At 44.0% G+C, this 143,689-nt stretch overlaps 9 protein-coding genes across 11 annotated transcripts in view; 2 read left to right on the top strand and 7 right to left on the bottom strand.

The window, feature by feature from the left end:
* Positions 1–14,760, bottom strand: part of LOC139574878 (SH3 and multiple ankyrin repeat domains protein 1-like) — an 86,633-nt gene extending 71,873 nt beyond the window's left edge. The window contains exon 1 of the mRNA XM_071399856.1: positions 14,302–14,760. The gene's annotated coding sequence lies outside the window, so the exon portion shown is untranslated. The remainder of the gene's footprint in view (positions 1–14,301) is intronic.
* Positions 14,761–29,680: 14,920 nt separating this feature from the next.
* Positions 29,681–40,869, bottom strand: kmt5c (lysine methyltransferase 5C). Of its 2 annotated transcripts, XM_071399845.1 has the most exons (10): positions 40,578–40,869; positions 40,077–40,209; positions 39,666–39,831; positions 39,299–39,408; positions 39,018–39,181; positions 38,641–38,660; positions 38,261–38,397; positions 36,431–36,597; positions 34,881–36,161; positions 30,162–30,506 (listed from the first exon to the last, which is right to left on the bottom strand). In XM_071399845.1, the coding sequence occupies exons 2-10, from the start codon at positions 40,187–40,189 to the stop codon at positions 30,310–30,312; spliced, it is 2,355 nt and encodes a 784-aa protein (XP_071255946.1). In that variant the 5' UTR covers positions 40,190–40,209; positions 40,578–40,869; the 3' UTR covers positions 30,162–30,309. The 2 variants fall into 2 exon arrangements, with proteins under 2 accessions (XP_071255937.1, XP_071255946.1); XM_071399836.1 differs by having other exon boundaries at positions 29,681–36,161.
* Positions 40,870–41,884: 1,015 nt separating this feature from the next.
* LOC139574857 (metallothionein-like) lies at positions 41,885–45,191 on the bottom strand. The gene is made up of 3 exons (XM_071399826.1): positions 45,076–45,191; positions 44,889–44,948; positions 41,885–42,088 (listed from the first exon to the last, which is right to left on the bottom strand). The coding sequence occupies exons 1-3, from the start codon at positions 45,098–45,100 to the stop codon at positions 41,994–41,996; spliced, it is 180 nt and encodes a 59-aa protein (XP_071255927.1). The 5' UTR covers positions 45,101–45,191; the 3' UTR covers positions 41,885–41,993.
* A 2,501-nt stretch (positions 45,192–47,692) lies between these two features.
* On the bottom strand, positions 47,693–59,162 carry ppp1caa (protein phosphatase 1, catalytic subunit, alpha isozyme a). Of its 2 annotated transcripts, none has more exons than XM_071399802.1 (8): positions 59,023–59,162; positions 58,643–58,751; positions 50,711–50,842; positions 50,210–50,440; positions 49,990–50,094; positions 49,487–49,710; positions 48,752–48,886; positions 47,693–48,587 (listed from the first exon to the last, which is right to left on the bottom strand). In XM_071399802.1, exons 2-8 carry the CDS (start codon positions 58,695–58,697, stop codon positions 48,471–48,473), a joined length of 999 nt encoding a protein of 332 aa, XP_071255903.1. In that variant the 5' UTR covers positions 58,698–58,751; positions 59,023–59,162; the 3' UTR covers positions 47,693–48,470. The 2 variants fall into 2 exon arrangements, with proteins under 2 accessions (XP_071255903.1, XP_071255912.1); XM_071399811.1 differs by having other exon boundaries at positions 47,768–48,587; positions 58,643–58,748; positions 59,023–59,153.
* A 7,072-nt stretch (positions 59,163–66,234) lies between these two features.
* On the top strand, positions 66,235–69,702 carry cldni (claudin i). Its single transcript, XM_071399791.1, has 3 exons — positions 66,235–66,405; positions 67,861–67,993; positions 68,190–69,702. Exons 2-3 carry the CDS (start codon positions 67,862–67,864, stop codon positions 68,691–68,693), a joined length of 636 nt encoding a protein of 211 aa, XP_071255892.1. The 5' UTR covers positions 66,235–66,405; position 67,861; the 3' UTR covers positions 68,694–69,702.
* Positions 69,703–69,783: 81 nt separating this feature from the next.
* Positions 69,784–78,860, bottom strand: coro1a (coronin, actin binding protein, 1A). The gene is made up of 11 exons (XM_071399778.1): positions 78,716–78,860; positions 76,834–77,037; positions 72,619–72,741; positions 72,305–72,434; positions 72,000–72,181; positions 71,649–71,768; positions 71,457–71,561; positions 70,831–70,976; positions 70,665–70,722; positions 70,351–70,566; positions 69,784–70,168 (listed from the first exon to the last, which is right to left on the bottom strand). Exons 2-11 carry the CDS (start codon positions 77,029–77,031, stop codon positions 70,076–70,078), a joined length of 1,371 nt encoding a protein of 456 aa, XP_071255879.1. The 5' UTR covers positions 77,032–77,037; positions 78,716–78,860; the 3' UTR covers positions 69,784–70,075.
* An 864-nt stretch (positions 78,861–79,724) lies between these two features.
* paqr4a (progestin and adipoQ receptor family member IVa) lies at positions 79,725–99,782 on the bottom strand. The gene is made up of 3 exons (XM_071399765.1): positions 98,602–99,782; positions 85,694–85,912; positions 79,725–84,637 (listed from the first exon to the last, which is right to left on the bottom strand). Exons 1-3 carry the CDS (start codon positions 98,873–98,875, stop codon positions 84,204–84,206), a joined length of 927 nt encoding a protein of 308 aa, XP_071255866.1. The 5' UTR covers positions 98,876–99,782; the 3' UTR covers positions 79,725–84,203.
* A 5,731-nt stretch (positions 99,783–105,513) lies between these two features.
* Positions 105,514–109,185, top strand: LOC139574820 (perforin-1-like). The gene is made up of 5 exons (XM_071399753.1): positions 105,514–105,682; positions 106,326–106,912; positions 107,124–107,262; positions 107,421–107,638; positions 107,829–109,185. Exons 2-5 carry the CDS (start codon positions 106,380–106,382, stop codon positions 108,706–108,708), a joined length of 1,770 nt encoding a protein of 589 aa, XP_071255854.1. The 5' UTR covers positions 105,514–105,682; positions 106,326–106,379; the 3' UTR covers positions 108,709–109,185.
* Positions 109,186–109,707: 522 nt separating this feature from the next.
* LOC139559858 (uncharacterized) lies at positions 109,708–139,910 on the bottom strand. Its single transcript, XM_071376293.1, has 36 exons — positions 139,863–139,910; positions 137,303–137,368; positions 137,162–137,200; positions 136,462–136,530; positions 136,154–136,240; positions 136,026–136,058; positions 135,681–135,722; positions 134,981–135,031; positions 134,518–134,568; positions 133,961–134,020; positions 129,991–130,041; positions 128,276–128,326; positions 127,335–127,385; positions 127,151–127,195; positions 126,869–126,919; positions 126,349–126,393; positions 126,007–126,057; positions 125,732–125,776; positions 125,259–125,309; positions 125,066–125,113; positions 124,884–124,928; positions 120,462–120,518; positions 118,629–118,679; positions 117,792–118,121; positions 117,595–117,672; positions 117,288–117,350; positions 116,467–116,505; positions 115,694–115,744; positions 113,218–113,259; positions 111,962–112,021; positions 111,715–111,792; positions 111,273–111,359; positions 111,049–111,081; positions 110,773–110,823; positions 110,388–110,459; positions 109,708–110,216 (listed from the first exon to the last, which is right to left on the bottom strand). The coding sequence occupies exons 1-35, from the start codon at positions 139,908–139,910 to the stop codon at positions 110,418–110,420; spliced, it is 2,142 nt and encodes a 713-aa protein (XP_071232394.1). The 3' UTR covers positions 109,708–110,216; positions 110,388–110,417.
* Positions 139,911–143,689: the final 3,779 nt, after the last annotated feature.

Raw genomic sequence — 143,689 nt, 5'->3', positions numbered from 1 at the left:
CCAATAGACTTCATGACTAACTAAATGATGACGTCATATCCTCATCTGAACATATTCGGATTTGAGGGCACCACAACTGCCAGCTGTCAGTCAGGAAGCTCCACTATAAGGTCTGACAGAAGTTCTAGTATGGTGTGACAATGGGGGCACCCCCTGTAGAGGCTGACAGACGCTATGGTGACACGTAGGTTCATCGCTGTAAAGTGTAAGTGCTGACACACACAGAGTGTACTGACTGTATGGGAAGTAGCCTAGTAGCATCGCTAGCTCCACCACAGGCCTCTATCAACTTACCTGGTAAAATAAGGGTACGCATTAAACAGGAAGAATCAAGCTGTCCTCATTGTAATGATCCATAGGGGCTGCTGATCCTGCTGTTACTGCTCTTTACGGCCCTCCGCCCCCCTGCCTTAGGCTGTGATCCCCGTCCCGGGCAGGGCCAGCTTCTCCACCAAGCAGCTGCTTCTATAAATAGCTCCACTTTGATGATGCAGTGGTGACTGCTGGGAAAACTCGCATCCCGCTCTTTCCCACCCTGCCTCCCGATGGCACAATTAGCACTAATAAACTCCCAGCCAATCCTGGCTGCATGGGAGACTCTGGCCAACGCCTCCCTCTAATTGCTATGAATGGGATCATTGCAATGCACCAGATGTGTGGCTGAGATAGGGTGGCTGGTATGAGTAGTGATAACTGCACCACGAGGGAGGGGGAGGGGGAGAGAGAGAGAGAGAGAGAGAGAGAGAGAGAGAGAGAGAGAGAGAGAGAGAGAGCATCCTGGATTGACATGTTGTCAGGACCCGGTGCGAGAAACAGTCACTAAATCGGCAGAACCCAGAAGATGAGGCAGACACAGCAGTACTAGAGATGGTGGTTTAATAAAAAATAGATAACTTCCAAAATACAAAGAAAATCCACAAAGTGGTAAAAACAGCAAGGGAAAAAACAAACCTAAAAGACTAATCCAAAATACAAAAGAACAAAACCAGAGAACCTCTGGAAAATCCAACAAGAGAAAAATATATGTTCACAACAAGGCTTGGGCTGGGGCTGGGTGCTAACATACAAACACTGAGCAAGGAACTAAGGAACACACAGGGATTAAATACTAACAAGGGAACGACATACAGGTGCAAACAATAATAGAGCAAGGGAAAAACAAAAGGTACAAAAAAGGTGCAATGGGGACATCTAGTGACAAAAAACCAGAACAGTCCTGGCCAAAACCTGACAGAATCCCCCTCCTAGGAACGGCTCCTGACGTTCCTACCAGCCTTCTCAGGGTGGAGGGCCCTGAACTGACGAATGAGGTCAGGGTCCAGTATGTCCTTGGCAGGAACCCAGGAGCGCTCCTCGGGACCGTAGCCTTCCCAGTCCACCAGATACTGCCAGGACCGCTGCACCCGGCGGGAGTCCAGTATCCGGTGGACGGTATAAGCCGACTGGCCTCCGATGACACGGGGCGGAGGTCTGCCTGCCGGAATAAGGGGAGAAAAAACAACAGGTTTTAATAAAGAAATGTGAAATGTGGGATTGATTTTAAGGGATCTGGGTAAGTGCAGGCGAAAAGTAACGGGATTGACTCTCCTGGCAATCTTAAAGGGTCCGATGAATCTCTGGGACAGCTTGCGAGACTCCACCCGTAGCGGTAAGTTTTTTTGTTGAGAGCCATACTCTCTGGCCGGGGTACAGGGTAGGACCGGGACGGCGACGTCTGTTGGCTTGTCGTTGGTACTGCTGAGAGGAACGCAGAAGATTAAGACGGGCCTTCTTCCACGTAAGCCGACAGCGTCTGATGAACCTCGAGGCTGAAGGCACTCTGACTTCTGCCTCCTGGTCCGGGAACAATAGAGGAGCATAGCCAAACTGACACTTGTGCGGGGATATACCAGTGGAGGAGGAGCACAAGGTGTTGTGCGCGTACTCAGCCCAAACAATGAAGGATGACCATGTGGATGGGTTGTTGGAAACCATACATCTGAGGGTGGTTTCCAGCTCCTGATTCATCCTCTCAGTTTGGCCGTTGGACTCCGGATGGTACCCTGAAGATAAACTGGCCGTGGCCCCTATGAGTTGGCAGAAGGCCTTCCAAAACCTTGAGGCGAACTGGGGACCTCTGTCGGAAACCATATCTTGCGGGATGCCAAAGACTCGGAACACATGGTTAATCACCAACTCAGCTGTTTCCTTGGCAGAAGGTAATTTGGTCAAGGGAACAAACCTGGCCGCCTTAGAAAACCTGTCGATGATGACTAGGATCGTAGTATTACCATGGGACGGAGGAAGGCCAGTAATAAAGTCCAGCGAGATATGGGACCAGGGTCGGTGGGGAATAGATAAAGGGTGAAGGAGTCCTTGAGGGCGGAGGTGAGAAGATTTGCCCTGGCAGCACACGGAACAGGCCTTGACGAAAGTGGCAACGTCTTCTTTTATGGTGGGCCACCAGAACTTACGCTGGATGAACTCCAAGGTGCGACCTACGCCCGGGTGACAGGTGAGGCGAGAGGAGTGCCCCCACAGAAGGACTTGGGACCTTGCTGCCTTGGGAACAAACAACCGATTAGCAGGACCTCCTCCAGGGCCCGGTTCGATGGCTTGAGCTTGTTTCACGGTATCCTCCACTTGCCACGAGATCGGAGCCACGATCTTAGCGGCAGGAAGAACAGTCATGTCAGTATCTTCTCGAATGGCAGGAGAGTAGACTCGTGACAAGGCATCCGGTTTGAGATTCTTCGACCCGGGTCTATAGGTGAGAATAAACTGGAATCGGCTGAAGAAAAGAGACCATCGAGCTTGTCTGGAGTTCAACCGCTTCGCCTGCTGGATATACTCCAGATTTTTGTGGTCCGTAAGCACTTGAAACGGTTGAGAAGCCCCCTCGAGCCAGTGTCTCCATTCCTTCAATGCCATCTTAACCGCTAGGAGTTCACGATCCCCCACATCGTAATTCCTCTCGGCCGGGGTAAGCCGGTGAGAGAAGAAGGCGCAAGGATGAAGCCTCTTGTCTTCACCTCTCTGAGACAGGACAGCTCCAACACCAACCTCTGATGCGTCTACCTCCACCACAAAAGGTTCATCCGCCGTCGGTAGTGTCAGGATGGGAGCAGAGAGGATGCGCTGCTTGAGTCCTTGGAAGGCCGTCTCAGCTTCTCTTCCCCACAGAAACCTTGTGTTGCCACCCTTGGTTAAAGCTGAGAGAGGGGCTGCCACCGAGCTGAAGTTCTTGATGAACTTGCGGTAGAAGTTAGTGAAGCCCAGGAAACGCTGAACTTCCTTAACGGACTTGGGGGTGGGCCAATCTGCTACCGCCCCTACCTTCTTGGGGTCCATCTGGACTCGACCGGGTTCCACTACAAATCCCAGGAACTGTACTCGAGAGGAATGGAATTCACACTTTTCCGGCTTAACGTACAAATGGCTGTCTAGGAGGCGTTTGAGCACTTGTCTGACATGCTTAGTGTGTTCTTGAAGGGAGCTCAAAAAGATGAGGATGTCATCCAAGTAAACAAACACGAAAATGTTAAGCATATCCCTAAGCACATCGTTTATGAGCGCTTGGAACACAGCCGGGGCGTTGGTCAGGCCAAAGGGCATCACCAAGTATTCGTAGTGACCAGTAGGCGTGTTGAAAGCGGTCTTCCACTCGTCACCGGGTTTGATCCGCACAAGATGGTATGCGTTCCGCAGGTCAAGCTTAGTGAAGACCACTGCTTCCTGGAGCAGCTCAAAGGCTGTGGCCATAAGGGGTAGCGGGTAGCGGTTACGGACGGTTATGGCATTAAGTCCCCGGTAGTCGATGCAAGGACGTAATCCCCCGTCTTTTTTGGCCACAAAGAAAAACCCTGCTCCCGCCGGCGAGGTGGATGGACGCATGAGGCCTGCTGCCAGAGCGTCCTTGATGTAGGTATCCATAGCAGCTCGTTCGGGAGGAGATAGGGAAAAGATCCGACCCCTGGGGGGGCAGGTGCCCGGAAACAGGTCGATGGGGCAATCGTAAGGTCTATGGGGTGGTAGTTTGGTGGCCCTCTGTTTGCTAAATACCGGTTTGAGGTCATGGTAACACTCGGGAACTCGGGACAGGTCGAATGATTCTAGAGACTCGGGAGGGGAACTCGGGGAACTTGGGAAGATACAAGTGGCTTGGCACGTAGGACCCCACTGCTTGATAGTGCCCACAGACCAGTCGATGTGAGGGTTATGGCTGTGAAGCCAGGGGTATCCAAGGACGAGAGGGAACTCGGAACACGAGGTCAGATGAAAGTTCATCACTTCCTGGTGTTGGGAAACTGAAAGACGCAAGGGGGTAGTGACACGAGTGACAAGTCCAGATCCCAAAGGGCTTCCATCCAACGTAGTAACCCTTATGGGGTCACTTAGAGGTTCAGAGGGAACGCCATTCTCCTTCGCCCAGACACCATCCATGAAGTTACCTGCGGCTCCAGAGTCTACCAAGGCTTGAAGGGGAAGCTCGTGGTTGTCCCAGGAAAGGGTAACTGGAATGAGCAGGCGGGAGTTGGATGGATGGGAGGAGGTTATGTTTCCCGTTACAGTCCTCCCAGGCCTGCACGGGAGAGTGCGTTTTCCCTGGAGCCCGGGACACGTGGAGAGGAAATGGCCCGGTTTGCCGCAATATAGACAGCATCGCTCCCTCATCCGGCGGTCTCTCTCAGCCTGGGAGATGCGTCCAACCTGCATGGGTTCCGGTGGAGTCAGCGGGGATAAAGGTGGAGACTCGGAGCTGGGACCGATAGGAGCTAGGGTGAGAGATCTACGGTTGAGCTCTCTCTCTCTCAGACGCTGGTCTATGCGTGAAGCCAACTTGATCAGGGACTCGAGGTTGTCCGGTGGTTCCCGAGTGGCCAGTTCATCTTGGATGGTGTCGGAAAGACCCTTCAAAAAGCACACTGTGAGCGCCTCGTCATTCCAGCCACTCGCTGCTGCCACCGTGCGGAACTGGATGGCATAGTCCGTCACGCTGCGCCGACCTTGGCGGAGAGTCAGGAGCTGTTTGGCTGAGTCAGGACCGCTGGTAGGACCTTGAAACACTCGCTTGAATTCATCAGCAAAGGTAGAATAGCTGGCACAGCAGGGACTTTGGGCATCCCACACAGCAGTAGCCCAGGCTAGGGCTTTTTCCGACAGCAGGGTGATGATATATGCTATCTTGGACCGGTCGGTGGGAAATGACGAGGGTTGCAGCTCGAAGGAGAGAGAACATTGGGTGAAAAACCCCTTACAACCACTCGGATCACCTGAGAACCGTTGGGGAGGCGGCAGACGAGGTTCAGCCAGGGGGTTAACTGCCACGGGCACTTGAATCTGATGAACTGGAGCAGAAGCGGTTGCAGGAGAAAGTTGATCAGAAATCTGCTTTATGGAAGTCATCATCTCCGACAGAAGTTGAGAATGTCCAGCCATTAAGGCCTCTTGCTGAACCAGAGCAGCTTCGTGACGTTGGACAGTCCCCTCGTGGTGGGACAGCATGGGAAAAAAGTCCTGGGTACTGGCTGCCTCTGGGTTCATTTTAATGGCTCAGTGTTTCTGTCAGGACCCGGTGCGAGAAACAGTCACTAAATCGGCAGAACCCAGAAGATGAGGCAGACACAGCAGTACTAGAGATGGTGGTTTAATAAAAAATAGATAACTTCCAAAATACAAAGAAAATCCACAAAGTGGTAAAAACAGCAAGGGAAAAAACAAACCTAAAAGACTAATACAAAATACAAAAGAACAAAACCAGAGAACCTCTGGAAAATCCAACAAGAGAAAAATATATGTTCACAACAAGGCTTGGGCTGGGGCTGGGTGCTAACATACAAACACTGAGCAAGGAACTAAGGAACACACAGGGATTAAATACTAACAAGGGAACGACATACAGGTGCAAACAATAATAGAGCAAGGGAAAAACAAAAGGTACAAAAAAGGTGCAATGGGGACATCTAGTGACAAAAAAACAGAACAGTCCTGGCCAAAACCTGACACATGTCACTGGTTTCTGTTTGTCTAGGTGGGGAGAGATTGACATGTCACTGGTTTCTGAGAGAGAGAGAGAGAGAGAGAGAGAGAGAGAGAGAGAGAGAGAGAGAGAGAGATATATATATATATATATGCAGGCGGCAGGCGAGGGGTTCCCCAGGGAGACACAGGCTGGTTTAGCTTGGCCCTGTCCTACACTGGAAGTGACACAGACACAGGTGTGAAGCAACTAAACCCATGTCCACTCTTCCCTTAACAGAGTGGCAGAAGACAGACACCATGGTGTTATTTCTGAACATAACCACCCCAGTGCCAGACAGACAGCAGTACTCATCGGTCATTTATCTTTGTGTCCGTCCACTCTCGCAAATCCCGAATAATACATTTTCTCTGTGAACAGGCGGCAATTGTCTGCAGCTAAATCTGGCTTGAGTAAAGTGTGCTGGTCTGTGTGCTCATTGATGACAGCTTTTGGCCTGAAAACATCTAGTCTTTCAGGTATCTGACATTTCCACTCTCTCAATGACTTCTCAAGTTGAAGTGTCTTAAACACCACACCACTGGACCTGAGAAAAAGACAAGCAAAACCACAGATGGAAATGGGTAAAAGCACAGAGAGAGAGAGAGAGGAGGTATCAGGAATCAGGAGGAGAGAGAGAGGAGGTATCAGGAATCAGGAGGAGAGAGAGAGAAGGTATCAGGAATCAGGAGGAGAGAGAGGAGGTATCAGGAATCAGGAGGAGAGAGAGGAGGTATCAGGAATCAGGAGGAGAGAGAGGAGGTATCAGGAATCAGGAGGAGAGAGAGGAGGTATCAGGAATCAGGAGGAGAGAGAGGAGGTATCAGGAATCAGGAGGAGAGAGAGGAGGTATCAGGAATCAGGAGGAGAGAGAGGAGGTATCAGGTATCAGGAGGAGAGAGAGGAAGAGAGAAAGGACTATACTGAAGTAGGACAGAGCACAAGGGAGGCCGTCTGTCCCAGATCAGTCGATTACCGCGGGCAGGAGGAGAAGAGAGGAAGAGAGAGAGAGAGTAAACGAGTGGGCTAAATCTGGAGTTATGAACTATCCCCCAGAGCAACATAGCAAATACTGAAGAGGAAGTCATCCTGCATTCTCTGCACTTGAACAAACACACCAGGAGGAGAGAGAGGCAGGAGGGCAACACGGAACAATGTCTTATTGAGTGTGAGGGGGTGAGAGGCCATGAAAGGAGGGACAGACAGAACAGAGATGAAGGAAAGGAAGACCAGATGTAGTAAGCATCATGTTTCTCCTCGAAAAGACATCTGAAAGAGCATTACCTGCATTGATCTGTCTAAACAACATGGACTACAGTAAGGTAACTCAAAACCTCCTTATTCAAGGCAGGTAAGCAGATGCCTGTAGAGAGTGAACGTAAACATTACATAAGCAAAATTACATTCAAACACATTTTTGAGAGATATTGAAACATCTGGCATCTTTAATCCATGTAAAGAGATATAATCCTCAGTGGATGTGTTAACCATGTGTTGCTGCTGTGTCAAGTCTGACACATTTCAGAACAGAGTTCAATGATTGGTATTTCCCTGCCAACGCAGGCTGAATATTAAGTCAGTGACTCAGAAAAACAGTGGCTCATCAGAAGCCTTTGCAGGACCTCCACTGCCTTCATGGGAAACAGAAATAGACATGAAAGCCATGTCCATTAGCTGCTTGGTTACTCAGTGAATTCATCAGTCTATTGATTGCCATCTCTACATCAGTTGTTGGTCCCACTGGAGTCCCTTTGGCTACCATCCAGCTCCCTGAGGTAAACCCTTACCTACCAGCCTGGCTCTGAGCCTGTCCTGCCCTGCCTCCAGTCCTGAGGTGCCTATCCTACCCTGTCTCCTGTCCTGTATGCTGCCTCTGAACCAGCCTTGTCTTTCTCTGCCCTTACCCTGGCCTTCCCCGTGGTATTCCAGGCTCTGCCAGACTTTGATAGCATTTTATGGTCATAATCTACTCAAAACTTCAACGCAGCCAACCAGAAGAGGGTGGACTCCCCTCTAGAGCCTCCATCCTCTCAAGGGTTCTTCCTAGATTTTGGACTTGGCTACTATCAACCTGGCTTTCTCAATTGCTTGATAATTAATGGTCAGTTTCTCAAACAATCAGGTTGCAGATGAGTCCTGAGTCCAGATGAGTCCTGGTCTGTGGGTGACTTGATCAGTATGAGCATGATGTTTGACAGTCATTGAGTCACTGTTCGTCACAATATAAATGGCTCAGTTTGTCTGCCAATCAATATGAGTGTGTGTAGCTGTGTGTATAATTGATCTGGTGCTGAGTATTTCAGCTTAGCGTATTGACGTCATGGCATGAGAGGACCACTTGAGGAACAAAGACATTGTCAGGACGGTATTCCCACATACTGACACACAGTCAGCGGGGAGCAGCACCGACACTGGGCTCTACGTCAGGGACACTGACACACAGTCAGCGGGGAGCAGCACCGACACTGGGCTCTACGTCAGGGACACTGACACACAGTCAGCGGGGAGCAGCACCGACACTGGGCTCTACGTCAGGAACACTGACACACAGTCAGCGGGGAGCAGCACCGACACTGGGCTCTACGTCAGGGACACTGACACACAGTCAGCGGGGAGCAGCACCGACACTGGGCTCTACGTCAGGGACACTGACACACAGTCAGCGGGGAGCAGCACCGACACTGGGCTCTACGTCAGGAACACTGACACACAGTCAGCGGGGAGCAGCACCGACACTGGGCTCTACGTCAGGGACACTGACACACAGTCAGCGGGGAGCAGCACCGACACTGGGCTCTACGTCAGGGACACTGACACACAGTCAGCGGGGAGCAGCACCGACACTGGGCTCTACGTCAGGAACACTGACACACAGTCAGCGGGGAGCAGCACCGACACTGGGCTCTACGTCAGGGACACTGACACACAGTCAGCGGGGAGCAGCACCGACACTGGGCTCTACGTCAGTAACACTGACACACAGTCAGCGGGGAGCAGCACCGACACTGGGCTCTACGTCAGGGACACTGACACACAGTCAGCGGGGAGCAGCACCGACACTGGGCTCTACGTCAGGAACACTGACACACAGTCAGCGGGGAGCAGCACCGACACTGGGCTCTACGTCAGGGACACTGACACACAGTCAGCGGGGAGCAGCACCGACACTGGGCTCTACGTCAGGGACACTGACACACAGTCAGCGGGGAGCAGCACCGACACTGGGCTCTACGTCAGGGACACTGACACACAGTCAGCGGGGAGCAGCACCGACACTGGGCTCTACGTCAGGGACACTGACACACAGTCAGCGGGGAGCAGCACCGACACTGGGCTCTACGTCAGGGACACTGACACACAGTCAGCGGGGAGCAGCACCGACACTGGGCTCTACGTCAGGGACACTGACACACAGTCAGCGGGGAGCAGCACCGACACTGGGCTCTACGTCAGGAACACTGACACACAGTCAGCGGGGAGCAGCACCGACACTGGGCTCTACGTCAGGGACACTGACACACAGTCAGCGGGGAGCAGCACCGACACTGGGCTCTACGTCAGGGACACTGACACACAGTCAGCGGGGAGCAGCACCGACACTGGGCTCTACGTCAGTAACACTGACACACAGTCAGCGGGGAGCAGCACCGACACTGGGCTCTACGTCAGGGACACTGACACACAGTCAGCGGGGAGCAGCACCGACACTGGGCTCTACGTCAGTAACACTGACACACAGTCAGCGGGGAGCAGCACCGACACTGGGCTCTACGTCAGTGACACTGACACACAGTCAGCGGGGAGCAGCACCGACACTGGGCTCTACGTCAGGGACACTGACACACAGTCAGCGGGGAGCAGCACCGACACTGGGCTCTACGTCAGGGACACTGACACACAGTCAGCGGGGAGCAGCACCGACACTGGGCTCTACGTCAGTAACACTGACACACAGTCAGCGGGGAGCAGCACCGACACTGGGCTCTACGTCAGGGACACTGACACACAGTCAGCGGGGAGCAGCACCGACACTGGGCTCTACGTCAGGGACACTGACACACAGTCAGCGGGGAGCAGCACCGACACTGGGCTCTACGTCAGGAACACTGACACACAGTCAGCGGGGAGCAGCACCGACACTGGGCTCTACGTCAGGAACACTGACACACAGTCAGCGGGGAGCAGCACCGACACTGGGCTCTACGTCAGGGACACTGACACACAGTCAGCGGGGAGCAGCACCGACACTGGGCTCTACGTCAGGAACACTGAAGATATACTCTGGAACTTTGGCGACTAAGTATTTTTAAACCTCCTGCTTTGGGCTGGATGTGTCATCACATGCATAATCTATGAGCATAATTACTGTAGGAAATGCCTAGTTTGAAAGCAACAGTTTTGCTGGAAGCAGTGCTGTGCCATTTTCCCTACGTGGGCCGTCCCCCTAGCAATTCCAGTTCAACCAACGAGCTTCAGCCCCTCGCCATATGAGTGACAGCTAGCAAGATGCAAATGATGCACCCACAGCAGAGAGAGAGAGAGAGAGAGAGAGCTATGACGTGGTGCACATATCTGCACATGTGATGTAGTAAGCAATTTTAGGGGACCACTTTTTGCTCGTGAGTGCTACTTTCAGAACTACTGGCTAAAAAGTATACAAAAGTACAGGAGAACCCTTTAACATTTCCATGTTAGTCATTTAGCAGATGCTCATATCCAGAGCGACTTACAGGAGTAATTAGGTTTAAGTGACTTGCTAAAGGGCACATTGACTGATTTTTCTCCTAGTCACCTCGGGGATTCAAACCAGTGACCTTTCGGTTACTGGCCCAACATTCTTCACTGCCAGGCTACCCAGCAATGCATTCTCGTATCAAACACACACTCAGAAATACACACACATACTGTACAGTAGTGGGAGTTGAGAGAGAAAGGCAGAGGAGAAGTTTCTACATGTTGGGCAAAGGAATGTCAGTGTCATTCCAGTTTTGTGATTTATCAATCGCTCTCACCATTGAGGCTAATTTTAGATCTCCCTTTGTGTGCCTCTGTCTGATTATCCACTCTGTCATCCTCTCATCTCTCTCGCCACCCGCCCGCAGCTAATGTGCACATATAAAACACCAACAGAGTGTGTGTGTGTGTGTGCCTGCGCATGGCGTCTGTGTCCAAATATCTTCCCTAAATCTGGTCCCTATCAATAGTTGAATCAACAGTGTAACTTTCTCTTCTGCTTTATTAAGTACAGCCTCCCTCCCCCCTCTCTCCCTCCCTCTCTCTCTCCCTCTCTCTCTCTCCCTCCCTCTCCCTCTCTCTCCCTCTCTCTCTCCCTCTCTCTCTCCCTCCCTCCCTCTCTCTCTCCCTCCCTCTCTCTCCCTCCCTCCCTCTCTCTCTCCCTCCCTCCCTCCCTCCCTCTCTCCCTCCCTCCCTCCCTCCCTCTCTCCCTCCCTCCCTCCCAGCATCTTGCTGCATCATCAAGGCTTGTGTGTAATTAAATGTGCCCACTACAATGACCCATCAACACCCAGTGATCAGTGTTCCCTCCAATGGCTGATATGATGGAGGAAGAACATCAGAGACAAAGACATCTATAGAAAGACTCAGATAATGACAGGGACAGAGCAGACCAACCGTGTGCTTCCATCTGAAGAAGGTCCTTATAATACAACCTTACAATAATCCTTATAATAATACAGCCTTATAATAATATAGCCTACAAACCCTTACCACAAGGACCCAGGTAAACCACCTGTGTGTGTGTGTGGGTATATGCAGGCACATGTGGAAGTTCATTCAAATGAAAGTAGATGTGGATATATAAGTGTTTGTCACAGGTGCATACGCCTTTGGATGCACAGCAAAGTGCACAATAGTGTATGTACATATGGATGTATCTAAATGTCTACGTGCATGTTGGAATACATGGACAGGTGTATATGTGTGGCGGATCATACGTGGTAGTTCTGCCCATGCAGTGTTCCCCTGGCATCATGACATCATTGACTACGTGGCTTCTAATGGTTGTGTCTTCTGATGTGAGTACCAATCACATTCACCAGCTGCTTGACTGTGTAGCAGTCCATCACCGTCCTGTATGGGTACAACAGCCTTCAGTAGACTAATGCATGCCAATGGATGTGGGTGGGTGTGTAAATAATACCTCGCTGATGCCTTGTACTGAACACCACTTCCAGTGGGACTGCCTACACAAATTGCCATCTCAAGCCAATCCTACCTTCTTGTCCTTCACTGAACTACCTCCAGAAAAGGTCCCACTTTCTCTTTCCGTCCCCTTTTCCATCTGAGAAGGTGTGATATACAGTGGGGAGAACAAGTATTTGATACACTGCAGATTTTGCAAGTTTTCCTACTTACAAAGCATGTAGAGGTCTGTAATTTTTGTCATCGGTACACTTCAACTGTGAGAGACGGAATCTAAAACAAAAATCCAGAAAATCACAATATATGATTTTTCAGTAATTTATTTGCATTTTATTGCATGACATAAGTATTTGATAACCTACCAACCAGTAAGAATTCCGGCTCTCACAGACCTGTTAGTTTTTCTTTAAGAAGCCCTCCTGTTCTCCACTCATTACCTTTATTAACTGCACCTGTTTGAACTCGTTACCTGTATAAAAGACACCTTTCCACACACTCAATCAAACAGACTCCAACCTCTCCACAATGGCCAAGACCAGAGAGCTGTGTAAGGACATCAGGGATAAAATTGTAGACCTGCACAAGGCTGGGATGGGCTACAGGACAATAGGCAAGCAGCTTGGTGAGAAGGCAACAACTGTTGGCGCAATTATTAGAAAATGGAAGAAGTTCAAGATCACCCTCGGTCTGGGGCTCCATGCAAGATCTCACCTCGTGGGGCATCAATGATCATGAGGAAGGTGAGAGATCAGCCCAGAACTACACGGCAGGACCTGGTCAATGACCTGAAGAGAGCTGGGACCACAGTCTCAAAGAAAACCATTAGTAACACACTACGCCGTCATGGATTAAAATCCTGCAGCACACGCAAGGTCCCCCTGCTCAAGCCAGCGCATGTCCAGGCCCGTCTGAAGTTTGCCAATGACCATCTGGATGATCCAGAAGAGGAATGGGAGAAGGTCATGTGGTCTGATGAGACAAAAATAGAGCTTTTTGGTCTAAACTCCACTCGCCGTGTTTGGAGGAAGAAGAAGGATGAGTACAACCCCAAGAACACCATCCCAACCGTGAAGCATGGAGGTGGAAACATCATTCTTTGGGGATGCTTTTCTGCAAAGGGGACAGGACGACTGCACCGTATTGAGGGGAGGATGGATGGGGCCATGTATCGCCAGATCTTGGCCAACAACCTCCTTCCCTCAGTAAGAGCATTGAAGATGGGTCGTGGCTGGGTCTTCCAGCATGACAACGACCCGAAACACACAGCCAGGGCAACTAAGGAGTGGCTCCGTAAGAAGCATCTCAAGGTCCTGGAGTGGCCTAGCCAGTCTCCAGACCTGAACCCAATAGAAAATCTTTGGAGGGAGCTGAAAGTCCATATTGCCCAGCGACAGCCCCGAAACCTGAAGGATCTGGAGAAGGTCTGTATGGAGGAGTGGGCCAAAATCCCTGCTGCAGTGTGTGCAAACCTGGTCAAGAACTACAGGAAACGTATGATCTCTGTAATTGCAAACAAAGGTTTCTGTACCAAATATTAAGTTCTGCTTTTCTGATGTATCAAATAGTTATGTCATGCTATAAAATGCAAATGAATTACTTAAAAATCATAGAATGTGATTTTTCTGGATTTTTGTTTTAGATTCCGTCTCTCACAGTTGAAGTGTACCTATGATAAAAATTACAGACCTCTACATGCTTTGTAAGTAGGAAAACCTGCAAAATCGGGAGTGTATCAAATACTTGTTCTCCCCACTGTATGTACTGCTATCAGAGTATTCTGCTGCCAAAATGTCAATGTTGCCCAACTCTCCCTTCTGTCTTCTGCCTTCTCACCACCTCCTCCTCCTTTATCTCTCTGTCATCTTGTTCTGTCATTTATCTTCTCTCTGCACGGTATTTGCCTGTGTACCTTCCTCTACAGTCACAGTATTGATATGACTCTCCGTCAACCCACGTGACCAATGAATTAGACACATTTCACATCAACGCTGTAACTTGCATAAACAACCCGCAACCGCAACTCCCTCTAACCCTCTCCATTCTTTCCTGAGACAATCCCTGCTCTCGTCTGCTTGCCTTGCAATATTTCCCCATGCACCTCTCTCTGTCTCCCTCGGATGCAGAAAAAGCGCTTCACTTACTGTTCTTCTTCTGTTGCACTTGATTCACAGATCCCTCCTTTGGAAATGGAGAGTGACAGAAGTGGTGGAGGGAGGGAGGGGGATCCACACACAAAAATAAGGAGAGAGGCAGCGCAAAATAAAAATCAAAAAAGAATGGGAGAAGTGGAAAAATCACCGCTGATAGTGAGGCCTTTGAAAATCACATTTTACGTGGTGTCCGGTGTCTGTGTGTGCTGTGGGGCGATGCATATTCTCCATGTCGGTCTTCTAGCGCCAGGCAGCACAACCCAGTAGTAACACTTCTATTTCCTCAGTCCTGAAAATGTCCCTCTGCCTCTCTCTCTTCCCCTCTAGCATGTTCAAACAGCCCAATCTCTCTCTCACTTTCATCTGGTTGGTTTATTTCCCTCTATCCCCCTCCCATACCTGTGTCTCTCTCACTCTCTAGCGCTCTCGCCCCTCCCCCTCATCCTCTCCTCCGAGTCTCCCTCTCTCGCCTACACCAGCACCCAGATACAGGGCACACCCCTCCCTCTCTTTCTCTCTCTCTCTTCCCTCATCTCCCCTTCTCGCTCTCTCTCCCTCTCTTTGATGTTTTGAAGAGTTCTTCACTCTTAGCTGGGAATAAATAAAAAAAATTACAGAACTGAAGACACTACAGAACACAGACAGTGGGAACCACCCAGCACCACAGACTTCACAGGGAAACAGACCCAAACTGTCAAATTACACACAATATCGACAGCACAAATACAATGGATAATAAAATTATCCAATTATTTTCATCATCTCAATGATTGTTTTTCCTAATCAAATTATCCCAACAGACACAGTCTGAGCAGATGCAGCAGGACTGCCGAGCGACACACATAATGAAATATAAATTAAGAATGGAAAGGATGTGTATAAGGGGATAAGGGGGGCCACTGCAGCAATGCTGATTTCCATACACAGAGACAGTGGGGGAGAGACTGTATGTGTGTGTGGGGAGGGGTAACAGTGGGGAGAGACTGTATGTGTGTGTGGGGAGGGGTAACAGTGGGGAGAGACTGTATGTGTGTGTGGGGAGGGGTAACAGTTGGGGAGAGACTGTATGTGTGTGTGGGGAGGGGTAACAGTGGGGAGAGACTGTATGTGTGTGTGGGGAGGGGTAACAGTGGGGAGAGACTGTATGTGTGTGTGGGGAGGGGTAACAGTGGGTGGAGAGACTGTATGTGTGTGTGGGGAGGGGTAACAGTGGGGAGAGACTGTATGTGTGTGTGGGGAGGGGTAACAGTGGGCGGAGAGACTGTATGTGTGTGTGGGGAGGGGTAACAGTGGGGAGAGACTGTATGTGTGTGTGGGGAGGGGTAACAGTGGGTGGAGAGACTGTATGTGTGTGTGGGGAGGGGTAACAGTGGGGAGAGACTGTATGTGTGTGTGGGGAGGGGTAACAGTGGGGAGAGACTGTATGTGTGTGTGGGGAGGGGTAACAGTTGGGGAGAGACTGTATGTGTGTGTGGGGAGGGGTAACAGTGGGGAGAGACTGTATGTGTGTGTGGGGAGGGGTAACAGTGGGTGGAGAGACTGTATGTGTGTGTGTGGGGAGGGGTAACAGTGGGGAGAGACTGTATGTGTGTGTGGGGAGGGGTAACAGTGGGGAGAGACTGTATGTGTGTGTGGGGAGGGGTAACAGTGGGGGGAAACTGTATGTGTGTGTGGGGAGGGGTAACAGTGGGGAGAGACTGTATGTGTGTGTGGGGAGAGGTAACAGTGGGGAGAGACTGTATGTGTGTGTGTGGGGAGGGGTAACAGTGGGGAGAGACTGTATGTGTGTGTGTGGGGAGGGGTAACAGTGGGGAGAGACTGTATGTGTGTGTTGGGAGGGGTAACAGTGGGGAGAGACTGTATGTGTGTGTGTGGGGAGGGGTAACAGTGGGGAGAGACTGTATGTGTGTGTGGGGAGGGGTAACAGTGGGGAGAGACTGTATGTGTGTGTGGGGAGGGGTAACAGTGGGGGGAGACTGTATGTGTGTGTGGGGAGGGGTAACAGTGGGGAGAGACTGTATGTGTGTGTGGGGAGGGGTAACAGTGGGGAGAGACTGTATGTGTGTGTGGGGAGGGGTAACAGTTGGAGAGAGACTGTATGTGTGTGTGGGGAGGGGTAACAGTGGGGAGAGACTGTATGTGTGTGTGGGGAGGGGTAACAGTGGGGAGAGACTGTATGTGTGTGTGGGGAGGGGTAACAGTTGGAGAGAGACTGTATGTGTGTGTGGGGAGGGGTAACAGTGGGGAGAGACTGTATGTGTGTGTGGGGAGGGGTAACAGTGGGGAGAGACTGTATGTGTGTGTGGGGAGGGGTAACAGTGGGGAGAGACTGTATGTGTGTGTGGGGAAGGGTAACAGTTGGGGAGAGACTGTATGTGTGTGTGGGGAGGGGTAACAGTGGGGAGAGACTGTATGTGTGTGTGGGGAGGGGTAACAGTGGGGAGAGACTGTATGTGTGTGTGGGGAGGGGTAACAGTGGGGAGAGACTGTATGTGTGTGTGGGGAGGGGTAACAGTTGGGAGAGACTGTATGTGTGTGTGGGGAGGGGTAACAGTGGGGAGAGACTGTATGTGTGTGTGGGGAGGGGTAACAGTGGGGAGAGACTGTATGTGTGTGTGGGGAGGGGTAACAGTGGGGAGAGACTGTATGTGTGTGTGGGGAGGGGTAACAGTGGGGAGAGACTGTATGTGTGTGTGGGGAGGGGTAACAGTGGGGAGAGACTGTATGTGTGTGTGGGGAGGGGTAACAGTGGGGAGAGACTGTATGTGTGTGTGGGGAGGGGTAACAGTGGGGAGAGACTGTATGTGTGTGTGGGGAGGGGTAACAGTGGGGAGAGACTGTATGTGTGTGTGGGGAGGGGTAACAGTTGGGGAGAGACTGTATGTGTGTGTGGGGAGGGGTAACAGTGGGGAGAGACTGTATGTGTGTGTGGGGAGGGGTAACAGTGGGGAGAGACTGTATGTGTGTGTGGGGAGGGGTAACAGTTGGGAGAGACTGTATGTGTGTGTGGGGAGGGGTAACAGTGGGTGGAGAGACTGTATGTGTGTGTGGGGAGGGGTAACAGTGGGGAGAGACTGTATGTGTGTGTGGGGTGGGGTAACAGTGGGGAGAGACTGTATGTGTGTGTGGGGAGGGGTAACAGTTGGGGAGAGACTGTATGTGTGTGTGGGGAGGGGTAACAGTTGGGAGAGACTGTATGTGTGTGTGGGGAGGGGTAACAGTGGGTGGAGAGACTGTATGTGTGTGTGGGGAGGGGTAACAGTGGGGAGAGACTGTATGTGTGTGTGGGGAGGGGTAACAGTTGGGGAGAGACTGTATGTGTGTGTGGGGAGGGGTAACAGTGGGGAGAGACTGTATGTGTGTGTGGGGAGGGGTAACAGTGGGGAGAGACTGTATGTGTGTGTGGGGAGGGGTAACAGTGGGTGGAGGTACAGTGGGTGGAGAGACTGTAATGTGTGTATGGGGAGGGGTAACAGTGGGTGGAGAGGGAGCCTTCCAACTGACATGAATAGCAAGTTCCATTACACCAATCAGGGATGAGTGAGGCATGTCAAAGCTGCTAGGGGGCTCTGATAGCAGACACGCCCCTTTCATGGCTCAAACACACTACCCTCAGAGGGAATCAGTCAGCACGGCTCAAACACACTACCCTCAGAGGGAATCAGTCAGCACGGCTCAAACACACTACCCTCAGAGGGAATCAGTCAGCATGGCTCAAACACACTACCCTCAGAGGGAATCAGTCAGCATGGCTCAAACACACTACCCTCAGAGGGAATCAGTCAGCATGGCTCAAACACACTACCCTCAGAGGGAATCAGTCAGCACGGCTCAAACACACTACCCTCAGAGGGAATCAGTCAGCACGGCTCAAACACACTACCCTCAGAGGGAATCAGTCAGCATGGCTCAAACACACTACCCTCAGAGGGAATCAGTCAGCATGGCTCAAACACACTACCCTCAGAGGGAATCAGTCAGCATGGCTCAAACACACTACCCTCAGAGGGAATCAGTCAGCACGGCTCAAACACACTACCCTCAGAGGGAATCAGTCAGCATGGCTCAAACACACTACCCTCAGAGGGAATCAGTCAGCACGGCTCAAACACACTACCCTCAGAGGGAATCAGTCAGCATGGCTCAAACACACTACCCTCAGAGGGAATCAGTCAGCACGGCTCAAACACACTACCCTCAGAGGGAATCAGTCAGCACGGCTCAAACACACTACCCTCAGAGGGAATCAGTCAGCACGGCTCAAACACACTACCCTCAGAGGGAATCAGTCAGCACGGCTCAAACACACTACCATCAGAGGGAATCAGTCAGCACGGCTCAAACACACTACCCTCAGAGGGAATCAGTCAGCACGGCTCAAACACACTACCCTCAGAGGGAATCAGTCAGCACGGCTCAAACACACTACCCTCAGAGGGAATCAGTCAGCACGGCTCAAACACACTACCCTCAGAGGGAATCAGTCAGCACGGCTCAAACACACTACCCTCAGAGGGAATCAGTCAGCACGGCTCAAACACACTACCCTCAGAGGGAATCAGTCAGCACGGACGCCTGTGGATGTGTTCAGAAATATACATGGAGATGAAGTCCTACCTCCTAACACTCTGATATTAATATGAGTTGTGTGTGTTGGCTTGGTTAGTATCTGGATGAACAACCACTAGAAAGAGCTGTCAGTCATTCCTATGTATCCCAGGACTATCCCAGTGCCCCAGCGGTGTGCCCATCAAAGACATCTATCAAAACCATCTCACTGGCTGAAATATAATCAATATAAAAGTGACATATCAAAATGTGACTAAACTCTGTACTTAGTGAAAACACTGAGAGCTAAGTTCAATCAAATCTGCATCCAAATGTTTCCCCTGTGGGAAAAGTCCACCCTTCACTCTAGCGAGTTACCTCATACAATATCAAGCACAATGTAAATGTGATCCATCATCATTGTCACTAAATTGAGTTTGCATTGATTTGTGTGTGTACGCACTGCCGTTGAATAATTTGCTTTCCCCCTGCGTGATTGGGTGAGTCTGTGTGTTTACACAGGCAGACCAATTCTGATCTTTTCTAATTGGTCAATCCCATCAGATCTTTTCACATCAGATATTTTTCAGAGCTGATCAGATTGGTCAAAAGACCAATTAGTGGAAAAAAGATCAGAATTGGGCTGCCTGTCCAAACGCAGCCCCTGTCTGTGTCTATCTGTGAGAGTCTGTGTGTGGTTAGCTGAATTTAGTATACAATGAGTAGGTTTGCAAAGGGTCGGAAACTTTCCGGGAAATTTCCATGGGAAGTTAAGCCCGGGAATTTTGCTTAAATTCATCAAAAAAGTTAGCTTATAACAGTGAACCTTTTTTGTGGGATACACATAAGGCAATTCTAGGTCTTGTGGCATATTTTGGTTAAACTATCCCCAATTCAATGGAATTGCAACCCTCTGCATGCACAGTGCATTCTTCCATCACATGTACAGCTGATTCTCAAGATCTTGCACACTAATGAGATGCTATTGAGCCCACACCACTACACTGTCTGAGCCAAGGACTACATGCTTTGGTAAGTTTTGATTATAATACTGGGTGGGGTGAATATATTTTATATGACATACATGATTTTTTGCAAACTAGTAAATAGTAGCCTCCAGCAAAGTGTGTTTAAATCATTTCTAACTTGTTAACAATTTCTGCTAGTTAGTTTTTGCTACCGTGTGGATTTTAGCTTGCTTAAGCCTGCTAACTGAGGAGTGTTAATTCACCTGTTTCCATACATGTTTCATTTTAAAACATTTATCTTACAAAGGAGTTGTTTAATCTAACTGCTTAACTATGTATCTGTACATATTTATCTGGAATTGTATTTGGGGTTTAAAAAATAAATAAATCTAATCTTTAAAGGAAAATGCCACGGGCATTATCTGATGTGTGGAGACATTTCACTGCAGGAAAAGCTGTATACATTTGCAAATAATGTGCCAAATCATATGTGAAGAATCCAACAAAGACGCAGAATCATCTGGCCAAGTGCATAAAGTTCCCTCAGCGCTCACAACAAGCAACCTCTGACAAAAGTCCCTCTACTTCTATTCAAGGTGAAAATGATGAATCAGACACCTTATCGATAGCAACAGCTCATGGTCCTCCTGGAATCAGAAGGTTTTTTTGACTCAATGGAGGACCGTAGTCAGAGAAATGCTGATGAATGTTTTGCTCGAGCTATGTATGCAACTGGTTCACCTCTGATGCTCACAGGCAACGTGTATTGGAAGAGATTTCTGAATGTTCTTCGCCCAGCATACACCCCAACCAGACATGCTTTATCTACTCTGGATGCAGAGTTCAACAGAGTTCAAGTGAAGGTCAAGCAAATCATAGAGAAAGCAGACTGTATTGCAATCATCTCTGATGGCTGGTCAAATGTTCGTGGGCAAGGAATAATTAGCTACATCATCTCCACCCTCAACCAGTATTCTACAAGAGCACAGACACAAGGGACAACAGACACACCGGTCTCTACATTGCAGATGAGCTGAAGGAAGTCATCAATGACCTTGGACCACAGAAGGTATTTGCACTGGTGACAGACAATTCTGCGAACATGAAGGCTGCTTGGTCTAAAGTGGAGGAGTCCTACCCTCACATCACACCCATTGGCTGTGCTGCTCATGCATTGAATCTGCTCCTCAAGGACATCATGGTACTGAAAACAATCTACAAGAGAGCCAAGGAAATGGTTAGGTATGTGAAGGGTCATCAAGTTATAGCAGCAATCTACCTCACCAAGCGAAGTGAGAAGAATAAGAGCACCACATTGAAGCTGCTCAGCAACACCCGTTGGGGTGGTGTTGTCATCATGTTTGTCTCCTGGAGGGGAAGGAGTCTCTCCAAGAAATGGCCATATCACAGTCTGCCGATATGGACAGCCCCATCAAGAGGATCCTCCTGGATGATGTATTTTGGGAGAGAGTGGTAAGCAGCCTGAAACTCCTGAAACCTATAGCAGTAGCCATTGCACGGATTGAGGGAGACAATGCCATCCTGTCTGATGTTCAGACTCTGCTTGCAGATGTAAGAAATCCGTACTGCCCTGCCCACTTCACTGTTGCTCCAAGCAGAGGAAACTTCTGCCTGAAGCCCATACACGCCGCAGCGTACATGTTGGACCCCAAGTATGCTGGCAAGAGCACCCTGTCTGGTGCAGAGATCAACAAGGCCTATGGTGTCATCACTACTGTGTCTCGCCACCTTGGCCTGGATGAGGGCAAGGTTCAACGATGTCGCTCTTGCTGCGGGTGATTCCCTGATCCACCTCTACGCAGACGACACCATTCTGTATACATCTGGCCCTTCTTTGGACACTGTGTTAACTAACCTCCAAACGAGCTTCAATGCCATACAACACTCCTTCTGTGGCCTCCAACTGCTCTTAAACGCTAGCAAAACCAAATGCATGCTTTTCAACCGATCGCTGCCCGCACCCGCCCGGCCGACTAGCATCACTACTCTGGACGGTTCTGACCTAGAATACGTGGACAACTACAAATACCTAGGTGTCTGGCTAGACTGTAAACTCTCCTTCCAGACTCACATCAAACATCTCCAATCCAAAATCAAATCTAGAATCGGCTTTCTATTTCGCAACAAAGCCTCCTTCACTCACGCAGCCAAATTTACCCTAGTAAAACTGACTATCCTACCGATCCTCGACTTCGGCGATGTCATCTACAAAATAGCTTCCAATACTCTACTCAGCAAATTGGATGTAGTCTATCACAGTGCCATCCGTTTTGTTACCAAAGCGCCTTATACCACCCACCACTGCGACCTGTATGCTCTCGCGGCTGGCCCTCGCTACATATTCGTCGCCAGACCCACTGGCTCCAGGTCATCTATAAGTCTATGCTAGGTAAAGCTCTGCCTTATCTCAGCTCACAACACGCGCTCCAGCAGGTATATCATCCCCAAAGCCAACACCTCCTTTGGCTGTCTTTCCTTCCAGTTCTCTGCTGCCAGTAACTGGAACGAATTGCAAAAATCACTGAAGCTGGAGACTTACATTTCCCTCACTAACTTTAAACATCAGCTATCTGAGCAGCTAACCGATCGCTGCAGCTGTACATTGTCCAACTGTAAATAGCCCACCCAATCTACCTACCTCATCCCCATATTGTTTTTATTTACTTTGCTGCTCTTTTGCACACCAGTATCACTACTTACACAGCACCATCTGCTCATCTATCACTCCAGTGTTAATCTGTAATTACTTTGCTACTCTGGCCTATTTATTGCCTTACCTCCTCATGCCATTTGCACACACTGTAGATAGACTTTCTTTTTTTTCTATTGTGTTATTGACTGTACGCTTGTTTATTCCATGTGTAACTCTGTGTTGTTTCTGTCGCACTGCTTTGCTTTATCTTGGCCAGGTCGCAGTTGTAAATGAGAACTTGTTCTCAACTAGCTTACCTGGTTAAATAAAGTTTTTTTTTTTTTTAACTGTAAAGTCTGGAAAAGTACATTTCCAAGCAAGGGCTTTGGGATGGAGATGCAATATGGCAGTCGTACCAACAATCAATCAATCAATCAAATTTATTTATAAAGCCCTTCTTACATCAGCTGATGTCACAAAGTGCTGTACATAAACCCAGCCTAAAACCCCAAACAGCAAGCATTGCAGGTGTAGTGTAACGGCTGTTTGAAGAAGAGGACCAAGGTGCAGCGTGGTACGTGTTCATGATTTTTAATAAAGCTGAACACTAGAACAAAAAATAACAAGGCGGAACAAACTAAACAGTTCTGTCTGGTGCAGACACACAAAACAGAAAATAACTACCCACAAAACCCATGTGGGCAAGAGCTACCTAAGTATGGGTCTCAATCAGAGACAACGATAGACAGCTGCCTCTGATTGAGAACCACACAGGCCAAACAACAAAGAAATACAAAACATAGAACACAAAACATAGAATGCCCACCCCAACTCACGCCCTGACCAAATCAAAATAGAGACATAAAAAGGATCTCTAAGGTCAGGGCGTGACATGTAGAAGCACGGTGGCTAGGAAAAACTCCCATGAAAGGAAGAAACCTAGAGAGGAACCAGGCTATGAGGGGTGGCCAGTCCTCTTCTGGCTGTGCCGGGTGGAGATTATAACAGAACATGGCCAAGATGTTCAAATGTTCATAGATGACCAGCAGGGTCAAATAATAATAATCACCGTGGTTGTCGAGGGTGCAACAGGTCAGCACCTCAGGAGTAAATGTCAGTTGGCTTTTCATAGCCGATCATTCAGAGTATCTCTACCGCTCCTGCTGTCTCTAGAGTTGAAAACAGCAGGTCTGGGACAGGTAGCACGTCCGGTGAACAGGTCAGGGTTCCATAGCCGCAGGCAGAACAGTTGAAACATATCTCATCAGCCACCTGGTGGAAGGGACTTTGTGGATCTGAGGCTCTTTCCCCTGTTGCCTCCATCATCCTCCAAATCCCACCAACATCAGCTGCCTCAGAGCACAACTGGTCCTTGTTTGGGAACGCATACCAAAGCACGCAACAGGTTGACCAATACAAGGGTTGAAAAACTGGTGGCCATCCGGGCAAAAGTTTTTTGAGCCTGACAACGAGCCATCCTCAAACAGGTTGGAAAGTGACAGTGAAGATGAGGCCTCAGAGTCTGATGTTCAAGAGGTGGACATTGAGGAGGTCCAGGGAGAAGACATGGAAGCCTGAGAGGAAGACAACCAAAGCTTTAGTTTCTAGACTATCATTTTACAGATGTATGTTGAAAACGTTTTTGCGAGATGCGATGGATCATTGGGGATCATTCAATATCCCCTTTCTTTTGTTGTTCAGTGAAATCATCCCATGTCAAGAGTCAAGAGTCAACTCATTTAATTAAAGTTCAATTCGTAACTACATTGTTTTTTAATTTCTATTGTAAGGATTTAATCATTTGCAATATGTCTACTTATGATAAGTTAAAAGCTTCATGTTTCTGTCTCCATATGATATGGTAAATATATCCAATGTAAAAAAACATCTACATTTAAATGGTATTAATATTAATTTGCATGTATTTACGTTAATTCCCATATATTCCTGTTAATTCCCACGGAAAGTTTCCACCTCAAAATATTCCCCAAAATGTGCAACCCTAACAGTGAGTTTAATGACTATGAGGTTAAAGTACAGACTGTAAGTTTTAATATGAGGGTATTTTCATCATTTTTGTTTAGAAATTACAACACTTTTTTTTTACATAGTCCCCAATTTTAGTGGATCAAAAGTATTGGGACAAATTCACTTATATGTGTATTAAAGTAGTCAAAAGTTAAGTATTTGATCCCGTATTCATAGCACGCAATGATTCAATCAAGCTTGTGACTCTACAAACTTGTTGGATACATTTGCTGTTTGTTTTGGTTGTTTCTGATTATTTTGTGCCCAATAGAAATGAATAATAAATAACTCATTTTGGAGTCACTTTTATTGTAAATAAGAATAGAATATGTTTCTAAACACTCCTACATTAATGTGGATGCTACCATGGTTACAGATAGCCCTGAATGAATCGTGAATAATTATGAGTGAGAAAGTTACAGACACACAAATATCCTACCCCAAGTAATTAGCATTTTTGGGGGGGAGGTATGATATTTATGCCACTGTAACTTATATATGGGACCAAATACTACACTTTTGACTACTTTAATACACATAAGTGAATTTGTCCCAATACTTTTGGTCCTCTAAAATGGGGGGACTATTTACAAAAAGTGTTGTAATTTCTTAACGATTCACCCGATATGGATGAAAATACCCTAAAATGAAAGCTGACAGTCTGCTCTTCAACATCATAGTCATTCCATCATTTCGAATCCAAAGTGCTGGAGTACAGAGCCAAAACAACAAAATAATTGTCACTGTTCCAATACGTTTGGGCTACCGTTATATCAATTAACTCAATCTAACAAAATAGTTGAAACCCCAAGCTCTAAGAGCAAAGAGTCTGACATTAAACTACTAACAGGAACTGTCAGAAAGAAAGATGTTCATAATAACGATAAAAGCCATATCCCTGGCCGTGGAGCTGACATATTTATTCAGTCCTCTCTCTCCTCCACAATTGTCCAAGCCATCATTTACACTAATGCCCTGACACCACCAGCACTGGACACTCATTTGGAGCTTCAGCCTCCTGTCACCTGGGAAATAATGTCCTGCTACACTACCTCCTTCTAAGCCCTCTCTAAGCCCTCTGCTTTCTCTCTCCTCTCCTCCATCTCTGCCCTGCTCTCTAAATCCAGCTCTTTTCTGTCTGCTCTTCTCTCCTCCATCTCTCTTTTCTCTCTCTCCTCTCCAGCTGAGCTCATTTTTCAGTGTTACAAATGGGGGTGTTCTCTCTCTGTCTCTCCACTCCACTGGCAGAGTGACTGAGCTGTACTCCTACTGTACTGTCTCCTCTAGACTCCAACACCAAGTCCACTCAGTCCGTCTCAGCCATCTCTAAGACTACACCACTACACTACACATGGCTACAGCTACTCTCTGCCCCTCTGACAGCCTGTAATCACCAGAGGGTGTTAAACATGGGGGCAGAGGAGCTAATGCTGCTACATACACTATATATACAAAGGTATGTGGACCCCCCTTCAAATTACTGGATTTGGCTATTTCAGCCAGACCCGTTGCTGAAAATAGAGCACACAGCCATGCAATCTCCATATACAAACATTGACAGAAGAATGGCCTTACTGAAGAGCTCAGTGACTTTCAATGTGGCACCGTCATAGGATGCCACCTTTTCAACAAGTCAGAGCTGCCCCGTAAGTGCTGTTATTGTGAAGTGGCAACGTCTAGGAGCAAAACGGCTCAGCTGCGAAGTGGTAGGCCACACAAGCTCACAGATCGTGACCAGATCACGATGCGCTTAAAAATAATCTGTTCTCAGTTGCAACACTCACTACCAAGTTCCAAACTGCCTCTGGAAGCAACATCAGCACAATAACTGTTTGTCGGGATCTTCATGAAATTGGTTTCAATGGCCAAGCAGCCGCACACAAGCCTAAGATCACCATGCGCAATGCCAAGCGTCGGCTGGAGTGGTGTAAAGCTCACCGCCATTGGACTTTGGACTTTAGCGGATGCCAGGAGAACGCAACCTGCCCCAATGCACAGTGCCAACTGTAAAGTAGGAATAATGGTCTGGGGCTGTTTTCCCTGGTTCGTGCTAGGCCCCTTAGTTCCAGTGAAGGGAAATGTTAACGCTATAGCTTACAATGACATTCTAGATGATTCTGTGCTTCCAACTTTGTGGCAACAGTTTGGGGAAGGCCCTTTCCTGTTTCAGCATGACAATGACCACGTGCACAAAGCGAGGTCCATACAGAAATGGTTTGTCGAGATCAGTGTGGAAGAACTTGACTGGCCTGCACAGAGCCCTGACCTCAACTCCATCAAACACCTATGGGATGAATTGAAACGCCGACTGCGAGCCAGGCCTAATTGCCCAACATCAGTGCCCGACCTCACTAATGCTCGTGGCTGAACTGAAGCAAGTCCCCGCAGCAATGTTCCAACGTCTAGTGGAAAGTGTTCCCAGAAGAGTGGGGGCTGTCATAGCAGCAAAGGGGGGACCAACTCCATATTAATGCCCATGATTTTGGAATGAGATGTTCGACGAGCACATGTCCACATACTTACGGCCATGTAGGGTATATTTAAGAGTTGAGTTGGAATTGTGACGTACAGGAGAATAGGAGAAAGAGTGGGTGAGGCGTTATAGAATAATTGAAAAGGGAACATCACAGTTGTTAAAGACGGCCAGTTTCAGTTCCTTCACAGTGTGTGGCCTATTGTGCACATATATGCACTAGGCTGTGTGTAGGTGAAGCTGATGGTGCATGGTGTGGATTAGTACCATTTACTAGCATTGATATCACTGATTTGATGTACATGTAGGTGTCAGCAGGTACTAGCATTGATATCACTGATTTGATGTACATGTGGGTGTCAGCAGGTACTAGCATTGATGCTAAGGGCTGTTGGATCATTCAGTGGTTGGTGAAACACCTCACACTCAGATCGCCTCTCTGTCTCTCCCTCTCTGCTGCCTGCTTCTCTGCTCTGCTTGTCCTCATTATGGAAACGCTGTTCCACTTGGCATCACATTTAACCCCTCACTTTCCACTGAGACAAGCAAAGTGGGTCACAGGATCTGAAGCGCTAAACATGCCAATGGGAAGTACATGCTGCTGCACTTAGAGAAGAGGCTAGAAACAAGACTGAAAACTGAGTGATGGAGAAGATGGGAAACAGACAGGAGGAGGCTTAGTGACAAGACGTAAATGACAGTCATATACTGTATGGATAGAGAGAAAGACATTACAGACTGGAGAGGGACACACATCCAGTCATATACTGTATGGATAGAGAGAAAGACATTACAGACTGGAGAGGGACACACATCCAGTCATATACTGTATGGATAGAGAGAAAGACATTACAGACTGGAGAGGGACACACATCCAGTCATATACTGTATGGATAGAGAGAAAGACATTACAGACTGGAGAGGGACACACATCCAGTCATATACTGTATGGATAGAGAGAAAGACATTACAGACTGGAGAGGGACACACATCCAGTCAAGAAAGGAATATGAAAGCTTGTGTAAATATGTTGAGTAAATAAGGAAGTAGTTGCCTGAAGGAAGCTTTCAATCAAACCTACAATCAAACCAGCATATTGTTTTTACACCCCTAAACGTATGTACTGTTAGAAGTTTGGTATTTTCATAAACTACAGTATAACAAAATGTCTGAATGAACAAATAATGTCAATATAGAGTTTACAGCATTTTCTGTGGACTACAATGATGGTTGCAACCAAACAAATTCAGTCCAATAATATAATTACTGTATTTAATTAAGCAAAATGATTAACTAGCTAGGCACTGTAAGCTAACATTACAAGTTCAACATAGCATGCTTCAGATGATCCACAAATCTATAAATGAATCATGGTTCATAATACAGTTTCATGCCACACGACACAAAGGGGGTTTGTTGAACCAATAAATACATGTCATACCACGAATAAATTGTGAAGACACATCCAAAGCTTAATTCAAAAAAAAGAATGCATTTTTCTTTAATGATTTACATTTTACAATTCTACAGCAGACCATTAGAATGTTTACCTCTTCAGAAGGCTGATTATATATCACCACCTGAATCAACTCTAAATCTTGGTCCAGGGGAAATGTTGGGGAACCATAAATGAAATGTTAGATTTTTTTTTTTAAAGTAAATAAACAATATGTTCTATCATGTAATATAAACAAACCTTTCATATCTGGAACAATCAATATTATATGTAAAATATTAAATTACAATAAAGCACCATTTTCAATAATAATAATAATAATAATAATAATACAGACAGACATGACTGCTTCATGGTTTTACATAAGATGATGTAGTCCTATTGAGTACCTCTGTTGGATTGCTACTGGAACGATGTCTAGATGACGAAAGTGGAATGCTCAAATGACATTACAAATGTGTAAGAGCAACATCCATTTCAAAAATGTGAATCTCATTCATGGATGTAAAAATAATACATGCAACCACGTGGCTGACTACACATTTCTCAGATAACATTTCATTGCGATCACCATCTACACAACTAGCCTAACCAGTGTGATCCAATTACGTAATGAGCGAGACAAGACTAAAAGCAAGATTATCAAGTAACAAGTCACTGTCCTTGTTCTAATTCACAACAGATTGCTTTGAAGTTGCTTCATAAATAATGCCATAAGCACCAAGTATTCTCAGTGTGGATACAGAGGGGAAAGAAGGGAGGGAACACAAAATGTACCCACTTAGTCCAAGTTGCCCCACTAATACAGTATCATCTACCCCTTGACCTACACAAGACCAAAGAAAAAAACTCATTCTGCAGAAAACATTGCAGTCAGTCTCCCACCCACCCGGTCTCCCTCCCTCGTATACTGTGGGTGCTCTGGACAGCGGCTGCAGAGCTGCAGTTCATGTCATGCACGCCACCCCTCAGTGGAGTTGTCCTGGAATTTACAGGCCTGGAAGTCATTCTACAGTACACACACTGTTGATGCACAGTGCATTTCTTAATGCACCATTGACTGCTAATCTTCACTCAAATTGGCAAGGCAGTGCACAAACATACCATGTACAGAAAAGCATGGTACCTAAAATCACTCCTCACTCCCACACACACTTGCAAGTCTATGTACTTAGTGAAACAGAGAGCAAATCCAATAAAACTGTACATTTTAGAGCTCGTAGACAGAACTTAAACCGACTGGAATCAAAGCCCTACTTCCCAAAATCACAGAAACATGATAGAGACACACTTGTTTTAAAACTTAAAAACACATTTTATGTCAAAGTAATCATGTTGTAGAATGTGCAAACGGTTTGTGTAGGCCTATCTTCCTGACGTGTCAACTTCAGAGAACAACCCATTCAACTATGTTACAGTACAATAAGAAGGCCTCCACATACTACTAACTAGAGGGTTCAATGTGCCCACCTTGAGGCTAACCTCTGCTATGACAGACGTCATGCCAGAAAAGCATTGTGGAGACTGACTGATCTATTCACTACATATTTTCCTCTTGCAAATCACTGAACTTACACAGAAGATGGTTGTATTCACAAAATAAATAGAAGTAAAACTGTTAAGCATAAACATTACTCGATCTCCACAGATGTCAATAAAACCTTCTCTGAGACATTCATATCATAACAGTATCCAAGAGAGGGATTAGAACAAACACCAGTAACCATTAAACAAACATAATGATAGGTAGACTGTGTAAATTGCTGTTTAAAAAAACATCAGGGCAGAGATATGCTCCTCATGAACAATTCTGTACAATAATGTTGATATATTACAAGCCGCATCAAAGTCAGATGAGAAGAACAGGTATAAATCAGTCTGTATACTGGAGGTCCAGATCCACTAGCCCATCAGTAACCACTAGCCTCAGTCTTTTGGGCTTACGGTCTGAGACCGGGGTACTCAAGGAGTGGGAGGATGTGGGAGCATGGTGGGATGTTGGTGGGTGATCTATGGGCTGGCACTGCTGTTGTGTGTCCCTCTTGCAGTGGTCATCCTGGCCTTTAAGCCCTGAAAAGCCCCCCACAGAGAAAGATGGTGAGTGTGAGAGTTGGGGTCCACATGGCTCCAGAACCAGCCTCCCCTGGGTGCCCGAAGGCTCCATGAGGCAGCGGTACGTATAGTTGGTGGGCGGTGACCCTGGGTAATCTCCCAGGCCCATGGTGACTGAGTGGTCACCAGTAAAGTTGACCACGTAAGGTGGACCTTGGTGACCATAAGAGTAGGAGAAGGAGGAGGAGGGGGGCTGCTGTTTGTTTGCTGGTGTCTGTGATCCAGAGGGAGAGTTGTGTGCTACTTGGGGGCTAGTGTGCTGAGACATCGAGGGAGAGAGCGAGGTGGAAAAGGTCAAGTCTGAGGAATCGTAACACAGTTTGTCAGGTGACGCCGATGTGGCATAGGAAGAGTGAGGGTTCTGGGAGTGCACAGCACCACAGGGCTTGTCCTGATTCAAACGTTTGCCATGAGGAGACCCATAACTCTGAGGTGCTTGGCTGGGGAAAAAGAAAGGCCTTGGGAGAGTGGAGAAGTTTTTGCTGCCAAAGCTGGTTTCAGTGTATTGAGGTTTGTCAGAGGGCCGCTTCTCCAAAGCTGTCGTTGTACTTTTACTGGATGTCTGGAAATAATCTGGATGGACTTTGTCATTGGGAAGATTTGACTTGATGGGGTAGTTTGATGCATTGAGACGAACTGGATCTTTTCCTGAAATGATGCTATAACTGGGCATGCTACCTTTATGGCCGCCAGTGCTAAAACCTGAACATTTGTTACTCTGGTGGACCTTGTCAGTGTCACTGTACCTAGATTTGGCAATATGAGGTTTGGCCGCAATTTTAGGGTTGCCAGCGACAATATTAACTTTAGAAGGGGCACTATTCAAATTCTGACTTGGTTTCCCTCCTTGAAACTTAAGCACACTCTGGATCACACTGGAGCTTTTGTCATACGTGTTGCGAAAAGCATCTCCTACATTAGGATTTAATTGTGAGCCAAACTTGTTAGAAACCACTTGAGGTGAATGGACAGACTTGACTGAGTAATTCTGGGGCCCGGTTTTGAAGGAACTTGGCACTGGCTGAGAGGTGGAAAAATATTGAGATTTGTTGGAAGAGCTCATCAGGTGGAAGGGACCCGGAGTTTTGACTTGAGGCTGGACCTTAGAAAAATTGGAATGAGCAGAACTAGCCTTAGTACCATTGGTGCTCTGATTGAGAACATTGACTGGGGTATTGTGGGAATGGGAACCGATGGATGGAGTATTTGTATTAAACATGAATGATTCTTTCTGAGAGTAGTGGGTTTTGGCTGCTGAAGATAAGGCCTGTGTCTTAGAATCTTCTTTTGACAATTTCATCCCAGGATTTTTCATCAAAAAACGATCCATGAAAGTCCCCTCAGCGCTGCAAAGGGGTGTAAAACAAAAATTTGCATTGAGCTGTCCTCTGTCTTTGGAAGTATCCTTAACTCCACAATCCAAAGGGAGAGACTCATTTTTGGAGCACACAAGACCATTAAGAAATTGCTGATCCTCTGCATTGAAGATACTTCCTGGGCTTGGAGGGCCAAGGTATGGGGTTTCTGGGTTCCAAGCATCCGAGGGGCTATGAGAGAGGGGACTACTAAAGGGCCCGCTGGGTGGATCCATTGGACAGAGGTCTATTGGAGAGGTTTGGAGGATGTTCTGTGGATGATAGAACCCTTCAAGATTGAGACACTGGAAGTCGAGGAGATCTTCACAGCAATTAGCAAAGCTGGATTCTGTGGAAAGCATCCTTTCTGGAAAACTGAACGGTGGAGACTGAGACTGGGATGGAATCTTTGAGGTGGAAGCAGTGTAATCAGAAGGTATGTTTTTTTCTAAGGATTGTGACTGACATAACCCTTCTGAGAGTCTAGAAAGACTGTTGTCTATCTGTAGCAGGTTATGACTAAGACAAGAAGTTCCCATCTCTCCAGTTGCAACCTTACGAGCAGTCTCTGTTTTCTGCCTTTCTTTCCGTCCCCTTCCCCTTCCCCTTCCTCCCCTATTAGTGATTTTTGGCATGGCCCTGTCATTCATTGTTTCAGGAGCATAGGCCATCACATCAGAACCCACAGGTTGGGGTGAGTTAAGGGTCAAGGGTGAGAGAGATAAAGTGAGGGGGGGAGGTTCTTTTTTCAGAAGAACAGCAGAGGAATCTTTTAAAGTGTTGCACTTGATTGCACTGTTGAGTTTCTGGCAGGTGGGAGGTTGAGAAGGGCACTCTTCTTTTGGCTTAACGCATGTAATTTCCTTCTTCTCTTTTTCAGACTCTGCTTCAATCTGCTCCAACTCCTGGCTGTCTACCTCCCATACACCCTGTATTTTTCTCCGCAGTTTGATCCGTGGCAAGGGTTGGTCCTCATCCTTTACTTTGTGTTCATGCAGTGCCCCACTGTCAACCAAACTACTCTCTACTCCAATACAAGTATCCTTCACTTGTTCTCTGTCTTCAGCCAAGGATGGAATATCTTTCTCTTTTCCACAGATTCTAACAGGACTTGGTGTGACTTGATAGTCACATTGCAGTCCCCCCACTCCGACAGACATACCCTCACTAGTATGGCCCTTTTCTCCTGGTAGTTGCTTTACTCCATAAATAACCTCGTCTAGCACCTCATTTATCTCTACCTCGCTGAGCTCCCCCTGTTCCTTTTTTTTCTCTTTCGAGTCTACAGCTACAACCTCACTCTGCCTGTTCATCAAAATGGGACCTCTATCTTTCAAACTCCCCAATCTGTCTCGTCTAACTTTACGTCTCTTCCAAAATCGTACGTCATGAGTCTCCTTCCCATCTGCCTGGGCACCCTTCTCCATTTCTAAGTTTAAGATTGACACAGAATCTAAAATGGCCCTATAAGGCTCCAATTGTTGTGAATCAATAGACTTTTCTGCTTCAATAATCAAATCCTCTCCTCCTGCAGGTCTGTCCAACTCCCACACTTTGCCCCTCTTTCTCTTAAAACGGATTTTGAAGTTGAGGCTCTGCCCTTTCCCGTTCTCTTCCTTGCATGTTTGCGAGGTGAGTGAATTCAGTAACTCAGTATGTGATTCTGGCTTCTTCTCTCCTTCCTTTACATGTTCTTTTTTAGAAACAAGTGAGATTTCACCATGTCCTGCTTTGTGTTTGTCCTCATCAGATTCATTCTCCAGTACCTCTGAGTCTCGGGTCCCTCTTTTATACTTTCCTGCACTCCTCCGTGGCCGGTCTTGTTCCAGTTGATTGACTCTGGGACGCAGCATTCTGGGCGTTGCATTTTGTTTTGCTGTCCTCTTGAAGGTCTGTGTCCGAGATTGGACCCCAAACTCTGAAACGGTAGACTTAGGGTCACTATTAGACCGCAACCCACCTCTACCACAGTCCTCCAACACTTTGATAGCTTTGGTTTCTCTTCCGGAACACAGAGTCAGATTCTGCCTCAGCCCTGTGGAGGGTTTGAGGTCCTTGGAGGATGGCTCTGACACAGGAGAGTTGATGCTCTGCTCAGAGTCAGTCTCCACCGAATTACGGAACATCCGTTTCTTCAGAGGAATGTTGGCCTGGGTGTGTGTCTGAAGATATTCTGAAGGAGGGGGAGACTTGGAAAGCCTATCTTTCGCTGGGATTAAATCGTCATTACTTTGTGGCGAGTGAATATGCAAGTCTTGACCTGGACCCTCAAGTTTCATCTTACTAGCCCTTCCTTTCCCCCGTTTGGAAATTATCCCACTTTGTGTTGTTGCATGAGGCAAACTATTTGTCTGTGCATCAGATAATATTTGTTCCCTAACCTCTTTCCCTCCATCATTATTTGCCTCTCTGCCATCTTCCATTTGCTTATGGTTGGAGGAAATTAGATCTTTCTTTCCTGTGTTCCCACTTCCTGAGCCCCCAGCCTTCTGATCCCGCTCTTTTCTTAGAATATCAGAAAGTAGAACCCTCACCTGTTTGATAACAACACCCTTCTTGTCCATAGTTATACTACTCCCCTTTTTTACCATTTCAGACACCCTCTCATTCTTACCTCCATCCTTTCTGATAATGCTGTCACAACTTTTGCTATTTTGTCCTCCTGCTTTTCCATTACTCTGTTCTTCTGCATCATTTCGCCCTCTAAGCACCCTCTTATCACAGCCAACCATTTGAGATTGTACACTTTTACTATTTAGTTTTGCCCCTCTGTCAATGTCTTTTACACTCCCCCTATGCCCCTTCCCAGCCACACTAACCTTTTCCCCCCCAACAGCAGCTTCTATTTCAATAACCTTCTCACCTGCCCCTTTCTCACCATGTAATAAATCGACCTTCACCACAGCAGTCTGTCCCCTTCCTACATCAGCTTTGTTAATCTTAGCCTTGAAATACATTTCCCTCACCCCTTTCTTACCTTCAGCGTCTGACAACTCTCTGCCTGCTTCCTCCATGGACTTCTGCTGGGACCTGGACACTCTGGTGTCTGCCTCTCCTCCCTGTGTAGCTGATCTAGCCATCTGTTCTGCTTGCACTGGTACGCTGCTCTCTCTTCTCACAATGCCCTTTCCCTCCAATCCTGGACAGGCCCTTTCTTCTGCTACACTTTCCGGCACAGACACTCTTATCAAGCTAACTGTGACTTGCTTCAGTCCTGACATTACTGGAACATGGTCAAGTGAGGGGGAAGAGAGAGAAATGGTACTAGGGGTGGTAGTGACAAGGGGAGTACTAATGGGTTTCTGGTGATTCCCAGGCTTATTGGCTTTGTCCAAAGCACTTTGGCAAACTTCAACCCTTTTACCAGAGGGTTTGCTCGCCACAAGTGTCCCATCAGTCCCCGATTCTCCAATGGTTTTGATTTCCACTTTCAGATCCACTGGTTTCTGATCTGCATCCTGAGCCTTGCTGCCTTTGGGCCCGCCTCCACCAGTGTATGTTCTGTTGCTGATGTATGCCACATCATTGTTGTTGCCGCTGGTGTTATTTTCGATGGTTATGCAATTGGTTCCATGAATATCTTTGATAACATTGTGCGTGGCATCTTTTCCACTACAGCTATCCATGTGTTTCTGAGGACTTGCGCTGTTGCTTTTTCTGCAAATGGGTTTGGTGAGTTCAATGCGCTTGCTAATGATTTTGTTGTTCTTCTTGGCTCTGGAAACAGACGGGCGTGTGTGACAGTTTCTGATCATGCTCCTTGTTCTGGAAGAGATCCTTGTCTGGACAGATACTTTTTCCACCACTCTAAGGGGCTTGCCACCCAGTATCTGTCCACAAACTGCTGGTCCAGCATTCTGTTGAGAAGACAAGGAAGGGTGAAGAGTGAAAGGCTTCAGGTTTAACTCACAAGTATTGCTGCTCTTCTCTTTTTTGTCATTCTCTTTGGTTGTACAGCAGAGAGCAGATTGTTCCTTCCTCCAGTTGTCTTTTGTCTCCACATGTTCAAGCTGGTGCAGCAAGGCCCTCTCTTTGCTGGTGGGGTCCTTGCAGCTCAACAAGAAGTTGAACGTGTGGCGCCGTACTCGGACCCTAAGGTTCCTCAACACCACCTCTGATAGGGATGGCATTATCAGCCGTTGCTGCTTCATTCCCGATATCCTCCTTTGCCCCTCCTGTTTCAACCTTTTGGTCTTCCTGCTCATCATCAGAGCATTTCTCTTCATCTGCTGGGTAAATGAATTCCTTGAAGGGATAGCTAAGACAGGAAGACAAAGAACTAAGAAATTCAGGCAAAACCAATAGCATAACAAATAAATGCATACGGCACCTAACATTACATTCTAGTTGCATACTGTCACTAACTGTCTTATCTGCAATACATTTAGCAATAAAGACAGTTTATTGCTCAATGACCAATACGTAGTACCACTTGTATCTTCATAGAATGAGAATTTCAGACATTGTTAAAAGACATGAAGATCATTAGCTTAAAGTTTGAAATGAGAGACACAAACACAAACTTACCTGAATTTGAAAATGTAAATGTAGGCCGAAATGTAGACGGACAGGGTGCTTTCCCTCTGTTAAGACGAAGGTCTGTGTCTCTGAGGCGGTACTTCTGGCCAGACAGGTCATTAGAGTCATCACAACCAGGCTGCCTCTCTCTGTGTCGGAAGTGACCCTCTCCTTTTCTAAATAATAAAGAAATAGTATAATGTTACACGTCATTATATAGTACCAGTCAAAAGTTTGGACACACATTCAAGGGTTCTTCTTTATTTTTACTATTTTCTACATTGTAGAATAATAGTGAAGACATCAAAACTATGAAACAACACATATGGAATCATATAGTAAGCCAAAAAAGTGTTAAACAAATCAAAATATATTTCATATTTGAGATTCTTCAAATAGCCACTCTTTGCCTTGATGACAGCTTTGCACACTCTTGGCATTCTCTCAACCAGCTTCATGAGGTAGTCACCTGGAATGCATTTCAATTAACAGGTGTGCCTTGTTAAAAGTTAATTTGTGGAATTTCTATCCTTCTTAAGGCGTTTGAGCCAATCAGTTGTGTTGTGACAAGGTAGGGGTAGTATACAGAAGATAGCCTTATTTGGTAAAAGACCAAGTCCATATTATGGCAAGAACAGCTCTAATAAGCAAAGAGAAACAACAGTCCATCATTACTTTAGGACATGAAGGTCAGTCAATGCGGAAGATGTCAAGAACTTTGAAAGTTTCTTCAAGTGCAGTCACAAAAACCATCAAGCGCTGTGATGAAACTGGCTCTCATGAGGACCGCCACAGGAATGGAAGACCCAGAGTTACCTCTGCTGCAGAGGATAAGTTTATTGGAGTTACCAGCCTCAGAAATTGCAGCCAAAATAAATGCTTCAGAGTTCAAGTAACAGACAGCTCAACATCAACTGTTCAGAGGAGACTGTGTGAATTAGGCCTTCGTGGTCAAATTGCTGCAAAGAAACCACTACTAAAAGACACCAATAAGAAGATGGGACTCGCTTGGGCCAAGAAACATGAGCAATGGACATTAGACCAGTCAAAATTTGTCCTTTGGTCTGGAGTCCAAATTTGAGATTTTTGGTTCCAACCACTGTGTCTTTGTGAGACGTGGTGTGGGTGAACGGATGATCTCTGCATGTGTATTTCCCACCGTAAAATCATGGAGGAGGTGGTGTTATGGTGCTTTGCTGGTGACACGGTCAGAGATTTATTTAGCATTCAAGGCACACTTAACCAGCATGGCTACCACAGCATTCTGCAGTGATACGCCATCCCATCTGGTTTGCGCTTAGTGGGACTATCATTTGTTTTTCAACAGGACAATGACCCAACACACCTCCAGGCTGTGTAAAGGCTATTTTACCAAGAAGGAGAGTGATGGAGTGCTGCATCAGATGACCTGGCCTCCACAAACCCCCGACCTCAACCCAATTGAGATTGTGAAGGAAAATCAGCTAACAAGTGCGCAGCATAAGTGGAAACTCCTTCAAGACGGTTGGAAAAGCATTCCAGGTGAAGCTGGTTGAGAGAATGCCAAGAGTGTGCAAAGCTGTCATCAAGGCAAAGGGTGGCTACTTTGAAGAATCTAAAATATATTTTTTGATCTGTTTAACACTTTTTTGATTCCAAGTGTGTTATTTCAAGGTTTTGATGTCTTCACTATTATTCTACAATGTAGAAAATAGTCAAATTAAAGAACTTTTGACTGGTACTGTATGTATGTATGTATGTATGTATGTATGTATGTATGTATGTATGTATGTATGTATGTATGTATGTAAGTTAAGCTGGTCATTGAGACAATGAGCAGATATGTCTCAATCCTCTCACCTCTCACAGGTGCAGCATTCACACATTTCATTGTCTTCTCCAAAAAAGCTGTCGCCATAGTAACAGGTGATCTCCTCCCCAGGTGCGATGGGCCTCACCACTTTTACACAGCCTCCATTCTTATCGCCAGGAACAAACTGGAGAGAAGGGGGAGGTGAGGGAAGAAACAAGGTGACATCGCTAGCCCTGGGGATGTAACACTTCAAACAATAAAACCATAATAGTACAAACAAAAGACACAGACGAAGAGGATAATAACAATAATCATGTATAACAACACTTCTATAAAAAGGGAACAATGCTTAACAGGAACAAACACGCAGAACGATTAAAAATATAGGAGAGTAACATGACTAATAATATATAACATTGTTGATTACCTTACAGTTCGGTCTGCAGTCTTCACCCAGGAAACAGAAACAAACGTATGGTTACAATACAGATATAACAACTTAAAAACACTGGAAATTGTGCCATGCGTCTGTATAATAAAAGTATTGACCATTAGCAAATCCTGTGAAGCTCTTCTGTAGGTGAGCACATTAAATAACAGGATTAGATTAGTGCATTTGATTTGATCACTCTAGATCTAATGTATGACTTGTTAGGATTGCCTAATTAAGAGAAATCCCATAAGCAGATGCTCTGTCTGTGTGTTCTGTGATAGTGTATGCACAGTGGGTTTCTGTTTAAGTGTGTGTACAGTGCCTGTACAGTGTGGCAGACAGTAACTGGGGTTGAATCTTGAAAAACTCACCGTGGTTGATGAAAGCCGCAGGCCCAAGCCAGAGTTGTGCACAGCGCTTACGAGTGGAGTACATCACACTAAAGTCATTCACCCCTGCTCTCAGAACAGCACTGTCTGCTGGACTCAGCTCGGCTATACAACCCAACAGAACCTCCATCCGCTCACCTACAAACCTGCAGCATTCAGCGTCACAGTTAAACATGATATATAAAAACACAGACAAGATTTATCTAATCTGCAGAGTTACACATGACTATTGAATGCAATTGTTAAAAAAAGTTGATCCTTACCAGTGCTTGGTAGAGGTTATCTTTGCTCCGTTGGTTTCTGAAGAGTATCGGTCACATGACTCAATCTGGACACCACTATCCAACAGGAAGGCACAGAGATAGCGATACACCTGAAGAAATAATAGCTGTCAAGACCATGCATATAGCCAAGCATGTTCATGCACACAATCATGAATACCCACAGAGTGAAAATAGGTAATATTAGCTCACTACCCAAACTAATAAGAAAAAATGACAGAGGCCAACAAAAGTAAATGAACAAATGAAAGAACTTACACTGACTAAAGAAAGGAAGGGGCAATCAAAAACGTACTTCTAGTGCACACTGATATAACATGGTTAACTGATCCTGCAAACACACACTTACATGCTGTTTCAGTAGTTCCAGACGGTGTGTTCCCAGTCCAGTGAAGTAGTCACAGGCCCAGTCTCCCACTGTGAGGGCCTCAAAGGTGGCCTGTAAGTCATGTGTGCGTTGGAAGCGTAGCAGAGTCTCTTTGAGGTAGCCCCAACGACGGACCTCTGGGGGGGGACTGCAGGGCGACAAGAATTAGGTGTGTGCTGTTCTTTGCAATTGTGAATTAACTTCTCCACTTCTCTTTGAAGAACGCTGAAGTTGTGCCTTAACTGCCTGATGAAGACTGATTACTAGACGTATAGAGGAACCATCAAGACCAAGCACAAGAAAAATGGTACAATGCATACATCTATGGCAAAAGTTAGTCATTTCACACACTTTTGTCAAATATGTCATGGATAGGAGGTTTAAAGAGATTACCTGACGTTCATTTTATGGGTGCTGAACCCCAGCAAGGGGTCCAGCACCAAGCTGGTGGCCAGATCATCCGTCTCACACAGCTCCATCACACTCATTTTACTGCATCCGTCCATCGCCTCCCACCATCAGCATGCTGAAAGGACAGGGGTCGGGGTCAAGGGACAGGGCGATGCGACTGACAACCACCCACAACTGAGTCAAGTTGTCCTCGTATCCCCATATAAGCTAACGTTAGCCTTTATGTACGGCTTCGATAAGCTAGTTCTAGCTCAAACATCAATAAGGTTGTGTCAGAAACTAGCAAACTGACCAGCTAACTAGCCTTCTGATTTTGATGTCTAAATTATCATCATAGCTAGCAGCTAGCTACCGCAGGACATAGCGTTAAGCTGAAAGTCTAGCTAGTTAGCGTCTGACTCAGGCATAAGCAATCATGAGAAATATAACTAGCTATATTGATTTATATAAGTTAGGCTGCAGTTATATTTAGCATAACATTACCTGGGAGTATTTGATAACGAAAGCCGTTAGCTAGATTGTATCCGTAGTGGTTGCTAGCTAGCCGCTAGCTGGCTATGTCGAGTCAGCTAGCTACGTCGAAACACAGGACAATTTCTTGGTGTTGCCTCGTTGATTCAACGCTGCAAATGTAATCAAATTAGCTAATCAGCTAGTTTCCACAGCAAAACGACTGACCCGAGGGAAGGATTTATTTATTTTTTAAATGTTTGTTATTCTCGTATCAGAAGTTGGGCGAACAACCACTGAGGTATGCGAGTAACACTGCTGCAGTGAAACCGAACTAGGGCCATATCCGTTGTTTTTCATTGGCTAGTGCCAAGGTCAATTTTACGCCAGTTACGAAATCTCTCACAGGCCATTTGTCAATAGGGAGAGGATGTACTTTAGTTCTAGTAATACTGTTGGTTGTACCTGGTCATAGGTTGGGTTTCAGTTGCTTGAATGGACAGTCGTTATTTATAAGTTTCAGTTTAACTTTCACGTTACACAAATTGATAACCCTCTCAAAAAGAACACTGTTACATCGACAGAATCCAATGCTAAGGACCCCGTCTCAGCCATCTACTACATTGGTGTAAGCAGTGATGTCATGTCAGTGGTCCTTCATGGTCTTGGGGAAGTGTGCCCTTACACACACTGGGTGTCTTGCACAGGACACCGAGGGAATAACGCATCAGTGTAAGCTTGTAACTACCCAGGCTTGAGGTACAAATCATTGTAGATCGATCCCATTCCAACGCACACCAACTATACTGAAGTGTTGGGCCAGTTTTCTAGACCTTGATTAAGCCTATACGCCTACGTTTGGGTTAAACACAAAGCCAATATTACGATGTCTATTAAAATGAATTTACACAGGCATACAAATTCTGATATTTCTTCCTACCAATGGGTCAGCTCTGAAATGTGATTGGTCAAAGGACCAATTAGTGACAAATATCAGAATTAGGCTGCCTGTCTAAACGCAGCCAGTGTGAGGCAATAGAACACTTAGCAAATGTCTAGGACTAGATTGAAGCCAGACAACTGGAATCACTGAGGATTGATCAAGGACAGTAGATACCCCCCTCATGTCCTATGAACAATATTAAATCTATGGCACCACTGATTAAGGAAGACATGCGAAGTCCCCCTTTACCAGCAAGGGCCTGATTTTGGCCCCAGGTGGTACCCACTACAGACAGATCACATGTTTACTTAGCCAGACATTTAACGTTCCAAGGAAATGGTAATATCACTGGAATTCACATTACTGCTCACTAAAAAGCAAGGAGACAGTCACATGATTGAAGACATCCAAAATTGGAGCTGCAGTTTATTACAATGCTCTTTTGTCGTACAACAGGGATAATGGCATGTGCACAGGTAGAGGACATAGTGTCATGCGTCAAGCCCTCACTGACAGCAGCTTGTGTCGCACGTCTTGCCCTCCTTGCACACACAACCAGAGGCGCACTTGCTGCATCCAGTCGGGCAGCAGGAACAACAACCTGGAGAAATGAGAGAAGAGATTAGTACTGATTAATGACCATGACTGGTATTCCAACAAGACCTGTGGCTGCTATATACACTGCTCAAAAAAATAAAGGGAACACTTAAACAACACAATGTAACTCCAAGTCAATCACACTTCTGTGAAATCAAACTGTCCACTTAGGAAGCAACACTGATTGACAATAAATTGCACATGCTGTTGTGCAAATGGAATAGACAACAGGTGGAAATTATAGGCAATTGGCAAGACACCCCCAATAAAGGAGTGGTTCTGCAGGTGGTGACCACAGACCACTTCTCAGTTCCTATGCTTCCTGGCTGATGTTTTGGTCACTTTTGAATGCTGCCGGTGCTTTCACTCTAGTGGTAGCATGAGACGGAGTCTACAACCCACACAAGTGGCTCAGGTAGTGCAGCTCATCCAGGATGGCACATCAATGCGAGCTGTGGCAAGAAGGTTTGCTGTGTCTGTCAGCGTAGTGTCCAGAGCATGGAGGCGCTACCAGGAGACAGGGCAGTACATCAGGAGACGTGGAGGAGGCCGTAGGAGGGCAACAACCCAGCAGCAGGACCACTACCTCCGCCTTTGTGCAAGGAGGAGCACTGCCAGAGCCCTGCAAAATGACCTCCAGCAGGCCACAAATGTGCATGTGTCAGCATATGGTCTCACAAGGGGTCTGAGGATCTCATCTCGGTACCTAATGGCAGTCAGGCTACCTCTGGCGAGCACATGGAGGCCTGTGCGGCCCCACAAAGAAATGCCACCCCACACCATGACTGACCCACCGCCAAACCGGTCATGCTGGAGGATGTTGCAGGCAGCAGAACGTTCTCCACGGCGTCTCCAGACTCTGTCACGTCTGTCACATGTGCTCAGTGTGAACCTGCTTTCATCTGTGAAGAGCACAGGGTGCCAGTGGCGAATTTGCCAATCTTGGTGTTCTCTGGAAAATGCCAAACCTCCTGCACGGTGTTGGGCTGTAAGCACAACCCCCACCTGTGGATGTCGGGCCCTCATACCACCCTCATGGAGTCTGTTTCTGACTGTTTGAGCAGACACATGCACATTTGTGGCCTGCTGGAGGTCATTTTGCAGGGCTCTGACAGTGCTCCTCCTTGCACAAAGGCGGAGGTAGCGGTCCTGCTGCTGGGTTGTTGCCCTCCTACGGCCTCCTCCACGTCTCCTGATGTACTGGCCTGTCTCCTGGTAGCGCCTCCATGCTCTGGACACTACGCTGACAGACACAGCAAACCTTCTTGCCACAGCTCGCATTGATGTGCCATCCTGGATGAGCTGCACTACCTGAGCCACTTGTGTGGGTTGTAGACTCCGTCTCATGCTACCACTAGAGTGAAAGCACCGGCAGCATTCAAAAGTGACCAAAACATCAGCCAGGAAGCATAGGAACTGAGAAGTGGTCTGTGGTCACCACCTGCAGAACCACTCCTTTATTGGGGGTGTCTTGCCAATTGCCTATAATTTCCACCTGTTGTCTATTCCATTTGCACAACAGCATGTGAAATTTATTGTCAATCAGTGTTGCTTCCTAAGTGGACAGTTTGATTTCACAGAAGTGTGATTGACTTGGAGTTACATTGTGTTGTTTAAGTGTTCCCTTTATTTTTTTGAGCAGTGTAACAGGCCTGAAGGCATTTTATCTGGGCTAAAAGTTCAGCTGAATGTTATGCCACTAGTGGCAGCATCCAGAGTTTGACTGTGGATATTCCATTTTTAAATTATTTGGACATTGCACTAAATGCTTACAATGTAAGGAAAGATATGCAACTTTTTAATTTCAGGTGAAGGATTCCTTTAAAGCAGGGTTTCCAAACTTGCATCTTGATGAGTTGATTATTTGATTCCGCTGTGTAGTGTTAGGAGGGGGGGGAGGGAATCAAAGCGTGCATCCAAGGGGGGCCCCAGGACCGAGTTTGGGAACCCTGCTTTAAAGGGACACCAGGGTAGTCAATTTAGCTCTTAGGTCTCAATGGTGGGTTGCGCGTTTACACTGGGCGGATTTCATTAAGCCGAGCAGCGGGGCACAGCCTATGGCCCTTGATGTGAACGGGCAAAGGCGGTGGAGGAGCCGGTTCGCAAAGCGAACAGTCAATAATCTGCACCGCACCGAATTTGCAAACTAGTTTTCATAGGGAAGGCAGATAGAAATTACTATTGCACGTGAAGACAATCCTACTCATTACTCCACGCGCATAATTATGTCACTTAGAGCCGACTTCGCCGTGGGCTTTCTCCGGGCACCTGGCTCACGCCCAGGAGGCAGCCCGGTTCTTGAATGCAATAATATTTCTCTCGGTGTAACGCACGCCTACCCGGGCCCAATTTTTTCGAATCCTCTCATTGGTTTGGGATGTTCAGTCTGTCGAAGACGTGGCTACCAATTGTTCACAAGACTGTAAAGTAAAAAAGTTTTTTTTAAAGCAATCTGCACTTGTTACAGCTGTTTTGACAAATTCGACATGTACCCATTGATTCTTTAAGAACTTAGCTTAAATGCATAATGCGCTTAGTTTAACTGTCGTAGGCCTATTCCATCAGAACACAATATAAAATGCCTACAAAATATTGGAAAAGAATAAACACTAAAGCTACAACTATATAATGGATAGTCAGTATCAACAGCCCATAGCACAGTAAGTGTACATTTCTCCAACTCCATCCGTTAACGTCGCTTTGACGGATTGCACTTCATTGATCACATACACATATTTAGCAGAAGTTATTGCTGGTGTAACAATTCTTGTTCCGAGCTCAAACAGCTCAACACATGCCCTTACTTTTCGTGGCACATTCGCAGTTTGTACACTTGCAGAGGCCACCGCAACTGCAGCTTCCAGCTATAAACAAAACACGTCAACTACTAAATTAATAAGGGTTACCTGCATTGCAACTCTATATAAAAATCCATTGTACCCGTTCAGGTCAATTCGGAATTTAGAGATCAATTCCATTAGGCAAACTTACTTTTTGAACAATCACAAGGATCCATTTTCAGTTTGAATTATATCTTAACCCAAACAATTCAACAAGGCTGACCTGACTCCGTTCCAGTGGCGCTTTGTCTGCTATTGATTTGAGATTTGGTTCAGCTGTTTTATATGATCGGAATTGATAGGGCAATGTGCAAAATAGAAACGTGCATTCATGCTCCGCCTATTTCTCCCTATAATACAATTTTACTATAAATGATTTCCTATAGATGAACTGCATACGTTGTTTTATACACTAGATGGCGCCCATTTAAAATGTAATCTCAAACATACAATATGTAGTATGTATCACAATATATAGCATCAATTTATCTTACATTATACACAAACCATGGCTCATTTAAAGTTCCATTATGGAATATTGGCCGTTTCTTGAGACAAAAATGGTCTATTATGGACAGTAATATTGTCCAGAAATTACTTCTCTAGACAGAAGAGGGGCGAACCTCCCCACACCCAAAAGTTTATATTGCACATCATGCATACGAACCATACAGCCAACACTCGAGCAAAACTTCCATATTGTATCATCTTTAAGACAAAAACAGACAAAGTACAAATTCACTATTTTTTATTTTCTACCCGGTAACAGAGACAGGATTTGTGATTGGTTGGAAAACAAATTACATAAAAATAAAACATCATTTTATTTTTATTTAACGTTTTTGATTCATTTATATTTTAGCTTTTCTAGCCTGGGGCGCGTTCAGCAGGACTTAACGTTTTGATACGTTCGGATAGAAAAAGGGCTATGTAGAACAAACGCCTCTGACATGTAGAATACGAACGCATCAGCTCTATTCATGACATTTCTATCTGCAACGTTCGACAACGTTTGGCAACTGAACGTGGCCTTGTATTGCACCCAGCGACAGTGCATTAAGGAAAAACGTCCCTGATTGGTTAAAATAAAATAAAAACGTTTTACATTATCACAATATCTATATTGCCCTAGTCCTTGAAATAAAAGTTCAAAAGAAATAAGATTGATATCGATAGTTACAGTAGATTGTTGGTGATGTCTTAATAATGATTTTAGCAAATTAATGATCTGACCAACATTACAAGCAGAACGTTTACCCTGCTATGAACAGAGTAGGGTCGGGTGAAATTGGAAGTTGTGAAGTATCATTCAGGACAGCAATACTAAGACCTGCAATGATTCCCAAAACAATTTATCTTCAAGTTGAGGCATTGCTCTACCCTACTGCCTAAAGCATGTAAGCAAAGTTTGTTTCCAAAATGCATATTTTCCAAAAATTGCAGATGGTCTACATTACAGCTCTGAATCATCGTCTTAAAGCCTTGTCAGAAAAAAAGCCATTGACAATTCCGACAACTTGAAACTCCTGCCGTTATTTTATCAGCAAAAAGGTTTTCCAACCCAAAATGTTCTCTAATATTACAGCTCTTTTAAAAACAAGCGTATTACCTTTCCATGTAACATATTGTATATCAAGCATTCAATATCCTTATAACAGCAAATAACACTTCCTCTGGTCAATAGATCATTACATGTCATTAAAACCAACACTCCTTGGTCTCACAATATGATCAATTTTCTTTATAAACTACAAAGCCAAAAAACCTTGAGCCATGTGCTCTTTAAAAAACATACTGCCACCTATGCACCATGAACGCACTCAGCACTGTTGGGGGCGCATTGAATGTACAGTACTCCTGATCCCATCTTCAGTGAGATGACGCAATGGTGAGTGTTGTATGAAATGCACCACCTAGTGGAGAGGAGAGAGCACTAGAAGCAGATATGCGCTAGCTCCTAAAATGTGAGAAAGAACCCAGCACAGGAAATGAGCATTAATGCTGTCTGGCAAGTTGTTATACATCTTTAAATATAAAAGAGAAGAGAAAACCATGAGCGGAGTAAGGGGTGGGGGCAGATGCAAAGTGGGGTGAGAATTGAGGTATGACATTCTTTGACTACTCAGAACCCAGAGGGAAACTGCTGAGCAAAATGGGAGACAGAATATGGAAGATGGGGGGGTGGGGAGAACCAGAGAGATGAACATTGACCGTGTTTAAAGGATAGGGGCAAGGAGAACACATTTGAAGGAAAGGGGATGATAGAAAATGGCTAAGCAAAAGCCCCCAATATGCTGTGCAGGAAATGGGTATTTCTTGGAGCCAGCAACTTATGCCAACATCCCACCCTGAACAAACAAAGCTTTCGATACCGTTCAGACAAGAGAAGAGCAAGTGGGAATGACAAAGGGGGTAGAGCAGGGGTGTCAAACTCATTGCATGGAGGGCCGAATGTAACTAGGCAAGTCGGTTAATAACAAATTCTTTACAATGACAACCTACCCCGGCCAAACACTAACCCGGACGACACTGGGCCAATTGTGCGCCGCCCTATGGGACTCACACTCACGGCTGGTTGTGATACAGCCTGGAATCGAACCAGGGACTGTAGTGACTCCTCTAGCACTGAGATGCAGTACCTTAGACCGCTGCACCACTCGGGATCCCTGAAATGCATTACTATTTAGTGACCTTAATTCATCCACCAAGTACAAGGGTGGAGGAAAAACCCACGGAAACGCAGCCCTTTGTGGAATGAGTTCAACATATGGGTTAGAGGAATTTAATATATAAACAAATCACAAAGCAATGGTGAGGTGAACATAGTGAACAGTGTGATGGAATATTTTAAATAAACGGCTCTTTATTAATCATCGGCTTCCAAATAAACTAAAACTCAAGGATTCAAACTTTTTTTTTATGCATCTTCAAAAAATAAAAAATAAAAACAGAAAAGCAAAACTATTTCACATCCATGATTGCGTTTTCAAATCATTGTTTTTTGGGAGAGAAAAAAAATAAACGTGTCCGCTTCTTGATCTTTGTGAATCCATAAACTAAAAGGGTCCATCTGCACATATCCACCTGTGCTCTCTGTGTGTGGTGTGTGCCGTTGTTACCATCTGACCATGCAGATTGACCCCATTCCATACACACACACACACACACACCTCTCAAACAGGATGTACAAAAGCTTGTGTTGAGCATCAAAACAGTGCAGGGCCCTAACAAACAGTAAAGGCTCCTTTCCCCCCCCCCAGGTGTGCATTTACATCACTGAAAGGAAGGACCAATTTCATCTACAAAGTGACAGGAGAACAGAGCAGGGGAAAGGAAGGACATACAGAATACAATAAACCTCTCAGACACACGCACGGACATACATACACTCAAACAGTTAAAAACAGGATCAGAGAAAAAGAGGACCGAACCCTAGGTACTGTCTGCTTTGTTGCTGTTTGGTGATGAGGGAAAAAGTAGGGAGGTAGAGAAAGAGTGTGGGAGGGGGGGGGGGGGCCTGGTTCAGGGAGTGGGGTCCATTGGGTGTTATTTCTTGGCCTTTCCGCCTTTGGCGGAATTCCGTGGCGGGGTGACGGGGCGTCCAGATCCCATTCCTCCACCTCCACCATAAGAGTAGAGCTTCTTATCCGCTGGCTTGAGAATCTGAGGAACAGAGATGCTTTCTTTAGACAGCTATAAATATACATATACTCCTACAGACTGAACACTACAGCACATAACAGGTAAGACAGGGGACTGGCAGAGCTTAAAAATCTAGACTGAAGGAGAGAGAAAAGGGGCAGAGAGAAAAGCAGAGGAGTACACACCTGAAAGGAACACATGAGGGTCTCATCCACACTCATCATGGCACCGGCATTATCAAACTCTCCACAGTAGTTAGGGGCAGAAAACAGAGTAACAAGCTGTCTCTTTGCAAAGAACTCGTAACCGTCTTCTACCACCTGAGGACAGGAATGAAAGAGGTAAGAACGCAATGAAAAATAAACAGGAAAAATACCAGGAGTGGATAACCAACAACTGCAGGGCAATCAGTACATTTCAAACAGAGGAGTTACCATCTTAAATGAACAACCTCCATCGCCAGTAAAAACACAAAATGACACACTTTAAAGATGGAATCCGCATCAGGGGAAACAGGGCCACTGTTCACCCCAGCACCTTTGTTGTTGTTTGTGTTGTGAAACGGAGGAGTCGTCTTCGGCAGCATGGACCAAAAAAATTACAGTACATATTCTGCTGTTATATCACGCGTGCAATGATGTCAGAGAGGAAAAATAGGGTTTGTTGTTTACAGCAACTTCTTTGTTGTTGTAATATCCCAAACAGACGTGGCAGTCACCAATTAAGGATTCCAGCTTTAAAAAAGTGCTTCAATATTTTATGTAGGTGCAATGACCTTCGATCATCTGATTTCCCTGATTAATAACAAGATCCCTCTATTCTTCCAAACCTACCATTGGTCTGACAGTGTCCCGCAAAATACTCTCTTCCCAGCCCCTAACCTCCATCCAAAACTCTAAACCACTGAGCTAAGCCATTACCTGATGTGCCCTGCATATAAGGTCCATGTCGTGTTTGTGCAGAAATTTGGCCACCACGTCTGCCCCGAATGTGAAAGAGACCCCGCGGTCGTTCTCGCCCCAGCCCAGGACATCTTTGTCTGGGTCGGCCCACAGCAGGTCACACAGCAGGCCCTGGTCAGGCACATCTGTGGGTCGCATCACTCTGCGCACCTGCTCCATGGACTGGAGGTCTGGAGAGAGGCCTGGACAGACCATAGCACACAGAAACATTACATCACCATACAAATGAATGACTGCCATGATACTGTCTTCTACCACCAAGAACAATAATATCTGAAATCACACCTTGATAACTACCACCTCTTATCAAACGTATAGTGTATACACTTGAGTCATCTTCCACCACAAACACTTAAGGGGAGTGGTTAATCCAAACGATCATGGGGCCACCAAGTGCTTATTGATAAGGCCCACAGGGGAAAGACCCACACACTCAGACCATGCAAGCATACACCACCCACCTCCATGGCAGCAGAAGATCTTCTCATCTACAATGGCAGCCACGGGTAAACAGTTGAAGCAGTCTGTGAACGTCTTCCACAGCTTGATGTTATACCGTCTCTTACCTAAAGAGGAGCAGGGGCCACAAAGAGCAAGGGGCATTACTAAATAGCTAATACTCTGTGTGTTCCGGTCTTCTGTTGTTAAGCATGTGTTCCAGCTTCTCTTCTCGGCACTTACACTCGTCATAAAAGCCGTAGATACGGTTAATGGAGGCACACTCGTGGTTGCCGCGCAGTAAGAAGAAGTTCTCTGGGTATTTGACCTTGTAGGCCAGAAGCAAGCAGATGGTCTCCAGGGACTGCTTCCCTCGGTCCACGTAGTCCCCTAGGAACAGGTAGTTGCTCTCCGGGGGGAAGCCTCCGTACTCAAACAGCCGCAGCAGGTCGTAGTACTGACCGTGGACGTCACCTGCAGGGGGCAGCACAGAGGTGGCCAGTCAGTCACTACCACACCCTCCCTGACTACATTAGATCTGTGTGTGTATTACAGGCCGTTGGACTGAGATAACAAAGGCAATTAGAGATTAGAATTCTACAGTAAATCAGACAATCAGTCGTGTTATGAAACCTTGGAGCTTTCACTATCAGTTGTGTCAGAGAGGCGCAGCTGCTTTGCTACACTGACATTAATTACTATGAAACCAATTTCAGCCATCGTAACTTATCCAATATGACTCACCGCAGATCTTGAGTGGTGCCTCAAGCTCGAGCAGGATTGGCTGACTGAGGAATATTTCGCGAGACTTGAGGCAAAGGCCACGGATCTCGTTCTCTGTCAGCTGAACGTTCTTGCCTGGCCGAGAGCCCTTAACTGGAGGAGAGAGAAAGACAGAGCAAACAGAGTGAGGACTGACGTTGCGCTTATTGGAACAAACATGCTAGGCCAAGACCATGGAAACAACACATACACAAATAGCACAGCCACAGACCTAACACACAGCACACCAGAGCAGAGAAACCAATCAATATCACGGGCCCCCGCTGACAGCACAACCCTGAGCATACTGCAGAGCCAAGGTGAATCTGCTCACACAGCACAAGCCAGGAGGATGAACTATTTGATGTGTGAATCTCAAGGTTACAGAGCGTGAAACCTAAATGAAGAGGGGGTTGGGGTCTTTATTTCTGAGCACTCAAGGCTAGAGGATGATGATGGACGTGTTGAACTGAGCACCAGCAGAAGGTACAGGCCTGGCTATGTGTCTGAACAAATGTGTGCAGTGTGCACCCAGCCCCAGAAGCACGTATAAACACATCACCTGCCTGTCTGCTGATGTAACCAGGACAGAGAGGCTGCAACGGAAAGAGGAACACGCAGCGAATCTCACACTGTACGACTCAAACAAGGATCAAATACACTGCCCTTCAAATCAAAGTAGGCCTAAAATACAATTAAATAAACATATCATTGATGGCCAACTTCAGAGCTCTCTGGTTACAAGTGCACCGCATGCAGTCTGGTAGCATAGGGTAGCCTGTGAACTGACAGCAAACGTTGCTAGGCCGCCTCTGACCACACGGCAGAGCTAAGCAGGCTGGTAGTAGCAGGCTGGTAGTAGCGGGCTAGTCAGATGTGGTCAGGTCACAAGGGACACATGCACAGTGCTGCGCTGAGCATCTTCCTGAGGCATGCTCCTGGCTGTCCCCTAACTCTGCTCTGGATCTCAAGAATCTTACATGTTTGTTGAGTATGGTAGCTAGTTATGACATTCACACATATTCTACCAGGAAAAGGAAAACTCACCCTGTGGCTGTGTAAGTGTTACGTGTTCATCAAGCAGAGGTGCAAATCCACAGTGCAACTGACATGATAAGTGTTCAATGATCAACACAGACAGGTGATCAGCTCTACTGGAGCCACAAATTGGTAATATGTTTAATGTAGTTAGCGCACCATTGTAGCCCTGGAGCAGGGAATACTCTTAAGTATGTTGGCATGATTTGCAGGGCAGCTTGAGGCTTTTGTGGTGCTGCAGGTCAAGTACAGGTTTAATATGATCAGCTGGATGAGGCTCCTACTTCAATCTCAACACTCCTCCCAAACTAAAACCTTCACTATAGCTGCAAGGGATCACTACAACAGCACATCTATAGTCAAACAAATACAACAGTAGGACTGTATTATTCAGAAATCCTGTTTGCGTGACAAGCTCCAGGCAAGGATATAACGGAGCATGTAGTAAGTGTATTCCAGTGACTCATGATGTACGGGGGACTTGTGCAAGAATGCGCATCAGGGTTGTTTGTGTCACAGAATCAATTCCACCCCCTTTCCTGCACGTTCTGCTGTCTTCCCTAGGTGCAGGTGAAAAGTCCAATGCCAGCGCTCTATAAACCATCACAGGAGAACTAGGCAATGACAAACAAGCATCAACAGAAAACCTTATAATATTCATCCATAGACACTTGTTGTGCTCTATCATGCACCTGGTACTGTAATTGCTTAAGCTAAATGGAGTATCGACACACTTGAGAGCAGAACAATAAAATTGCCTGAAACCCTTCAGTGACATTCTGCTTTACAAGCTGGGTGCAGACAGTGTTCTTTACAAAAACACACGCCAGGGTTAATTGAACACTTGTCAAAGCTGACAGCTCAAACTGAACGTTGCTGACCTTGCCAAATACCAAACTAGAGAACATGCAGTTATCACACGCCGCCACAGATGTCTCAAGTTGAGGGAGCTGTTGCTAGAGAATGTAATGTTCATTTCTCTACCATAAGCCACCTCCAACATGGTTTTAGAAAAATTGTGAGGCCAGTTGGACGTACTGACAACTGCATACCACGTTGTGTAGGCGAGCATTTTGCTGATGTCAACGTTATGGTATGGGCTGGCATTAGGTAGGAACAATAATCAATTGCATTTTATCGATGGCAATTTGAATGCACAGAGAAACCGTGACGAGATCATTAGGCTCATTGTCGTGCCATTCATCCGCCGACATCACCTCATGTTTCAGCATGATAATGGACGGCCCCATGTCGCAAGGATCTGTACACAATTCCTGGAAGCTGAAAATGTCCCAGTTCTTCCACGACCTGCATACTCACCAGACAACTCACCCAACAAGCATGTTTGGGATGCTCTAGATCGATGTGTACGACAGCGTGTTCCAGTTCCCGCTAATATCCAGCAACTTCACACAGCCATTGAAGAGGAGTGGGACAACATTCGGCTTGGGGATTCGAACAAGCAACCTTTCAGTTACTGGCCCAACGCTCTAACCACTAAGCCCAACTCTATGCGAAGGAGATGTGTCACACAAGATACTGACTGGTTTTCTGATATATGCCCCTACCTTTTTTGTAAGTTATTTGTGACCTAATGGGCCTAATGAATTTATTTCAATTGACCGATTTCCTTATTTGAACTGTAACTCAGCAAAATCTTAGAAATTGTTACATGTTGCATTTATATTTTTGTTCAGTGTAGTCCTTTCACAAAAATATATTCTGCCCTAATAAAATCACAGGCAGTGGGAGAGGGGCACACACATTTGTTCTGAAAATGGAGGATGGAAACGGACGAGGACTTCCAGGTAGGACCTCAGCAATAGATCTAAATGAGCAGTGTCATGTTAGGGCAGCAACACAGGCCTTGGCCTAAAAGAGTGAAATGTGGGTATAAATAGGGTAGTGCTGCTTGTCACTTTAAACCTGGATTAGGGTGGGCTAAGCCATGACAGAGCTTACTCTTAAATTAGCCACATGGCCAATGGCAACAGTGTGCTTAGAGCAGGGGCGTGGGGGATGGGGAGGGGGTCAGACAAAGGGCTTTCCGCTTTGCTGGTCACGGGATAGAAAATAAAAAAGTTGGACAAGCACAATAGGAAAGCCGTTGGGAATCAACAGTTGGCTGGCTTCAGATTCCCCTCCTGATATGTCCATGGCTGATATGGACATCCTCATAGATGGTGACAGGAGGTGGTAGTAGTGGCCTGGACTGACCGTTCAATGTACAGGTCAGGAGGCTGATGGTTAATCCCATTGAAACTAGTCACACCGTCACCACATTTAACTGGTTTGCACACATTGTCACCAGGCTGGCCCATGTGTTAAGGTGTACATGGTGCAGCTAAAGGTCAATGGTGGTCAGTCACCATTCTCTGACAAACGAGTGATTAAGCAACCAGAAGGCAGTTACCTTGGCCTGTCTCTACATCATAGAAATACAACAGGATTGGATGGACAAAAAGCCACAGGTGATGGTTTATGGACTGGCCAAGACTTAAAAACGAATTTAGAAAATGCCCTACATGACGTGTTAGGCTAATTATGACAACTCTCACGACAGAGGCAAACACTCTGCCTTGTAATGAGTTGCCACACCGCAAGAGAAAAAAAGGTCCGCTATATCCTGCCAGTACAGCTGTTTTTTTCTTATTTTTCTGAACTTGTCAGACAACCTTATCATGGACAGAGTAGAACACGGTTTCCACAACACTTCCAGCCATCAAGAGCCACAGTCAAAGTCAGAAGGGGCTAGGGCTGAGCGATATATCTAATTAATTTGAATTGCATTTTAGCGCAAAATTCCAAAACACATGCATCTCAAGAATAACGTTCTCCCATTTTTATGAGCGTTTATGTCTGCTTGTCTTTTTACTCCAGTGCTGTGTGCACCTTCCCATTCACACACACCAAGCCCCTCCCCCTGCCACTCACAACAACAAAGTTGATAGATTACTTCTTTCTCTATGACAACAAGCAGTTTCAACTGGCTATTTTAATTTGAGGTTTGGTACAACAGAATCATTCATATGGACACCGAAACATATTCGAGACATTTTGCTGTAATAGAAAAGTGAACCTTTCCAACAATACCCTTTTTATGTCTCAACTCCCAAAATTTAGCACAGAGCAGACCCTGTCTAGTCTACTAGCTGTCTAGCCTGTTTTTAAATGTGCAATGAGCATAAAAACTAACAACTAAAACATTATGAAACTTCTATTTGATCAATTAAGTAGCAAATAAGCCATTCACCTATATTTAACCAGGTAAGCTAGTTGAGAACAAGTTCTCATTTACAACTGCAACCTGGCCAAGATAAAGCATTGACCTCCATACGAGCGAAAAATATAAAAACAAGAAGACAGACTTTGGGCCCAGCTATCCCTCTCGCTTCACCTCTTCCTCTCTGGTGTGACTCACACATTTCAGTTAATTACTATAGCTCCTGCCTTGGGCCAATCAGTGACATCGTTCACCCAAGTTTCATCAAACTCGGGCCAGTGCTGTCTGAGATGGCGTTTTTACTAACGTACGAACAGAGACCGATCCACAGTCCCCATACCTGATTTCATTGTGGGAAACAACAAAGTGGACAGGCTAGTATGTTGTTCAAACAGTTGGGGACAGAAAACAAGGTGGAGCCAAAGATTTTTTATAACTAACCCAAGATAGACCACCGCCTGGCGTTTCCAACGGGAACAAATGAGTCAGTGGGCAGAACAAGCAAGGAGTGGGCAGAACCAAGCAAGAGCGGTCCTATTGGTGCGTTCTAGCACGTATTTGTATATTTCCGTGAAGGAACACCTACTCTGAAGTGTGTGTGCAATAACTCAATTTGCCCTTGCACTCCTTCCAAACAACAATTTAATTGTTTTACTTTGACAAAGGGTAAAATCTCCAAAACTTAGTCCACTCTTCATAACGGATTCTAGCTTTGACAACAGAAAACTGTGTTGAGGTCAAATGTTTCATCGAGGAGAAAATGATCACGATGTCTGCAAAAATCCATCTCGTTCCATCTTGTCTCACTGCCGGCCACTGGGCTCTCTCTCATCACCATATTAGGTAGTGAGTGGAAGTGTCAATCAGATGCTCCACACTTATACATCCAATGAAATGTCAGAATTATTGTTCTATCTGTGGTGGAGCCCTACAACATGATGCACCGCTATTACCATGATGTAGAGGAGCGATAACACTGAGAAAACAGACATGTGAAAATGTCTAGGTTAACTGCAGAACCATTACAGTCAATAATTGTCAAAACAGAAATAAGCGATAGCCTATAAATTTATACAGTAATAATCTGTATAGATCTAGATCAATAGATTTCAAAAAGGGAAGAACAAAAACAGCAGATCCAGGGGTTTGAACACCTGATGTGACTTTTAAACCAGTTAGACCAGACTTCGAGAGACATTTTTTAAATCTAACTAGACAAGTTCCAAGAGCAGCAGAATGCCCCACTTCCTGTTTTCTGAACTGTTCCCAGGCCAGCAGAAGCTCATGTCTGGCTCGGCCACTGTGCTCATTACAGCAGAAGGCCCATGCAGATTTAGTAGCTGGAGGGGTTTATGTTGGTCTGACAGCCTCAGGTCTCCCATTACGCAACATTTATCATACAGATCATAAGTTTGCTTCTGCCCCCCCCCCCCCATGTACACACACAGTCCCCAAGGCTCATATCTGTTACTATAGAAGCCATCGTAAATCTAAGGAGTGGCCAGGACTGAGGGTAGGCAAACCTGTGTGGTATAGACAGCTTCTCCCATGCACCAAACACTAACACCTACATATTATTCAACAGTCATTAACCTCCACAATACTCCAAGAATGGTGTGGTGGTCACAAACAAACACGGTTAGCGGAATCGTTTTAATCCATCAATAAATCCATAAGCTGCCCACAACAAAAGACGTGTTCAAAGTAAAAACCCAAGAGAAAGAAAGACATTAGGCCTGCTACTTGCAAACAACACTGTCCCTCACATTCACCAAGTCCGCCCATATTTCTACTATTCATGCTTCTGTAGCCTATGTAAAATACCTAACTAGTTAGCGGTGTGGGCTAGTAGTGTTCAATTACTACTAGCCAGCACCGCTAACTAGTGCTGGCTCAAAGCTTGAAGTAGTTGTTTCCCTAGCACTTGAAGGGACACTGCTTTTGTGGAGCTATAGGTAATGATGCTTCTTGGGTGACAGTTGCGGTGTTCAGAGGGTCCTTGGTTCAAGCCCAGGTTGGGGCAAGGAGAGGGACGGAAGCAACACTTCATTACATTACAAATTTACTGCGATCGCAGAGAATTTAATGCGCCATAATGTTTCCACCTCTAGTGTTTACAGTATGCACAACTTTCAGCCCTGCTATAAGCTACTTGGTCACTGAAAAACAAACCCAAATCTGGACATTCCCTTTACTTTATAATGTAGTAAAGGCCATTGGCCTTCTTTAGACAGATAAGAGTCTAAAACCAGGGCACTGATGTTTCCTGTCCATGGAATTTGGAGTATCACAGTAGTACGTTATCATGGTGGAAACAGTTGCACCGAATGAAAATCAGTGTGACCTATTGGTGCCCTTCACTCTGTGTAACCAACCACTAATGATATGGCTAAATCTACTGTAGCTTGCATTTAAACAATAAAAGCAAGTTATTACTTCAGCAAGCACGCTTTCAGCACATGAAAATTGCATCAGCAGCCCTGAAAAACATGCTTAAGTATGCTTCTCCCTCATCCAGGCATGAATTGCAATGGGCCTGCTCCTACATACAGCATCCTCCATTCAGGATGCAAATCCATAATTTCCCTCCTTAACTAGCTTTAATGGGCATTAAAAAAAACTGAAAATATGCATACTTTCTTCATGAAACAATTAGTCTTTTCGGACAATTTAGGATATTGCACATTCTTGGTTGAACATGGTGTGCAACATATTAGATTGTCCAAAAATATAAACAATTGTGGTGTGGAATTGTGTTTCAAAAATAAAGTAAGCATATTTCCCTTGAATGGAGGATGTTTTATGTACAAGTCGATCCATAGGGGGACACTAGTGTATTACCGGGAATGCACATCCAACCTAGACGATAGTACATGGGCGCTAGATCGTACTATCGTCTGCCTAGGCTACAGTAAAACCGGTGTGTGTTAGACATAGCTAGCTAAATACTGGCAAGCAAAAAAACGACATTATGGAAAGATTGGATGCAGGAAACAGAAATGAATGGTAAACAAAACCTACTAACCGACGTTACTGGCTAGCTTTGCATTAATTTGTATAACAGCATACACCAGACAGAACACTGAACATATTTAGCGTTACAGTAGCTAGCTAGAGTTAGCTAACACAGCATCATCGTAAAATAGCCGTGTTCGTCATCTTAATAATGATTTGCCATTAATACTAATATTACAACAAAATGGGCACTTCAGGCCGAGTGATAAAGATTGAAGCAGCAAGCCAGCCATCTCTCATTTGCCCTACTAGTTCGTTACCACTACTGAGGTATAAAGAATGATGCTAACACAGCATCATCGTAAAATAGCCGTGTTCGTCATCTTAATAATGATTTGCCATTAATACTAATATTACAACAAAATGGGCACTTCAGGCCGAGTGATAAAGATTGAAGCAGCAAGCCAGCCATCTCCCTACTAGTTCGTAGACCTAGGAAACGTTCTCGCGCTCTAACCCGGACACATCGTTTTCAAAGAGAACAGCTAACTTGACGTTAAGCCTACCAACTACGCTAACATACACCAGATATCTTTAGAATTCTGACGCTTCTTTGAAAATACAAAAATCCAAATAGCAACTGATTCGTAATTAATCAAATGAAGTGTCTTGACTCCTAGTTAAGTGCAAATCCTCACCTTCCAGAAGACGCTGTATTATGGAGTCGATGTTTAATTTGTCCGGCTCCGCCATTTTACTTTTTTTTGTCGTGGTTCAGGCAGTCAAGACCTTCGTTTCGTGTTGCTTCTTCGATGAGACAAAAAACAAGTACCGATCAAGTTAAACAAACAACTAGGCAGCTTATATTTTGTTATGTCAAATTGAGGAAAAAAATTGTAATTTGGCTTTACTTTCCCTTCCGTGTTGTAGCTAGCTGGCTAAATGTGTTAGCTAGTTAGTTCAAGCTAGCTAGCCGATGTTAGTTAGCTAGCAATGGCTAACAAACCAAGCTACCCGCTTTAGTTATAGCTAGCCAATAATGAATGATGCAAATACGAAATGTTAACATATAATCGACCTTTGATTTGACAATAGTCTTCCCGTGTAGAAGACAGGGCCCTTTCAGGTCTGTTTTGTGTCTTTTTGTCTTCGTATTTCAGAGTCCCCCTTTCTCTTCCCCCACTGAACTTAAAAAGGGCCGTGTTGTTCAGCGGAAGCGAGAAGAGAGGGGGTTGATACTATGGCGAGCTTTAGATTTACTCAATGATGATTGGGTCACTGCTTGATTTTGAACCCATGTTGTCGTTTTCCATTGGATACATTGTACATCCGTCACACACTGGTGCCCCACCTCCAGCTGTTTTACGGATGACATCAACGGTCGTCACTAGTTACCACTACTGAGGTATAAAGAACTACCACAGCCACAAAGTCAGAAACTCCGCCTATTTCTACAATGTATCTTCTTAAAATGTGATTTTAGACCTAGCCTTTACCATAACCACACCGCTAACCGTATACCCAACCCTAACCTTAAATTAAGACCAAAAAGCATGTTTTCAATTATTTTTACGATATAGCCAATTTCGACTTTGTGACTGTGCTATCTAGTGGAAACCGACGTCAAAGGGGTTGGTACCGGCAAGGACTGCCACCGTGTGTCAGAAGTTTTTTTTAATTTTTTAAAATTTAACCTTTATTTAACCAGGTAGGCAAATTGAGAACACGTTCTCATTTACAATTGCGACCTGGCCAAGATAAAGCAAAGCAGTTCGACACATACAACAACACATAGTTACACATGGAGTAAAACAAACATATAGTCAATGATACAGTGAAAAAAAAAATAAGTCTATATACAATGTGAGCAAGTGAGGTGAGATAAGGGAGGTGAAGGCAAACAAATATATGTATAAATAAATAAAATATAAAAAGGCCATGGTGGCGAAGTAAATACAACACAGCAAGTAAAATAAAAACTAAAAACACTGGAATGGTTGGTTTGCAGTGGAAGAAAGCGCAAAGTAGAGACAGAAATAATGGGGTGCAAAGGAGCAAAATAAATAAATACAGTAGGTAAAGAGGTAGTTGTTTGGGCTAAATTATAGATGGGCTATGTACAGGTGCAGTAATCTATGAGCTGCTCTGACAGCTGGTGCTTAAAGCTAGTGAGGGAGATAAGTGTTTCCAGTTTCAGAGATTTTTGTAGTTCGTTCCAGTCATTGGCAGCAGAGAACTGGAAGGAGAATTGGTTTTGGGGGTGACCAGAGAGATAAACCTGCTGGAGCGCGTGCTACAGGTAGGTGTTGCTATGGTGACCAGCGAGCTGAGATAAGGGGGGACTTTACCTAGCAGGGTCTTGTAGATGACCTGGAACCAGTGGGTTTGGCGACGAGTATGAAGCGAGGGCCAGCCAACGAGAGTGTACAGGTCGCAGTGGTGGGTAGTATATGGGGCTTTGGTGACAAAACGGATGGCACTGTGATAGACTGCATCCAATTTATTGAGTAGGGTTTTGGAGGCTATTTTGTAAAGTTAAAAGTAGAAGGCATGTTTTGCATTAGGCTAGAGTCCAGGGTTTCCCAAACTCGGTCCTGGTTTTTGCCCTATCACTACACAGATTATTCAAATAATGTAGTAGTTTAGTGTGTAGTGTATAACTTTGTGGGAAGGTAATAGGCTGCACTGAAATCTAACAATACTGCTCCAGCTATCATTTTATTATCCATGTCTTTTAACCAATCATCAGTCATCTGAGTCAGTGCAAGTTGAGTGCCCTTCCCTATATGCATGCTGAATGTCAGTAGTTAACTTGTTCTCTGAAGAATAGCATTGTATTTGGTCAAACACATTTCTCTCCAGTCTACTAAGAACAGGCATCAAACTGATTGGGCAGCTGTTAGAGCCAGCAAAGGGTGCTTTACTATTTGTAGTCAGTGAAATTACTTTAGCTTCCTTCCACACCGGTGGACACACACAGTACTTTAGGCTTTGGTTAAATATATAGCAAATAGGCGTGGCAATACAATCTGCTACCGTTTTCAATATTTTCCCATCAAGGTTGTCTGTACCTGGTGACTGATCATTATTGATGGAAAACAACCATTTTTCCACCTCTCCCACACTAACTTGACCAAATTCAAAACAGCAATCCTTCTCTTTTATTATTAGATATTTTATACATAAATATGATTGGTTCACTGTTCAGTGTTGTCATTTCACTTCTAGGTTTGACCATTTTACTAGTGAAGAAGTCATTGAAATGATTGGCAATATCGAAAGGTTTTGTTATAAATTACCTATCAACTTCAATGAACGATGGAGATGAATTGGGTTTTCTGCCCATGATATAATTTAAGGTACTCCAATGTCTTTTTCCATTGTGTTTTATGTCATTTATATTGGTTAGGTATTATAATTTCTTCTTCTTTTTGTTAAGTCACAAACTTTTTCAATTTACAGTGTCAACCAATCAGTTGAGCAGCCTGACTTGTTTGCCACCTATTTTGCACAATTTCCTTTAACCATATAATTTTTCAATTAATCATCAATCCAGGGGGCTCTAACAGTTCTCACAGTTAGTTTCTTAACAGGTGCATGCTTGTCAACAATTGGCATACATGAATAACTTTACATTTGGATTCACTTCCTCATACACATCAGACCAACATACATATTTCAACAAAAGATTGCTGATCATTTTTTTGTATGATCTCTTATAAATTACTTTAGGCCCATCCTTTGGCACTTTGGCTTTCCTTATTATTGTCACAGGGACCACGTTTACATTCACAACATCGGGATACTCAAGTATTTTGTTTTTACACATCATATACCGTTAACAATAACCTGAAAAAGCTTGTTTCCCAGTTATAAGAAACTCGGGCTAGATACCTGGGATATGCTGATCTAAAACGGGATACTGTGGCATGTTAACATTTTATCCCGTTTATTGTTGTTTTTGCGGTTTGGGCAGGTTCAGTTTTGCATATCATGGGTGTTGTGTGATGCATTATGTTTTCATCTGATTGTTAAACAAATCACTTCAAAAAGTAGGCTACTTGTGCAATTTGACCCACCCTAATAATTTAGCCTACTATAATTAAGTTACTGTAAGTTTCTGCTTATAATTTCCAACATTTGGTAGGCCATATTCAGTGGCGACCTGTCATTCAAGGCAGTTTTGAACCCCACATTTTTTGCAAAATATAAGTAAATAAAAAGGCTTGCCTGTTTTGTATGTTATTTTGGCATTAATACGTGTCAGTTTGCAAACAATTAAAAAAAAATATATCATTGAGTTAATAAAGCCGCATACAAACAAGGTCTCTTTTTTGTTTTTTTAATAAGGAAGCTCCAAAATGCAGGTGTTTCAGCCTAGCTCAGTGCTTTCTGTTGTGGTGGGGCAAGCCAGCAGAAAATATGGAGCGTTGCGCCGTGATTGGCGCAGTGTTCTGTCAGTCATGGGGACAAGACGTCACTGCCAAGGCTAAGGGCAGAGCTCTAAAATTCTAGCTCCTTGAGTGCTGCCATAGAGTTACATTAGAAGTGTCCATCCAAGAAGGCTCAAGGTCATTGGCCACAGATAAAATTACGTCAAATCACGTTATATCTACAGTAGCTTTGATTGGACTGATCATGTCAACATCATACATTCAAAATCTTATCTAGCAGTCATCATGAATCAAGTCACCAATCTACTGGCAAATCCTTTTTAATCCTTGTCATATGAAGAGAAATAATGAAGAGAAATTATAGATAAAAGCCATATCAGCTATGTTTTTATATACATAGCACTTTTTTTTTGTTTTTGCCACACCAAGATTTACATGCTAAAATCGCCATTGGCCATATTATAATTTCTGACATTTGGTAGGCCATTTGTTTATCAACTATAGTTTGATACATGCAGCTTCTCTTCTGTCATAACTTGCTGCCCCAGAAAATTCAATAAAGTAGTGCTCACCAGAATAATGTCTTACATCGATAGAATGAATGCATTAGTAATGTAGTTAATACAAGTAAAGTTGTCTGTTTTGTTTAGGGACCGGGGACAAAACGCAATAACTCCAAAACAATAGAAAGATTGGTCCTGTGCAAAATGTTTGACCAGTTTTAAGGAAATGAAAAGCTGAGAAAATGACAAAACATGTTTCTGATAAGATTTCAGTTTGTCTTGGGTGCATATTTTATGTGGTTGAAATACTGTGTGCTTGCATAACAGTGTGAAAGATAACACATACCATGTGCATTTGCATTTTCTCAAGAGATCCTGAAAGAAAGAAATCATATTTCTCCACTCCTGTTCCCAAGACAAAATTAGAATTTGTTGTATAATTTCACTGCAAGAAATGCATAATTCTGCAGGAGTTAATATTATATTATGCTACATGTGAGAGGTTGTAGGCCTACAGTCAGTGTCCATATTTCAGTTACAATTCCATTTAACCCATATGAACTTAGATGAGGAATATTATTTTTATTCATGGATACAGGGATACTCATTAGAGGGATATCAGAGGTGCATGTAAATGGCTTATACCTATAAAGACCTTAAGCGGGATATGAGCTACTATCCGGAATGCTGTGCGCATATAAATGTGGTCAATGTTATGGTCACTACAGCCAATGGGAACTGATATTGCTCTGGAGCAAAGCTCTGCAGTATTAGTGAAGAGATGATCAATACAAGTCGATGTAACAGATCCAACACTATTTGTATGCACTGTAGTTGGTTGAGTGATAACCTGGGTCATATAACAGGCATTAGTCACAGGTAGAAGGTTCCTCTTGAGAGAAAATAGACCTCTCGTTAATATCACACACAATATCGAGCATTGCACACATATGATCCAAATACTGATTGTTAGCACTTCGTGGTGAAAAGTAGCACCCCACAAGAAAAGGGTTTAGATGAGGTGATCTAGATGAGGCATTCCTGTCTTTTCTGTAGATGTTACATCCTTGTATTGCTACTGCTGTTTCATCAAATAAATCATGTACTGTAAGTGAGTTTCAGAGATGGCCAGTATATGAATGTTATCCGATGTTAGCAAGTTATTGATTTCATTAACCTTATTTCTAAGGCTACATACAGTGCCTTCAGAAAGTATTCATACCCCTTGACTTATTCCATGTTTGGCTGTGCTAGAGCCTGAATTTAAAATGGATTCAAGAGATTTTTTATTACATACAATACTCCATAATGACAAAGTGAAAACATGTTTTTAGAAAATGTAGCAAATATATTGAAAATAAAATAGAGAAATATGTGGTACTCAGTAATGTCTTATATTGGATTTGCTCCAAACATAACACTTTTTATTCAGGAAAAAAAGTTAATTGCTTGCCAATTTTTTTTGCAGTATTACTTTGGTACCTTGTTGCAAACAGGATACATGTTTAGGAATATTTTTTATTCGGTACAGGCTTCCTTCTTTTCACTCCGTCAGTTAGGTTAGTATTTAGGAGTAACTACAATGTGGTTGATACATCCTCAATTTTCTCTTATCACTGCCATTAAACTCTGTAACTGTTTTAAAGTCACCATTGGCCTCATGGTGATTGGAAAACCTCCCTGGTCTTTGTGGTTGAATCTGTATTTGAAATTGAATGCTCAACTGAGGGACGTTACAGACAATTGCATGTGTGGGGTACAGAGATGAGGTAGTCATCCAAAAATCATGTTAAGCACTATTATTGCACACAGAGTGAGTCCATGCAACTTATTACGTGACTTGTTAAGCACATTTTTACTCCTGAATTTATTTAGGCTAGCCATAACAAAGGGGCTGAATACTTATTGACTCAAGACATTTCAGATTTTCATTTTTAATTAATTTGTAAAAAAAAAAATTGAAAAACATAATTTCACAACAAAATGTGGAAAAGGTCAATGGGTGTGAATACTTTCTGAAGGCACTGTATAATAATATGGGCCTTGCTTAGCCTTTTCCTTGGTGGCTTATCGGAGATAGATATGTGGAGAAGAAAAAATGCAATAAAAACATTGTTTAGCTAATAGTGTCAGTCAATCAGGCACTTGTGTCAGTTGCTGTGTGTGTGTGTGTGTGTGTGTGTGATGTTGGGCCGAAGCTACTGACCCAGAAGCTTGGCTCTCTCACTCCTCCCAGGCTTTTGGGAGGGAGGGTGGACAATGAGCTTGTCGTAGGCGATATAAGCAACGTCCCCATGCTCTCTGGCAGCTTTCATAGCTGGGATAAGTTCTTTCCACCTCTGGCACACAGCTTCAGAGAAGTCCCTCGTTGAGGAAGATGATTCCTCTCAAGTTTTTGTCTCTTTCCAAAACAGTCATCTTGTCCTTGAACCTTAGGAACTTGACCACTATCGGCCTGGGTCTGTCACCTGAGCTGGTTACAGGTTTTCCAGACCTATGGGCGCGCTCCACCGCAATCTTTCTATGAACCATCTGCAGCTTTTCAGTAAAAAAATGGCTTATTGTCTCCTCAGACTATATCCAGGTCAGATGTGAGACTCTGGTATGCCATCTACAACAATGTTACTCCTCCTGGATGGTCCTCTAGTCTGTTTTCCCAGTCATCTGTAATAATGATTCACAGACAGTGCTGATGTCATCTCGCATAGACTTAGAGTTTGTTGTCAACTTGCTGCAAGTCTCTTTCAGAGCATCCACCTCTCCCTGGGAGAACTGCAAACTGTTCTTAAGGTCTTGGACCTCTCTGGTCAGATCGTCCATTCTTTTGTTAGCTGAGTCCACCAATATTTGGACAAAGCTCTTGAAGCTATTTTCCTGTTGCTGTAACAATTGCTTGTAGACATATTTTTGTTGATTTAAAAGATCACGCACTTGTGATAGCAAAACACTGTCCTCTCCATTACTCCCACCTTTTTTAGCTTTGGGCAGCATGATGGTAGCGTTACACATTCTGGTAACATAAAGTGTTCTGTTCTGTTGCAATTTTATAGTCTATGACATTTCAGATTTACATATGATAATTTTTCACAAAGTAGTTTGGATGTAGTGAACTCGTTTTTCAAAGTAACTGTAGTTAGTAAACAATATTTGTCTTAAGGGGAGCTTTAATGTAGCTTAACTTCTTCCAGTGTGAAGTAATTGGTAGGTTGGTAAACTATTTTCAGAGTAGCTTCCCCAACACTGCTAAAAAGTTGTGACTAAACCTGGAATGTCAACACTAGAAACACAAATGAAAGCTGGGAAAAAGAGGCATGAGACAAGTCCAGTCTGGTTGTGAGGTACATCCCACCTCCCTCTCTCTCCTGTTCTTCCCGGCCCCACCCTACACCTCACAGTCCACTACAAAACCCTTTACATCACACCAGCTACATAACAGACCACCGCTTTACACAGATCAACACCTGAATTAAGAGAGTAGAATTTCCTTTTTAAAGAGAAGGAAAATCCTTGACAAAGAACTTTACTTTTCACATTTCCAATCAAGACAAGAGGACACATCATAAGGTATTTGTTAAACTTTTCTACTTGTATCTCTGATTTTGTGCTATTTCAAATATGAAACATTCCAGCTCCATAGTGCATTATAACTGCATTTTAATTTGTTGTAACTCTTAGCGGAGTAACCTATCCAACCAAGTTTAAATAAATGAACATTGATGGTATGTTTAGGGAGCATACACATGCATGTAACATCCTTATACTTTCATGAATGTCACTTAATTCAAACAGACTAAGGTATGTATGATTCAGGCCATATGCAAAGTACAAACAAATACACTTTTTTTTTGCTCTCTATCGATTAAAAGATAATAAGTTCTGAGGAACATTTCCACCCAAACTTTTACTTTTGACATGAATCTATTGTGAAACACTATGGTTAATCCAAAATACGCTACTTTTTTCAATATGGTATAAGAAATGTATTCATACTCTATTCCATTGACGAACCAAACATAACGCCTTCATGTTATGCTCAGGATTCAGTGATTCACCAGGATCTATAAGTAGCAACAATTACTATTAGTAATTTTGTTCTTACCACTCACCCCCATCCTCTCGACCTCCTCCTCTTCCTCTTACCCTCACCTCTATGGGTCCTTGTGAGAAGAGAAGACACTTTTATGTCTTTGTTTTACTAGTCTGCCAGGTCTTGTCCAGTTGAATATAAGGAGAAGGGTCCAAGTAAGCACTATTGCATGTTTTCTTAATTCAATGAGAGTAGCATACCATCATGGGGCAGCAGGTAACCTAGTGGTTAGAGTGTTGGGCCAGTAACCGAAAGGTTTCTAGATCGAACCGCCGAGCTGACAAGGTCAAAATCTGTCGTTTTGCCCCTGAACAAGGCAGTTGTTCCTAGGCCGTCATTGTGACAAAAGCATTTGTTCTAAACTGACTTGCCTAGTTAAATAAATACAAAAATTGCTTAGGTGGAATAAATAATATGATCCCGTGGAGAAAATAAAGGTGTGACATTTTGCAAGGCTACTTACTGTTGGGGTGGAAGAAAAGCTCTTTTGGCTTGATTTAGTCAAGTTGTACTCAGCTAAAGGGATGACATTTGTTGGACTTTTTCGCAGGGCTAGGTGAGATTGAGTGGATCCAGGTGAGGAGATGTTGAAGTCTCAGTGAGACTAGGAGTGGCAGCATGCCACTGAGCTGCAGCAGCAGCAGGCTGAGGTAGACCGGGCATGTCACAACATGACTCTGTCCCAGGGCTATGCTTTCTGAGACTTTGTTTTTAAATGCACCTCTGAGCTACACAATCCTGACTTGTACAGGCCTGTCATAGGGAATGAGTCAGTGTGTGTAAGTATTTGTGTGTAGGTATTTGTGGGGTACTCTGCTGTGTGATGATCACAGAAATGACCATGTAATTCGATATCTACATTTAAAGCAACCACACTTCCTTTAATACCAGAATGTGAACTGTTTTGTATCCCCCCCCCCCCTCTCTTCCAGGATGGGATCTGCTGGGGTACAGATTGTATGTGTGGCCCTTGGGGTCCTGGGCCTGATCGGGGGAATTGTGTGCTGTGCCATCCCAAGGTGGAAAGTGTTATCATTTACAGGACAGAACATCGTAACGGCACAGGTACTGAGCAGATCAAGTGTTTTATTAGCCCTATGTGGTTTACATTTTAAACCCCTAAATACTTTCCATAATTATATTGACTCAAATGACTCTAATAACTCGGAAAACGTAGAATGAATGCAATGTGCTGAAGTCAAATAAGCTGTAATGAATGAATGGCGTGTGTATTACTGTAACTATTTGTCTCTGTGTGTAGGAAACTGAAGAGGGCCTGTGGATGACCTGTGTGGTGCAGAGTACGGGCCAGCAGCAGTGTAAGAGCTATGAGTCCCTGCTGGTCCTGCCATCTGACCTGCAGGCGTCCCGCGCCATGACCATCATCAGCTGCATGGTCACCTCCCTGGCCATCCTCATCTTGTTCGCCGGTGCCGACTTCACCACCTGCGTGGAGAATGAGGACATCAAGCCCAAGATCAGCCTTGTGGCCGGGATCGCCCTGTTGGTGTCTGGCCTCCTCCTCATCATCCCTGTCAGCTGGTCCGCCCACAACACCATCAGAAACTTCTACAACCCCCTTGTGGCCCAGAAGATGGAGCTGGGAACCTGTATCTTTATTGGCTGGGCTGCTGGGGTGCTGCTGATTCTGGCTGGAGGCCTGCTCATGTGCTTCAGCAGAGCCAAATCTGGCAGCTCGGGAGGAACCGCCAAGTACTACGGCAACAGCGCTTCAGCCCCCGCCGCCAACAAGAACTACGTCTAGTGCATTTACTACACCTCCGTATGTTTGTATGTGTGTAGAGAGATAGTTTAATGTACTACACCTCTGTATGTTTGTATGTGTGTAGAGAGATAGTTTAATGTACTACACCTCTGTATGTTTGTATGTGTGTAGAGAGATAGTTTAATGTACTACACCTCTGTATGTTTGTATGTGTGTAGAGAGATAGTTTAATGTACCACACCTCTGTATGTTTGTATGTGTGTAGAGAGATAGTTTAATGTACTACACCTCTGTATGTTTGTATGTGTGTAGAGAGATAGTTTGATGGAAAGGAAATGGGTCAGACAGAATGGAAACAAGAAAGGGGAGGGGTTTAATCTTGAGGATAAAGAAGGGACATTATTAGTGGAAATAATGGTTGTAAATATTGAATATTTCAAAATAGTAAGACTGGTTTAGTTGTTGTTAATCCAAGGGTCCAATATGGTGGTTCAATTTAAAATACAAATATATGTTTCTTTTTTGGGGGGGGGACTAACTCAATATACTATAATATACTACAAATCGAAACTGTGTAGAGATGATGATGTACCTACATCCATACAGTTTCTTAACTGTGTCCAGCTCGCTAATAATCACCTACATGAAGGTTAGACAGTCAAGGAGCTGCGGAAATTCCAAAAACGATGGATAGAGGAAATTATTTTACAAATTGTGACGGCGAGGAAAAATAACCAATTTTCAGTGTGGATCTCCAGACCTCGTTGAAGACCAAATGCAGCCCCCGGGGCAGAATGAGTTTGACACCCTTGTTGTAATGTGTTATCTCGTTGAGTTTTTTAGTGCTGGGTGACATGCTTCTATAATGCCATGAATGAACAACAGAGAGCAAGGTGAGGGACTCAGTGGTCATGCATTTCAAAATACAGGTATAGTCAAATGACTGTATATATCATTTACATCCATGAGATCACAACTTTTTTACTTATGTAAATCAGCTTGTCTTTGACTTTTGTGTATCAAATAATAAATACATGTTTTTATTTTATTCTGTTGCAATACAAATGATTGTCATCACCTTCCTTTGGATGGCGTTTGGAAATGTTAACAAAAGCAAAACAAGTTTAAATATTTTGGAAAATATTAAGGACTTTTATTTCCAACTATGTAAGAGCATATATTAAAAACAAGTCTCTATAAATGGAAAACTGACACCAAAAAACGAATTCAAGATTACAGACCCAAAAATATTTGGCTGATAAAATTGATGGGTCCTGTCTCCAACTCTCCCTTTAACCATCTTTCCTTCAAACATCCCCAACTATTTATAACTATTTTACTTTCATCTCCTCTTTCTCTTCTCCTCTTTACACCTCCTTCTCTCTCTCCATCAGCTCCCTCTCGAACACAATGGCTCTGTTTCAATTCTTGCTCTCCAGTTCGCTCACGCGCTTGGTCAGCTCCTCTACTGTTTCCTTCAGAGTCTTCACCTCCTTCTGCAAGGCATGTACCTCCTGAGAGAGAGAGAGGGAGAGAGAGAGAGAGAGAAAGAAAGATAGAGACAAAAAACAGAGAGAGAGAGAGAAGGAAAGGGGAGATTCCTGGTGAAATGTGCAAAAGAGGAAGCCATATCTAAAATACAGTATCTATTCACAGATATATCAAAGCATGTAGGTAGATGCAGCCATGTCCTTACCCCACTGTTATCGTGCTGATGCCCTGTGGCTGCTGATGTGGTCTTCAGAAGACTTTTGTGAACTTTGAACTCTTTGGATTTGGTGGTTGTTGCAAAACCATCCTTCAAGGAGATCAGGATAGGTTGGCCCTCTTTGCCTTCAAACCACTCATTGGCCTCCACAGACGGCTCTGGACCATTGGTGTCTGGGTACAAATCATCCTGAAACAGGTCAGACTGAAGAGAGAGAGAGAGAGAGATAGAGAGAAAGTGAAAGTGAGATATTTAAGAATCACATGCTTTGAGTTATAGTCATTTTTTAAAAGTGTATTTACCTTGCGGGGCACCGTCATGACAATGGGCTCACACTTCCTCTCATGGAGCTTGTAAAACCTGGTGGAGGGCGAATAAAACAATATTCATTCCCATTTTACAAACAGAGCTTGTGTGTATGTGTGTGTATACTGGCGAGTGAAAATGTCCATGACTCTGTGTGGTTACCTGGCGATTTCACACTTGTTGACCTCCAGGCCCCTCTTGGGCATGTAGCCCATGCCCTTCTGACTCTCCTTACTGCTGTACATGGACAGGTAGTGAACATAGGGAGCCTCATCCGTCACCTCAAAGTACCGGATACTGCTGTCACCCTGAGGCAGGAAAATTAATGGTTAGTAAACCATAGTGTGTGTGTGTGTCAAAGGAGGTTGGTGGCATCTTATTTGGGGAGAAAGGGCTCATGGTAATGGCTGGAGCTGAATAAGTGGAATGGTATCGAATATATAAAACACATGGTTTCCATGTGTTTGATGCCATTCCATTTGCTTCGTTCTGGCCAATATTTTGAGCTGTTTCAAAAAACATTTGAGCCTCCTGGGTGTGTGTGTTTGTTTGTGTGTGTGTGTGTGTGTGTGTGTGTGTGTGTGTGTGTGTGTGTGTGTGTGTGTGTGTGTGTGTGTGTGTGTGTGTGTGTGTGTGTGTGTGTGTGTGTGTGTGTGTGTGTGTGTGTGTGTGTGTGTGTGTGTGTGTGTGTGCGTGCGTGTGTGTGTGTGTGTGTGTGCGTGCGTGCGTGCGTGCGTGCGTGCGTGCGTGCGTGTGCGTATGTGTATGTGTGTGTTTTTAACTCTAACCTTGCCACAGAGGTAGACGATGCCAGTGTCAGGGTCAAAGAAGGGCAATAGGACACCACTGCTGGTGTCCAACTCCTGCAGGGTGAGTGGCTCCCCAAAGCTCTTCTGTCAAACACATACAGGTCATGTTGGGTCTTAAGACACTATTCATAAGCCTTTATAAGAAGTTCATAATTGTCTCATAACACTCACCGGGTCCCAAAGTGCCACCTGCCTCTCACTCATGCGACTGAAGCCGGTGCTCAGGATCTTCCCATCGGACACAAACAAAGCCTTGACAGGCCTGGAGCCTTCGTGGGTCTTCTCCTTCTCCTGAGAGAGACAGAGAGGCAGAGAGAGAGATGCAGACTCAGGGAAAGACAGACACTCAAAGGAGGTTCATCTATGAAAGACGCGTGAAGGGAACTATATGAACTAATCACTGACTGTGATTCTATTGAGATCTATGACATTAAACCTGGTAGCTAGGTGCATCTGACTCTCCAGGGTTAGAGTGGCTGGTTCTCCTGTGGTATTGATGGGGGCAGGGAGGGGGGCACTCACGGCGATGACTGTGCCCTTGCGGGGGTCCAGCACACGTATGGTCTTGTCCTTACAGGAGGTGAGGATCTGGGATCCGTCCCTGTTCCAGCAGGCACTGTAGATGAGGTCAGGGTGGACCGAGTCGATCCTCACCATGGCCTCTCCACACGCCACGTTCCACAGGATCACCACGTTGTCACAGCCTGGAAGCAATGGGAGAGAGAGACGGAGGAACAGGCAGTTAGGCCATGCAGTGCTACTCCACTTATGTTAACAGTTGAAGAGGCACTTGTATTCTGAGGCGATGCATCATAGCAGTGCTATACCTGCGCTCATGAGCACATTGTGGGCAGTGGGGTGCCAACTGAGGATACCCACGCGTTTGGAGTGCCCCTCCAGCTTCACCACAGGGTCGTTCAAGGGCGTGACCAGGCCACCCTCCGGGATCTCCCAAATCTGAACGATGGAGAGGTAGAGGAAGAAGAGGGTATGTTATTACACTGAGTTAACACAGTACATAGATACAGAACACTGATCGACTGGATCACACAGGGACATATGTCCTAAAGTGCGTCCATAATATAAATCTACTTAACAAGCTCAACATTATGGCCAGTGAAAGGTTGTGACCTCTACTTACCATGACACTGCAGTCCTCTGAGCCACTGGCAATGATGTTGTCGTTGTGGGGACAGAACTCAATATCCAGCACTGGGCCTGTGTGTCCACAGACTGTGGGCTGGGACATGTCAATACGACCCGTCTACAGGGAGACACAAAGGAAAAAGATAAGTTACTATGACACAAATAAACACACACACACACACAAGCTGATGGCTCAAACAGGAGATAATACTACAGTATGCAGTAAGAACACATGGAGACGTAGAGTGTTGCTACCACTGTGGTCTTGGCAACAGAGAGACCTAGAGAGGGTTCAGAGGAGAGGAACTCAGTCAGCTGATGACAATTGTATAGCTATGCCTCAAATCAGCCTTAGAGAGCAGAGAACTCTACTGGGAGAGCACTAGCAGTCTGCAGGGTTCCCATGGCCCTGGTGGAACACACACAGGATCTGGACTATTGGCCCTGGTGGAACACACACAGGATCTGGACTGTTTGCCCTGGTGGAACACACACAGGATCTGGACTGTTGGCCCTGGTGGAACACACACAGGATCTGGACTGTTGGCCCTGGTGGAACACACACAGGATCTGAACTGTTGGCCCTGGTGGAACACACACAGGATCTGGACTGTTGGCCCTGGTGGAACACACACAGGATCTGGACTGTTGGCCCTGGTGGAACACACACAGGATCTGGACTGTTGGCCCTGGTGGAACACACACAGGATCTGGACTGTTGGCCCTGGTGGAACACACACACAGGATCTGGACTGTTTGCCCTGGTGGAACACACACAGGATCTGGACTGTTGGCCCTGGTGGAACACACACAGGATCTGGACTGTTTGCCCTGGTGGAACACACACAGGATCTGGACTGTTGGCCCTGGTGGAACACACACAGGATCTGGACTGTTGGCCCTGGTGGAACACACACAGGACCTGGACTGTTGGCCCTGGTGGAACACACACAGGATCTGGACTGTTGGCCCTGGTGGAACACACACAGGATCTGAACTGTTGGCCCTGGTGGAACACACACAGGATCTGGACTGTTGCCCCTGGTGGAACACACACAGGATCTGGACTGTTTGCCCTGGTGGAACACACACAGGATCTGGACTGTTGGCCCTGGTGGAACACACACAGGATCTGGACTGTTGGCCCTGGTGGAACACACACAGGATCTGGACTGTTTGCCCTGGTGGAACACACACAGGATCTGGACTGTTGGCCCTGGTGGAACACACACAGGATCTGGACTGTTGGCCCTGGTGGAACACACACAGGATCTGGACTGTTGGCCCTGGTGGAACACACACAGGATCTGGACTGTTGGCCCTGGTGGAACACACACAGGATCTGGACTGTTGGCCCTGGTGGAACACACACAGGATCTGGACTGTTGGCCCTGGTGGAACACACACAGGATCTGGACTGTTGGCCCTGGTGGAACACACACAGGATCTGGACTGTTGGCCCTGGTGGAACACACACAGGATCTGGACTGTTTGCACTGGTGGAACACACACAGGATCTGGACTGTTTGCACTGGTGGAACACACACAGGATCTGGACTGTTGGTCCTCTCTGTCACGTTGGACCTCACCCATCATTCACAGTACAAAAACAAAACCATCTACATTCAATAAGGTACTAAGGATGTACAGTACATGCCTTATTTTGAATATGAACTGGCATAATGTTTCTTTTCAAACTTTATTCAAATGTTTCTCCTAATGTTCCTGCCTTCATTGTAAATGAGTAATCAGCTGCCATCCAAAAACCTCTTAGTCACCGTCTCAATAATAGTGATCACATACTGGTTATATTGCTGTAGTAATAACTACAGAGTAGTTAAGTGACAGAAAAATGTACTTCTCCAACATATAAATCAAGGTAGACTCAGCGATATGACGTAGATGCAGAAAGTAAACAGCATAGTGGGTCAATTTCCACAACAACTAAGAGCATTGAAGCGCGAGGCTCAACTTCTCAACTGTTTTGGTCCCGTGGCTCCCACACTGTAAGAGCGTGATGTGAACCCGTGCACATGAGCAGATACTTTGTGTGACTGTGTGAAGTCTTGCATCTCGCTCATCTCAATATCTAGAGTCATTTCGCTGTCTACCTTTAAATCAAATGATCGTTCATTGGGGAACAATGGCTTCCTTTGACCAAATCATTAGTCCTTAAATGCACTGTGAATTTTGGTTGAGAGGACTACTATTCATTCCTGTTACAGGCAAGTCTAAACAGTGATGCAATGGCGTCTACCCATGACGTTGAGACAGTCTATATCTTTGGGTAAAATCTACGTATCTGTTCTATATATGAATTTGCATATATGTCAAAGTCTTTCAATTACACCTTTATGCTTCAATATCACATAACGCATTCAAAATCAATCTAGATATTGACTACTATAAGACCATAACATACACTATATATACAAAAGTATGTGGACACCCCTTCAAATGAGTGCATTTGGCTATTTCAGCCCCACCTGTTGCTGACAGGTGTATAAAATCGAGCACACAGCCATGCAAACGTCATAAACAAACATTGGCAATAGAATGGCTTTACTGAAGAGCTCAGTGACTTTCAACGTGAGTTTGTCAAATTTCTGCCCTGCTAGAGCTGCCCCGGTCAACTGTATGTGCTGTTAATGTGAAGTGGAAACGTCTAGGAGCAACAACGGCTCAGCCGCGAAGTGGTAGGCCACACAAGCTCACAGAACGGGACTGCCGAATGCTGAAGCATGTAGCGTGTAAATATCGTCTGTCCTCGGTTGCAACACTCACTACCGAGTTCCAAACTGCCACTGGAAGCAACGTCAGCACAAGAACTGTTCGTCGGGAGCTTCATGAAATGGGTCTCCATGGCCGAGCAGCTGCTCATCACCATGCACAATGCCAAGCATCTCCTGGAGTGGTGTAAAGCTCGCTGCAATTGGACTCCAGAGCAGTGGAAACGTGTTCTCTGGCTAGGCCCCTTAGTTCCATTGAAGGGAAATATTAATGCTACAGCATACAATTACATTCTAGATGATTCTGTGCTTCCAACTTTGTGGCAACAGTTTGGGGAAGGCACTTTCCCGTTTCAGCATGACAATGCCCCCATGCACAAAGCGATGTCCATACAGAAATAGTTTGTCAAGATCGGTGTGGAAGAATTTAACTGGCCTGCACAGAGCCCTGACCTCAACCCATCGAACACCTTTGGGATGAATTGGAACGCCGACTGCGAGCCAGGCCTAATCGCCCAATATCAGTGCCCAACCTCACTAATGCTCTTGTGGCTGAATGGAAGCAAGTCCCTGCAGCAATGTTCCAACATCTAGTGGAAAGCCTTCCCAGAAGAGTAGAGGCTGTTATAGCAGCAAAGGGGGACCAACTCCATATTCATGCCCATGATTTTGGAATGAAATGTTCGACAAGCAGGTGTCAACATACTTTTGGTCATGTAGTGTATGTGTTTGTTGCTGATATTGCAGCACATTCGTCCCATGCTGATACTGTACCTGCATCCCACATATGCTTCAGTTTTTCAATGGCAAACCCACCACTGGTATGCATGACCAAAGAGCTATATTTTCATGTTATCTGACCATAGCATCGGTTCCAATCCATGTGCCAATGCCATTGATCAAACTCCAGGCGGTGCTATAGTCAGATGGCATGAAAATATAACTCTAGCTCAGTAAATAGCTCAGTATATATATATATATATTTTATACAGTCTTTTTTTCTCATCTTTATCAAGTGTGCTAATAATTTTGGACCTGACTGTATATGCAGCTGCACTATACTGCGCCCTAGCCACATCCTGTCAAGACTGTGTTGCACTGAACCGCTCCAAATATGGTGAAAAACTAGCAACAACACAGAGAGAGCGAGTGACATGTAGAACCGAAACTCTGCCCCAAACTTCCTTATTCAGCACAATGTGTGATGCCGCCTTGCAATATTCAAAATTCAAATGTTGAAAAAACATTGTTCTTAGAACACTGTACAAACGACACGCCAATGAGCATTTTCATCAAAATTGTACCGTAGTTAGGCAAATCTGGGCATGAATGAAAGTGACATTTTGAAACTTCAAGATTTGAGACTGAGGCATATGCATAGATGGAGAGGGAAATGGACGTTAGACCACTTTTGAGGCCTGAAAACGTCTAACTTCACTTAAGGCATTCACTTTGACCTCTGTCTCTCTGCTCAGGCCCACCTTGTTCAGAGGAAGCACTAGGAAGGCCCCTCCTCCGCTGGCATCCACAATCATGGCCACGAACTTGGGGTTCACAGAGCAGAAGTTGCTGTCCCAGGTCATCTGGGAGATGCGGATGTCATCGTAGCACTGGTCAGCCTTCACCCCCTGGCCGAAGACATGACGGAACTTACTGGCCCTGACTACCTTCCTGGACATGGTGACCTGATAGGGGAGAGAGATGAGGATGGGGAGAGGAGAGGGGGGGTGGGTGGAGCGGTAGTAGGAGAGATGAGGATGGGGAGAGGAGAGAGTGGGGGGGTGAGGCGGTAGTAGGAGAGATGAGGACAAGGAGAGGAGAGGAGGAAGGGATGAGGCGGTAGTAGGAGAGATGAGTACAAGGAGAGGAGAGAGTGGGGGGGGTGGGGCGGTAGTAGGAGAGGGGAGGAGAGGGGGTTGGTGTGAGAGAATTAAGAGGAGATATAAGAAGAAAAAGGAAGAGGGGCAGAGTTTTTAATGCACAGTGGTCGACTAATCAAGTGGTTATTGTATTTAAGAATATGCAGACTGCTACTGTAGCCAGTGAACTCTCACCCGGCACCCCTACAACATTTACATAGACACAGAGAGACAGAGACAGAGAGAGACAGAGACAGAGAGAGAGAGTGAGAGATGTATAGAAGAAAACCAGTAATCTGTGAAATAAATTTAACTGTTCATTATTTGCATAAATAATACACAAATGCAAGTATAAACATTTTACAGGATATGAAGAGCAATGAAGGGATTTGAATACTGTGACCTTAGATGCCACAAAATGTCTTAAGAACATGAGCATCACTGACCCACTCCCTAGTTAGACCACAAGACAAACACATAGTGAGGAAACAAACATACAGACACAAAGCTACAGGAAGGAAGGTCAATACAGGAAAAGCAGAGAAAAGGGGAAGAAAGAACTTGCACAACTACTTCCTCCAGTCTGCAACTGTTTCTTTTTGTCTTTATTATCCGAGGCTCACTTGTGACTCTGTGCAATGCTTTAACTCACATCTAGTCATAGGGATGAACCCACACAGAGAGAGGCAACATGGAGAATTGAAGGAAATATGAGCATATGGGACTACAAAGGCAAAATGAAAGGCATACTCCACTGCTGTTTGGAAATCATGTGAACCAGGAACCTACAGCAACAGTTAGACCACATCCTACAGAACGAACAACAGAACCACAAAACTATCTTTCTTTCCGTTTCATTCACACACATGCTCTCTTTGTCCCTCTCTAATGCTCCTTTTCACACATTAAACAGTTGGCAGATATGTATATGATATTATCTTTTTGCGAGCTATAACCAAAGAGAATGCAACTGGTTGAAATATTGTCATCCAATTTAGGGTTTGTAGAGTTTGTAATGCATTACTGTCAGTGGATAGTCCTCATGTTCAATGCATAGGCTACATTTCACAAGTTTCAGATTTATCAATAAGAATATTAGTGCACACAATGACTCAGTCCTGGCCGACAGCCCATACATTTATGCTGTAAAACGACAACGCTAAAAGAGTGAGCATAGAATTTACCTCCATTTGCAGACCTTACTTCCTCAAATCTGAAGCTGCGCTGACTGAATCCCTTGGCTAAAGACTTAGGCCTCATTGTTCTTGTAGCATTTGTGCATCACAAGACCTCTTTGGTAGACATTCATCTAATGCAATAATCCTTTGCAGTGTGCCTTAATGTTATAAAGGACCAGGACCTGAGTACATGTTAATAATGGTGTGTGTGTGTGTGTGTGTGTGTGTGGAGGCCTACAGCATGATCATATAAAGTGACAGCAATTATGGACTATCAGTCACATGGTTTGTGATTACTAGGAGAAGGATGCTGAAAGCAGGCCTACCTGTTTTAGTGATGGGAAAATGTTCTGCTCAGTCAGGCTCCCTGCTTGGTTCTGCTGTGTCGCCAGAGTGGAGTAGGAGCCGGTAGTCTAGGGTAGATCTCTTTATGTGATGGAGGAAGTGAGAGTTTTAGATGAAGATGGAAATGGGAGGTGTCTCGTTCTGTCTTCTTACTTGCTGGGGTTGAAACATTTAAATGACATCTCAAGAAGAGATTAGATGAAGTTGTTGATATGCAGACCAAAGTGAGCCTAATTAATTAGACTAATCAAATCATCAAAGCGTGTGTGCAATACTTTCTAAGTCTGTATTGCTTTGATTTGATTACATTTAATTTAAATTAAGATATATATATATATGAAGATAAACATTGTAATGTCACTGGAACAGAGTCTCCAGAGTGCTCTAAAGCTTTGTGCCTCCCGAGTGGCGCAGCGGTCTAAGGCATTGCATCGCAGTGCTAGAGGTGTCATTATAGACCAGGTTTGAACCCGGGCTGTATCACAACCGGCTGTGATTGGGAGGCCCATAGGGCGGCGCATATTTGGCCCAGTGTCATCTGGGTTAGGGGAGGGTTTGGCCGGGGGGGCTTCACAAGTAGGCTGTCATTGTAAATAACAATTTGTTCCGAACTGACTTGCCTAGTTAAATAAATAAAGAACAATGAATTCTAGGGTTAGGTCATCCCAAGGATGACATCTACCATACTGTAGTTGCCTACTTGCAGTGGGGACTGTTGACTGTGGGATATAAATATGCGCAAAGAGGGTGCTGCTGTATACAGGACAACAGCCTACAAAAATCACAATTTAACTTCTGTGCACAATGTATGGATAACAGGATGAAGTCAAACAGAGAATGCCATGGCACAGCTAGGCACTGCTTAAAGACACATGTATGCATCCTTTAACCAGACCCTGCTCCCTCAACCCCCATGAAAACATCTCCATTAAAACAAGCAAGAGAACAGAACAGGAGATACCAAAGACAGAATGGAAGGCCAGAGACAGGTTTAAAAATATAGACTTCAGTTTATTGCACAATCGTTGCTGGAGACTGAGGAGTGGGAGGGCCTGTCTGTATAATGCAAGACACTACAGATGGACACGTAGAGAAACTAGACACAGGGAGATACAAGATGGCCATAAATTAACGGAAGCGTTGGTGAGAAGAACACAGGCGGGCCGATGAGGCACAGTAGGATGCAACTTGCACCCAGACATGGAACAGGACAGACAAAACACATTAAAACACAGATTTCACACATGAAGTATGAGATCTTAAAACAGCTCATATATTCAAACATACAGGGTCCATAATATACATTCATAACTGGTTTGTGCAACCCTGAACATGCAGGGTTTGGTCACTCCTAGCATGTTAACACTGTTGAGTAGTAAGTATGTCAGTCAGTCACGTTGCCTGTGTAAAAGCAGCCTGTCTAATTCTGGTATTTGTTTTCCACCAATGGTCTTTTGACTAACCACATCAGATCTTTTTCAGAGTTGATTGGTCAAAATATAAATTAGTGAAAATATCAGAACTGGGCTTCTTCTGCCAGACAGAACGGTTGGCGGTGAGCCTTTATACGATACAATATGATGCCTGCAATAGACTGCAACGTTACAGAGTTATGTCCACCAGATGGGGACAAATAAACAGTCATTCAATTCATTTACAAAAACCAAGACAGACCGAAGACAAGGACAAAGAGAAACAGACAGACCCTCAATAAAGCTCCCTTCATCAAGAGGAAAAGGGCATTTCATTATCTGTACAGACAGTATCATAATTAGTACCAACCATCCACAGAGTAATTGTATTAATAATAATAAGTATCATCGTCATCATCATCGTATAACAATAGTGGACAGTTAATCCTTTATAAATAGTCAGAAACAGGCTAGCTGGCACCTGTGTACAAAAAAAACTGTTACATTTTGTTAGTGTTTTCATACATTATGTCATCATTATCATCATAGAATATCAGAATATACAGACTAAAACAATGACCGTTGGCTGGCCTGGTTCCATCTCTGAAAAATGGTACTGTTGGTGGGCCTGGTTCCATCTCTGAAAAATGGTTTTCAGTTCTTTCTCCCACCACTATTCCCTCCCCTCCCATCTTCCCGTTTCCACAGTCTTACTCTTTGCTCAACCACTCTTTAAATACATTTCACCTTGTTTTATCAGAGCCCACCCCAAGAATCCCTAAATAATCCCTACTTCTACTGCTGACTCTTACCTTCCCTCAGACCCCTACCCAGTTCAGGAGTACCTCACAGTGGCCTCTGTGGTGTGCAGCTCTAAAAGCCATGTTTCAGAGAGGAACCCCCTGGCCTCAACGCAACAGCTACGGCTATAGCACCCTGAGAAGTGGAAACCCAGGGTGGTGGAGTCCCTTTGAGTAGAGAACTGGCCCTTTTTGTTCTTTGTGACAGTTGAGAAACATACCACTTGAACACACATCCACTTCAGACAGTGTAAATGTATTTGTATCTGATAATGCATAGATATCCAGTTGTAATCAGAGGTATTCATACATGCCCCCCCTCCTGTATCTTCCCTATCTTTTATTTTTATGAGGTTACATTTAATCGAGCAAAAGCATTCTTAAACCCTGGGTCTCTCAAAAACCCACACGGTTACCCATCTCTACAACAGAACTGAAAAGAATCTGTTTTATCTGGGTTCACATATTAGAGTAAATAGGTTGGATGTGGTTGATATTAAATACACAGTAGTACCACCCTCAGCCTGTTTCTCTTACCAGGTCCCTTTTCCCTCGGACACAGAGCATTGTCTGAGGTGACATACATATTGAATTCCAGGTTCCTACTTCTGCTTTCTTCCCTTTACATATATGTATAAAAAAGTATCAGCGTTATATACTGTTTGCACTGTATGTATATATAATCTACATACATCCATGTATTTACATGGACTTTAAATAAGTTTCATTACTGGTTTTCACTTTGATCCAAAGCCCTTTTGAAAATAAATAAACAGTGCAGTTTATTTGATATAGTTGTATTGCCTCTGTTCTAGTCCCTCACATTCCTGTATTAGTATATACTGTATGTAGTATGTTCCTCTCTTAACACTCATGGTCCACTGCCCTGACAGCATGTAAAGCTCTTAGCTGGAGTGACTGACACATGACGTGTCATATGTTACAATGCACAAGCATTTGGCTAATACTAAGTTAAAGTCCTCGTATGAGACAATGAGTTTCCGTTTGAGAGCTACTAACATGCATTAATAATCAGTTTCATTCAGTGCACTGTAATACAATTTCAGCGTATGACGATACAAGGGGCCATGGCTGTAATGTACTCACCATGACAGGGGTGGTTTCATAAGGGGGCTGAGAAACGGTTTAACACTAGTCAGGGTCGGGTTGCAGTCTGAGGCCTGTGTGGGAGAGGCTGGGACATTCTCCCTCACTCTTGACTCAATGTGAGCAAAGTATGTGCTACAACGGAGGCCCTCGACACATCATTTGGCAACTTGTGAGTGAAGTGGAAATTAGTGTGGGTATGTGTGAGTGTGTGCACCAGGTTACAAAAGTGCAATGTTACATAGAAACATGCAAACTTAACTAGTCCATGGGACGACTAGGTAAAAGGTCCCTCAGAGCAAAGCAGATTAAAAAAACAAAACGCTTGGTCTCAACCTTCCACATACAGTCAATCGTTGAACAAAATCTATAAAACACAAAAGTAATCCAAAAAGTAAACATTGTACTGTTCCTCAGAGCATAAACTCAAATGCCAGTGCAGAAACTAGTGGTAACAATTTTTACTTTAAAAGTGAGTAACCAGACATAGTTTCTCAGGGTTACTGGTTGTGAAAATGGTGAGAGGGTTAGGGGTTCATTCATGCTTGGTTGCAGTTGTCTAATGAAATACTATATGGCACAGGTCAGCTTGGTACTACAGTACTGTACCTCTCTAAGGGTAACAAAGTGCAAAGAGTCAAACTGGGCTATGTTATGTAGTAATAATGTCCAGCTTTGGCATAGAATGCAGTGCATCATACCAAATCATTATCTGGCCTCGGACAGTTAAAAGCCTAGAAAGTAGCGTAGCTGTCGGCCATTTCCACCCTCTCAGGGGAACCTACTGGTTTCTAGTAGTCAAATAATAATAGTGCATTCTAATTTAAAAAACCCTCATCACAAACTCTCTCTCTAATGCTGTAGCGTAATAAACATTTGGTATCTGTTTGGTGGAAGAACTTCCCTTTTCAGTCAACAAGATCCATCCTGCACAGTCATGTAACTATTGTTCAGGTATTATAAAGAGAGACATCCTGTCTGTTTTAAGCATCTTCATTTAAGACGCTATGTGCCCTTTTCATTGACTACAGTATGTGCCAAACATGATTACAATAATCAACAACAAAATATATTTTTTTAACTTAATGGTCATGAACTAATTCTAATAATCTGGATTCAAAACCAAATGTTAAATGAGGAAATTCCTCAGTTAAATGACTTCAAACAAAATGAGCACTAACAAGCCAAGGAATGAACCCCTTCACCCATAACCAGTTACCCTTCACCCATACCCAGTTACCCATACCCTTCACCCATACCCAGTTATCCATACCCAGTTACCCATACCCAGTTACCCATACCCTTCACCCATACCCAGTTACCCATACCTGACCACAGAGAGACAGACAAAGCCAGAGAGAAGGGAGAAAGACAAATAAACATGGAAGAAACAATGAGAGGGAGAATATCCTCTCTAATACACAGTAACTCAAGTAGTTCCATAGGACTCTGTGACGGGTCTGGGAGTGCTTTGTGCATTACTTGTGCATTACTAGCATGTATGCATGCTACGCTGTGAGTGTGTGCGGTGTGTGTTTGTTCTAAAGTTTATATGCTATGTGCTGCATAGGTTGCAATAGAATGACATCTGAAAAATACTTCAGAAAGAATGAATGCATCATTGACGGATCCACTTTGATAAAAGCCATAGGATGAAATGATAATTGACACATGAGGATAAGTGAACAGCAAATCAACTATTGCTCAAGTGTAACTTCACTTGCATATCATGATTTTTTTTGTAGACATTTCTATGTGTATTTCTGATATCAAATCCTTAATCTTTTTTGTGTGTAATCTCCACAGACCCTCTGCTGTGTGTGTGTGTGTGTGTGTGTGTGTGTGTGCGTGTGTGTGTGTGTGTGTGTGTGCGTGTTGACCATTGAGCCAATATCCAAATCCTTGTGTGTGTTCCCTAATATAAATAGCAACGCATGAATAATGGCAAGATGGACACAGATACAGTATGAACATTCTTGCTAGGTGCACATGTGTCAAAGCCTGCACCAATCCCTATTATGTAAAACACTTTATCTGGCCTTCCATGCACATCTTCACGAACACCTCCCATCTTACCTATTGAAACAGCCCCCCCCCCCAGAGGTCCTAAACCCTGTTCCCCGCTGGTCCTCCTCCAGGCAGGGTGGGGCTCAGTCTGAGGGACAGTGGTGGCTGTTGATCCAGAGCAGGTCGTCCAGCACACCCCAGTGCAGGTAGAGGATGGAGCCCACCACCAGCACGTGCATGATCTGGTGGCTGTTGCACCAGTAGTCAAAGAGGCCCGGGCGGAAGCGCTCTGGGATGCGTGAGATGTTGATGATCCCGCCCAGTACAGCCAGCGCGTCCATGGTGAGGAAGTGTTGCAGCGAGGTGGGGCTGCCGCCGCCCACGCCCACCCAGCGCAGCAGGAAGAAGGAGAAGCGGAACAGGGCCTGCCAGGCAAAGGAGCGCAGACGCCGCACGCTACTCCGCGCCGTGATGGCCGAGTAGATAGCGTAGCTGGACAGCAGGATGTAGACGAGCAGAGCCACTGTGCGGGTGAAGGGGTAGCACAGCAGGGTGCTGTAGACGATGGGCAGCGCTCCTGAGGCAAACACAACACACAAGGTCAGAGGCTGTTAGTCATTAAACTACACCACAACAAATATTCACATCCCAGAGAATCATGCACACAGGGTGGCTACTTTGAAGAATCTCAAATATAAAATATATTTTCATTTGTTTCACACTTTTTTGGTTACTACATGATTCCATATGTGTTATTTCATAGTTTTGATGTCTTCACTATTATTCTACAATGTAGAAAATAGTAAAAAGAAAAGCCCTGGAATGAGTAGGTGTGCCCTAACTTTTGACTGGTACTGTATATATAGATGACTTCCCTGTCAAAATAAATTTTTAATAATAATACTTTATTTGGCACTTAATAGGTACTTACTATAGTCATTTTTTATGAGATGGGGAAATGTTTTTATTTTTATTAGGTTATGTATGTGCTCTTTATGACAAAGTGTGAAATCAAACTTTTTACACATCTTGAAAGGCACCAAATTGCTGGAACGACCCACTAGTTATTGGATACGCAAGATGATTTGCCTATATGTAAATTAAAAATGGATTGCACAAAAAGAGTGCGCCAGAGAGTGTACACAGAAAACAAAAGGCCGGAAGAGAAAGAAAGGAGAGAAGGAGATAAAAAGGTAGAGAATGAAAGTGTCACGAAGTCGATGCCTCTCCTTGTCCGGGTGGTGCTCGGCGGTCGACGTCACCGGTCTTCTAGCCATCATTGATCCATTTTTCATTGGTTTTGTCTTGTCTTCCTACACACCTGGTTTCAATCCCATTCATTACCTGTTGTGTATTTAACCCTCTGTTTCCCATCATGTCTTTGTCAGAGATTGTTTTATGTTTAGTTCTGTGTTGTTTGTATTTGGTGCGTGACGGGTCCTCGTACCCAATTTGTTTCATTTTGTATTTATGGTTTTGGAGTTATGTTTTGTTTTATTAAATTACTCAATTTTACCAAGTTTAATTCTCCTGCGCCTGACTTCCCTGCCACCTATACACACGAATTGTGACAGAAAGAAAGATTGAGAGAGTAGAGAGCTTTTAGTTGCTACCCAGAAGCCCCTCTGCTTACCCAGTGTGTTGATCATGCAGATGCCACACATGTCGAGGGTGAGAAGGGTGTGGTAGACAGGCTCTCCTCCCTCATGGTTCATGAAGAGGTGGTAGAGCACAGAGCCCAGCTGGGGGGACAGGCAGGCCAGGAAGTGGACCACACCCAGCCATGTCACACTGATCTGGGACCAGGGGAAGTTGAGCGGGATGAGGAACAGGAAGCAGAGCAGAGGGATACCTGTCAGGGAGGGGTGAAGGGGATAAACAGGGTTCGGTCAATTAGGCCTAAATCTTGCTGACAACTAGCACCAGATTTACCAATACAAAACGCTTGCAGTTTGCACTACTGTACTGGATAGTTTATTTTCACCTATTATTCTATTCCAATGAAATGACAAATGTCAAATGTGTTATGAATTTCCAATCACATTAGCAATACGGCATAGCGCTACTGCATACACCTTTTTTCACCTTCCACAAGCTCTTGTTTAGCTTCAGCAACAATTACTGCTGCACTACAGGGCAATTCCACGGTAACAGAATTACACAGAGACTGTATGGCAAGCAAAAAACAACTATGTACAATGACTACTTTGAACAACTTACACACCAGGGTTCTCCCCAGGAATTTTTAACAAGGAGGTGCTGCAGAGTACAGCCAAGATTTATGAACACCTGTAACTGCAATTTCCTGCAATCTAGAGCAAACAATGGCCTTATGATAACAAAGTAAGTAATAAAAATTGATTTTTTAAATGGTTTCGTCCTACAGACAGTGAGTCATGTGGCAGGCAAACAGGCATCCAGTTACTGTTTGATTGATCGCTAGGATGACATAAGCGACTTTGAGCGTGGTACGACTGTCCAGTATCTCAGAAATGGCCGGCCTTCTACAGCTACAGACCTATATCTATCCTACCCTGCCTTTCTAAGGTCTTCGAAAGCCAAGTCAACAAACAGATTACCGACCATTTCGAATCCCACCATACTTTCTCCGCTATGCAATCTGGTTTCAGAGCTGGTCATGGGTGCACCTCAGCCACGCTCAAGGTCATAAACGATATCTTAACCGCCATCGATAGGAAACAATACTGTGCAGCCGTATTCATTGACCTGGCCAAGGCTTTTGACTCTGTCAATCACCACATCCTCATCGGCAGACTCGACAGCCTTGGTTTCTCTAATGATTGCCTCGCCTGGTTCACCAACTACTTCTCTGATCGAGTTCAGTGTGTCAAATCGGAGGGTCTGTTGTCCGGGCCTCTGGCAGTCTCCATGGGGGTGCCACAGGGTTCAATTCTTGGACCGACTCTCTTCTCTGTATACATCAATGATGTCGCTCTTGCTGCTGGTGATTCTCTGATCCACCTCTACGCAGACGACACTATTCTGTATACTTCTGGCCCTTCTTTTGACACTGTGTTAACAACCCTCCAGGCGAGCTTCAATGCCATACAACTCTCCTTCCGTGGCCTCCAATTGCTCTTAAATACAAGTAAAACTAAATGCATGCTCTTCAACCGATCGCTGCCTGCACCTGCCCGCCTGTCCAACATCACTACTCTGGACGGCTCTGACTTAGAATATGTGGACAACTACAAATACCTAGGTGTCTGGTTAGACTGTAAACTCTCCTTCCAGACTCACATCAAACATCTCCAATCCAAAGTTAAATCTAGAATTGGCTTCCTATTCCGCAACAAAGCATCCTTCACTCATGCTGCCAAACATACCCTTGTAAAACTGACCATCCTACCAATCCTCGACTTCGGTGATGTCATTTACAAAATAGCATCCAAAACACTACTCAATAAATTGGATGCAGTCTATCACAGTGCCATCCGTTTTGTCACCAAAGCCCCATATACTACCCACCACTGCGACCTGTACACTCTCGTTGGCTGGCCCTCGCTTCATACTCGTCGCCAAACCCACTGGTTCCAGGTCATCTACAAGACCCTGCTAGGTAAAGTCCCCCCTTATCTCAGCTCGCTGGTCACCATAGCAACACCTACCTGTAGCACGCGCTCCAGCAGGTTTATCTCTCTGGTCACCCCCAAAACCAATTCTTCCTTTGGCCGCCTCTCCTTCCAGTTCTCTGCTGCCAATGACTGGAACGAACTACAAAAATCTCTGAAACTGGAAACACTTATCTCCCTCACTAGCTTTAAGCACCAGCTGTCAGAGCAGCTCATAGATTACTGCACCTGTACATAGCCCATCTATAATTTAGCCCAAACAACTACCTCTTTACCTACTGTATTTATTTATTTATTTTGCTCCTTTGCACCCCATTATTTCTGTCTCTACTTTGCGCTTTCTTCCACTGCAAACCAACCATTCCAGTGTTTTTAGTTTTTATTTTACTTGCTGTGTTGTATTTACTTCGCCACCATGGCCTTTTTATATTTTTATTTATTTATACATATATTTGTTTGCCTTCACCTCCCTTATCTCACCTCACTTGCTCACATTGTATATAGACTTATTTTTTTTTTCACTGTATCATTGACTATATGTTTGTTTTACTCCATGTGTAACTATGTGTTGTTGTATGTGTCGAACTGCTTTGCTTTATCTTGGCCAGGTCGCAATTGTAAATGAGAACGTGTTCTCAATTTGCCTACCTGGTTAAATAAAGGTTAAATAAAAATAAAATAAAAATAAAAAAATTCACGCATGACAGTGTCTAGGGTTTACTGAGAACGGTGCGACAAACAAAAAGCATTCAGCCAGCGTAGCCCTGTGGGCGAAAACAGCTTGTTGATGAGAGAGGTCAAAAGGAGAATGGCAAGAATCATGCAAGCGAACAGGCAGGCCAACAAACAGGCAAATAACGGCGCAGTACAACGGCATCTCGGAACGCACAACTCGTCGGTCCTTGTCACAGATGGGCTAATGCAGCAGACGACCACACCGGGTTCCACTCCTATCAGCTAAAAACAAGAAGAGGAGGTTCCAATGGGAACGTGATCACCAACACTGGACAACTGAGGAATGGAAAAACTTTTCCTGGTCCGACTAATCACGATTGCTGTTATGTCATGCTGATGGCAGAGTCAGGATTTGGCCTAAGCTGCATGAGTCCATGGCTCCATCCTGCCTGCTGTCAACAGTACAGGCTGGTGGCGGTGGTGTAATGGTGTGGGGAATGTTTTCCTGGCACACGTTAAGTTCCTTGTTACCAATTGAGCCATGTTTGAACACCAACCACACCTTGTAGAATCCATGCCCTGAAGAATTCAGGCTGTTCTGGAAGCAAGAGGGGGTCTGACCCGGTACTAGATGGGTGTACCTAATAAACTGGCCACTGAGTGTAAGTGCCTTCAGAAAGTATTCATACTTATATAACTTCCGGGTTGGAGCGAGTAGTCGCATTCCGCTTCGCTCCACAGGTAGTATTATATTTCATTTCATTTCATTACAGTACAACGGTTTGATTTGTTTGATCTTAGCTAGCTACATAGCCGTCTTTGTATCAAAGATAATTGTGTAGTTTAGAGTAATTTTCGAGGTTCGCTAGCCAGCTATTTTCGTCCTTCTAACGTAACGTAACGTAGTCATCACTGCTAGCTAGCCAGCTAGCCACCGAATAGCAGCACTGTAGAAACTATTACATTACAACGGAACAACGGAACGACTTGATTAGTGTAGTGTTAGCTAGCTACATAGTTGTCTTTGCTGTCTTTGTATCTAAGATAATTGTGTAGTTTAGAGTAATATCGGTTAGCTAGCCAGCTATTTTCGTCCGCCGCGTTGCCGTTCTCCTACCTAGTCAACACTGCTAGCTAGCCAACTTCTACCGAATAGCAGCACTGTAGAAACTATTACATTACAACGGAATGACTTGATTAGCGTAGTGTTAGCTAGCTACATAGTTGTCTTTGTTGTCTTTGTATCCAAGATAATTGTGTAGTTTAGAGTAATTATCGAGGTTACCTAGCCAGCTACACTTTCAAACAAAGTCAACAACGCAGCCACTGCTAGCTAGCCTACTTCACCAGCCAGCAGTACTATATCATTTTAGTCAATAAGATTTTTTGCAACGTAAGCTTAACTTTCTGAACATTCGAGACGTGTAGTCCACTTGTCATTCCAATCTCCTTTGCATTAGCGTAGCCTCTTCTGTAGCCTGTCAACTATGTGTCTGTCTATCCCTCTTCTCTCCTCTCTGCACAGACCATACAAACGCTTCACACCGCGTGGCCGCCGCCACTCTAACCTGGTGGTCCCAGCGCGCACGACCCACGTGGAGTTCCAGGTCTCCGGCAGCCTCTGGAACTGCCGATCTGCGGCCAACAAGGCAGAGTTCATCTCAGCCTATGCTTCCCTCCAGTCCCTCGACTTCTTGGCACTGACGGAAACATGGATTACCACTGATAACACTGCTACTCCTACTGCTCTCTCCTCGTCTGCCCACGTGTTCTCGCACACCCCGAGAGCTTCTGGTCAGCGGGGTGGTGGCACTGGGATCCTCATCTCTCCCAAGTGGACATTCTCTCTTTCTCCCCTGACCCATCTGTCTATCGCCTCCTTTGAATTCCATGCTGTCACAGTTACCAGCCCTTTCAAGCTTAACATCCTTATCATTTAATCGCCCTCCAGGTTCCCTTGGAGAGTTCATCAATGAGCTTGACGCCCTGATAAGTTCCTTTCCTGAGGATGGCTCACCTCTCACAGTTCTGGGTGACTTTAACCTCCCCACGTCTACCTTTGACTCATTCCTCTCTGCCTCCTTCTTTCCACTCCTCTCCTCTTTTGACCTCACCCTCTCACCTTCCCCCCCTACTCACAAGGCAGGCAATACGCTTGACCTCATCTTTACTAGATGCTGTTCTTCCACTAATCTCATTGCAACTCCCCTCCAAGTCTCCGACCACTACCTTGTATCCTTTTCCCTCTTGCTCTCATCCAACACTTCCCACACTGCCCCTACTCGGATGGTATCGCGCCGTCCCAACCTTCGCTCTCTCTCCCCCGCTACTCTCTCCTCTTCCATCCTATCATCTCTTCCCTCTGCTCAAACCTTCTCCAACCTATCTCCTGATTCTGCCTCCTCAACCCTCCTCTCCTCCCTTTCTGCATCATTTGACTCTCTATGTCCCCTATCCTCCAGGCCGGCTCGATCCTCCCCTCCTGCTCCGTGGCTCGACGACTCATTGCGAGCTCACAGAACAGGGCTCCGGGCAGCCGAGCGGAAATGGAGGAAAACTCGCCTCCCTGCGGACCTGGCATCCTTTCACTCCCTCCACTCTACATTCTCCTCTTCTGTCTCTGCTGCTAAAGCCACTTTCTACCACTCTAAATTCCAAGCATCTGCCTCTAACCCTAGGAAGCTCTTTGCCACCTTCTCCTCCCTCCTGAATCCTCCTCCCCCTCCTCCCCCCTCCTCCCTCTCTGCGGATGACTTCGTCAACCATTTTGAAAAGAAGGTCGACGACATCCGATCCTCGTTTGCTAAGTCAAACGACACCGCTGGTTCTGCTCACACTGCCCTACCCTGTGCTTTGACCTCTTTCTCCCCCCTCTCTCCAGATGAAATCTCGCGTCTTGTGACGGCCGGCTGGCCGCCCAACAACCTGCCCGCTTGACCCTATCCCCTCCTCTCTTCTCCAGACCATTTCCGGAGACCTTCTCCCTTACCTCACCTCGCTCATCAACTCATCCTTGACCGCTGGCTACGTCCCTTCCGTCTTCAAGAGAGCGAGAGTTGCACCCCTTCTGAAAAAACCTACACTCGATCCCTCCGATGTCAACAACTACAGACCAGTTTCCCTTCTTTCTTTTCTCTCCAAAACTCTTGAACGTGCCGTCCTTGGCCAGCTCTCCTGCTATCTCTCTCAGAATGACCTTCTTGATCCAAATCAGTCAGGTTTCAAGACTAGTCATTCAACTGAGACTGCTCTTCTCTGTGTCACGGAGGCGCTCCGCACTGCTAAAGCTAACTCTCTCTCCTCTGCTCTCATCCTTCTAGACCTATCGGCTGCCTTTGATACTGTGAATCATCAGATCCTCCTCTCCACCCTCTCCGAGTTGGGCATCTCCGGCGCGGCCCACGCTTGGATTGCGTCCTACCTGACAGGTCGCTCCTACCAGGTGGCGTGGCGAGAATCTGTCTCCGCAGCACGTGCTCTCACCACTGGTGTCCCCCAGGGCTCTGTTCTAGGCCCTCTCCTATTCTCGCTATACACCAAGTCACTTGGCTCTGTCATATCCTCACATGGTCTCTCCTATCATTGCTATGCAGACGACACACAATTAATCTTCTCCTTTCCCCCCTCTGATAACCAGGTGGCGAATCGCATCTCTGCATGTCTGGCAGACATATAAGTGTGGATGACGGATCACCACCTCAAGCTGAACCTCGGCAAGACGGAGCTGCTCTTCCTCCCGGGGAAGGACTGCCCGTTCCATGATCTCGCCATCACGGTTGACAACTCCATTGTGTCCTCCTCCCAGAGTGCTAAGAACCTTGGCGTGATCCTGGACAACACCCTGTCGTTCTCAACTAACATCAAGGCGGTGACCCGTTCCTGTAGGTTCATGCTCTACAACATTCGCAGAGTACGACCCTGCCTCACACAGGAAGCGGCGCAGGTCCTAATCCAGGCACTTGTCATCTCCCGTCTGGATTACTGCAACTCGCTGTTGGCTGGGCTCCCTGCCTGTGCCATTAAACCCCTACAACTCATCCAGAACGCCGCAGCCCGTCTGGTGTTCAACCTTCCCAAGTTCTCTCACGTCACCCCGCTCCTCCGCTCTCTCCACTGGCTTCCAGTTGAAGCTCGCATCCGCTACAAGACCATGGTGCTTGCCTACGGAGCTGTGAGGGGAACGGCACCTCCGTACCTTCAGGCTCTGATCAGGCCCTACACCCAAACAAGGGCACTGCGTTCATCCACCTCTGGCCTGCTCGCCTCCCTACCTCTGAGGAAGTACAGTTCCCGCTCAGCCCAGTCAAAACGGTTCGCTGCTCTGGCACCCCAATGGTGGAACAAACTCCCTCACGACGCCAGGTCAGCGGAGTCAATCACCACCTTCCGGAGACACCTGAAACCCCACCTCTTTAAGGAATACCTAGGATAGGATAAAGTAATCCTTCTAACCCCCCCCCACCGCCCCCCTTAAAAGAGTTAGATGCACTATTGTAAAGTGGTTGTTCCACTGGATATCATAAGGTGAATGCACCAATTTGTAAGTCGCTCTGGATAAGAGCGTCTGCTAAATGACTTAAATGTAAATGTATTACCCCTTCACTTATTCCACATATTGTTGTTACAGACAGAATTCTAATTTTATTAAATAGATGCATTTTCTCACCCATCTGCACACAATACCCTATAACGACAAAGTGAAAACCTATTTTTTTTCAAGATTTTTGCAAATTTATTGAAAATGAAATTCAGTAATATCTCATTTACATAAGTATTCACACTCTTTTGCTTTGACACTCCAACTTGAGTTCAGATTCATCCAATTTCCTTTGATCATCCTTGAGATGTCACTACAACTTGATTGGAGTCCACCTGTTGCCAATTCTAATTTTTGGACATGATTTAGAAAGAAACACACCTGTCTATATATGTCAGAGCTGAAACTATCCCATGAAGTCCAAGGAACTAGTACATGTCCAAGATTGTGATGAGGCACATATCTGGGGAAGGTATACAACAACTTGTAGAGTGTTCAAAGTTTCCATGAGCACAGTGGTCTCCATCATTTGGAAATAAAAAAAGATATGGAACTACCCAGACTCTGCATTCAGACCGAACGGAACAACCGGGCAAGAAGGACCTTGGTCAGAGAGGTGACCAAGAACCCAATGAACACTGACAGAACTACAGAGTTCCTTGGCTGAGATGGGAAAACCTGCCAGAAGGACAACAGTCTCTACAGCACTTTAAGGGAAAGTGTTCAGACAGATGCCACTTCTGAGAAAAAGCCATGACAGCATGCCTGGAGTTTGCAAAAATGCATGTGAAAGACTGATAGCAAAAGGCAAAATATTCTGTGGTCTGATGAGACAAATTTTACTATTTGGCCTGAATGCAAAGCGCTATGTCTGGAGAAAACCAGGCACAGAACATCAACCGTCTAACACCATCCCTACTGTGCAGCATGGTGCTATGGACATGCTGCACAGCTGCAGGGATTGGGAGACTGATAGAGGGAACAATGAATGGAGCCAAATACAGGCAAATCCTTGATGAGAACCTGCTTCAGAGTGCAAACGACCTTAGACTGGGGAGAAGATTTACGTTCCAACAGGACAATGACCTCAAACATTCAGCCAAAGCAACGCTGGAATGCTTTAATCCTATTGAAAATCTGTGGAAAGACTAAGATTGCTGTTCACCACCACTCCCAATCTAACTTAACAGAACTTGCGAAAAAAAAAAAAATTCAGATGTGCAAAGCTGATACAGACATACCCAAGACGACTCAAAACTGTAATCACCGCCAAAGGTGCTTCTGCAAAGTATTGACTCATGGGTGTGAATACTTATTTAAATGAGATATTTCTGCATTTAATTTTCAAAACATTTGCAAAAATGTTTAAAACATGTTTTCACTTTGTCATTATGGGGTATTGTGTGTAGATGGATGAGATAAAAAATGTTTTAATCAATTTTGAATTCAGGCTGTAACCAAAAAAAAGAGGTATAAGTCAAGGGGTATGAATACTTTCTGAAGGCACTGTTTTTTTCTCTCTTACGTTCTTTGGGAGATCCCTGCACATTAAATACAATTAAAACATTTACTGGAAAAACAGTGCAGATGCAAAGATCACAGTTCTTTCCTGTGAAAAATCGCAGCGTAATTCCGTTACCATGGAATTACCCTTAAACTACAGAGATGTGTTTTAGGTTGCTTCACTTAGGCTATTGGGATGTGCTTGTTGAGCAAAATTCTTCCCGATCTTTCGCTCACTCTGCTTTTCCGAATGTAAAATAATTTGTCCTGGCCAGGTGATACAGCCAATTCAATCCAACACCAGAGGAGGCTGGTGGGAGTAGCTATAGGAGGACAGGCTCATTGTATTGGCTGGAATGGTATAAATGGAATAGAATCAAACATGTGATTTCCATGTTTGATACCGTTCCATTTATTCCATTCCAGCCATTACAATAAGCCCGTCCTCCTATAGCTCCTCCCACCAGCCTCCTGTCTAACATCTATTTTGAGTGTGATCTCTTCTGCACCCCTCCCTCCATACCCCGCTCAGCACTACTGAACAGTACAACTGGACAGGCTCTCTAAGGCTGCGTTTACACAGGCAACCCAATTCTGGGGGTTTTCCATTAATTGGTCTTTTGACCAATCACATCAGATATTTTTCAGCGTTGATCTGATTGGCCAAAAAAACAATTAGTGTAAAAAATATAATTGGATTGCCTGTGTAAACACAGCCTAAGCGGTCCAAAGTATGATTGCTACTCTTTAGACAGGAGTTGCGTGTTTCTATCCAAAAGTATTCCAGCTGTTGAACCTATTGTGCAAATGTAGCATGTGGACTCCATTTGTGTGATCTTATTTGGTTTTCAGGTGCCATATATTACTAAAAATGGGACCTGTGTGACTTCACCAACTTGAAATATATAAATATATACCATTTAGCAGACGCTTTTACCCAATGAGACCCAATGAGTCATACATCCGTATTTATGTAGCCTATTTTCTGAATGCTATTATGCTGCAAGAATATTGCAATAACCTTTTTCTCTGAATGACAAACCTTTTCCTCTGAATGACAAACCTTTTCCTCTGAATGACAAACCTTTTCCTCTGAATGACAAACCTTTTCCTCTGAATGACAAACCTTTTTCACTGAATGACAAACCTTTTTCTCTGAACATCCTTTTTCTTTTAATTACTTTCTCTGAATGACAAATTGCATAGTAAGGGAGAGGCTAAGCTGCCTGCCAATCAATCAATCATTCCTGGTCTTAATAAAGGATTCCTCTTCCTTTCAGGAATAAATTCCCCCCTGCCCTGGTGATCACTAATCCTGTCTGTTCAACTGACTGTTGACAGGGTGTGCTGTAAGTAAAATGGAAGGAGTTGGCTGACACTAAAACTCAACACTCCATTGGTACACAAGCATCCTTTATACCGTAGCAAGTTGACTTCACTTGAGGTCATCAAGAATCCTATGCTAGAGACCATGGTTTCATATGCAATCTTGGTCACTTCAATCTGAAAATGAAGAGGATTTTTAGAGACACAGACAGCCTTCTCCTTCTCTGCCCAACACATATACTGAAATTATAAGAGTATGTGGGCAAATTCATTGTGAATATCCAAAACTTGTTACCATACTTTCTGACATAATTACCACGTTATTACCAGTTTATTCTGTGCTGTAACATACTACCAAGTGCAACCAAAACTTTACATAAAGCTTATTATATTAGTCATCAGCTGGTGATGAGATTTGTCTTTGGTTTTGCCTATGGCAACTTACTGTGATTCAACTAACTACAATAGCAAGCTGCTTGCTAACCCTTTCCATGGCTGCTGTCACTGGTCACAGTACAGAGCGACTTCAGTGCCAACAGAAACTGTATTTTGAATTAAAAAATTTAAAATTTGTAATACACAAATTGAATCATTGAATAAATAAATTGAACTTGTATTTCATGATTGAAAACTGAATTTAATTAATAGTTTTAAAGTTTAATTTCAATTGAATTAAATACATTTTCTAATTCAGTTCTCTAAATTCATATTCAAAACCAGAGGCAACATCCTGGTACTTTGTCAGCAAGGAATGGTAGAAGTTAACAGATTGAATCAAACGTTCTACAGGTTGAACAGGGTTCCGGCGGTTTCTGAAGCCAATGTGGCATGTTTCATTTATTTTCTTCAGATTAATTTGGCTCTAATATGTGTACCATTTTGGCTATAAGCTATTATGACCCCATTCCTGAATGGGACTCTCTAAGACTCTCTTGAATATTGTTGTTCCTTCTGTTCCCCTCTATGATGCACACAGGACACACAGGACACGTAATAGTGTGACAAAAATAAATGCATTTTGGCCCCCATAAGAATATAGTTGAATTGCCCTGTCATAGCCCTTCTGAGGATAGCTTTTCCACTCCCTATTTAATCTTGCTCTTGTGACTGACTGGGTTCAAACCGGGTCTCCAGCATGTCATAAGACTGTGTTAGCCCACTTAGCTAAATCCCATATGGATGAGTTCAGGAAGCTAACAAGTCTTCAAGTCTCCAGCAAGGGCTCCTGAGTGGCGCATGGGCCTAAGGCACTGCATCGCGTGCAAGAGGCAGCACTACAATCCCTGGTTCAAATCCAGGCTGAATCACATCTGGCCGTGATTTGGAGTCCCATAGGGCGGTGCACAATTGGCTCAGTATTGTAAAAAATTGAATTTGCTCTTAACTGACTTGCCTAGTTAAATAAAGGTTCAATAAAAAATAAAGGTTACTCATTAAAAGAGTGTGGATCTCGGTTACATTTCACCCACCTTTGACCTCATACTCACGGCACCAATATAACTGACTGGGTTCGAACTCAGGCCTACTATAGAACAACACTTTCTGTGGCAAACAAAAGCATAAGAATCTGTTTACCACATTTAATGAGAGCACAACAGCGGTGGTTTGGTGATCCATGCCTGTGATGAACAACCTTGCCTGAGACCGGAAGACATGATTAGGTTCTAACCCAGGTCTCCTGTGTGCCAGACAATGCAACTTTTCAGGTCTCAGAGTACTCATCATGAACCACCTGTTACACTTCACCCCCCCTTTGACCTCCTCCTCGAAGAGACCCATCCAAGTCACAGGACCAATGCCTAGGCTTTAGCTCAGCAGGTTAACAAAGTCTTCACCCAGTCAGTCACATTATAATGAGTACCCTTGCCGGAGACTTGAAACTAATATGTCTAACATGTCAAACTAACACTTCTTCAGATCTCAGGCAAGGTTCTCATCACATAAGCATGGTCACAGAAACCACATCCATGTTCCAAGTTTTAGCTTTCAGCAAAGGGGTCATAATAGCTTATAGCCCAAAGAGTTCAAATGCTAGAGCCAAATTCATTGGAAGAAGATAAATTCAACATGACACATTGGCTTTAGAAAACACCTGAAACCTGTTTAACACAGAGCGCATGGTTCTCCCCAATGTAAGTGGGGTGCTGCGCCACCTTGTAGACTGGCTGCACCACTATGTAAAAAACATATTTTTTTGTTAGCATTTAATAGAGTATTTTTTGCTTTAGATTGGAGGAAATGGCACTTACACGTGTTAAAAATGTAAAAATCTCTGAGTCCAAAGGGGGTCACTGCCCTGCTCTAGGCCTCCCCTCAACCGTACTCTGCAGCACCACCTTGTTAAAATATCCTGGAGAGAACCCTGGAGCGTGTGATTCTATCTGTTATTTTCTACCATTCCTTGCTAGCAAAGTACTAGGATGATGTCTCTAGTTTTGAATCTGAATTTAAAGAACTGAATTTGAAAAGTGAATCTGAATGCATCTGAGAAGTTGAATATATGAAACTTTGCTAAACTTGAAATTATATTTTGTAAACTTAATACACAGACAACGAAAGCAATATATACCATATTTAAATTGAATATATACATATTGTATTTGAATATTTAATGCAATTGAAATTGAATTTTAAAATGGAATGCAATATTCATTCAATTCAGTTTCAAATCATGAAATACAAGTGCAATTCATGAATTCAATAACTTCAATAATAATATCTTAATACAAAAATATTGAATTCAAATCGTTTCTGTTGGCACTGAAATCGCTCCATAGCAAAGCCTTCACCCAGGCAAGATTTGCACTGCTCTGTTGCTAGCTAGCTAGCAAACCCACTCATTTATTTCTAGAGAAATTTAGCTAGCCAGCCAGCAAGTTATCTTCATCTCAAAATATTTAAACTCACCATGTGTGTATATGTTTCCCAGTTCGTTGTGCATATAAAAAAGGCTTCTTATACAGTCTTGGACAGAAGATATTGGTCGGTATCCAGTCAGGACGTATTTGTTGAATTGAAGATGAGGAGGTGAATTCGCCCAGTCTAATAGTCTTGGTCCATTTAAAAATGCCATAGCAACCAAAATAGTTAAAACAACGCCGCCAAAAAAGTAAAATAATGACTGTACACCTATATACACATATAATAGAATTATTGCGAATAAAAATTTATTAGACACCATTGATAAAAATCTGGGGGGGTTAGCTAGCTATAATGTGCTGCTAGCTACATAGCTAGCTAGCTCCCATAGCTACAGTACTGTAGCGAGCTAGCGACAGAAAATATGTTCTTTCTTTTCAGCACCACTACCCGGTGACAGCGTTTTTATCCCGCTGTTTGCTTTTAAAACCGATACTTGTGTCAACCACAGGGGTTGACAAGGACGAGGCCAACCACATACATGGTGTAAGCCCGTGGTATACATTACATATTACATTTAATTGCCGACATAACACCCAACATCTGTCGTAAGTTAGCTAACACAATATCATTCATGGTAGCTGCTAGCTAGTTACTCAATGTGTCGCTAGCTAGCGTACAACATTCCACGGCACATAGCATTAGCCATAGTTAGTTCATCTGCACTGGTTCACAAGTCCAGTGGCTTTAGCTTAGCTACTTCCATCCGTCACCTTGATACCACTGACTACAGAGGAATGGGTTTAGCGGTCAGATTTCCAATACAGGACTAACGTTAGCAGGTCATAACGTAAAAGCAGCTAAATGCTCGCGCACAATCATCTCTATTGTATTTACAAAAATATCCATATTCTGGTTACAGCTAAGGTTAGCTAGTTTGTCACCGACCAACAACTACAGATGTAGTGCGATGGAACGCGTTAGCGTGCTACTGCTGTGATTTGGACCGGGAGATTTCAAACAAATATGGATAAGGAAGTTGTCAATCCGACACCAAAAAATACAGATTTTCGTGTCCAAATCTTCTCTCGTATTGGTAACCCCATTTCCCATAAAGATTCCGTCCAAACTCTTGTTAAATGTGACTCGTTTGTTCACCGGCGTCGAGTCCCTTGCATCGGATGATTGATGCCCTGTACCGGACAGTGACGCTATAATCCAATGTGGGTATAGAGCGGTACTGAAGATAATTATTGCGGGGGACTGACACTGGGGTTTTATGAGAAAACAGCACAGGGGAGACAGAGATAAATACCTCACCAGTCACTGGCTGGTATTATTTTGGAATAATGTTTAATAATGGTTGCACCAATAATTAGGCTATCCTCTCTAGAATTTAGGAAACATGAAGAAGAAACAGTTACTTGTACATTCATCTTACATCTTCTCCTATGTATTTTTCTAATTACTTTCACGTAGTTAACAAATGTAGGCCTACAACAGCAAAGTTTATTTTAAAATACACAAAAATGCATATTGGATAAGAAGATGAAAGGTTGACTGTAGTAACAGCCAGGGTGGCGGGAGCCATGTCAATCAACCAGCCCTCGCAGCTTGCGCACTATGTTCACCCCTCATTAGCCAATAGGAAAGCCTATAACATGAACACGCCATTACTAAACCAACTGGAGCGCAGAATTGTGTTCATGGGTGTGTTCATGTAATATATTATTATATGGGTGCGTTTCTATCTGATATGATTCTGTAGTTGTGAGAGAGGGCAAAGCATAGAGAAAATATGTTGTCCCTATATTGTTGGAGGTATGCTTAATAATTCTAATTGACTGTATAGATTGTGATTCAATAAAAAAACAATTGTTTATCAAAAAGTAATAACTTAGTTACTAGGACCATATGAATGTTTCTCTAAATATGAATCTAAAATATTGTTTCCACACTCTCTTTCTCTCTCTCTCTCAATTCAATTCAAGGGTATTTATTGGCATGGGAAACATATGTTTACATTGCCAAAGTAAGTGAAATGGATAAACAAAAGTGAAATAAACAATAAAAAGTGAACAGTAAATATTACACTCACAAGATCCAAAAGGGGAAAGAAATTTCAAATGTAACGATGTGCAAATAGCTAAAGTACAAAAGGGAAAATAAATAAATGTGGGTTGTATTTACAATAGTGTTTGTTCTTCACTGGATGCCCCTTTCTTGTGGCAACAGGTCACACATCTTGCTGCTGTGACACACTGTGGTATTTCACCCAATAGATATGGGAGTTTATCAAAATTGGATTTGTTTTAAAATTTTTGTGGGTCTGTGTAATCTGAGGGAAATATGTGTCTCTAATATGGTCATACATTTGGGAGGAGGTTAGGAAGTGCAGCTTAGTTTCCATCTCATTTTGTGGGCAGTGTCCACATAGCCTGTCTTTTCTTGAGAGCCAGGTCTGCCTACGGCAACCTTTCTCAATAGGAAGGCTATGCTCACTGAGTCTGTACATAGTCAAAGCTTTCCTTAAATTTGGGTCAGTCACAGTGGTCAGTTACTCAGTTACACTGTGTACTCTCTGTTTAGGGCCACATAGCATTCTAGTTTACTCTGTTTTTTTGTTAATTCTTTCCAATGTGTCAAGTAATTATCTTTTTGTTTTCTCATGATTTGGTTGGGTCTAATTGTGTTGCTGTCCTGGGGCTCTGTGGGGTCTCTTTGTGTTTGTGAACAGAGACCCAGAACCAGCTTGCTTAAGGGACAGTTTTCCAGGTTCATTTCTCTGGAGGTGATGGCTTTGTTATAGAAGGTTTGGGAATCGCTTCCTTTTAGATGGTTGTAGAATTTAACATCTCTTTCTGGATTTTGATAATTAGTGGGTATTGGCCTAATTCTGCTCTGCATGCATTATTTGGTGTTTTACGTTGTACACGGAGGATGTTTTTGCACTCTCTCTCTTTCTTTTTCTCCCTCCCGCTCTTTCACTCCCTCTCTCTAGATGAGTATCATTTCATATCTAAACTTGAATAACATTATGAGTCTCCCAGTCGGCCAGTCTCAACATTTCAATAATTGTCCTACGAGGTGACCCTATGGGTGTAACATGCCATAAATGTCAGTCTCTTTATATGAGAGACTTGATGCCATTGTATCTATTTTGATAGTTCTGATTGACACATCAAAATTAAGCTTGGAGCTAAGGCAGTGGAATCTCCCTCAAACATGGTTTAACTTCCTACTATATTTGGAAATGAGCAGCCTACATGGTAGGCTCAACTGAGAGTGGGCTGGTTAACATTATTCCTTCAAATTTTGTCTGATATGGGAACACTTTTTGAATTCAACTGAACAAAAATATAAATGCAACATGCAACAATTTCAAAGATTTTACTGAGTTACCGTTCATATAACGAAATCAGTTAATTGAAATAAATTGATTAGGCCCTAATCTATGGATTTCACATAGGAATACAGCTATGCATCTGTTGGTCACAGGTATCTTTTAAAAAAAGATAGGGGCGTGGATCAGAAAACCAGTCAGTATCTGGTTTGACCAACATTTGCCTCATGCAGCGCAACACATCTCCTTTGCATAAAGTTCATCAGGCTGTTGATTATGATCTGTGGCATGTTGTCCTACTCCTCTTCAATGGCTGTGCGAAGTTGCTGAATATTGGCGGGAGCTGGAACACGCTGTCATTCACGTCGATCTAGAACATTCCAAACATGCTCAATTGGTGACATGTCTGGTGAGTATACAGGCCATTGAAGAACAAGGACATTTTCACCTTCCAGGAATTGTGTGCACATCCTTGCGACATGGGGCCGTGCATTATCATGCTGAAACATGAGACGATGGCGGCGAATGAATGGCACGACAATGTGCCTCAGGATCTTGTCACAGTATCTCTGTGCATTCAAACTTCCATCGATAAAATGCAATTGTGTTCGTCGTCTGTAGCTTATGCCTGACCATACCATAACCCCAGCGCCACTATGGGGCACTCAGTTCACAACGTTGACATCAGAAACCGCTCGCACTACATTGTAGAATAATAGTGAAGACACCAAAACTATGAAATAATACACATGGAATCATATAGTAACCAAAAAAGTGTAAAACAAATCAAAATTATTTTAGATTTTAGATTCTTCTTTGCCTTGATGACAGCTTTGCACACTTTTGGCATTCTCTCAACCAACTTCACCTGGAATGCTTTTCCAACAGTCTTGAAGGAGTTCCCACATATGCTGAGCACTTGTCGGCTGTTTTTCCTTCACTCTGGAGTCCAACTCATCCCAAACCATCTCAAGTGGGTTCAGGTTGGGTGATTGTGGAGGCCAGGTCATCTGATGCAGCACTCCATCACTCTCCTTCTTGGTCAAATAGCCCTTACACAGCCTGGAGGTGTGTTGGGTCATTGTCCTGTTGAAAAACAAATTATAGTCCCACTAAGCGCAAACCAGATGGGATGGCGTATCACTGCAGAATGCTGTGGTAGCCATGCTGGTTAAGTGTGCCTTGAATTCAAAATAAATCACTGACAGTGTCACCAGCAAAGAACCCCAACCATTACACCTCCTCCTCCATGCTTCACGGTGGGAACCATACATTCATCTACTCTGCGTCTCACAAAGACACAGCAGTTGGAACCAAAAATCTCAAATTTGGACTCAGACTAAAGGACAGATTTCCACTGGTCTAATGTCCATTACCTGTGTTTCTTGGTCCAAGCAAGTCTCTTCTTATTATTGGTGTCCTTTAGCAGTGGTTTCTTTGCAGCAATTCAACCATGAAGGCCTGATTCAAGCAGTCTCATGTGAATTATTTGGGCTGCAATTCTGAGGCTGGTAACTCTAATTAACTTATCCTCTATAGCAGAGGTAACTCTGGGTCTTCCTTTCCTGTGTTGGTCCTCATAAGAGCCAGTTTCATCATAGAGCTCGATGGTTTTGCGACTGCCCTTCAAGAAACGTTCAAAATTCTTGATGTTTTCCGGATTGACTGACCTTCATGTCTTAAAGTAATGATGGACTGTCGTTTCTCTTTGCTTATTAGAGCTGTTCTTGCCATACTATGGATTTGGTCTTTTACCAAATAAGGCTATCTTCTGTATACCACCCCTACCTTGTCACAACACAACTGATTGGCTCAAACGCCTTAAGAAGGAAAGAAATTCCACAAATTAACTTTTAACAAGGCACACCTGTTAAATAACTGAAATGCATTCCAGGTGACTACCTCATGAAGCTGGTTGAGAGAATACCAAGAGTGTGCAAAGCTGTCATCAAGGCAAAGGGTGGCTGGCTACTTTGAAGAATCTCAAATATAAAATATATTTTGATTAACATTTGTTTGGTTACTACATGATTCCATAAATGTTATTTCACAGTTTTGATGTCTTCACTATTATTCTACAATGTAGAACATAGTAAAAATAAAGACAAACCCTTCAAGGAGTTGGTGTGTCCAAACTTTTGACTGGTACTGTATACTTCAAGGGTGCTTTCTTTCTTTCTTTTTCAGACCTGAGCCTAGGACCATGCCTCAGGACTACCTGGCCTGATGACTCCTTGCTGTCCCCAGTCCACCTGGTCGTGCTGCTGCTCCAGTTTCAACTGTTCTGCCTGCGGCTATGGAACCCTGACCTGTTCACTGGACTTGCTACTTTGTCCCAGACCTGCTGTTTTCAACTCTCTAGACAGCAGGAGCGGTAGAGATACTCTGAATGATCAGCTATGAAAAGTGAACTGACATTTACTCCTGCGGTGCTGACCTGTTGCACTCTCTACAACCACTGTGATTATTATTATTTGACCCTGCTGGTCATCTATGAACATTTGAACATCTTGGCCATGTTCTGTTATAATCTCCACCCGGCACAGCCAGAAGGGACTGGCCACCCCTCATAGCCTGGTTCCTCTCTAGGTTTCTTTCTAGGTTCCGGCCTTTCTAGGGAGTTTTTCCTAACCACCGTGCTTCTACACCTGCATTGCTTGGGGTTTTAGGCTGGGTTTCTGTACAGCACTTTGTGACTGATGTAAGAAGGGCTTTATAAATACATTTGATTGATTGATTGATTGCTGTCATGTTTTCTGTCTTGTTGTGTGTTATGTGTTTGTTGTTATTAGTGTAATGGTGTAATGTCATATTGAACATTTTAAAAACTTTATTGACAAAATAAAAACCCTTCTTCCTTCAGTTATCTATGGCCAGTGTCACGTTCTGACCTTTATTTCCTTTGTTTTTGTCTTTATTTAGTATGGTCAGGGCGTGAGTTGGGGTGGGCAGTCTATGTGTGTTTATCTATGTTTTTCTATTTCTGTGTTTGGCCTGATATGGTTCTCAATCAGAGGCAGGTGTTAGTCATTGTCTCTGATTGGGAACCATATTTAGGTAGCCTGTTTTGTGTTGGGTTTTGTGGGTGGTTGTTTTCAGTCTTTGTGTGTCTGCATCAGATAGAACTGTTTCGGTTGTCACATTTGTTGTTTTTGTATTTGAGTGTTCAGCTTTATTAAATTAAGATGAACAATTACCACGCTGCACCTTGGTCCTCTTCTTCTCCTCCAGACGACAACCGTTACAACCAGCTCATATTGCTCTGCCTCTTTTACAGTAACAAACTGATAATATTTGGGTCATTTCAGAACATACATGTAGCTTGTTATATTGAATTAGCAGTTCTATAATTGAGAAGTTAAATTCCTTCTTATATCACATTACCCAGGGTTTCCTAGACCTAGTAGGCTATCATTATCTTCTCAACAGTTTCATTTTATCAACCCACACCACCACTTCAGAGAAATGACAAAGTAAATGGTCTGTCAGATGAAGACATTTAACTGAAAGACCACTGTCGTATATTTTTCCACTGAGCAGCACACCAGACCACCACCCCAACCCCTCTTCCGCTCAATTCTCGCTCTCTGAAACCACAGAATGTTCTGTTCTGCGGCAGACACTCTTTTGCATCGTCTATACTAAGACCAACATCCCCCCAACCTTCCATTTGCTAGTCCCGTTTGAGTACGAACACACCTTTTCCAAGGAACTTAAAATAACTTTAATACGGTACATTATTTAATACGGTACACATCCATCACATGGTGGACAGACTGGTCAAAGGTGAGTTTTAATGCTGTATATTTAGTTTTGCTTTGCACCATTTTTATAGAAAGGAAACATACACAAATAGTTATGTGAATATGGACATAAATATTATTTTTGAGTACACATATTCTAATAATTGGATTTGACTTTGATAGTAGGCTGCGGTAACACATTTACTACCACATTAGATAGCAAAAGAAAGAGAAATTGAACAAAATATGCACCAAAAAAACTGTACAGTCAATAAGAGAGTGGCCTTTGAAATGGATAAATAACAAGTGGGATGAAATAGAACAAGATTGAGTTTATGCAAGTGTTATGCTTATACCATATTATGTATTTCATAGTTGAGGGTCATGATTCATTTCCATTGAGGATTCAATTCAGGGAATGAATATGATGACATGGAAGTAGAATTCAAGAATAACTATTATGTAAATTGGGAATATTTATGTAGAAGTTCCATGTACACCAGCACCAAGTTTTCATACTTTTGTGTAAAATATGGTAAACATTGTTAGCTTATAATCTAGCCTGTAGGTTACGTTTGAATGCTGATTTGCAATAAGTTATGTATGTTATATCTTGGTTATCAATAATTGTTTACTTCATTACAATAATTATCCTCTAATTCACAAATAACTTTTATTTTTTTCAGCATGAAACAGTGACTTGTAGCTGCCGTCCCAAACATCTTCTCACCTCATCCAGGATGTCCTTATTGATAGTGTGCCTCTGGGCAGGGCTTATGTTGTCCCTTCCTCGTCCCAGTTGCCAATCATGCACCATCGGCTCAGCCAATGAGTGCAAAGAGGCAGAATTTGCCCCTGGAACCAACCTAGCAGGGGAAGGCTTTGACATCACCAAAATGAAACGCAAAGGAGCCTTTGTCATTGACATGAACGTGTGGAAACGCAAAGACAAGACATGCACCCTCTGTAAGAATCCCTATCTGGAAGGGAAAAAACAGAGGCTTCCTTTGGCAGTGGTGGATTGGAGACCAAACCACCAGTGTAGTATGAAAGTGTCCAGTAAACTTCATCGCTCCAGTGAGTCTCTCGTCAGCTCCAGTTGCTCTTCTGTGGAGAATAACTGGCAGGTCAATCTAGAGTTAGAGAAGGGATCAAAAAGTGGGAAGATTATGCTCGCTGGAACCAACTCCAAATTGGCTGAGTACTCCATGGAGAAAACCAAGAGTGACAAGTTCAGTTTCACAAGCCACAGTGTGTCCTGCGGGTATTACAGGTAAACATCAGGTGGCCCACACAGCATGAGCTCATTTTACCCATGTGTCTCTGTGAAACCTCATCTCACAGTTTCCTTTGGGGATTGTAAATAAAAGTATATTTTTGCATGTTTATGTCTGGTATATTTCTGTGATCATTTCATTTTATGAGTGTTTGTCTGTATCCATACAATATTAACCCCCCTCTCTCTTTTCTCTCTCCACAAATAGCTATCGAGTATCTGGCCAGCCCAAGTTACACCGAGAATTCAAGACAGCAGTGAAGAATCTCCCCAAAATATATCAACAAGAAAACAAACAACGTTATTACAAGCTTATTGATAACTTTGGCACGCATTACATTACCAAGGTGAGGGAGAGAGATGGTCGACATCAATGTTGTAAATCATCAAGGCAATAGGCACACAAACTAAATATCAAAATTAGGAATGTTTGCCCCTAGATGTGCAGTTTACTGGCATCTCTCTGGGAACATTCATTACTTTCTACCTCTCATCCTGTGTGTAGGTGAGCCTGGGTGGAACGGTGCAGTCTGTGACCAGTATCATGCAGTGCCAGGCCAGCCTGCAGGGTCTCAGTGCAGAGGAGGTGAAGATGTGTCTGGATGTGGAGGCGTCTGCCAGTGTGGGTGACAGCAACAGCTTGAAGACTGAGTTCAAGCACTGTCAGGAGGATAAGTCTAAGACAGAGAGCAAGGCCAGCTTCTCCAGTGTCTTCAATGATAGGTGGGGAATTATAGTCTGCTGCTCTTTCCCATATAGATTCTCCCTCACACAATTTCTTTATTTCTCTTTATTCTTCATTTCTTTATCTCTCTCTCTCTCTCTTCACACTTCCCTAATCATTACATACTCTCCCTTGCTAAAATGTGTATTGCCCCTCACAAAAACCTTTTCCCCCTCTGACACCCTACAGGTTCACAGAGGTGAAAGGTGGCCACACCACAGAACCAGAGCTCCTCTTCTCTGCTGATAAAGATCCCGCCTCCTACAAGGAATGGCTGGACTCCCTACCACACTATCCGGACATCGTCTCCTATTCGCTGGAATCTCTCCATGAGTTGCTGCCCACCACCAACCCAGCTCGGAAGCACCTGCGCAAGGCCATCAGCGACTACATCCTGGAGAAGGCCTTGTGGAAGAACTGTTCTGAACCCTGTCAAACTGGCATCAAAAGTGACCACAGAGACTCCTGCGTCTGCAACTGCCACAACAACCCCGGGGTGAGCGCCGACTGCTGCCCCACCCGCAAAGGCCTGGCGCGGGTGGTCATCACTGTTCAGAGAGGGGCCAACCTGTGGGGAGACCACACCACTGCCACTGACGGCTACGTGAAGGTGGCTTTCGCAGGCCAGACAATCGGACGCACTACAGTTATCTACAACAACAACAACCCCAGCTGGGCAATGAGCTATGACCTGGGAACCGTGGATCTGTCAACCAGTAAGAAGCTGAGATTTGAGGTGTGGGACGAGGACGACAAGTGGAACGACGACCTGTTAGGAGAATGTGAGAAGGAGCTGACAGCCGGGGTGAAGGAGGATCTCTGCAACCTCCAGCATGGCCAACTGTTCTACAAGTGGGAGGCGGTGTGTGCCCCCAGTCTAGGTGGCTCCGCCTGTATGGACTATGTGCCCTCCCCTATGAATCCCCACCTGGAGAAGGTTTATGTGTCTCGCCACTCCCGTCTCATTCCAAAGGACATGCTGGTGAGTATGGGAGTGTTGGTGGACGGACCCAATCTCCATGGCAACAAGAGCCTCAGTACAGGGAACAGAGAGTGTGGTCGATTTTAGAGGTATGCATGGTGATCCATGTCAAAACCCAGATCTTTTTCAGGTAGATTTCTTAAACCTAAAATAATAAAATAAATGTTTTGGTACAATGTGTTTTGTTTTCTATACTGTATCTTTGAACTCCCGAGTGACACAGCGGTCTTAGGCACTGCATCTCTGGGCAAGAAGCGTCACTACAGTCCCTGGTTCAAATCCAGACTGTATCACATCTGGCCATTATTGGGAGTCCCATAGGGCGGCGCACAATTGGCCAAGCATTGCCTGGGTTTGGCCGGGGTAGGCCGTCGGTGTAAATTAGATTTTGTTCTTAACGGGCTTGCCTAGTTAAATAAAGGTTACATTTAAATAAAACAATTTGAGTATTAGTTGCTTGTTTTGTACTTGTTTGTGTTCATTTACAAGGTAGCTTGCATTCAATTTAAAATTGTTGAATGATTGGGTTACTTTATGCATAATAAAATGCTTATAACACACACAGGGAGATCTCTTTTATGTCTCAAATGCAAAGTTCTCTGAAGATAACAATCAGGCAATATGTACATGTTGATTCAAGATGAGCACGTGAATAGCTGTCGTTTCTTTTTATGTCAGGTGTTGTATTGTTACGTTATGTTTTGTTGCATTTGGTTTCGTTTACTGTATGTGAGATACCAGTTGTTTGAAGGCACAGTTGCATTACTTGAGAGAGGAAGGGCTATGGTTTCCTGTGCACGGATGAAGTTTAGGGGACGCCATGCAAAAGACGAATGAAACGAACTGCCGTGTTGAGATAACGACAAAACTATTTCCATTGTGGAACATGATAAAGGTCTTTGGGGATACATTGTCAGTAATCGCAATACAGTAACATAAGAAGTACTATGTCATGAACAAACACCACTAGCATACTGAGGTACTAAGGAATAGTTTTTCATACACATGACATCTTCTGTACTTAATATCCATCACAATGTCCCAGAGAATATCCCCCTTTATAATGACCTCAGAAGAATTCAGGTGTCAGGTTTTGGGAACAGGTCTTTGAATTTTATTTTATTTGGTGTTGATTTAAACTCATAGAGCTTCAGTCTTAAAACTCAACCCCCACATCACATGTACAGTACATTTACCATACTGTTGCCAAGGTTAAAAGAATGAGGAGACTGACAGACATTATACGGTTGCTTTCTGACCTTTAGTGTGAAATGGATATGAACACAAACATACTGGCAACACAATCTCCAAAAACAGTAGAGGAAGAGAGGGGACAGACACACAACACAATCTCCAAAAACAGTAGAGGAAGAGAGGGGACAGACACACAACACAATCTCCAAAAACAGTAGAGGAAGAGAGGGGACAGACACACAACAATACAAAAGACAAGGACCATGAACAAAAAAACACAAATAAGAACAAAAATGGAATAGCTAAATGTAACAACAGACCAAACAACAAACATCACAATGAACACATGATGGAACGGAACAAATATTCACTTCAAGAAGGCCTCAGCTGATTGACTTAACCTGGACAGAGAAAGAGAGAGATAAGAAATGATGTTGAGTGATGCAGCTGGTTAAAGAGAACAATAAAACAAGGTAGGCCAAGAAGCTCTGATCTAAATTACTAGTAAGGTGACTTCATGTGCTCAGTCACAGGACAACCATAAATTAGTAACAAACACTCATCCCACCCACCTTTGTACCCTCCATTTCCAAAGAATCCATTCAGTCCACCACCACCATATTTGCTTTCCTTCCCTCCTGCTCCTGAAGGAGACACACAGTCAGAGGTTTAGGTTTTGTTAGTTCAGCAGACAAAAACAAAAATGCAACGGTGTTAACGGACATCCCTGGTTAGATGTAGGAACCAGTGAAGGCTGGTGAGGGGAGGATGGTTTACAGTAATGGCTGGAATGGAGTCAATGAAATGGAATGCAACACATTTCATTCCATTCACTCCATTCCAGCCATTACTATGAGCCGTTCTCCCCTCACCAGCCTCCACTGATAGGAACTAACATGGTTATTCTGACAGAAGAGAGCAGAACATTCAGTCAGGGAATGTGACTTTATAACTTACCGTTACTGTAGGGGGCACTCTGACCTGCACCCAGCTGTCCTTGACCATAGCCTAAGCAGTGCCAAAATGAGAGTCGTAACAATAGTTACCACAAACAGGACACACAGACACAAGGGACATTTACAAGACACGCACAGAATACACACAACAGACTAACACTGAAAAATGTCTGCTCTTCCTCACCCACATGCATTCACACCTTAAGCAGTTACCATACACATAATTTCCTGAGGCAAGCAGTGTAGGGGTTGTGGTTGTGAGTGTGAGTTTAATCACCTGCTGGCTGTGCTCCATAGCCCCCTCCGTTTCCTGAAACGACAAGAGACAAGTACCCACATGTAAATAGGAGGAACAACGACAAACACATTCAGACATACTACAGAAAACACACAAAATCATATATAGCACATGAGCAGACGAACGTGCGGACACACAAACACATACGTATAGCGACAGACAACACATATAGGACAAACTGACATGTACACAAAGACATGTACCATTTTTGCAAGGTGGTTTCCCACCACCAGTCGCAGGTCCATAAGGCTGTGCACCCTGTTGTGCACCCTGTGGCAATCCACCGTTGCCTTTAGAGAGATAGTCAGAGACAGCAGAAGCAAGACAGGTTTAGAGAGAAATTACCACACAAACAAGCACATTGTACACACACAATCTCTCTCTCTCTCTCTCTCTCTCTCTCTCTCTCTCTCTCTCTCTCTCTCTCTCTCTCTCTCTCTCTCTCTCTCTCTCTCTCTCTCTCTCCTCTCTCTCTCTCTCTCTCTCTCTCTCTCTCTCTCTCTCTCTCTCTCTCTCTCTCTCTCTACACACACACACACACACACACACACACACACACACACACACACACACACACACACACACACACACACACACACACACACACACACACACACACACACACACACACACACACACACACACCATATTTGCCAGCGGATTTGCCTCCATCGCCACCACCAAGGCCCAGTTGCTGAGCACCATAAGGGAAGCTTCCATCACCTGCTGGGAGAGTTTATTACAACAAGTGTATTTAATTGTGTCTAATACTGTTATAACAAGACCTCACATAAACATTCACAACCACACACACAAACAGTTTTTTTTCTTCCTCACACATCCACAGCAAGGAATTGTAAAACAAAAAATTCATGGGTCATAATGCTCTTACCATCCAGTCCAGCAGTATTGACTGGGGCTCCATTGTAAGGAAGCTGACTGACTCCACCCCCTGTGGAACACCACAAGGGTCGCTTATAGTCTCATCATCTCTCCTCTCCTCCCATCCCACAGACCACATCAATGCATGGAAAACATGTGACTCAATTATGGCATCAACAGTATGCAAATGTTTAAAATGACAATGATTACTGTCTTTCCTGTGACAGTGACCCTTGAGTTTTTGACAGGGACCTTGGAGTCCCTCTGTTGCTGCTTCAGTGTTCATCACTGACTTGCTTTTTTCTTTGTCTAATCCCTCTCTTCTCTCCATCTCTTTACTTTTCAGCCTTTCTCTACCTCTTTATTTTTCCTGACCACTCAGTTTTTTCAGTCCTTTTTCTGTCTCTATTTTCTCTTGTTCTTCCTTTGTTCACCCTCCTCTTTCTTTAGAGTGTATTTACCCAGGCCCGTATCATGCCCCAGCCCCATTGGCTGAGCAACCCCGTAGGGCTCTGGGCCATACCCGCCCAACTTCCCACCATCAGGCCACAGCCCAGCAGGGACCACAGGCTGGCCCCCATAAGGCACCAGGACCAGAGCCAGCACCCCCTACAGACACACACAGGTTACTGCATGAAGCAGGAGGCATGTGATTTAAACAGAGATGGATTACACAGATTACACAGTGCTGATCAGAGTGAGCATAGAGAGTATGTCAGAAGAGAAGTGAAACACAGAATGTGTGTATGATTGTGTGAAGGTAATCATAAAATTGAGAAACTTCAATTTGTTTCACTATGTGTCCTCTAGAATGAAGATATATGTAGACATAATCATCCAGATGATGTCATGAATGATGTGCTGAACATGCATATTTTGAAAAGCTGGCATTCCTGAAACAGATGTTTTTCAAACATAACTGTCTGGTTAAAGGGGTCCATATGGTGCACGTTCATGGATAATTACATGATTATGGATTAATTGATCAGGTATGTTTTAGATGGTCATTCCTGATGGTAATTCGGAGTGTTTAGGGTGAGTGATTAGGTATTACACTGTGACATGTCCAGGGAGCATTTCATTACTTTCGTTAGCATGCATGTTTTGGAGTGTGATGTTATTAGTGACATCAATTAGGGTGAAAGTTATTCTCCTTCCATGTGTACATCCTGCTTGTTGATGCCCTCTATCTTTTCAAGACAGGACATCTTTGGGAAACATCCACTTCTTGACCCCTCTTCTTCCATTACAGGGTGACTTCCTCACCATATTTCTCCTGTCCCTGTGGATATCCTCCTGCGCCAAGACCTAGAATAGCAGAGCAATAAAACAAACGATGAACCCCTGGGCGGTTAACTCTGTGGTTAGATAGAGGTTCCCTAAAGTGATGAAGAAAAACCCACATAAGACAACTAGGAGATATTGACAAGACATGGTTGGCAGAACATTGGCATGGTCCAGAGTTATTTCCAAATGGGAGACAATTGCTACACCTAGCATCCACACTGTTACATTACACCTAGCGTCCAAACTGTTACAGTACACCTAGCGTCCACACTGTTACATTACACCTAGCGTCCAAACTGTTACAGTACACCTAGCGTCCACACTGTTACATTACACCTAGCGTCCACACTGTTACATTACACCTAGCGTCCACACTGTTACATTACACCTAGTGTCCACACTGTTACATTACACCTAGCGTCCACACTGTTACATTACACCTAGTGTCCACACTGTTACATTACACCTAGTGTCCACACTGTTACATTACACCTAGCGTCCACACTGTTACATTACACCTAGCATCCACACTGTTACATTACACCTAGCGTCCACACTGTTACATTACACCTAGCGTCCACACTGTTACATTACACCTAGCGTCCACACTGTTACATTACACCTAGCGTCCACACTGTTACATTACACCTAGCGTCCACACTGTTACATTACACCTAGCGTCCACACTCTTACTTGACACATGACATGTTATATGATTATGACCTGACAAAATACTTCCCTCTTACCTCTCTCAATGCAGACTTGGAACGATTGTTATTTGTTTTGAGTAGGCCTAAGTAAGATCCTAAATTAGGAGGTTATAACTACTTATGAGTTGTTATGACAGTTTATGCAAGTTTTATAATGCACTATAATGCCTTATTTGTATATATGCCTCATAGAAAGTGTTACTGACCTTCCTCATCTTACTGAGAGCGAGTCAAGTTCCCACAGAATAGAACAGTTACCAGATTGAGTTATTATTGAGTTATTATTTATGCTGCTGGTGATTCTCTGATCCACCTCACCATTCTGTATACTTCTGGCCCTTCTTTGGACACCATGCTAACAAACCTCCAGACGAGCTTCAATGCCATACAACACTCCTTCCGTGGCCTCCAACTGCTCTTAAATGCAAGCAAAACTAAATACATGCTCTTCAACCGATCGCTGCCCGCACCCGCTCGCCCGTCTAGCATCACTACTCTGGACGGTTCTGACTTAGAATATGTGGACAACTACAAACCCCTAGGTGTCTGGTTAGACTGTAAACTCTCCTTCCAGACTCACATTAAGCATCTCCAATCCAAAATTAAATCTAGAATCGGCTTCCTATTTCGCAATGGCATTCCTTCACTCATGCTGCCAAACATACCCTCGTAAAACTGACTATAGTACCAATCCTTGACTTCGGCGATGTCATTTACTTACAAAATAGCCTCCCAACACTCTACTCAGCAAATTGGATGTAGTCTATCACAGTGCCATCCGTTTTGTCACCAAAGCCCCATATACTACCCACCACTGCGACCTGTACGCTCTCGTTGGCTGGCCCTCGCTTCATATTCGTTGCCAAACCCACTGGCTCCAGTTCATCTATAAGTCTTTGCTCGGTAAAGCCCCGCCTTATCTCAGCTCACTGGTCACCATAGCAGCACCCACCCGTAGCACGCGCTCCAGCAGGTATATTTTACTGGTCACCCCCAAAGCCAACTCCTCTTTGGCCGCCTTTCCTTCCAGTTCTCTGCTGCCAATGACTGGAACAAATTGCAAAAATCACTGAAGCTGGAGACTTATATCTCCCTCACTAACTTTAAGCATCCACTGTCAGAGCAGCTTACCGATCATTGCACCTGTACATAGCCCATCTGTAAATAGCCCACCCAACTACCTCATCCCCATATTGTTATTTTTTATTTTGCTCCTTTGCACCCCAGTATCTCTACGTGCACATTCATCTTCTGCACATCTATCACTCCAGTGTTTACTTGCTAAAATGTAATTATTTTCGCCACTATGGCCTATTTATTGCGTGACCTCCCTAATCTTACTACATTTGCACACACTGTATATCAACTTTTCTATTGTTTTATTGACTCTACGTTTGTTTATCCAATGTGTAACTCTGTGTTGTTTGTGTCGCACTGCATTGCTTTATCTTGGCCAGGTCACAGTTGTAAATGAGAACTTGTTCTCAACTGGCCTACCTGGTTAAATAAAGGTGAAATAAAAAAATTATGAGTTGTTACTGGTTTATGAATGGTTACCTCCTGCTCCCTTCCCTGCCTTGCCTCCCAGCCCAGCAGCACCATCCGCTAACACTGTTGGGTACCCAATCCCTGAAACATAATTATAATCATCAATCAATTATAATTATGTCTGTATGTGAGCGGGTCAGTTAGTTGGTCAGCCACCCACAGATGTTAGTTGGTTGGCTATAGATGATGAGACCTACCGGCTCCATAACCATTGCCTCCAGTACTAGCACCGTAGCCATTGCCATAGCCTGTGGAGAAGAGGGGGCATGTTAAAAACCTTGACAAGAAAGCAGACATTTAGTCTCAAACAAAGTCCCCAAACAACACTGCATGTAGCTTTCCAGCTCCTCTAGCTTTTTTCCAGCTCCTCTAGCTTTTTTCCAGCTCCTCTAGCTTTTTTCCAGCTCCTCTAGCTTTTTTCCAGCTCCTCTAGCTTTTTTCCAGCTCCTCTAGCTTTTTTCCAGCTCCTCTAGCTTTTTTTCCAGCTCCTCTAGCTTTTTTCCAGCTCCTCTAGCTTTTTTCCAGCTCCTCTAGCTTTTTTCCAGCTCCTCTAGCTTTTTTCCAGCTCCTCTAGCTTTTTTCCAGCTCCTCTAGCTTTTTTCCAGCTCCTCTAGCTTTTTTCCAGCTCCTCTAGCTTTTTTCCAGCTCCTCTAGCTTTTTATAAGTTTTCCACAACAGTACTTCCTGTACAGGGGATAGAAAGGTTAACAGATAAGGACAGGTGCATGCCATGTTCAGACAGACAGATAGACAGATAGAGAAGGACAGGTGCATGCCATGCACAGACAGACAGATAGACAGACAGACAGACAGACAGACAGACAGACAGACAGACAGACAGACAGACAGACAGACAGACAGACAGACAGACAGACAGAAAAACAGACAGAAAAACAGACAGAAAAACAGACAGAAAAACAGACAGAAAAACAGACAGAGATAGACAGAGACACATGCCGACGCCAAATACCTGCAGGCACTGCATTGGCCCCCCCAGCTGGGCCTCCACCTGCATGAGAACAAAAGTAGTCGAGGTCACTTCCTGGTGGTACAGACCCTGAGGATCTGTCTTCTCTCATTTAAGATCACTTCTCAGTGACAACTTTGGTGCAGTTGTCTTCCGTCTCTAGAGAGGCAGCTATGTTTCACAGAGCTACTGTAATCCTCAGTCATTCCCAACATATCTATTGAATCTCGTATTTCATCGTCAATGCCTCAGCTCTATACTTCAGTCTACAGTGTCAATCAATCAATCAAGTTTATTTTATATAGCCCTTCGTACATCAGCTAATATCTCGAAGTGCTGTACAGAAACCCAGCCTAAAACCCCAAACAGCAAGCAATGCAGGTGTAGAAGCACGGTGGCTAGGAAAAAGTCCCTAGAAAGGCCAAAACCTAGGAAGAAACCTAGAGAGGAACCAGGCTATGAGGGGTGGCCAGTCCTCTTCTGGCTGTGCCGGGTGGAGATTATAACAGAACTATGCCAAGATGTTCAAAATGTTCATAAGTGACAAGCATGGTCAAATAATAATCATGAATAATTTTCAGTTGGCTTTTCATAGCCGATCATTAAGAGTTGAAAACAGCAGGTCTGGGACAGGTGGCGGTTCCATAACCGCAGGCAGAACAGTTGAAACTGGAATAGCAGCAAGGCCAGGTGGACTGGGGACAGCAAGGAGTCATCATGCCCGGTAGTCCTGACGTGTCCTCTAATTGTAGTTATATTTTAAGGCATTTTACCTTAATAAAGGAATTTGACAGCATTTGACAAGGGGAAGCATGCTGACTCACCATTCCCATAGCCGTTGCCCGCTCCAGCCCCGGGGTATGCTCCTCCCATTTGATCACCATAACCTGTGATGACAACCAAAAAACATTAGAGCACAGCACATCATTCATAGAGAGAGTACTGTGGGATATTTCATAAAGAGAAAAGAGGAGATTGGCACCTGAGATCAAAAATCGAGTGAAGAAGATGGCAAATGGAAATGAGAGAGAAAATGAAAGGTGGGAGAGATAATAAGAGAGCAAGAGAAACAGAGAAAGATAGAATAATTAGAACACAGAGTGCAAAAGTGTGATAATTAATAGGCCTTACCCTCTGATTTGCCTGCTCCACCCTGGGGGTATCCTCCTGCTCCACCCTGGGGATATCCTCCCTGTCCCAGATTAGCACCTGAGAGAGAGAGAGAGAGAGAGCAAGAGTGAGGAAGAGGGCAAATTAGAGTGAAAGAGAAAAAATAGAATAGAAATAGAGAGAGAGAAAAAAACATGACGACAAAGTAAAAGGCTCACCACCGCCAGCTTTGCCTGGTTTTCCTGCTCCACCCTGGGGGTATCCTCCTGCTCCACCCTGGGGGTATCCTCCTGCTCCACCCTGGGGGTATCCTCCTGCTCCAACCTGGGGGTATCCTCCTGCTCCACCCTGGGGGTATCCACCAGCTCCTCCCTGAGGGTATCCTCCTGCTCCACCCTGGGGATATCCACCAGCTCCTCCCTGAGGGTATCCTCCTGCTCCACCCTGTGGGTATCCACCAGCTCCTCCCTGAGGGTATCCTCCTGCTCCACCCTGGGGGTATCCACCTGCTCCACCTTGAGGGTATCCTCCCTGTCCCAGACTGGCACCTGAGATAGAGAGCAAGAGCGAGAAAGAGGGAAAAATGGATTAAGATAGAAAAAATAGAAAGACAAAGATATTTAAAGAGAGACAGAAATAGAAAAACAAAGATATATAAAGAGAGACAGAAATAGAAAAACAAAGATATAGAAAGAGACAGAAATAGAAAGACAAAGATATATAAAGAGAGACAGAAATAGAAAGACAAAGATATATAAAGAGAGACAGAAATAGAAAGACAAAGCGAAAAGCTTTGTCTGCTCCATTCTGGGGGTATCCTCCTTGTCCAAGACCTGTAGCATAGGTGCATTCATTACTCAAGCGATCATCTACTTTTAAATTAATTTCAATTACATCACCTAACATGCATTAGAATGTACTGTGAAGAGGTAACGTGGAACCTGTGCCTGATTTAGTTTCCAATGATTTTCTTTATGCCACAGAATAGTGAGCCATCCATTGAAAGGAGAGAAGATGTTGGTTAGGTTTCTGTCTGTCAGTGTCAGTTCCATTACCTGCTCCATAGCCGTTGTTTCCTGGATAGCTGCCTGCTCCAGCACCGTAGCCTGTGGAATAAGTCAACAAAGCTCAGCACAAAACCCTGTGATTGACTTGAGACTGAGCGACACGATCCCTAAACTCATCGCATTGTGATTGACCCTGTTACCTGTGGAGGAAAACATACAGCGAGCACTCATCACATAATACTGCTATTGGCTCCAAGCCTGCGGAGCACAACATCCATGCTTACCACATAACTGTGACCAATCAGAAAGATATGTTTACACAAATCCAAGCCATAGTGAAAATAAGACAAACCTGCAACTCAGGTCAAATTTCAAGTCAACCATCCCTAAAGCAATTCATCAAAAGCTTCCAGTGTGCTTCTAGAACACAAATATAGAGCCAACAAGACCGGTGCATCATTCATAGAGGGTATTATCATATACAGTGCCTTCGGAAAGTATTTAGACCCCCTGACTTTTTCCACATTTTGTTACGTTACAGACTTATTCTAAAATTGATTAAATCGTTATTCCCCCTCCTCAATCTACACACAATACCGTGCAATGACAAAGCAAAAACAGGTTTTTAGACATTTTTGCTAATTTATAAAAAATTTAAATGTAAATATCACATTTACATAAGTATTCAGACCCTTTACTCAGTACTTTGTTAAAGCACCTTTGGTAGCGATTACAGCATTGCGTCTTCTTGGGTATGATGCTACAAGCTTCGCACACCTGTATTTGGGGAGTTTCTCCCATTCTTCCCTGCAGATCTTCTCCAGCTCTGTCAGGTTGAATGGGGAGCATCGCTGCACAACTATTTTCAGGTCTCTCCAGAGATGTTCGATCGTGTTCACGTCCAGGCTCTGGCTGGGCCGCTCAAGGACATTCAGAGACTTGTCCCGAAGCCACTCCTATGTTATCTTGGCTGTGTGCTTAGGGTCGTTGTCCTGTTGGAAGGTGAACCTTCGCCCCAGTCTGAGGTCCTGAGCACTCTGGAGCAGGTTTTCATCAAGGATCTCTCTGACATTGCTCCGTTCATCTTTGCCTCGATCCTGACTAGTCTCCCAGTCACTGCTGCTGAAAAACATCCCTACAGCATGATGCTGCCACCACCATGCGTCACCGTAGGGATGGTACCAGGTTTCCTCCAGCTAGACATGAAGATTGGCATTCAGGCCAAAGAGTTCAATCTTGGTTTCATCAGACCAGATAATCTTGTTTCTCATGGTCTGAGAGTCCTTTAGGTGCCTATTGGCAAACTCAAGTGGGCTGTCATGTGCCTTTTACTGAGACGTGGCTTCGGTCTGGCCACTCTACTATAAAGGCCTGATTGGTTGAGTGCTGCAGAGATGGTTGTCCTTCTGGAAGGTTCTACCATCTCCACAGAGGAACTCTGGAGCTCTGCCAGAGTGAGCATCAGGTTCCAGGTCACCTCCCTGACCAAAGCCCTTCTCCCCTGATTGCTCAGTTTGGTAGAGCGGGCAGCTCTAGGAAGAGTCAAGGTTGTTCCAAACTTCTTCCATTTAAGAATGAGGGAGGCCACTGTGTTCTTGGGGACCTTCAATGCTGCAGACATTTTTTGGTACCCTTCCCCAGATCTGTGTCTAAAAACCTGTTCCCGGTTTGTCATTATTGGGTATTGTGTGTAGATTGATGAGGATTTTTAATGTATTTAATCCATTTTAGAATAAGGCTGTAATGTAACAAAATGTGGAAAAAGTCAAGGGGTCTGAATACTTTCCTAAGGCACTTTAGCCATTGACACAAAATGATCGCTACAAACGACAGTTAATGGCACATGCAGGTGGATATAACACACAGATTGTATGGGGTTACCAGTTTTGGTTGCTTTAGCACCCTGTCCATTGGGCTCTCCCACTCCTGGACCATATCCTAGAGACCACAACAAATGTTACTCGATAGTGCTACATTCACAATATTACAGCCACAAAAAAAATAGAAAAAAGGGACAGACACAGAGGTTTACCATTGCCTTTGGCTCCCTGATCACTGGGAACTCCAGCTCCTGGACCATATCTTGGAGACCACTAAACAAGTTAGCTCTGTAGCTTATAATAATAGAAACAGCGTCCCTCTGTTATAGCACTTGCAACACTAAGGGTTGTGGGTTCGATTCCCGCTGGGGCCACCCATTTATAAAATGTATGCATGCGTGACTGGAAGTCGCTTTGGTTAACAGTGTCTGCTAAATGGCATATATTATTATATATTATGTGTCCGGCTTGAAGGACCATGAAAAACACCACCACCCAGAGAGTGGTTTAAAATAAGAAACATATCGCCCTGTCTCCTCCTACTGTGTCATTGTCCTAACAGGGGACCCACTTTAAAAGACTAGGGGGCACTATTTTCACGTCCGGATGAAAAGTGTACCCAAAGTAAATTGCCTGCTACTCAGGCCCAGAAGCTAGGATATGCATAGTATTAGTATATTTGGATAGAAAACACTCTGAAGTTTCCAAAACTGTTTGAATGATGTCTATGAGTATAACAGAACTTATTTGGCAGGCGAAAAACCGCGGACAAACCATCCAGGGAAAATTTATTTTGAGGTCACTCTCTTTTCAATGAATTTCTATGGGGATCTAGATTTCTAAGGCACTTGCTTGCAGTTCCTATCGCTTCCACTGGATGTCAACAGTCTTTAGAAATTGGTTGATGTTTTTCCTTTGAGAAATGAAGAAGTAGGGCAGTTCAGAACGAGGGTTTAGTGAAGTGTACTGTTTGTTAGAGGCGCATGACCTGAGAGCTCGCTACACTTTATTTTTATCCGCTATTGAACGCAGTTTATCCCATCTTAAATTTTATCGATTATTTACGTTAAAAAATACCTAAAGTTGTATTAGGAAAGTTGTTTGAAATGTCTGGATCAAGTTTACAGGTAACTTATTAGATAATTTGTAGTCATGTTGCCCGAGTTGGAACCAGTGTATTTTCAGAATCAAACGCGCCAAGTAAATGGACATTTTGGGGATATAACGAAATAATTAATCGAACAAAAGGACCATTTGTGATGTTTAATGGACATATTGGAGTGCCAACAGAAGAAGATCTTCAAAGGTAAGGCATGAATTATATGTTATTTCTGACTTTTGTGTTGTGCCTGGCGGGTTGAATTATGATTTTCATGTGTATGTTTGATGGGGTCCTGTCCTCAAATAATAGCATGGTTTGCTTTCGCCGTAAAGCCTTTTTGAAATCTGACACTGTGGCTGGATTAACAAGAAGTTCATCTTTAAACCGGTGTATAACACTTGTCTGATTTATGAATTATTATTATGAGTATTTCTGTTTTTGAATTTGGCGCGCTGCTATTTCACTGGGTGTTGTCAAATCAATCCCGTTAACGGGATTGGCGCGTGAAAGGATCACTAAGAAGTTAAACAGTACCTCTCCCTGTGTCCAACCCAGAGACTGAGAAAGAGGTTTACCATTGCTTTTAGCACCATTGAGAACTCAGCACCTGGACCATATCCTAGAGACCACAACAAGTGTTACAACTAGAGGTCGACCGATTACTCGGAATGGCCGATTAATTAGGGCCGATTTCAAGTTTTCATAACAATCGGTAATCGGCATTTTTGGACACCGATCACGGCCGATTACATTGCACTCCACGAGGAGACTGCGTGGCAGGCTGACTACCTGTTATGCGAGTGCAGCAAGGAGCCAAGGTAAGGTGCTAGCTAGCATTAAACATATCTTATAAAAACAATCAATCTTAACATAATCACTAGTTAACTACACATGGTTGATGATATTACTAGTTTATCTAGCTTGTCCTGCATTGCATATAATCGATGTGGTGCCTGTTAATTTATCATTGAATCATAGCCTACTTCACCAAACGGTTATTTAACAAGCGCATTCGCAAAAAAAGCACTGTCGTTGCACCAATGTGTACCTAACCATAAACATCAACACCTTTCTTAAAATCAATACACAAGTATATATTTTTAAACCTGCATATTTAGTTAATATTGCCTGCTAACATGAATTTCTTTTAACTAGGGACAAATGTGTCACTTCTCTTGCGTTCTGTGCAACAGAGTCAGGCTATATGCAGCAGTTTGGGCCGCCTGGCTCGTTGCGAACTGTGTGAAGACCAACTTCGCCAAACGGGGGATGATTTAACAAAAGCTCATTTGCGAAAAAAGCACAATCGTTGCACGAATGTACCTAACCATAAACATCAATGCCTTTCTTAAAATCAATACCCAGAGGTATATTTTTTTAAACCTGCATATTTAGTTAAAAGAAAGGGTTAGCAGGCAATATTAAACTAGGGAAATTGTGTCACTTCTCTTGCATTAATTGCACGCAGAGTCAGGGTATAGCAACAGTTTGGGCCGCCTGGCTCGTTGCGAGCTAATTTGCCAGAATTTTACATAATTATGATATAACATTGAAGGTTGTGCAATGTAACAGGAATATTTAGACTTATGGATGCCCCCCGTTAGATAAAATACGGAACAGTTCCGTATTTCACTGAAAGAATAAACGTTTTATTTTCTAAATGATAGTTTCCGGATTTGACCATATTAATGACCTAAGGCTCGTATTTCTGTGTGTTATTATGTTATAATTAAGTCTATGATTTGATATTTGATAGAGCAGTCTGACTGAGCGGTGGTAGGCAGCAGCAGGCTCGTAAGCATTCATTCAAACAGCACTTTCATGCGTTTTCCAGCAGCTCTTCGTTGTGCTTCAAGCATTGCGCTGTTTATGACTTCAAGCCTATCAACTCCCGAGATTAGGCTGGTGTAACCGATGTGAAATGGCTAGCTAGTTAGCGTGGTGCGCGCCTATAGCGTTTCAATCGGTGACGTAACTCGCTCTGAGACCTTGAAGTAGTTGTTCCCCTTGCTTGGCAAGGGCCGCGGCTTTTGTGGAGCGATGGGTAACGATGCTTCGAGGGTGGCTGTTGTCAATGTGTTCCTGGTTCGAGCCTAGGTAGGGGCGAGGAGAGGGATGGAAGCTATACTGTTACACTGGCAATACTAAAGTGCCTATAAGAACATCCAATAGTCAAAGGTATATGAAATACAAATGGTATAGAGAGAAATAGTCCTATAATAACTACAACCTAAAACTTCTTACCTGGGAATATTGAAGACTCATGTTAAATGGAACCACCAGCTTTCATATGTTCTCATGTTCTGAGCAAGGAACTTAAACGTAAGCTTTTTTACATGGCACATATTGCACTTTTACTTTCTTCTCCAACACTTTGTTTTGCATTATTTAAACCAAATTGAACACGTTTCATTATTTATTTGAGGCTAAATTGATTTTATTGATGTATTATATTAAGTTAAAATAAAAGTGTTCATTCAGTATTGTTGTAATTGTCATTATTACAAATAAATAAATAAATAAATAAATCGTCCGATTAATCGGTATCGGCTTTTTTTGGTCCTCCAATAATCGGTATCGGCGTTGAAAAATCATAATCAGTCGACCTCTAGTTACAACCACTGATTATTCAAAACCATTTGCATTCCCACAACACACTGCTCTTTATCCTAGTAATTCAACACAAAGATTCTTAACCATGCATAAAACAATATCACAGAGACAAGCTGACTAGCATTTGGGAGGATATCAGCAAATGTCATGTCACCAAAAATATATTTTTAAAGATAGTTCTAAATATACAGCTCCACTTCAATACAGAAAGAGACAGAGACAGACTGTGACACAGACAGGGTATCAGAGGTTTACCATTGCTTTCAGCACCGCTGGGTTGCTTAACTCCTGGGCCATATCCTAGAGACCACACTAGTCATTACTTTACACTACTTGCTCAACACTGTTTACAATTGACCATTGGAAAGCTCTGTTACATCCTTTCCAGAACAGTTACAGGCATTCAATAAGTCTGTCGGGTTAAAGCGAGACTTACTTCCAATATGGTCTTAACTGTAAAGCTGACAAAGACATAATTGTTGCAGTGGCAGTGCCATCCAGCATGCAGAACAATGTGCAGATCCCCACTGATGAAGACCAGCCAGAGAAACAGAAACAACCCAGTAGCAGAAGTCTACCATTTTTAGCACCAAGCCCTGTAGACACTCCAGCTCCTGAACCATATCCTGGAGACCACAACTACTGATACTGAACACTGGTTACTCAACAAGCCAAGTAAGACTTATAGTCATAGGTTCTGTAGTTTATCATACGAGAGTGACAGGGAAAGAGAGATTGAGAGACTGTAACACTCAGATAGAGCTTTACCATAGCTTTTACCACCGTTGAGGGCTCCAACTCCTGGACCATAACCTAGAGACCACAACAACTATTACTTAACACTGGGTCAAAGCAAGTTAGCGCTGTAGAATTTATTATCAAAAGTTTTGTAGGTTATGATAATGAGTGCCATCCAGTTATTTAAACCCAGAAATTTTAACTGGCATTACCATTGCTTTTAGCCCCACCATTGGGAACTTCAGCTCCTGGACCATATCCTGAAGACCACAAAAGCTGTTATTCAACACTGCTTATAGAAAATCAAAACCACTTGCATAAACACAACACATGTTGTCTTTGACACAGACAGACAAGATGGACAAAGACAGACAGAGACACACAGACAGGGTATCAGAGGTTTACCATTTCCTTTGGCTCCCTGATCACTGGGAACTCCAGCTCCTGGACCATATCCTGAAGACCACAACAACTATTATTGAACACTTGTTACTCAACACAAGTTAGCTGTGTAGATCTGATCATCAGAGGTTTTGTAGCTTATCATAGGAGAGTGTCAGATGAATAGAGATTGAGAGACTGTAACACTCTGAAAGAGGTTTACCATTGATTTTACCACCATTGGGAACTCCAGCTCCTGGACTATATCATGGAACCAGAACAACGGTTACTCAACACTGCTTATAGACAATTGATCAAAACCACTTGCACAACACATTTTGCCCTTGATCCTAGTATTTCATCACATAGCTTATAGCCGTGCACAAATATCTAGCAAACACCAGCTGGATGTGTTCAGGAGCTTATCACCAATACTCTTCTAAAGATACCGTACCATACAGCATGCAACACAGACAGGCAGGGTATCAGAGGTTTACCATTGCTTTTAGCCCCGTTAGGTGCTCCAGCTCCTGGGCCATATCCTGGAACCACAACAACTCTTACTCAACACTGTTCTACAATTGACCAGGCCAGCATCCATGGATCGGTCAAATTCTACAATATGCTCAATGAACTGGCAACAGGCATGCAAAAATATGTTACAAACTGTAACATTATCACACCGCATGCAGCATCCTGCTCGACCTCAACTTCGACATGGATGACAAACATTGAAGACAGACAGGACACAGACAGGGTAGCAGATGTTTACCATTGGGTTTAGCACCCTGACCATTGGGACCTCCTGCTCCTGCACCATATCCTGAAGACCACAACAACTGTTACTCAATACATGTTACTCAACATAAGTTTTCTCTGTAGATCTTATCATCAGAGATTCTGTACCTTATTTATAATAAGAGATGCTATAGCATTTCACTGTAATAACATGTTTATTTGGCCTGATGGAATGGTTCAGAGTACTTAAATGTCTGGTTCAAAGGACCAGGAAAAAGAGTGTCACCCAGTGATTGGTGGACTAAGAGAAAGGTGCCAGTTTACCTCTAAAGTGACAGAGAAATAGAGACTGATGAAGACTCAGAAAGAGGTTTACCATTTCTTTTACCACCGTTGGGTACTCCAACTCCTGGGCCATATCCTGGAGACCACAACAACTGTTACGCAACACTGTCAACACTGACTTATTGTAAATAATCACTTGCATGAGCACAAAACATGCTGCCCTGTGACCTTTCCCCTCTGGCCATGCACAAATATATTAATCCTTCTCAACGTTCAGGAGTCACATCGCACCAACTTTTGTAGCACATATCATGCAGCATACAGTCAAAGAAGCTCCACTTTGATACAGAGAGACAGTGTGACACAGACATGTTATCAGAGGTTTACCATTGGCTTTGGCTCCCTGATCATTTGGAACTCCTGGGCCGTATCCTAAAACCAACAGCTCTTATTCAAAACTGTTCTAAAAATGACCAGACCATGCAAGCATAATATGCTACAAACGTTGGCATTACCACACAGCATGCACCATTCAGCTCAACCTCAATTTAGAGATAGAAAGACACACATTGAATAGGGCTGTAGACACAGACAAGGTAGCCATGGTTTACCATTGGGTTTAGCACCCTGATCACTGGGAATTCCAGCTCCTGGACCATATCCTGAAGACCACAACAACTATTATTGAACACTTGTTACTCAATTCATCTTGGCTCTGTACTTATTATTAACAGAAGTGATGTATCTTATCATAAGAGAGCAACAAAGAAAGAGAGATGGAGATAGACCGGTATCACCAGCTGGATGTGTTCAGGAGCTTATCACCATTACTCTTCTAAAGATAGAGTACCATACAGCATGCAACACAGACAGGCAGGGTATCAGAGGTTTACCATTGCTTTTAGCCCCGTTAGGTGCTCCAGCTCCTGGACCATATCCTGGAACCAACAACAGTTGTTACAACAACAAAACATAAATCAAAACCACTTGCAAACACAATGCATGTTGCCCTTGACACAGACAGACAAGATGCACAAAGACAGATAGAGAGACACAGACAGGGTATCAGAGGTTTACCATTGTCTTTGGCTCCCTGATCACTGGGAACTCCAGCTCCTGGACCATATCCTGGAGACCACAACAACTGTTACTCAACACTGCTTATAGACAATTGATCAATACCACCTGCACAGCACATTCTGCCCTTGATCCTAGTATTTCATCGCATAGGTTATAGCCATGCACAAATATCTAGCAAACACAGACCTTAAGGCGCTACAGAGGGTAGTGTGTACGGCCCAGTACATCACTGGGGCTGAGCTCCCTGCCATCCAGGACCTCTATACCAGGCGGTGTCAGAGGAAGGCCATAAAAATGGTCAAAGACTCCAGCCACCCTAGTCATAGACTGTTCTCTCTGCTACTGCATGGCAATCGGTACGGATGCACCAAGTCTGGAACCAACAGAAACCTGAACAGCTTCTACCCCCAAGCCCTAAGACTGATAAAATAATTAGTCTGGGTAGCTTTGGGTTATCTGTATTCACCCTTTTTGTACCAACTCTTTTGACTCATCACATATGCTTCTATTACCGTTTATTATCTGTTCTGTAGCCTAGTCACCCCGGACACCTGCACATCAACTCTGTACTGGTACCCTGTGTATATAGCCAAGTTATCGTTACTCATAGTGTTTTTAATCCTTGTTTTATTATTTTTCTCTCTCTGCATTGTTGGGAAGGGCCCGTAAGTAAGCATTTTATTCTTAGTCTACACCTCTAGTTTACGAAGCACTTGACAAATACAATTTTGATTTGAACACTAGCTGGTTGTGTTCAGGAACATATCACCAATTTTGTTCAAAAGATAATTACCATACAACACAGACATGCATGCATAATATGCTACAAACGTTGGAATTACCACACAACATGCACCAGAAAGCTCAACCTCAACTTTGAGATAGAAAGACAAACAGTGAAGACGGACATAGACACATACAAGGTATCAGAGGTTTACCATTGCCTTTGGCTCCCTGACCTTTGGGAACTCCAGCTCCTGGACCATATCCTGGAGACCACAACAACTGTTACTCAACAATGGTTATCTCTGTAGATATTATCAATGACCATTGAGTTCTGTCACAAGTAATGAAAGATACAGCAATAGAGAAATAGAGATAGAGACTCTGACTTTTAGTAATGGTGTCAGAGGTTTACCACTGGGTTTAGCACCACTGGGTTTAGCACCACTGGGTATAACACCACTGGTTATAGCACCACTGGGATTAGCACCACTGGGTTTAGCACCACTGGGTTTAGCACCACTGGGTTTAGCACCACTGGGTTTAGCACCACTGGGATTAGCACCACTGGGTTTAGCACCACTGGGTTTAGCACCACTGGGTTTAGCACCACTGGGATTAGCACCACTGGGTTTAGCACCACTGGGTTTAGCACCACTGGGTTTAGCACCACTGGGTATAGCACCACTGGGTTTAGCACCACTGGGTTTAGCACCACTGGTTATAGCACCACTGGTTATAGCACCACTGGGTTTAGCACCACTGGGTTTAGCACCATTAGGAACACCAGCAACTGGACCATATCCTGAAAACCACAATACTGGTTAATAACCACCACATACCGTTTAAAGAATGCATGTCTGAACACTGTGTAAAACTGCATCAAATACCACAATAGCAACAATAGGGAAGTTAGGCATCCAGTCAAAATGTACAGCAACAGTGTACTTAAAAATCCCTAACAGATCATAGCAGGTCACCAGCTGATATCCACACACTAGACAGTGATATTTGTCAGAAGGGCAATATCATCCAGAAATACCAGCATCATGCAATACTGTACGTAGCAGACAGACAGGGAAACAACAGACAGAGTAACAACAGACAGGGTAACAACAGACAGGGTAACAGACAGAGAAACAACAGACAGAGTAACAACAGACAGAGAAACAACAGACAGAGTAGCAACAGACAGAGAAACAACAGACAGGGAAACAACAGCCAGAGTAACAGCCGACAGAGAAACAACAGACAGAGAAACAACAGACAGAGTAACAACAGACAGAGAAACAACCGACAGAGAAACAACAGACATAGAAACAACAGACAGAGTAACAACAGACAGAGTAACAACAGACAGAGAAACAACCGACAGAGAAACAACCGACAGAGAAACAACAGACAGAGAAACAACAGACAGAGTAACAACAGACAGAGAAACAACCGACAGAGAAACAACAGACATAGAAACAACAGACAGAGTAACAGCCGACAGAGAAACAACAGACAGAGAAACAGCAGACAGAGTAACAACAGACAGAGAAACAGCAGACAGAGTAACAACAGGCAGAGAAACAACCGACATAGAAACAACAGACAGAGAAACAACAGACAGAGAAACAACCGACATAGAAACAACAGACAGAGAAACAACAGACAGAGAAACAACAGACAGAAACAACAGACATAGAAACAACAGACAGAGTAGCAGAGGTTTAACATGGGGTTTAGGTTTAGCACCCTGACCATTGGGCACTCCACATCCTGGACCACTTCCTAGAGACCATAATACTGGTTATTCAACACAACCTAAAACAGGGTATTCAGCAGCTATCTGATTGTAATATATTTACTGTAACGTCATATCTTCCTGCTGTTAGAGTTTTAACTTTTGACAGAGACACACAGAGATAGAGTAGCAGATGTTTACCATTGGGCTTAGCACCCTGTCCATTGGGCACTCCAGCTCCTGCACCATATCCTGAAGACCACAACAATGACTCATTAGGTACAAAAATATTTAAAAACAGACCAAACACGTGACATAAAAGCTAACATATTGACAAGTTGTTGAATCTGTACGTTAGTCATGGGCATGCAGTCTTAGCGACACTTGTACTGCAACTAATATGAACCATACATATACTTCAGGAACTCAATATAACACAGCATATTGAACACCCCAGCACGCAACAAGCAGTGTTCACTATTAAACTGTGACACTCACTCTAAACGAAAGCTAAACTGAGGATGTAGCAGAGACTCTATATTTAGACTGTCAGAGTCAGGGGGATGAATTCGGATTAGCATGTAAGTCAGAGTTTTGAATGAACCAAGCTGTCCTCTGTGGCGCAACACTGATACATAGAAAAGACACCAGGGCACAGACACAGACAGGATCACACACACTGAGCTACAGACGGGACGACAGGCAAACACACGGTTGCCTTTAGCACCCTGTTCAATAGGTTGCTCTGCTCCACCATCACCAGTCCCATAACAACCAGTAGAGGTACAGTATATACACATTTTATACAATGGGTGGGTCTAATCCTGAATGCTGATTGGTTAAAAGTGCATTCCAGCCGGTGTCTATTCCACAAGTTTCCACCTGCTAAATCTATACACATTTTACCACACACTCACATACCTTCACTACACACATCAACATGTTCAGGTAAGAAGTCAAGTAAATGTTAATTGAAGGTCACTTTTGTTTTTTGTCACAACTGAATGAAATGCTTTTCCAATCTGGATATATTAAATCAAGAACTACTCATTCTGATAAATCAAGGCTGCTAATGTAAATGAGAACTCAATTGAGGCGTAAGTGAAGTGTACACGCTCAAATCATCACATATGAAGATTGTTAAAGACATTGGATGACAAAGACGCTGGAGAGACAACATAAACAACATGTTAAAATAACACTTGAAAAAAACACCATGTCAAATTCATTAGCAACCTCAGACAGCTGATATGCACATACTAAAGAGAGGTTTCTATGAACACCTGGAGTTAGTCACTGATTGAGATACATTTTAAGATTTAAAACATTGTAATTAGATGAAGAGCAACATTCAGAAACACTTTTGGAATGAAACCATAGACAAACAACAGGAAGATGATATGCGTCCCAGTTGACAACTAACAATGGGATGACTGGAAACAAACAATAGCAGGTGAAGAGGAGTCTCTAGCGAGCCCCAGTCCAGCTGGTATTGTAGGTCTATAGTTTTTGGCTCCCTGTCAATCTGGTATTGTAGGTCTATAGCTTTTGGCTCCTTGTCCAGCTGGTATTGTAGGTCTATAGTTTTTGGCTCCCTGTCCAGCTGGTATCGTAGGTCTATGGTTTTTGGCTCCCTGTCCAGCTGGTATTGTAGGTCTATAGTTTTTGGCTCCCTGTCCATCTGGTATCATAGGTCTATAGTTTTTGGCTCCCTGTCCATCTGGTATCGTAGGTCTATAGTTTTTGGCTCCCTGTCAATCTGGTATTGTAGGTCTATAGTTTTTGGCTCCCTGTCCAGCTGGTATCGTAGGTCTATGGTTTTTGGCTCCCTGTCCATCTGGTAACGTAGGTCTATAGTTTTTGGCTCCCTGTCCAACTGGTATCGTAGGTCTATAGTTTTTGGCTCCCTGTGCTACAGGACCAAGACTTTTGCCCTCTTTCCCAACAGGCACCTCAGGTTCTAGACTTTTAGCCGCCTGTGACTCTGGGACCACAGAACCAACACCTTCGGAACCCTGTGGCTGCTGAGCTACTGGACCTTGACCTTAACCCCCCTTCCCATCTGCCACTGCAGCAGGTCCATAGCATTTGGCTCCCTGTGATTCTGGACCAGCAGGACCAAGACTTTCGGCCTCTTTCCTAATGGGTATCTGAGGAACTAGGCTTTTAGCCCCCGGTGTATGGGATGCCACAGGACCAGAACCTTTGACCCCTTTGCCATTTGGAGCTGCCGGTCCAAAACCTTTGGCCCCCTGTGGCTGCTGAGCTACGGAACCAGAATTCTTGGCTTCCTTTCCCAGTGGAGCTGCAGGTCCATAGCTTTCGGATCCCTGTGCTTGAAGAACAACAGGACAAGGGCTTTTGGGCCCCTTCACATCTGGCAATGCAGCAGGTCCTTGGCTTTTTGCTCCTGTTAAATCCTGTGCCACTAGACCTTCGCCCTTATTACCCATTCCAGCACCTCTCAAACCTCCCGCAGAGGCACCTGGCAGACAAAAGCTTGTCACCATTCACTATTTAATTATTTGGGACCTGGAGAAGGCTCAAATCGTATGCATATCCCATTGGCACATTTGTGGCTGAGGGCAGAAGAGTTTCACAATAATGAACTATTGGCATATACAGATGTTTTTGTTATAAAAAAAAATTCTCAACATTTTTTTTAACTGCAAAAACTGAGACAAGCCTTAAAGGTATAGATTTCAGGACTTTGGCACAAAGCACTTTATCTACTTCTCCAGAGTCAGATGAACTCATGGGTACCAATTTTATGTCTGCGTCCAGTATGAAGGAAGTTAGAGGTAGTTTTGCGAGTCAACGCTTACTAGCGTTAGCGCAAAGAGTGGAAGTCTTTGAGATCAGCTAGCATTCTTCCTTTATACCTCTAACGTCCTTCATACTGGACACAGAGACATACATTTTTTATCCACAAGTTAATTAATCTGACTCTGGTGAAGTAGAGATTGACCTTTTATTTGTTGTTGATATTAAAGAAAAATAAAGATCCATTGAATTGCAGGTCGTATAGGCTAATTCTGTTGCTTAATGTAAACATAAAACTAATCTCTAGTTCTGGCTCTACAACCACAGTTTCTGGTTCTATGACTACAAATCTCTTCACCCAGCCACAAGGTATATCCACGGGGTTGATTGAAGACAGACCATTGTACTTGAACACACTTTAAAACACCAACTTAAACAGTAGTACAAATCTTCCAAATTACACTTCATGGGCCTTTTTCTCCAGGTCACTCAGCACTCAATACCAAACAACCATCCTCTGACAGACTACATATAGGACAGCGTGACAGAAAAAAGACACACAACACTGACAAGATGAGGGGCGATCGTCCGAGATTAACGATGGGCCTAGGTTAAAGGACACATCATCAGCCATATTAAGACACAGACTAAGACAAACAACAACAGATGACAACAAAAGCCACAAGGGAAACAACAGACGCAAAATAGACTAACGTGAAAATATACTCTCTGAGGGCATCCACTGGCATAAACACACGCCCACATGGAGTTCACACACCTAACAAAGCATTGCCATCAAAAACTCTAAAACTTCAATGGCACACACCAAGACCAGTCTCCATGTGACATTTATAGACAAAGACACACAACAGTCAACATCAGTGGGTGACAAATCCACCTGATGGACAGTGAGAAACGAAAATGCAGAAGACACAGACTTGACGGACAAGCCGGAGATCATTTACAGGGACAATTACACAATAATCTTAGCGGCAGGGGCCTAGTGGTTAGAGCATTGGACTAGTAACCGGAAGGTTGCAAGATCAAATCCCCGAGCTGACAAGGTAAAAATCTGCGGTTCTGCCCCTGAACAAGGCAGTTAACCCACTGTTCCTAGGCCGTCATTGAAAATAAGAATTTGTTCTTAACTGACTTGCCTAGTTAAATAAAGGTAAAATGTAAAAAAAATAAAACATCCACAAGACTCACAAAACATCCACGTCAAACCGTAAGCCAATTGGATATACCAGCGGCTCGAGCACTGACGCTGAAACCTTGAAAGCACTTAGTAAGTATAGAGAACCAGATCAGAGAAGAAGGAAAGGCCACCAGGTGCACGTATGAAACGTTAAGTTCTAGACTAATTATTATAAAGAGATGACATGAAAACAAGGAAAGCGAGGTTTACCCTGTTTGGATGGTTTAGCACCCTGTCCAGTGGGAACTCCTCCAGCTCCTGCAGCATACCCTGGAGACCACAACAGTGGTTATTCAAAAAGATTCACCCAAAAACCAACCAATAAAAAGACTGGAGTCTGAAACCCAAAATGAATCTAGAATTCTATATGACAATGTGATTTCAAATATCATAATATTGAAAATAGAATACTTTGATCATCTTTAGGAGTCACTTTCTAGTGATTGGTCAAGAAGACCCAGGACAAAAAAAAAATAATACAATTTTTTTTTTCCCCCTATACAAAGTTAGGAACAAAACCCACTACCACAACATGCTGACAGGGGCTGTGATCCACACATGGCAATAGATATTGGCATGGTGTCTCAATAGCATTCAAACAAAACTATGACTGAAAATGATACCTACACATATGTAGACAGTATGTGAACTTACACAATCAACATCATGATTGTGGCATAATGTGTCTACATGCAACATGCATATTTATAGAAACTGGGACAAAGACACACATAGACAGACAAACACACAGGGTAGCAGATGTTTACCATTGGGTTTAGCAACCTGTCCATTGGGCACTCCAGCTCCTGCACCATACCCTGAAGACCACAATAGGGATTACTCAACACTGGCGACTATAGGACGGACTCATGCAGATACGATGCTCTGATCCACGAACATAACCATACTTTCATACTTTACTACTAACACAATTCCAATCACACCACAACAAAATATATATGGCTGCCCACTTGAAAGAATTTGGCAGCCGAAAAATAAAGACAACCATTGATGGTAAGTAGATAGACACCTGTTAATACACTGAGTAAACAACATGCATTTACACCATGTCTGACTGAATCAGCGAAAGGCATAAATACTGATTAAACAGAAGAGATTGAAAACGGCAACACGAAGAGCAGACATGAAGGCACAAAATGATAAACGCAGGTAAAAACAAACAAACATGAATGTGGACACGGACGGTCACAGCAGGATTGGAAAGTTTACCCGGTTTTGGTCCCTTAGATCCCTGTCCATTGGGATACCCAGCTCCAGCACCTAATGTTTGCAAAGGGGCACTGTCAATTGGAATTATCAAACTCCACATGCAGGGTACTAGGTACAGAGGCTTTGCAGCAATCAACCACTTTGCTTGTACAGATGTAGGATCTTAATTTCAGCCAGTTTGCTACAGCAGGAAAATAATCCTGCTGCGACAGGAAATGTGAATTATTATGTGGATTAGAATTCATCTAGAAGAGTAAATTGACGCACCTATGCATCAATCTAAGTAACATTATTAAAAAATTCCCAACAAAACCAGTCAGTTTAATGGACATTTATGTAGGGGTTAATACATTTTTCAATGGGGCAAATTAAGTCTGAAATTTCAAAGTGGAAAATCTTTTTAAAACTCAAATTTTGCAAATTAAGATCCTACATCTGTAAAGCCAGTTTACAGATGCTTGCTGTCTATGTAGGACCCGGCTGGCTAATGTACACTGTACAGTGTACAGTATGCAGATGACAATTTGTAAGATGCGTAATATGGAAATCCCCACTGATTTATTGATTGGGATTGACAGTTTGTTCAATGAATTAAGTGCTTGAGGTGTGAGCTGTAAAAGATGTGAACCCTGGCTTGTAAAATAGTAGACTATATTATTGGCCTTTAGATGGTTCAGGCCAGCAGTGATTGGCTGCTTACCTGGTCGTGGATAGCCTCTGGCTCCAGTTCCAGCCCCGTAACCTAGCAACAAGACAAGTAGCAAGGTCAAAGGACATGCAACACATAACTCTTTACATCATGTCATTTAACCACATAACCACAAACAGAAAGCTTAAATCTCCACCGCTGGAGTTTTTATTATTTTATTCCAAGGTCACATTCTGGTTTATTAGATGAGAACCAATCTGCACTCACAGACAATGGCACAAATTCAACTTAACTATGATTAGATCCAACAGACAGAGACAGAGGAGACGGACTTGAGGATCTTAAATATTGTGTGTTCTATACAAACAAATACCAGGTAACAGAACAAACACGTACCTGGCTGTGTGCCATAGCCATTACCACCGTATCCTGACAAACACAGACAAACATACAGATGATGTTTACTCAGCATTGTTAGTACAAACTTTGGAATAAACATCTCTTGTCCTGAATGTCACACTCACCTCCACCTCCACGTGGTTTCCCACCCTGTGAGCCCAGTCCGGCTCCCACCCCCATTCCTTGGCCATTTCCTGCTCCCAGACCAGCACCTACAATCAGACAAATGGGAAGAAGTCATATTATGTAGACATTTATTAAAATAAATAAATAAATGAATTAATATTTAAATCAACAAGGAAAACTGCTGCAAGAGTTCGACATTTTTGGCAAATAACCATTGTGGATTTCATGTAAACCTAAGTTACTAAGGCATTTCATCTTAACAAGCCTTGTTCAGAGACTGTTTGTTAAGTAAAGTAGTAGACATTACCATAGCCTCCCTGGCCTCCGTTACCATATCCTCCCCTACCCCCGGCCCCTCCTGGGCCTCTGTATCCCCCTTTGAGAAAGACAGTGGAGACATGTCACATATTGATACACACAAATAACACATTAAACAGAGTAGAATAACACAAGCTGAATCAAACAGAGAATACTTACACTGAGAATACAAAACATTAAGAACACCTGACACAGCCTTTACCTGGATTCACCTGGTCAGTCTATGATCCCTTATTGATGTCACTTGTTCAAGTCACTTCAATCAGTGTAGATGAAGGGGCCTCAGGTTAAATAATGATTTTTAAGCCTTGAGACATGGATTGTGTATGTGTGCCTTTCAGAGGGTGAATGGGCAAGACAAGATATTGAAGTGCCTTTGAACAGGGTATGGTAGTTGATGCCAGGCATACCGATTTGTGTCAAGAACTGCAATGCTGCTGGGTTTTTCACACTCAACAGTTTCCCGTGTGTATCAGGAATGGTTCATCACCCAAAGGACATCCAGCCAACTTGACAAAACTGTGGGAAACATTGGAGTCAACATGGGCCAGCATCCCTGTGGAACACTTTGAACACCTTGTAGAGTCCATGTCCAGGCGAATTGAGGCTGTTCTGAGGGCGGGGGGTTCCTAATGTTTGGTACAGTAGACTCAGTGTACGTGGTTTAGCTCTATCTTTGAGAAACTCACCTCCTCCAAGCTGCTGAGCCCCCCCTGGATAACGACCACCTGTGATTCATTAGAAAGACAGGTCATGATGGTACATAAATTCAATTATGAATGATGATTGGCAGCACTAAAAATATAAATATGGCAATCAATCAATATTACCCCCAGCTCCTCCGGTTTTGGCGGGCTTGGCTCCGTAGCCTCCCTGTATCCCAAGAGCACCAGCCCCTGGAAGACCACAACAAGACACCACAGGGAGATATGAGACAGCAGTGATCAGTGAGCATCATAGCAGAGCATGTTTCTCTATGGTGGGAAAAAACTCTAAACGTTGTATCATATGAGGCTATATTAAATCATTAATAAGGAGAATGAGCATTGCAATACAGAATCTAAGTCAGATTTCTCATTGAAGATTGCACCACTTTCAGTTTTTAATTAATTCTAAAAATGCCAGACAACTTAATCTGAAGCTATATTTAGTTGAGCAAATTAGTTTAGACCATGCTCAAGACGGGTCAATTGAGTGCAGTTCTGAGATAAGACAGGATCTGTTAGGGGCTCAGAAATGTTGGTGGAAGTTCCACTGACCTCCAGCTTTTACACCTCTCATTCCTGCACCCAGAGTGAGTGAGTGAGTGAGTGAGTGAGTGAGTGAGTGAGTGAGTGAGTGAGTGAGTGAGTGAGTGAGTGAGTGAGTGAGTGAGTGAGTGAGTGAGTGAGTGAGTGAGTGAGTGAGTGAGTGAGTGAGTGAGTGAGTGAGTGAGTGAGTGAGAGAGAGAGAGAGAGAGAGAGAGAGAGAGAGAGAGAGAGAGAGAGAGAGAGAGAGAGAGATGTGGGGGTGGGGGAGACAGACAGACATACAGAGACTAATAATTGCACTTACCCCTGGGTAGCATTTTCCCCATACTGCCACTTTGAGGTTTCACTCCTAATAGAGACGAAAAAAAACAGAATTGCAAATCACTATATGAAGTATGCTATGCTGCTATGCTGTGGTTTGGAGAGAGATGAAGGCCTTCATCGTTTCCTGTTGGCCAGTGCCAGTGTTCCACCGTCCATAACGTAAGCATTTGAAACACTACAGCTGATTAAATATTAAATGATGTCATCGGATGATGAGTAGTGTACATCTCACTCCCATCCCATGCAAACTCAGCTCCAACTGGGCAGCTTGAGGGAAGAGAAACAGACATCTCCATTGATGGAATGGAGAGACAGACAAAAAGGAGGGACTGTGTGCAGGTTGTAAAGGCTTCTTTCACAACAGGTTGTCAAATTTGGACCGCTGCTGCCACCTCACCTTCCCATGCTTTGATTCAAAGCAATCAGACGAGATGAAACTACAGAGGCTTAGCGGGGTCACCAGACTTGGAGCAGGTCCATTTCACTGAGGTCCAGGCAGCAAGGACCACGTAGGCCCATTTTCTTCCCTGATCTGACACGGTCATTGGAAATTTGACACGTAAATGTCAGTTGGGTGGTTTTGCAGAGATATTTGAGCATGATACCCAAGTTGATTCCTGATAGTTTAGCAACGTGTCTACAGCTATCTGTTACTCAGCTGTACAGGTGTAGGATCTTAATTGGATCCTCATGTTGCAGGAGAAATGTCCTGCAATGCATGAAATGTGAAACTTGTAGTGTATTTGAGGTTTGTAATATCTACTTTGAAATTTCAGACATGATTTTCCCAGGAAAATATCAATTAATTATAATCCACATAATAATTCACATTTCCTGTTGTTGCAGGATTATTTTCCTGCTGTAGCAAGCTGACTCAAATAAAGATCCTACATCTGTATGTTGACAGGCTTTCCAGACCTCTCAGATAAAGTCACCAGAAACATGAAATGCATGTTGTCAGGGTTTAAAACAAAGTAGTTACTCTGAATTGTTCAAATGTTCCATACAATTGTTTTCATTTTATCCCCAACTATTCAATTAAAGCAATTATGCTGGCAATTATTTTCAGATTTTCTCTGTGAATTTTAGAGCTTCTATTTTCTAATTTGCTTCTAATTTGACTACATGCGTCAAAGGAATTTCACAACTAGGGAATTAATGTTATATTAAACATATCTTATAATTCAAATGTTATTTCAATTTAATTTGGACAACTGAAATTGGCAAGTTTTTTATGGAAGTTGCAAGTTGTGCGTAATAGGTAACTAAATGTGGGCCACAATGCAACACATCCAACAACAAAAATAGTTCACGTTTTATATATGAATATAATATGAATATTATACATGCATAACCATTTAAGTAATCAAACTACAATTGTTAAATATTCTTATTTTTTTAATCTAAGTTGAGAAACAAGCAAATCCATAATTTACAGAACAATACAATATCTCCGGAAACTACTATAAACTATTAAATAATTAACATTTAAACATTTAAGTCCAATTTACACTGCTGTGCACTAAGCAAGCACCAGTGAAGATTTAAGGTGGTAACAAGCAGTCCTGTGCTGACACCTACTGTACAGTGTTTCACAACACAACGTAATGTGTCTGAATGCTATTATAATAATGTTCTACAAAGACAGTCTTGAAACTACTTCAACATGAATTCTAACTATTAATTAAAAATACAATTTCTGATGTGCCAACTCTACAATTTAAGAAATGATGGTGGCATGTCTTAATCTCTCTTTCTATCCTTCCCAATCCTCACACAAATGTGGGCCTTACTTCTTATCTCTCTCTTCTCTCACCTGTGATCTACGTCCTTCAGACAACGTTCTCACTTTCTCGCCTGTCATATTCCCTCACATCCCTCTTCCACATTCCTCTCATCCCTCTTCCATCAGCCATTCTATCCTCCAAACAGATAGTCTTGGTTATGTCTCTTACCTCCTTGTAGTGTGTGCTGTGCCAGCCATAGGACCAGCGAGGTCTGAAGGAGCGCTTTTACCAGCATGGTGGAGGAGACCTGGTTCGGCAGAGAGAAAAACAGGCAGAAAGACAGACAGACAAGGAGAGAGAGAGAGAAACTGGCCGGCTGGACAGGGGCACAGCACAAGTAGACAGCTCCAGTGTTTGCCCACGCCTTAAATACGATTCTGGTTTTGATACCCTCCCCCTGACCAGCCCTGCCCTCTACCCTGCAATTGGCCATTGCTGCACCGAAGCACCTGCCCCATTTCTCCCTCTCTCTCTGGACAGGCAGTCAGGCCCTCCGCTGCCCATCCAAAGACAGTCCACATCAGGTGGCTGATCAGCCAGTATATTAACATGGCAATGTGATTTGTGTGTGATGAGCGGGATAAGACAATGCTTCAAAGAGGTGATAAGTGTGAGATCATGGTTTAGATCAGGGATCATCAACTAGATTCAGCCATGGACCGATTTTTTCTTGAGCAGATGGTCAGGGGGCTGGAACATAATTACAAATCATTTGTAAACTGCAAATTGACCGCAAGAAGCCCAAATAGATATAATATTTGACTTAAACATTTCAAACCTTCCTTACATTTGTATACGATCACGTGTCTCTCTATTATGCATGGGAATCACTTGGAGCTGATTTTCTGGTGTTTTTATAGTCTTTTATGTCTAACAATAAAAAATGTAATGCATAATGTTGCTCAGAAAACTTGGGGGGGGCAAATAAAACCACCCGCGTGCTAAATTTGGATTGTGGGCCTCCAGTTGAGGAAGTCTGATTTAGATGGGGCAGTAGGACAGAAGGGCATTTTCAGTATGACAGTGTTTTTAAAAAAGTATTGTTAATTTAACCTTTATTTAACTAGGCAAGTCTATGTGTGTTTTACAGAGGGGAAGGATGGGAATGTGTATACATTCAAGGTGGCTAGCCTTGGAAATCCACTACATTGGACTGGCTGTATGATATTATTACATAACCCTATTACATAATGACATCATATTTATAACATTTCTGAACGAGAACTTATTATATTTATCAAAACACATATACTTAAACAAGTACATAGACCATACACCCAGAAACAGAAACACCCAATAAGCTGAAATCCTTCTCCAAGAGAACATGTATACACCAGGCCTTTGTCCCTGTTGTTCAGTTCTACTCTGTAACCCCTCCCCTTTTTAACTCACATCCTGACCATAAGGAAAAAACCCTCAATGGCCGACTGCCTCTAATAACCCCTTCAGACCCCTCCTACCCCCTCGCCACCCCTCCTTAGACTTAGTGACCCCTTCAGACCCCTCCTACCCCCTCTCAGAGCCTCACATTCACGCCAGCCCAGCATGAGCTCACAGCGGCAATTTACAGTGACAAAACAGTGCATGAATCACTATTCTGGCTGGAGGCAGCAAGAAGATCCTAAGAAAATGTAGAAGACTGATAACATTCAAGTTGCAATCCAATCAAAACCAATAAACAGACAACCTGGTTACTTGTCCCCCCCACCCCGCCCCCCAAAATTCTTCTCATGCATTGAGCTCATGTCTGAATTTATATGCAGTCAAGCAAATTTTTGAGTACAATGATTTTTTGAGTGATATTGTTAGTATGTTCCTGTCAAGCCAAGGGCAAAGGGAAGCTGTTTTAGGTCTACCTCAGGTTAGTGGAGACCAGTGGAGGTTGGCGGGGGGAGCTATAGGAGGACAGTCTGATTGTAATAGCTGGAATGGAATCAATGGATTGGAGTCAAATGTGGTTTCCATATGTTTGATGTGTTTGCTACCGTTCCATTTATTCCATTCCAGCCATTACAATGAGCCCGTCCTCCTATAGCTCCTCCCACCAGCCTCCACTGGTGGAGACATATTAGATGGACACAGACAGACAAAAAGCTAATTCTTGTCAGTGATGAGAGCCAATGTGATGAGATGCCAAGAGAACACACACTCAGAGTGTCTGATGTCATCTCCACATACTGCACTGTTTATAGAGAGGGCTGGAACAGGCACACATAGAACACACACATATTGCAAACTTTATTATTTAGCAGATGCAGTTATCCAGAGCAACTTACAGTAGTGAGTACCATCATCTTCATGCAGGTCCCCCGTGGGAATTGAACCCATAACTGTGGCGTTGCAAGCGCCATGCTCTACCAACTGAGCCACAGTGGAGTAAAGTACAATACATTCCTAAAGAAAATTATGTACTTTTTAACTACATACATCTTCCCTGACACTCAAAAGTACTAGTTACATTTTGAATGGTTAGCAGGACAGAAAAATTGTTTAATTCACAAACTTATCAAGAGAACATCCCTGGTCATCCCTACTGCCTCTGATCTGGCAGACTCACTAAACAGAGAACATCCCTTGTCATCCCTACTGCCTCTGATCTGGAGGACTCACTAAACACATGATTCATTTGTAAATGATGTCTGAGTATTGGAGCGTGCCCCTGGCTATCCGTCAATTAAACAAATCTAAGAAAATGGTGCAGTCTGGTTTGTTTTACATAAGGAATTTTAAAAGATTTATACTTTTCCTTTTGATGCTTAAATATATTTTAGCAATTACATTTACTTTTGATACTTAAGTATATTTAAAACCAAACACTTTAAGACTTTTACTCAAGTAGTATTTTACTGGGTGACTCACTTTTACTTCAGTCATTTTCTATTAAACTGTCTTTACTTTTACTCAAGTACGACAATTTGTCACGGTTGTGTGGAGAGACGGAACAAGTGATTAAAGTTCCACATATTTATTTAAGCAAAACTTCCAAACAAAAAAAGAACCGTGACTTCAGCAGTGCTACATGCACTAACTCAAAACAATATCCCACACATCAGGTGGAAACAGGGAACCCTTAAGTATGATCCCCAATTAGAGACAACGAACCTCAGCTGCCTCTAATTGAGAACCATACCAAGAGCACCAACATAGAAATAATAAACCTAGAACACCCCCTAGTCACGCTCTGACCTACTATAACATAGAGAACCAAGGGCTCTCCATGGTCAGGGCGTGACACAATTGGGTACTTTTTTTACCACTGCTGTGCCACACGGGAATACATATATATGTAGAAAACATACACTCGGGCAAACTAACATAAACCTCTATACACAACAGTCCAGTCCACTGACAGGTGTAATATAAATGGATGGGGCTGTTGCTCTGGGGAGAGAGATGACGATGATGAAGAGTGGTAGAGAGAGCTTTCACAGTCAGGTGGAACAAACTCAACCTGCTCTGTGTTCCAAACAAGACCCACTGGGTTCATTAACGACCGTCTTGTTTTTACTAAACAGGTGTGACTGTACGCCTCCTAAAAAATAAGGGAAAGGGAAAAGAATGAGAACACGCAAACAGAATGTCTGAAATTTACACAAACAGCCCAGAAAAAGGCCCAGTAAATTGCAGGATAAATATGACATCATTCTAGAGTAGTTTGTTTCTGCCAGGCACTGTAAGGCTCAGTGAAAAGCATGTTGGTATAAATGTTTAATGTGGAAACCTGTGCAACCAGGTTGAAATATTCCTCAATGCCACCTTCTCTCTTAAAAGATTAAAAATGATTTTCCCATAATTTTTCTACAGTGGGACGTTGTAAAAATGTTCCTTCAAAATAACCTGTCTAAAACCTTTTATT

The sequence above is a fragment of the Salvelinus alpinus genome, chromosome 1 (assembly GCF_045679555.1).
Source record: "Salvelinus alpinus chromosome 1, SLU_Salpinus.1, whole genome shotgun sequence".
Taxonomy (NCBI): Eukaryota; Metazoa; Chordata; class Actinopteri; order Salmoniformes; family Salmonidae; genus Salvelinus; species Salvelinus alpinus.
Note: the sequence above shows the minus strand (reverse complement) of the source record. Positions and strands in the feature narration are given on the sequence as shown.

Bases quoted from the DNA above. Each gene is read 5' to 3' on its own strand.
- coro1a (XM_071399778.1), bottom strand. From the start codon at position 77,031: ATGTCCAGGAAGGTAGTCAGGGCCAGTAAGTTCCGTCATGTCTTCGGC. The intron at 72,742-76,833 runs GTGGGCCTGAGC...GTCTCCCTGTAG, and splicing joins TAGTGCTTCCTCTGAACAAG to ACGGGTCGTATTGACATGTC. The intron at 70,977-71,456 runs GTTAGAGTTAAA...TTCCTGCCTCAG, and splicing joins TCGTCTACCTCTGTGGCAAG to GGTGACAGCAGTATCCGGTA.
- cldni (XM_071399791.1), top strand. From the start codon at position 67,862: ATGGGATCTGCTGGGGTACAGATTGTATGTGTGGCCCTTGGGGTCCTG. The intron at 67,994-68,189 runs GTACTGAGCAGA...CTCTGTGTGTAG, and splicing joins AGAACATCGTAACGGCACAG to GAAACTGAAGAGGGCCTGTG.
- LOC139574820 (XM_071399753.1), top strand. From the start codon at position 106,380: ATGTCCTTATTGATAGTGTGCCTCTGGGCAGGGCTTATGTTGTCCCTT. The intron at 106,913-107,123 runs GTAAACATCAGG...CTCCACAAATAG, and splicing joins GTGTCCTGCGGGTATTACAG to CTATCGAGTATCTGGCCAGC. The intron at 107,263-107,420 runs GTGAGGGAGAGA...TCCTGTGTGTAG, and splicing joins GCACGCATTACATTACCAAG to GTGAGCCTGGGTGGAACGGT.
- paqr4a (XM_071399765.1), bottom strand. From the start codon at position 98,875: ATGGTGTCTAATAAATTTTTATTCGCAATAATTCTATTATATGTGTAT. The intron at 85,913-98,601 runs GTGAGTTTAAAT...CCTCCCTGACAG, and splicing joins GGGAAACATATACACACATG to GTATCCCTCTGCTCTGCTTC. The intron at 84,638-85,693 runs GTAAGCAGAGGG...TGTTTGCCTCAG, and splicing joins CTGCATGATCAACACACTGG to GAGCGCTGCCCATCGTCTAC.
- kmt5c (XM_071399836.1), bottom strand. From the start codon at position 40,189: ATGGACGGATGCAGTAAAATGAGTGTGATGGAGCTGTGTGAGACGGAT. The intron at 39,832-40,076 runs GTAATCTCTTTA...GTCGCCCTGCAG, and splicing joins ACCCATAAAATGAACGTCAG to TCCCCCCCCAGAGGTCCGTC. The intron at 36,162-36,430 runs GTAAGTTTGTGT...TTCCTGTCTTAG, and splicing joins ATTTACATTTTCAAATTCAG to CTATCCCTTCAAGGAATTCA.
- LOC139574857 (XM_071399826.1), bottom strand. From the start codon at position 45,100: ATGGATCCTTGTGATTGTTCAAAAA. The intron at 44,949-45,075 runs GTAAGTTTGCCT...TTTTGTTTATAG, and splicing joins TCCTTGTGATTGTTCAAAAA to CTGGAAGCTGCAGTTGCGGT. The intron at 42,089-44,888 runs GTAAGGGCATGT...TCATTTCTCCAG, and splicing joins CTGCGAATGTGCCACGAAAA to GTTGTTGTTCCTGCTGCCCG.
- ppp1caa (XM_071399802.1), bottom strand. From the start codon at position 58,697: ATGGCGGAGCCGGACAAATTAAACATCGACTCCATAATACAGCGTCTT. The intron at 49,711-49,989 runs GTGGGTGGTGTA...TGGTCTGTCCAG, and splicing joins GATCTTCTGCTGCCATGGAG to GCCTCTCTCCAGACCTCCAG. The intron at 48,887-49,486 runs GTAATGGCTTAG...TCCTGTCCTCAG, and splicing joins TTATATGCAGGGCACATCAG to GTGGTAGAAGACGGTTACGA.
- LOC139559858 (XM_071376293.1), bottom strand. From the start codon at position 139,910: ATGACAGGCGAGAAAGTGAGAACGTTGTCTGAAGGACGTAGATCACAG. The intron at 113,260-115,693 runs GTAGGTCTCATC...CTGCTATTCTAG, and splicing joins AGGCAATGGTTATGGAGCCG to GTCTTGGCGCAGGAGGATAT. The intron at 111,082-111,272 runs GTACATGTCTTT...TTGTCGTTTCAG, and splicing joins GAAACCACCTTGCAAAAATG to GAAACGGAGGGGGCTATGGA.